Source organism: Thamnophis elegans, chromosome 2 (genome assembly GCF_009769535.1).
Source record: "Thamnophis elegans isolate rThaEle1 chromosome 2, rThaEle1.pri, whole genome shotgun sequence".
Taxonomy (NCBI): Eukaryota; Metazoa; Chordata; class Lepidosauria; order Squamata; family Colubridae; genus Thamnophis; species Thamnophis elegans.
The window spans coordinates 119863047-119988975 of record NC_045542.1 but is presented as its reverse complement, the minus strand read 5'-3'; the positions used below and the strand labels follow the sequence as shown (position 1 = coordinate 119988975).

Below are 125929 nucleotides of genomic sequence, written 5' to 3'. Positions count from 1 at the left end.
TGGCCCTACAGGCAAACTGGAAATCACTTCCGGGCTGCTTGTAGGGCCGTTTTTTGCCCTCCGGAGCCTTGGGAAGACTTCTGAAGCCTCTGGAGGGTCTCCGGGGGCAGGGGGAAGGCTGTTGTTGCCCTCCCCAGGCTCCTAGAAAGCCTCTGGAGCCTGAGGAGGGTGAAAAACCATCCATTGCATGCCAAAAGTGTGTGTGTGTGGGGGGTGTCAAGCGCACAACATTATGGGCGTGGGCACACCCATGCAAGACCCTACCCTGCGCTCCCACCGCTTTTGGCATGCAATGGGGAAAAGGTTAGCCATCACTGGCCTACAGAGTTGCCCCTGCATGGACCTATGGGAGTCTGACAAATGTTGGAAGAAATGTCCTTCTGGGTTCAGTTCCAAGTAGGGAAAAAGACATTGGATTCATGGAAGCTGCTTGGAAAGAAGGTTTTAATGGACAGGGCCACATGCTTTGAGATCCTGGGGAAAAGGGGGATCACATGCCTCAAAGTTGTTCAAAAAGAAAAAAGGGTCGAGATGCTGAGAGTCCCTGGGTTTTATGCCCTCTCTGGGCTTCACCTTAATGAGCTTCCTGTTCCTGTGTAAGAAATGTATTCTGATTGGTTGCCAGACTCCCAGGGGGCAGGAGGTGTCTTACTTTGTAGGCTGTCTGTGTCCCAGGCTTCCTGGAGGCTTTGATGGCTGATGTGATCTTCCCAGGTGCCATGTGGTGAGATGGGTAGAGGGTTAATCCTACCTTTGTTGAATCTTGGGTGAGGGCATTTCCTTATGAATCAGTGGTGGGTTCTGGATCCCGTTCCAACTGGTACGGGCCTGGCGGCATCCACATGGACACGTGCAGAGCACGTGCATGTGTCTTAGCACCTCTGCGAGCCTGCTCCAGCTGCTCAGCGGAGTGTCGTGCAGTGCATGTGCGTGGAAGTGCCAAAGACTTAAAAGACCAGTAAGGAGCTCGGGCGGGCGGTTGGGCCCTCCAGAGCACCGTACCGGAACAATATCGGGGCATACTGCCTGCAACCCACCACTGCTATGAATAGACATAGCTATCTCTTTATCTCTTAGGGACCTCTGCTGTGGGCTATTGCGGAAGGTGGAGGCTATTAAGAGTGAGCCTGCTTCCTGCCTAAAAAAACATGTTTCTTTACTTCTATAATTACTAGGGAAATTATAACACTCTGCCTTTTCAATATTTCCTAGGATATTTCATTTTTCTAGGAGATGGGTGGGTGCTAACCTGCTTCACAACAATCAGAATACAAGCTCAAATTCAAAAGCCCAGAGAGGGTATAAAACTCAGCATCTCTTCCCTGTTTTCTTCTTCACCCAACATCTTCAAGGCATGTGGTCCTGTCCACCATTAAAACCATCTTTCCAATCAGCCTCCATGTTTCCAGTGTCTTTCTCTCCACTTGGAGCTGAACCCAGAAGGACATTTCTTCCAACAGTAGCAAGAAGCAAGAAAATGACCATTTCATAAAATCAGGAAAATCGGCTGTGATTATGAGAGATTCTATTGGGTCCAAGAAAGGCTCAGAAAATGTGTTACAGTTACCATATTATTTTTGCCCTTGCATCTGATCCTCTAGACTCATTTTCATTCTACATCCTTAAAATGTGAGCAGCAGTATTGTAGGAAGTTATCACCCAGCCCTCTCCCAGAAAAATGAAATATCCTAGGAAATATTGAAAAGGCAGAATATTTCTCTGGATGTGAAAAGAAAGAAACATGTTTTAAAAGACAGAATAGCTGCCTGTAGCTTCCTGCCCATCCCCACTTTGTCAATGGGCCATTAAGAAGGCCAAGCTAGTCTATTTACATAATAAAGACTTCTCCACTTCAGCGACAGGAAAGCATGATAATATTGGCCCCAACTGACCACATGGCATCTGAGAACTCAACCAAACCTGGATTCAAAACACAACCCAGAGAGTTGCCCCTCCATGGACCCATGGGAGTCTGACAACCAATCAGAATACATTTCTTACACAGGAACAGGAAACAGAGAGGTGGGACTGAACAGGTTATAAAAAGCCTAGCAAGCCCCTTCCTCAGCCCTTCTCTTCTTCCCCACCAACATTGAAGCATGTGATCACCTTTTCTGTTCAGGGCTCAAGCCATGTGGTCCTGTCCAACAATAAACCATCTTTCCAAGCAGCCTCCATGTCTCCAGTGTCTTTTTCCCCACTTGGAGCTGAACCCAGAAGGGCATTTCTTTCATCAGTATGATGCAAGAAGGGCTTCTCATTGCAACTGTTTTGTTATGAAAACGTCTAGTAATGGTTTCAGAGAAAATTTTCCACCCTTAATACATGCATTACCCAAAACCGCCACAGGGTGTCGTTCCACATTGGGATTTATTTTCTTTCTAGGACCAAACAGATAAAACATTTTTAACCCTTGGTGTTTTTTTTTCCTCCTTGTGTGCATGCATGCCACAGAATTTATGGCCAGGATTCTTAGGTACCTTTTCAATTATGCATGTGCAAGTGAAAGTGAGAAGCTGTTTTACAGCCGATAATTTCCTCTACTTTAAGGTGACCAGATTTTCAGATTGGTAAAGAGGGACACCTTTGACCCGGGGGGGGGGGGTGTTGATTAAAAATTTTATACGGAGCAACAAAAATTTTAATACAATGCAAAAATAGTATTGTATTTTTTTTATTTCAACATAACTACAATTTACAAATATAAATTGTAACTGTTGCGAAACATCAAAATTTTGATCACATGAGGATGCTGCAATGGTCGCTAAGTGTGAAAATGGTCGCTAAGTGTGAAAAATGGTCATCAGTCACTTTTTCCAATGCCATTGTAACTTTGGTCACTATACCACCTTTCTGGCCACAGTTCTTAAGTGAATAACTGCAGCTGATAAGTTAGTAACATAAGTGAATCTGGTTTCTCCATTTGACTTTACCAAAAAGATTATATGACCCCAGACACTGAAACCATCATAAATACGAATCTGCTGCCAAACATCAAAATTTTGATCGCATGACCATGAGGATGCTGCAACGGTTGCTAAGTGTGAAAATGGTCACTAAGTGTGAAAAATGGTCATCAGTCACTTTTTGCAATGCCATTGTAACTTTGGTCACTAAGCCCATTATACCACCTTTCTTGCCACAGTTCTTAAGTGAATAACTGCAGCTGGTATTTTGTATTTTGGATAGAATCTTTTTTTAAATAGCCTAAGACAATTTAAAAAAAGAATCCACAAAGAATAAATGGAAGTAAAACATTTCAAACTATTCTTTCTATTCACAATATATTTCAAAGTATTGTGCATAGAATTTTTAAACATGGTTTCACTTCAATTTATTTTGGATAGAATCTTTTTTTAAATAGTCTAAGACAATTTAAAAAAAGAATCCACACAGAATTTTTAAAAATCCTATGCACAATAAATAAAATATTATTTTAAAATACATTAAAAAAATAAAAGAAAAAAAACCCAGCTCACTTACCAGCAGCTTGCACTCCAAGTGTACCCAGAATGATGTAGATGTTAATACAAAGAACTGAGCAAATTGAAATGGTGAAATTAGTCAGGGAAATATTTTTCAAAGAAACTTTGCAACCATTTTTTCTACACTAGCAGACCTCCAACCTCTGTGCCCCTCCCCTCTGGAAAATCCAGGAAGTAACACTCGTGACCTCTCTAGCCAAGTGTTTCCTGCAGCTCTATGGTACTTGGTCATTTTTTCTTATAAAATGAAGTAAAAGGGGCATGGGGGGGGTCCGTTTTGTTGCTTTAACATTTTAATATCTTCAATGAAAGTACTGAGACAGAGAGAGAGAGGTTAGACAGGGTGTCTTTTGTCTTGCCCCGGTTAGGATTTCTTAAGCAAATCCACTGGGCTTTCAACATGAAGCCAGAAAATCGGGACTTTTTAAAAACGGCCCAGGACACGGGACAAATTGCTATAAAGTGTGATTGTCCCGCTGAAATCGGGACGTCTGGTCACCTTACTCTACTTCCTGCTCTGTTGCTTTATAGAAGTCTCCCTAGTTTGCTCCCTCTTACTACTCTAAGCTCCCTCTGACCAGAATCTAACTCAGTGGTCCTAGTGGGTAACTTTAATTGCTCCCCTTTTCCCTTTGCAGCTTGTGTCTTCCTAAAATATAGTTCAAGGGTAATAAGGCCCTGCCAGATTAATCATGGGATTATAGGGAAGAAGGAAGAAATGTTAAAAATTGCTTCTTTCTTGTGCTGGAGTGATCTTATGTAATAGGATAGAATGAACTGGAAGGGACCTTGGAGGTCTTCTAGTCCAGCCCTCTGCTCAAGCAGGAGATCCTATACCATTTCAGATAAGTGACTGTCTAGTCTCTTCTTAAAAACCTCCAGTATGGAGCACCCACAATTTATGAAGGCAAGCTGTTTCCTTGGTTAATTCTCCTCACTGTTAGGAAGTTTCACCTTAATTTGCTTCTCTCTTTGATTAGCTCCAACCATTGTTTCTTGTTCTGGTTGGTTCTTCTGTTAACAAATGGAAGATGCACATTTGTCATTGTAAGCAAGGTTGGGTTTTAAGTTTCTGTTGTATGTTCAGTAAATATATAGGGTCGGGTAAATAAATTGGATGGTTTCTGATTCAACCATATATTGAACAGATCCATTGAAACTAATGGGACTTAAAAATGATGAGATCTCGGTAAGTGCATATGACAAAAGAATTCCCCCCTTTGAGCTAATGAAGTGAGATAAAAATATTAGAAGAGTTAAATAGTACTTGCACATTACATTCCATTCAAGTATGACTGTTTCTAAATTGTTCATCCTCAGCACTTTGAATTACCTCCAGTTTTCAGAGTTCTGACCTTCAAGGAATAGTGATTTAAAAGGAACTGGATTCCTTCCATCCTAACACATTACAAAGTGGAGGGGGGGGGGAGGAAGGAAGGAAGGAAGAGAAGGAAAGAAAGAAGGAAAGAAAAAGAAATGAAGGAAGGAAGAAAAGAAAAGAAAGAAAGATATCAACAACAAGCAGGAAACACTTTGATTATGCCCCAAATGCCCCCTTCCAAAACAAATCTGAACCCATTCCCCCTCTGCCCACTTTGGTGACCTCACTGCTTTGTCAATTGTGGTCCTTGGCTGTCCATTAAATAAAACTGCAGCCAAAGGCCACATGTGTGAGAAATTTGAAAATTGCACCACGGAACAGATCTGGAGAGTATTAAATTGCTGAAGTCTTATCTACCTTACAACAATTTCACCTTTTCTTGTTCTTTAGTTCCTTCTTTTCCAAATGGCATTTTCGGCTGAAAATGACCATTATTAAACTGAACAAGTGAACTTTGCAAAATTTATTTTTTTTTCAGCCATATTCCTTGGGAGTTAAAATAAGCAGGGAGCAAACTAAGCTGAAAAAGCTACCAACTGCACTCATCTAAACTTAGGTGTCCACTCTGGAGGTTACTTGGAGCTCTTTCATTCCTATGAGGTTCAAGCCAGGTCAAGCTAATTTGAGCTATAAGCTAATTTATTGAAAAGTGCATACCTATAAGGGCAAGGCTGCCACAGAATGCCACAGCACTTTTATTTACTGCTGTAGAAAGTTCCTTCCTTCGGACAGAGCAGTAGATATAGGCTGGTTAGAGCCATATACTAAGAGTGTAAATTTTCAAATGTTCTATGCATCTGTCTTGGTAGGCCTCGGAGTATCAGCCTCAATGCTTTGGAAGGCTACAGATTGGCCCACAAGATGGATTAGAACACAGCTGCTCTTGCTATTATTATTCTCACGGTTGCAAATGGCAAGACCAGTTCTGCTATAAGACCCAGCATCCCTAGAAGAAAAAGACAGAAGTCATCTACAACACACAGTGTAATGATTGCAACAGCTACTATGTAAGATAAGCAGGCAGAAAACTGGCAGAACATGTCCATGAGCACCAACTAGCAATCAGAAGACATGATGAAAACTCTTTAATTTCACAACCTATGGACAGACTTAAACATAGTTTCAGTTGGGAAACTGTGACCATCCTAGACCAAACCAATAATCCATGGACATAAATCCTCTTATAACAAAGTCAGATTCCTATTTGAATTGATAGGATGAGTTGATTGTCAAACAATGTGAAAATCAGAAACTCCCCAGACATTGTTTCAAGGACACATTCATTGACAAGTTATAATTATTGCAAGAACTAGAAAGGCCATTCCAAAGAAAATCCATAAAATGTTACGTTATACATGTATTTGTGTGTGCATGTTTAATATTTATATATTATACTTATGGAATGCAAGCCATATTTATAGTAGAAACAAGATTCACTTTTCATATTTCTTCTCTTGCTTGTGAAGTGTGACAGGCTGAGAGCCCCATGCTTCTAGGCAGAAGGAATGGTTCATAATTTTGCATTTGCTACTATAATGCACCAATCTGGTTTCAGAACATTTGCTTCCGACTATACTGCTTCTGGCCCTAAAGGGCATTAATTCAAGATTAAATGCCCAGGACCACCAGTAAAGCAGCAAGCAGAGCAGAGCATCTCAAGGTGAGAATTCAAATGCTTTTGGAAGGTGTCAATGCTGGGAAGAAAGGACTACGTATATAATCTTCCAATGTGCTGACCTGTGACTAATTCCTAAAAAGTAGAAATAAAAGCTACAGGCTGGCTGTGTTGATATAAATCTTGATTATTAAATTAACCCATCTTCCAAGCTCATTCAAAACTTAAAGCCTACAGTAACCAGATAACACTCCATGCTACATCACAACATGCTATGTTCACACATGCAAGTCACAAACACCATAACTAAGCCTAATATATTGTGCTAATGCGACCCCTAGATTTTCCCTCTGTTAAATGTGTTGTATGTAATTCTTATGTGTTAAGTATCAGGCAGAAGATAGAATAATACAAAGGATCTTTGAAGTCTTCTGTTCCAACCCTCTGCTCAAGCAGGAAACCCTATACAGTTTCAGACAAATGATTGTCCAATGTTTGCTTAAAAACATGCAGTGTTTAAACATCCATCCATTCATTCTGGAAGCAAGTTATTCCACTCATTGTTCTCACTGTCAGGAAATTTCTCCTTAGTTCTAGGTTGCTTCTCTCTTTGAGTAATTTCCACCCATTGCTGCTTGTCCTGCCTTCAGGTGCCTTGGAGAGTAGTTTGACTCCCTTTTCTTTGTGGCAACCCCTAATGTATTGGAACACTGCTATCATGTCTCCCTTAGTCCTTCTTTTTATTAAACTAGACATACCCATGTTGTATGTACTGTAGCCATGTAGAAAGAGGTGCTGCAAAGCTCCACTTCAAAATGGCCATTTAGGGAGAACAAGGAGAAAAATAGCTGAATATATGATTTTTTTCCCCCCAGGAACACTCCCAGTTACAATTATTCAGCCCCAGTTGTCCAAGTGTCTGCAGATAATAATACATTTGCATATTGATGCAGTATGCTGCTAATTTTTTTTTACAAATCAAGTAGCTATTAAGAGACCTAGAACCTGATCAGATCATGTTTTCTCAGATTATTTGGAAATTCCAATGACCCAAAATAAAAATTTCGGCTTTCTTTCTCTGGGAGTTCTAAGCTCTCTGCTTTGATTCCAATCAACACTCAACCTGGAAGGATCCAGCTCAATGATCGATCATTTTATCTCTCCAAGGTCACACCTTCACAGAATTCCATGAATCAGCATGTCAGCAAATCCTGGAGGCTGTTTTGCAGTTAAAAGGCCACTTGTGTCAATATTGCATCTCGTTGCTTTCCCAGAGCTTTCCCATCATACTGCTTGTACCACAGGTCAGTGCCCTGCATAGTGATAAGATTAATTGTTATTAGGGATGACCTCTTTAATATATGGGGTGATAACATAGAGGGCATCTTCTTTTTCTTCTTCCAAATCTAGAAGGGTCCTAAAATAACCCCATTCAGTTTGAGGGAATGGGTTGTTTTGTGTTGTTGTGTTTTTTTTGTCAGAAAGATGTTTTGAAAGAAATCTCTGTTCCCCTTTGTCAAGTTAGGGCTGATGAGACTTTGCATTGAGCGGATTGTTTTTCTTTTAAATAGTTGAATAATGTCTCTTCTAAGGCTCAGAATCAATCTTGAGCATGGCCAAAAAGAATTACAAACTATACTTTGTGTTGTTATCATCCCACCTTTTTTTTAAACAGAAAACATAAGGATTTTTTTCTGAATCAGAAAAAGGCTTATCTTATTCCAGCATCTTATTTTCTATAAAAGGTAAAGGTTCCCTTCGCATATACACTATATTGCCAAAAGTATTCGCTCACCCATCCAAATAATCAGAATCAGGTGTTCCAATCACTTTCATGGCCACAGGTGTATGAAATCAAGTATCTAGGCATGCAGACTGTTTTTACAAACATTTGTGAAAGAATGGGTCGCTCTCCGGAGCTCAGTGAATTCCAGCGTGGAACTGTGATAGGATATGTGCAACAAATCCAGTCGTGAAATTTCCTCGTTCCTAAATATTCCACAGTCAACTGTCAGCTGTATTATAAGAACATGGAAGTGTTTGGGAATGACAGCAACTCAGCCACGAAGTGGTAGGCCGCGCTTCTGGAAGAATGGTCAAAAAGTCCCATAAACACACTCCTAAACCTTGTGGACATTCTTCCCAGAAGAGTTGAAGAGTTATAGCTGCAAAGGGTGGACCCACATCGTATTGAATCCTATGGATTAGGAATGGGATGTCACTTACAATAAGTTCATATGCGAGTAGAGGCAGGTGAGCGAATACTTTTGGCAATATAGTGTATGTGCTAGTCGTTCCCGACTCTAGGGGGGCGGTGTTTAAACCCCTCAAATGTCATTCCAGTTAGATGAATACAGTCATCCTATGAGCTGTGGGTAGTACAGTGGTTAGAATGCAGTACTGCAGGCTACTTCTGCTGCTGGCTGCCTGCAGTTCAGCAGTTTGATTCTCACCAGGCACAAAGGTGACTCAGCCTTCCATTCTTCCGAGGTCGATGAAACCGCATGCTGGATTTCTGTATTGGATGGGGATGGGTTATGTTAAATTTCATTGAAATTGATGCAGAGATTTTTGAACAACAGTGCACTCCTTTACTTTATTTTTTTTAAATAAGAGTTAGAACCTCCTGAAAAAAATGTTCAGCAATAATAGCTTCTACAATGGAGAACAGTGAGGAGAATTAACAGGTGGAACAGAAGTTGCCTCCAGAAGTTGTGGGTGCTTCATCACTAAAGGTGTTAAGAAGAGATTGACAGTCAATTGTCTGAAATAGTATAGGCCTATAGGGTCTCCTGTTTGAGCAGCAGGCTAGACTAGAAGACCTCCAAGGTCCTTTCCAGCTCTATTCTGATTCTGATTCTGATTCTGAAACTAGAGCAGATTCAAATCTATCTGCTCTGCCTCTGAGAAATGAAAATGTGTTCCTTATTACTCTACCCTGACGTGGGACCCATAATTTGGCCAAGTCCAGTGCATTTATGAAATGGAGATGACACTGTTGTCAAAGCATTAAAAGTAAACAGTCACTTCTTTCTTTCTTTAGAAAAGAAGCAGCTCAGATGAAGTTTTGGGGAGCCCAATGATACAAGCTGCATGAATAGCAGGACATTAAGATGTAATAATTAGTCAACAGTCAGTTTCTCGATTTGGCTAAACCAGATGCAGCAAGAACGGCACATGGTCACAATGGTTAAACAAAATACAGAGGTAAAGGAAGATCTGTTTCACTGTCCTATGGATCTGTTGCCTAATATAGTAGCCCTATTTTTAAAGGGCAATAATCAACTATCTGAAACGTTCCTTGATCTCTAATGGCATTTGCTCAACAATCTGCTTGGCTTCCTGAGAACTAGGCAGAAACTCTGGGAGTAGAGCCAGAAGGTGTCCTTTCCCAGGTGTATTCAGTTAGGAGGATACAGCTTCATTAAGCTGCACTAATTTGCTCCACCCCTGGTTGTACTTTACAATCCATAGAGAGCACAAACATTTTAGCTGACACCTGATCAGGCTATTAATAGAAGGGCTGCTGCAGCTGTTCTTGTCTTGCAGCTGTGCTGATGGAAACAAGCTACCAGTGTAGCTGATTGCTTTGCTGAAGGGGAGGCAGATCCTTAAAGATTCCTTGTCTGAAAGAATGGTACTTCTAGTTTCACCTGTTTAATTTAGGATTCTTCAACAAGGTCCCAAAATGGGACTTCCTAGTAGAAGGATTGATCCCTGCTGTGTTTTGTTGCTCTGGGGAAGCTCTTTGACCTTAGGATATTGGATACCCAAATTCTGCCCCCTTACTGAGCTGGTATCTGAAAGAAATAGTGGCAGTAATCAATCTATCCCTTTGAATTGGAGTTAGATGCAGTGTCTGGTTGTCAGTATATTGCTAAATGCCATTTCTCATCAAATCTAGCCAGCATAGTAAAGAGGAAAAGCTGATAGGAGCTCCATGGAGGGCCATAGCATGAATTATATGATGGGGGAAGCTGATTTCACGTAACTTCAGGCAGATTGTATTGTGAATCTACATACCCATGGGCTGGTTTTTATATTTGTGCTTGTTATCCCTAGTTATCTTTCAATCTGCCCTCCATTACTGACACTTAGCAATAGCACTTAGCCTTATATACAGCTTCACAGTGCTTTACAGCCCTCTCTAAATGGTTTACAGAGTCAGCATGTTGCCCCCGACAATCTGGTGTGGAAAGTTATCACGCAGCTCTCTCCCAGAAAAATGAAATATCCTAGGAAATATTGAAAGGGCAGAATATTATATTTCCCTGGATGTGAAAAGGAAGAAACACGTTTTACAGAGAGAATAGCTCCCTGCAGCTTCCTGCCCCCACCCACTTTGTCAATGGGCCATTAAGATGGCCAAGCCAGTCCCTTTACATAATAAAGAGTTATCCCCTTCAGCTCCAGGGATAAGAGATTAAGGCATGATAATATTGGCCTTTTACCCAACTCACCACATGGCATCTGAAAACTCAACCAAACCTGGATTCAAAAGGCAGCCTAGAGAGTTGCCCCTGCATGGCCCATGGGAGTCTGACAACCAATCAAAATACACAGGAACAGGAAACAGATGTGGGGCTTAACATGTTATAAAAAGCCTAGCAAGCCTCTCCCTCAGCCCTTCCCTTCTCTTCTCCACCAACATTGAAGCATGTAATCACCTTTTTCTGTTCAGGACTCAAGCCACGTGTTCCTGTCCACCATGAAAACCATCTTTCCAAGCAGCTTCCATGTCTCCAGTGTCTTTTCCCCCACTTGGAGCCGAACCCAGAAGGACATTTCTTCCAACACTGAATCCTACCGACCTTAGAAGGATGGAAGGCCGAGTCAACCTTGAGTCTGGTGAGACCCAAACTGCCAAACTGCTGGCATCCAGTAGTCAGCAGAAATAGCCTGCAGTACTGCACTCTGACCACTGCGGCTCTTGAAACAAAGTTCCCACTTGGCTTTAGCTCTCCTGATTGTGTCTTTGATTGCAATATCAAAGAAATTATTGATGGCAACACTTGCATGGCTACTTATTTCTACAAATCAGCTTATAATTATATGAGTATGCTGGGTCCTTTCCCCCTCCCCCTTGGCCCAATTAGCTGTATTAGGAAGTAAGCCCTGAGGATTTAGGCCACTTGAAGACTCAGCTACTGAATACCAACCATTACATTTTCCTATAAGTAGTACAATCCTATACATATCCACTTAAAAGGTAAGTCCCACTCAGGTCCACCAGACTTGCTTACAGGAAAAAAAAATAACCTAACCAACTTTTTTCCAAGTACACCAGCGGTGGGATTCAAATAATTTAACAACCAGTTCTCTGCCCTAATGACCAACTGGGTAGGTGGGGGTTCAGTGGTCATGTGACTTTGTTGCCGTGGCCAACTCAACGTCACTCACGTCGATGGGCGCTTCGCCTTAGCTGTTACAATGTAATAAAGGTTAACCAGAGAGGCAGTTTCTGTAAGCAGGGCAATAAAGATTCGGCTAAACAACACCAGGATGTTTCCTTCCTGCCTTCCTTACAGGATTAGCCCTGTAAAGTGGAAAAAATCAAACTGGGATTTCTTCCAACAACCAGTTCTCCGAACTGCTTAGAAAGTTAACAACCGGTTCTCCCGAATAGGTGCGAACTGGCTGAATCCCACCACTGAAGTACACAATATTTCATTCTGAGAATTGGTAATATTTCTGGATATCTGTGGCCAGCAAGGCAATATGTAATTCATCATTTTGCATCTCTTAGGGTGGCCGTAGCTGTATGTTCAAAATCATTTTATGTCTGATCTAGTCTTCTGTTGTTGTGCAACTATTGTGTTTTTTCAAGCAATCTACTTGCAATCCCATTTTGGGCAAACAGCTGAGTTTCATGCTGTTGGAATGACGTCAAAGCTCGCAGTCTCCTGCCTGTATATCATTTCAACATCAGCAGTGGTAAGGTTTTCAGGTGAGATTGCAGCTACTGTCGCTGAATGACCAAAATCGCATGAGAGGAGTTCGATCTCCACACAGCATGGTTAATAGGTTACCAAAAGGAAACAAGGTGCGAGTGAGTGAGATTTACCAAAGCTTGCATTGCTACCTCCTTACCTCTCCTTTGGCAATAGAAGTCAGAAATTTTTGTAGTCAATAGAAAATTGCCAAGTGTCTTTAAGAAAAATAGTAACTAATGTACATTCCAGCTTTTTAAGAGTCTCATCTTTTATTCTTCTGAATAATACAGCTTTGCCCTGAAAAAATAACATATAGGTTTTGATAGTGCTCGAGATGGATGCTTAAAATGAATGACCCAGTAACTGTATAAAATGCTACATGACTCATAATAGTAAATTAAAATAGGTGAACATCAAAAAGCAAATTTAAATTAAGTGCCTAGAAACTTTAACAAATAGTATACAACATTTTTGGGATGGTAGAAAACCATTAGAAATACCATATGCTTTAAGGATGTTAATATTTGTAATTATGTTCTTTGCTTCAGTGATGAAGATAGAAGGAGAACAAGATGTAGGAAAAAGATATAGTTGTGTATTCTTGAGTTTAGAAGTCATAGTAACAGAGCTTAATCAAGTGTCTAAGTGACACTGCCAGGACCCCTCCTTAACATTATTATCACCAAATGAGGTGATAATGGAGACGAAGGTGTGCTTGGGGTGACAAAGTTTTAGGATATATTGGCTGCATAGAGATTCCATAAAAGGAATCTATGGAAAGGGGCTAGTTCAACCCTCAACCCTTTGCCCAAAGCAGGAACCCAATGCATCTCTCATATAGTTGCCCAGCCTTTGCCTGCATCTGTTTAGCACCTCCCTGGTAACTGATCTGTTTGCTTTGCTCAAGGTAAAGTTTGAATCCAACAGCTGTACAAAGTAGGTTTCATGTATGTTCTAACTGCCAGTTTTCATTATCAAAGAGAAAAAGGAAGGCTCCCATTCTAGGTGAAGAGAGGTGGCAGAATGTATCATCCTTTAGGCAAGCTGGAGCAAGAACAATAAAATTGTCTTGCAGCATAGCTTCCAGTGTTTTTGGTGGGGGTGGCAACCTTGCTCTTTAATTATGTGTTTATTATGGCTTGTAGCAGCCTAGCAAGTCTTTTGCAGCATTCACCTATGTTCTGGCACAAGTCTGGAAAATACTGACTCATAGGCATTATCCGTCTTGTCCAGGATCCAGGACAATTTCATACTGGGTGTATAATTTCCAGGAATGCAATACTACAATGCATTGCTATTGTTGAAGGGTAAGATTCTTCCAGCCCAGCCTCTTGGCTCTCTCAACCAATTACAATAAATATTAGCGTCTCCCCCCCCCCCTCAAAAAAAGATTACTCTATGTGCCTCCTTCTTTCAGCTGCTTGGTTTTCCTACAGAATTACCATTTTTGGACCAATTGCATAGAGTTTTTTGTGGCATATACAGAACATAGCCTCAATATTTTGTAGAGAAAGAAGGCAATTCTTGAGTTTTGGAAACCCCTATTAAGCAGCCTTGAAACAACCTGCATTGGCTACTTGTCTATTTCAGAATTTAGTGTGTAAAATCCTTATTTATCATACTCAAACAAATGAAGACCTTGGTTCCTTGAAGAATTGTTCTACCTGAACATGTTCTGTTCTTTGTCCAGTGCCTGCTGATACTAAACTCTGTCTTGTTTTTGAAGTACTAGTATGCTCAGAGCTAGACACCTTGACACTTCCATTTTAATTTCCCCACTATGTAATTAACAGAGCATATAGATCAAAATCATGTAAAAGTGACAGGAAGAGATGTGTCAAAAGTATGGGAAGGCTAGGCCATTACGTGCTTGGGAAATGAGGACAGAAAGCCAGTGAAGGGGGTTAGAACGGTAAGCGAGTAAATATGATAGCAGAGAGGTGGATGGATGTGAGTAAAATTAATAGCACCTAGCAATAGCAATTAGACTTATATATCACCCCATAGTGCTTTCCAGCACTCTCTGGGCAGTTTACAATGTAAACATTATTTGCACATTACCCCCAACAATCTGGGTCCTCATTTTACTGACCTCAAAAGGATTGAAAGTATAGTCAACCTGGAGCCCCATCAGGATCGAACACCAGACTGTGGGCAGAGTTAGCACACACTACTGCACTCTAACCACTGTGCCACCATGGCTCCTATTATATGTGGCTCCTATGCTAAAATCAGTGGAAACATGGAAAACAGAGGAAGAGAGTGCCCTTTGAAAGAGGGATTAGCTGAGCTGGAAGAGAACCACCTGATCTATTATATTTAGAGAAAAAAGGATATTAACCCCAAGCTTTCCCACCTTTTGGCTCTGCTAGCTGAGAAGGACATTTGTAAATCTACCAGTGACAAGAAAGTCAACCTGGGGAAGACTCATGATTGGTCCAACTGGATTGTTTTCTTCCTTTTGAATAAACTCTGCACCTTGGGGCCATGATGAATGGGAGCCCAATGGGTTTGTGATGGTGAGCAATGAATAAGTACAAGGAAATTGCAACAAAACATAAGAAATAACTATCTTTGTTTGTTACAATGCCTTAGGTTCAACCAAAAGAGGCACCAGAACACAGAGCAGCTGCTTTTTTAAACTTGTTGGTTAAAAATGAGAAGCAACAGAGTTCTCTCAGCTCCAATAACACACATATTTAGAAATAGGGTTACAAATTACCTTCCTACTTCCCTGGAAGTGATGCAAATGTTTTTGATAGTATTCTGTTCTTCGTGGTTTAAGTGGCCTTCTGTTCTTGTTTTGAAGTGTTATGGGCTTTGCATGTTTATTTGATTTGTTAATTTGGAAAACCACTGCAAAGAAGGAAAAACTCCATGACTATCTCGCCAGCCAACCAATCACTCCTGCAATGAGCCTGTTTTGATGCCAGACTGGAAATAGGAGTGTCATTTGGTTTTGGTTGAGATTGGGGTTGTTTCAAATGTTATTTCTATATGAGTAGTTATGAGTGAATTTCCATTGTGAACCATTACAGTGGCTAATTTACTTTCCATAAAAATTCCATCTTTCAAGTTCTCCACCCTCTCTCCCTCTCTCCCTTTTACTTAGACACAAAGTTGAAGAGATAGTATCAAGGGTCACATGAACCGAATTCAGCAGATTATCAGCCTTAGAATTGGGTAAGTACTAACTCAGCTAGCAATCAATAGGAGTGGTTTCAGGAGAAGTCAGTTGATGAGGATCCTGATTCCACCCAAACCTTTTTAGGAAGAATACTGAGAAGATGGCTATCCTATAGCTCCAGAAGCAGATTATCTGGACCACTTCCAGTCAGGACTTAGATCTGGTCATAGAACCAAGAAAAATATTGATCATTCTGGTCAGTTTGGCAGGCTTGAGATATGAGGGTTGGTGTAGGAGAATGGGAGTGAGAGGCACACACAGTTACAGTGGTTCTCCTTTTTCTGGAGCTGATTTCCATCAGTATTGATGGGGTAGGTATAGAGCCCTGCTTTTTAATGAGGAATGCCTCAAAGATCTACTCTTTCCCTTGTGATCGAGAATCAGTTGAGAGGAGTTTTGATACCACAGTGTTTTCCCAAGGAGGCAATAAATCTCATTAAAGAGACCTCACAGTCCCAGGCTGGATGGGAGAAGAGGGGAAAGATGTTTAGGGTAGCCACATTCCAGAATTTCCTCAGGATAGATCTAGTTAGATGATTATAGCCTTAGTTTGGCAAGATTTTGTCCATTAAGTCAGTGGTGGGTTTCCATTTTTTTTACTACCTGTTGGCTCGTGCGCATGCACAGAAGCTTCCAGGCAGGTGGGCGGAGCCTCCCACTGCCGCCACTACCGGTTCGACTAATCCAGGCCGAACCGGCAGAAACCCACCTCTGCATTAAGTGTAAGCAATAAAGGATTGGACTTAATTGGATTTCTCTGTATTGTTTTGGGTCTTCAGCTTGACACCCCACTCTTATTTAATATCTAAATGAAGCTGCTCAGTTAAGTCATTCATCAATATGTAGTATGGTATCATAAGTCTGCTATTTGTGGGACCACCTTTATCTAATTATTTCTGCCATCGTATAAGATCCGGGAGGGTAGGCATGATTAATGATCACCAATTAAACAGAATCCCAGAACTGGGAAAGAGAACAGATCTCTTTCACTGCTCCCATCTTCTGGAATACCCATCCCTCCTGAAAGATTGATTGGCTCTGTTCTTGTCCTCCTTCAGAAAAGCACTAAACCCCCACCTTTTCAGATACTTTTAGGAAATGACAATATATCTGTTATCTTTAACATAAAATTGTAGACTTCTACTCAGTACATTTTTACCATGAGCCAGTAATCTGTAATTACAAAACTGGTGAAAATTGAAAACATCACAGCCCTGTTGGCCAAATGCCCTTGAAAAATATTCTCAGCAATTAATGATGAACTCTTGGTTTGCTGTCACTGCTTCTACCTTGTATTGCAATATAGCAGTAGAGGATAAACATGTTCTTTGTGTCAATACTCCTGTAGCATTAAGAGGACTTGGAGTTCTTATCTGATAATGTTCAAGGACGGCAAATTAACAAAACAGCCCAGCGGCCTGTGTAGAAACGGGATCCAAACACTTTCATTAATAGCCCAAGCTTATGACTTTGAAGCACTGTGCATTCTTGCTAAATAAAAGGAAAATAATAGAAAAAGCATATATGCTTTTAGCTGAAAAAGACTTTGCTGGTAGCTTTTTCCTCATCCTAGCCCATATGAATAATGCTGAGGGTGGGGTACAGTGGTGGGATTCAGACAGTTTGCACCTATCCGGGAGAACCTGTTGCTAACTTTCTAAGTAGTTCAGAGAACCGATTGTTGGAAGAAATCTCCTTTTTCCCCCCCACTTTACAGGGCTAATCCTGTAAGGAAGGCAGGAAGGAAACATTCTAGTGTTGTTTCTAGGCTAATCTTGATTGCCCTGCTTACAGAAACTGCCTCTCCGGTTAACCCTTATTACATTGTAACAGCTAAGACGAAGCACCCATCGACCTGAGTAACCTTGAGTTGGCCACGCCTACCCAGTCACATGAACACCGAGCCCCTCCTACCCAGATTGTCATTAGGGCAGAGAACCGATTGTTAAATTATTTGAATCCCAACACTGGTGTGGTACTGTGTAGCATTAAAGAGGTAAGATCTTTGTATTGCTGATTTTCAATTTGAGCAGAAGTAGAGTTTGAACACTTTTGCAAGACTGGTTTTTCTTATTTAAAGCATCTCACATGAGCCAGTGTTGATCTCTATTCACCCTTGCCAACACATGGACCTGACTGTCATGGGATCATTACAAGAGTCATTGAAACTCATGTGAGTTCTGACTTCCCAATCCCTTTTTCCACCTAACCCCTTTGTTCCAAGACATTTCAACAAAATAACATTCGTAATGCACCCCCTGCCTCAAAGCAAGGCATTCATACCAACAATATTACGAAAAGAATCTTGACATTCAAAAGCAACCTGGGAATGCAATCGCCTCTCCTGCCCACCCTCCTCCCCAAAAGCGAAACCAGGAACATTAACTGAATTGCTCAATTGGGAATATTTCTAGAGAAGTTAGTTCCCTCCTCGTGCTTGTCATCTATTTGTTTATGCTACTTTAAAACGAAGTGGTGCTCTCAAACTGAAGCTGGACTGTATTCTTCCCTTAGAATGGATTTCAGTGCTTATGTTGCTAATGAACTACACCCACCGCCATTCCATCTGATCTATAGAACAGACTCTCCCCAAAGATAGCCCTACTGATTTTTTGGAGGCCCTACTGGTTTTATCCCAGGCTGGGTAGTTGGTTATGGGAGCTCTAGCATATTAGATAGTGTTTTTCATTTGTTGGATTTTGTGGAATGCTTTTGTTTTTATTCTGTTTGCTTTGCTACCCAGACTTTCATTGGATAGATGAATAACCTATAAATTCATTAAATAAATAAATGACCTTTAATTAGGACAATGAGATTTTGCCTGCTTTATTAGCAGAGAGGAATAATTATATTCACTTGCTATCCTTGAAACACCATTCAGGCTTGAGATGCTGGATTATTTACTTCTGTGCAGTAATTATTACTGTGTTTCCCTGAAAATAAGACCTAACCAGAAAATAAGCCCTAATGCTTTTTTTTGGGAGCAAAATTTATGATATGATAGTAATAATTTATAGCCAGTACATCTATCTTGCTTTGATGTTTTCTTTCTGATGCACTTACTATGGGAGCATGCAGCATATAATCAAACATGGATTTATATATTTGGCATTATCTGCTTTTTATGTTATTTTTAGAACATTTTAATATTTGAAGGCATGTTTTCATCTTCCCAGGGATTTCAATTATTGGATAACTTAGAAAATAAATAAATAAATAAATAAATAAATAAATAAATAAATAAATAAATAGAACAATGAATCAATGAATCAATTGCCTTTGAAGCTACTAGTCTTAAAAAAATAGAATAATAAAATCTTTTAGGAATACACTTCCTTAATCAGCAAACCAAAGTCAGAATCAAATTAATACTAAATTGGAGAGCATCAAAATATTACCATGATAGCCACATCAGGCACAACAACTTGTGACTTAAAGGTTTTACCCTTTTTATGACATGAGAGATTCACAAGCGAATCATTGGACTTAATTTCCTGTGTTGGGTTTTCAGTGTATGCAAGTTACTATATTTTATCTGGAAATATCAGGAAGTCTCAAAAGAAGGCCTTAGTATATTTTAAGCAGGGGCATCATAGGGTGAACCAACATGCTTCCCTTTACAGCAGGGCTGTCAAACTCCCAGGCTGGATGCGTCATGCATGGGCCATGCTCACGCCTGGTTTAGTGAAGGGCAAAAAAGTCCTGATACATCACATGATGCAGACGTGACGATATGAGTTTGACACATTCAGCCAGCTTGCAGCACTTCGGGAGAACCGGTTGTTAACTTTCTGAGCAGTTTGGTGAACTGATTGTTGGAAGAAATCATTAGGGCAGAGAACTGGTTGTTAAATTATTTAAATCCCACCATTGGTTTGACACCCCTGCTTTACAGAGATAGACTCTGCCACCTCTGTGAGGTTAATTGCCTAAACTCTTGCATATCAGTACCAGAGGTGGATTGCTCCTGGTTCGGATCGGATCAGGTGAACCGGTAGTGGTGGCGGTGGGAGGCTCCGTCCACCCACCCAGACACTTCTGCACATGCCCACACATGCTTCTGATTCAGGGGTGGGTTACAGCAGTCACTACTGCCAGTTCGCTCATGGCCGCTTCGCATGCTCTTGATGCACGCTGTACGCACATGCACAATGCAATAAAAAATTGATCTGCACATGCGCAGAAGCAAAAAACAAGATGGCGGCACCTATGGTGCTGAGGGAGAACTGGTTCAGGGGTGTGGCACTGCCGATTCCAATGACCCAGGCCGCCAAACCACTACCGGTTCAGCTGAACCGGTCCGAATCAGTAGGAGCCCACCTCTGTTCTGATTGGTGGTTTACCAGGAAGAAAGAGGAGTTCAAGACTTTGCTGTCTATCAAGGTAGCCCAGAGACACAGCTTTACCTTTGCTGAGAGGTAATTGCATTCTGGGAGACTGACCCCAGCTAGGCTTTAGAAAGCGGACATCTGAAGATTTAAAAAAAACAGCTGAAAAAACTTAAAATTATTCATGGCTAGCACTTTAATCATGATAGTAAAAGTTAAAACCCTGCCCAAGTTGAATGTGCTATTTGAAATGGCACTGATTGTAGGAGTGACAAAGAACAGCAAAGAGGTTCATATGGAGTAGGGGGAAAATGAGACCATATGATTTAAAATTTTGCAAGATTGAAAAGTAAGAGGTGGTACTTAAAGGACTGTAAAAAGATTTTTAAAAATATGATACAAATGCATTAATTTGGGGGACTTTAAAGATTAAAGTACAAGTGAAACCAATTGCTAGTGGACAGACAACTTGAAAAAAGTTGGGGAGCTTTGTTTTTATATATGACAACTGCACCTTATGTGCTCAAAAGTGGAAAGATTGGATGCTACCCACAACGGAGGAATGGTGTTGAAAATGATGGAACCAGCATAAATGGCTAAATTAACTGATTTCATTAGAAAAAAAACAATATGTACATTTATGGCTGATTGTGAATCCCTTGCAGACATTTTGCATGAAGCGAGAAAACATGCACTTATGATGCGTGGTGGCAATGATTAGAAAAAGGGTGCTTTTTTATAAGCATAAGAAAAGGATATAACTGTAATCATACTTTTATTTGCTGCAAAGAAAAAAGGAAGCTTATTTCTTTGAGCACTTTTTCTTTCTTTGTTCTGTTTATTCTGTATTAGTTTCTGTTGGTTTCTATATGTTCTTTAATGCAGAGAGAATGACGAGAGAAAGAGACAGACAGACAGACAGAGAAACAGACATAGAGTTTATAGTCAGCAGTTGGGGAAGAAAATGGAAAGGAAAGGGAGAATATATTGCTAACAATATTTCCACAATGTTTTTATGTATGTTTTCTTCATGCTCAGTAGTACAGTAGTTTCTTTTTGTGCTAGTCAGCTGTTATTATTCAATATAGACTTTGCTTTTCCTTTGCATTTCATTATTCTAATAATAGAAGTATATTTTTCTTTATTAAAAAAATAGGAAAATCTGGAATGGCACAGTTGTCTATAGTTGAAATTTATCCACATAATGCACATTACTTCAAAATTCACACCTATGTTTTCGTATTTATGAACATCTGCTGGCTGGGTTCATAAAAACATGATAAAATCTATAGTGAGTATATTAAAACTAAGTTGCTTTCCTTCCCTTTCCCCACAAATGTTACAAACAATCAACCTATATTTTATCTTATCACAATTAGGCAAGTTTAGGTAACATCCAAAGGCAATACCTTGGGGTCCACATCATCCCAACCCTGCAAATACCCAGTTATTGAAGACAGCCTGAGTGTTGTGTTTGTAGGTTACAATCCTAGGATTCAGGAAGAGACTGATAGAACAGTCTCCACATTTCTCAATCCAATTCTCAGACTCTTTTAAGTGTTGACAATTTGAACACTTGTCTAGTTTTAAGCTATGTGTAAGATGCATGCTGGCTTTGGAGATTAAAACATCCCCAACAGATGGCAGCCTAACCTCTGCTGAACACCTACAGAGAAGTTACCACCTCTCTGGGTTCCACTCTCAAAGGTTCAGTTGGAATTTCTTGTATCTAAATCCTTTACTCCACGTTGTGCACTCTGAAGACAAGAAAGTAAGTCTTGACCTCCCACGTGACAACTTTTCAGATATTTGAGAAGTGCTATCATTTGCTCCCTCAATCTTCTCAATTTCCACATGTCAACTTCTTCACGGAACTGTTCTTCAGAGCTATCCACCATTTTCTGAGCATCAGAAAACCATATGGATATAAAATTTGCTCTCCCTATTGCCAATCCCTTTCCTGCATGAGATTGATGAATTTCAAGGGTTTTGTTTTGCTTTCTTCCTACCAAATGTCACCATTGGCAGCAGTCCTATTACTCCGAATGACAAAGTTGGAAGGAACCTTGGAGGTCTTGTAGTCCAATCCCCCCTGCTCAAGCAGGAGATCCAGAGAAGTGGCTACCCAGTCTCTTCTTAAAAGCCTCCAGTGATAAAGCACCCTTCTTAATGTAGGATGGAGTTAGGGCTGAGGAGAATGTGGGCTTCAAAGGATAGATAGACTGACAAGTTTATTTTAGACATATGTCAAAGCCTCCTTGGGGGTTTTGCACAATTCACCAAAGCCTGTACTAACCTAAATAGGACCTAGGCTGGCTTACAAGTTAGGAATCACCAGACTGCCTCACCAAACAGAACAGCTGGGAAAGTGGGATAAAAAGGAAAATAATATTTTAAGACCAGAACAGCTGAACATATCTTAAATTTGCTTCAGGTCAGAGGTGGTATTCAACTAGTTCTCTTTGGTTTGGGCGAACCAGTAGCGGTGGCTGTGGGAGGCTCCGCCGACATACTCCGACATAATGTGCGAGCACTGCACATGTGCTCGTGCGCTCGCACTCACATCTGCGAACTGGTAGGGATGGAAGTGAATCCCACTGCTGCCTCAGGTATGTGCTGACCTTCAGATGAAGGCAACACCATGAGGCAAAGGCAATGAAATTTTTTTTTTTTTGGTATTGTTTCAGTGTTACATGAAGAAATAGTCTACTGGTCAATGTTCTGTGTTTCTGTTTCTTTGAATCTTTTTAAAATGTGGACCCTTGAACTGGATACAGTATTAGGAGGGGGGGCTGTTAACCAAAGAGAAGCAGAATAAAATGGAATAATTATTTCCATTCTGGAGGGGATTTAGGAAACACTGCTCTTAGTGAATTAGATGACAATTTCTATCAACTGTAATCTGCATGGCCAATGATAAAGATTATGGCAGTTGTAGTCCAAAGTCCTGCGAGTCCCTTGGACTGCAAGATAATCAAACTGGTCAGTCCTAGAGGAGATTAACCGTGACTGCTCTTTAGAAGGCCAGATCCTGAAGATAAAACTCAAATACTTTGGCCACCTAATGAGAAGGAAGGACTCACTGGAGAAGAGCCTAATGCTGGGAAAGATTAAAAAGGAGAAGGGGACGGCAGAGAATGAGGTGGCTGGATGGAGTCACCAAAGCAGTAGGCATGCGCTTAAATGGACTCCAGAGGATGATAAAGAGCAGGAAGGCCTGGAGGAACGTTGTCCATGGGGTCACAATTTTGCAATAACAACCACAGGCCGAAAGCTGCTGAAGCACTAGGTTGTGGCTAACTCTGTGATATCTCAGTCACATTGTTTATCATAGCATACTATGTATGGGTTGGTGGAGAGCAGGAGCAGTCAGAAATTTATGAAGAAATATGTCTTCTCAAACGTGAATAAAGTTAGTCCTCGACCTGTGACCACAATTGAGCCCAAAATTTCTGTTGTGAATCCTGAGGCACTCCACATAACAGAGATTGAGGATGGGACTCTCCTACTAATCATAACCAACTAGAATCTGTCCTGAAGAGCCTAGCCAACACAACATTGTACATCCCACCCCCAGTCCTCTAAAGTGATCTAGATGGGTACTATGGTTGATAGTATGAACAGCCACCAAGAGGTCAAGTAAGGCAAGGATGGATGCACAGTCCTCTCACATTTGTGGGAATCCAAAAAGCATGATGAAAGCCATTTCCATCTCACATCTGGGTCTGAATCCTGACCAAAAAGGAACCAAATAATCAATTTTGGCCAAGTCCCTCTGAAGCTATTGGATTACCACCTTTGCTACCATCTTCCACTAGAAAGAGGGAGGTGAGATTGTTCAGCGTGGAAGGATCTAATGAGGTCTTCTTGAGGAAGGGGCAAACCAAGGCCTCCTTAGGAGGTAAAAAGTGGACAACCCCACCACTCAAAAAATTGCCAGAATCTACTCACACAACAACACACCCACCCACACACTTTAACAGGCCAGGAGGAATCTAAAGAGTAGATAGCTGAGCCCATAGCTCTGAGGACTTTGCCCACTTTTTCAGGTTCAACAGGTTCAAACAATTCCCCAAAAACGGGGCAAGACACACCTGGTTCAACCCAAGCATCTCCTCTGGGCCTTTGACAAGTGCAGTGTCCATTTTGAAACAAATCTGAGTGACTTTTATCCAACAGAAGGTGTGCAAATTCCTCTGCACATCTCTGCAAGAGGTTCTCCGCACCCCCTTTAAGCAAGAGGGCATGTATCAACTGCTGTAGAGCAGCAATTTGAGGATGCAATGAGGTCGGAAGTAGGCCTTAACAGTGGCTCTAATCTGTGTTTGGTCAAATTTGCCCTTTGTTGAATGGCAGCAATGCTTAGATGCCTCTTCTTCTGTTTTATCTCACCCAGTGCTTCCATACTCCATAGGGAGTATCAGGCTTCACCAGAGGAGATAGATTGCATAAGCACAATTCTATCCAAAGCCTCAGCTTTATCCTCTTATTCCAAGTGGCAACCAAGGTTAGAATAGAATAGAATAGAATTCTTTATTGGCCAAGTGTGATTAGACACGGAATTTGTCTTTGGTGCATATGCTCTCAGTGTACATAAGGAGAATAAAATACATTCATCAAGAATAAAAAGATACAACACTTAGTGATAGTCAAGGTTGGATGCAGCAGGAAGGATGGCACAACAGCGACAACCCCAACTCCTAGGGCCCAACTTCATGAACAGGGTCTTCACAACCATTTCTGCTCTTCCAGGAAGGGCATCCTTGAAAAACCCCAGACAAGGACCCACCATTGTCAGAGCTGCCCACGTGGTTTCCATCAAGGGACGAAAATGGGATCCTGTCTAGAAGGCTGGGTGGAGATTTCCACCTTGCGAGAAGGCAGAAATCTTTTCGTTAGCGGCTGGAAAAGAAGCCACCGCTGGCTGAGCGGGCTGGCAAGAGAGCGCCAGCGTGCCAGAGGCTTCCATTGACGACAAAATCTCTGGCCCGCCCCTCGGCTTTTCCTTAGCCAATCGGACCGCCAGTTTGGGTCGAGCCTCCTTCAAGCCTTCCCCTGCTTTTACTGTGATAACCTCCCCGGCAGTCATGTGATGGGGATATAGTACTACGCGAGGAGAGCTAAAGGACACATCACCCTCTGGATTGCTTGGTCGCAGTCGGAACTCCCTTCGCCTGTTGGCGACTGCCAGGGACGACGTTTGCCATCCTGTCAATCTTCTTGGGGAAAACGTTGGCTGTTTTTTTTTTAATAGCTGCATTTTTTTCCTCATCCCCCTCTTCTCCCTTTAAATGCCAGGAGGAGTGGCTGCCGGTCGGGGTCTTTTTCCTCCTTTGCTTTGGGGGTAATTTAAAGTTTGGCGGGGTGTTTCTCCCCCCCACCCACTTTCCAGACTCGCCCGCATTCCGGGGGTCGAGAACCAGAGAAAGTTCAGGTAAGGAGGAAAAGGACACGATCGCGCCTCTTTCACGGCAATGGGAGGGCGCCCCTGGAGAGAGGACGGGGCCGGCGGGTGGCGCGGGGAGAAGAGGAAACCGCAAGGGGGAAGAAGCAGCAGCAGCAGAAGGCGGCGAGAAAGAAAGAGAAGCGGGGCGGCTGTAATGAAGGAATCCGACCCGCGTGCATGTGTGTGTGTGTGTGTGTTTATGTAAGCACACCGTGTGCAAGCCGCGTTACACGGGAAGGGAACGAGCTGCTCGCAGATCTCCCCGGTCATTGGAGAGGAGCGAGGCCGATGGGTTAGCCAGCCTCTGGGGTGTGTGTGTCGTGGTGGGGACGACACTCTGGTTTTCGGGATGCTAAAACAAGGGGACGGAAGAAGGACGGGCGAAAATCCGCCTGTGCTCCAGGACATGGAGGCCAAGACGGCGTTTCTCTGCGCGCGAAGTTGTTTGTCATAAAGGAGGGGAACGGGAAGCGTGGCGGCGGCGGCGGTGGTGGGAGAGATTACGGAGGAGCCCCCTTCTCCCCCCGCTCTGAAGGACACGATCCGCCGTCTAAGCGCGCCGAATGGCTCTCCGATCCACAGGAGCGTCCAAGTTCCGAAGAATCAGACGGCGTGGGGGGGGGGAGGCGATTTCCCACCATATGTTCAGGCAGAGCTTCTTTGGTAGAGAACACTCGTTTTCGTCATGCGGGAGGAAACTCTGGGAGTCGCTGTGCCGGAGCTCGGTGCGGTGACTGTCGCCTCCCCTTCGGCAGCAAATAAACAGGCAGGTACTTTTCCATGTCTTCTGTTAACCCGGAGGCGTGAGAAGGCCGGTTTTCAATGCCACCTGACAAGGTCCCAGATCTGTCACTTGTGCTGCTGTGTGCAAATGCTCCCTGGTCTTTTGGTTCCCCTTTGGACTTAAAAACATCTCATAAGAGGTTCTGCTTGTCAAAGTTGGGCTGCTGTCCTTTTTTTTTTAAACACCCCCTCCCATCTTCAATATCCCCTGGAGAGCTACAGAAAGTGCTGGCTGCAGGCAGCGTGCATGAGCACATCAGAGATAAATTAATGGGTGCTTTTGGTAGTGCTGAATATGGAAGCCATGGGGAAGGTGTTTGACTACATCTCCTGCCAAAACAGGGCTGCTGGGGGCTGAAAACGATGGGAAGTGGAGATATCTGTTGGGTGCCTTCTTTCAGGAAGATTGGCCCATGCCAACCCTAAAAAACGCAGAAATTGCTGGGTTAAGTCTTAAGAAGCAAGTGACTAGTTGTGACATTTTAGTGTTTAAATGGAAGGATGTGTAGCAATAATAGTAACAATGCAGAGTTAAATTGAAGGTCTCTCTGATAAGACCTGCTGTGTGATTTGAAAGTTTTCAATCTGCCATCAACACTGTTCACTTGCCCAAGAAAAAAAAAATCATTCTTTTGTGGCAGCTAATAATAGATTTCTAATTGTTAGAGTTACCTCTTTACCATAGAGCATACCCCAAATTCTGTTTGAGGACTGGGTATATCCAATAACCCAAAGTTATTCCCCAGAGTCTTTTTTTTTTTTTTTTAGTAATTTTTCTGGAGAAAGTGTAAGATTGTGTGTTTGCACGCATGCGCCCGTGCATGCATGCACGGACACACAGACACACAGACACGAAAGACAAAGCTGTATGTACTATACAATATCATCTGAAAACCACCCATTTATTTTGCCTGATGTCAGTGAGACAGCTTTCAAGAATGTAGGGGAAAACCCAACTCCTATTATTTTTCACAAATGTTGCCAAGGCAAAGATTCATTTTTGTCCCCCTCTCCGCTGATCTTCTCCAGTCTTGCCCTTCCACAGTTTGTAACTTTACTCTGGACATTGGCCAAAGAAAGGAATGAGATGTAATCTGCATATTCAGAGGGCAGCAGTTTTGGAGAAGGTCTCTTGCACCTGCACCTTCAGAGCACTCAAGGTGTTCTGTTCTGAATTGCAGGAAGATTTCCCCTTGTTCCTGGCAACATTTTTTTTTTGCTGTGGAAACTTTGTGACTTACGTCATTTTTACCTTTGGAGAGGCGATGATGTTTCCAATGGCTGCGGCACAAACATTTAGTATTTTTTCAAGCAGAAATTTGGCCTGTGTGTATACACACCGGACTCCTTTTGAAAGGCAATGGTGAGAAAGTAACCTAGAGCAGGAATAGGAGGAGGCAGCTGTGTGTTTTGTTCCGTTCTGTTCTGGCTGCTGTGATAATGCTGAAAAAGAGAGAGGGGGAGGGAGGGAGGGGAAGAGAGAGAGGGAGAGAAAGAGGGAGGGAGAGAGAAATGGCTGCTGGGTTACTTTCGGTCATTCTAAACTATAGAGTTCAAAGGAAGGGAGTGGGGAAGAGAGAATAGCACCAGGGAAACTGAGTTCAGTCCCTTTCTTTAATACCTGTTGTGTAAAGCTGAGTCCGTGTTTTAAAAAAAACATTCTCCTAAACTGCAGCATAATTTCCTACAGCTGTCCTCCATCTCCTCTCCCTTTTCTTCCCCACTGCAATGAATCTCAGAGCTTTCCTCCATTGCCAGCTGCATAGATGAGCATGTAGACAGATTCGGGACTGCATGTGTGTGTGACCAGCATGAATGACCAAACCTCAGGTCGTTTGGCCAGAGCTGCGGATTAAAGCTTATAAACTTTGGTACCGTAAGGCAAAATCTTCAGAAAAGAATAAAGGAACTGATATATTTTCAAGCCAATTGACTTCAGGCAAGGAAAGGGATCCCAGTACCTTACTCCCCTGCCGTGTGTCATTCCTAGCAGAAGTATAGATAAAGCTAGGAAATCCTGAAAATTATAAAGCAAGCTTGGCAACGGCTTTTAACTTGAATCCGTGTATCCTTATGGCTCTTTTGCTTTAAGAATCCTAACTCCTGCCTTACTGCCCATGTAGCCGAGTGTGACAGGTTATGTGCTGTAAATTACAAAGTGCAAAATAATGCAATAAGCTTAGGAAATGACCTATGGTGGGCAGTACAGGGACTGAGATAGTGCTTGGGGAGGGAGAAAAAAAAGGTCGGAACCCACCCTTCAATATTTAAACCTTCTAAGACCCCTACAGAACATCCTTGCAATGTTTTCAGTGGCCATGAGACATAAAAAAAACAATTCTTCTTGAAAAAATTAAGCAGAGATAGTATCATGTCCAGTTGTTACCATGTTATATAGAGATGAACCCTTAGATAGACATTGTACCGTGTTTCCCTAAAAATAAGACAGGGTCTTATTTTCTTTTGCCCCCCCAAATAAGCACTTGGCCTTATTTTCAGGGAGGTCTTATTATTTTTGAGGTGCAGGAGACGGGCGAGCGTGGTCACCTCATGGCTGCTGCTGTGTGGCAATATTTTCGGGGAGGGCTTCATGCGCTCAAAAGCCTGATTGGGCTTATTATCCGGGCAAATCTTATTTTCAGGGAAACAGGATAGAACCCACATTAGTTTGTGGTAGTGAAAATTGAGGTCTAGTAGCCTTCTTTTTTCCATTACAGCAATACATTTTATTAAAAGGCATTTCACTTCATCGGATGCATGGAGTAATGAATTAATATATGGAAATGATCGTCTGATGCTACTAAATGTTTTTGTGAAACAGTAGTCCCCAATCTTTTTGGCACCAGAGATAGGTTTTGTAGAAGATAATTTTTCCACAGACCCAGCTGTGGGGGGAGGGGGGAGGAGCCCGCAAAGTTCCCTCTGGTGCACACCCACTGCTCACCTCCAGCTGTGTGGCCTAGTTCCTAATAGGCTATGGACTCAGTGGTGGGATTCAGCCAGTTTGCACCACTTCGGGAGAACCGGTTCTTAACTTTCTGAGCAGTTTGGTTAACTGGTTGTTGGAAGAAATCATTAGGGCAGAGAACCAGTTGTTAAATTATTTGAATCTCACCACTGCATGGACTGGTATTGGCCCACGGCCCACGGCCCACGGGTTGGGGACCCCTGCTGTAAAACGTACGACCAGCCAAAATTAACAGTCCTAAACTGGAATGCCTTTCTTGCAACTATATATTTACACTTCCCTAAGAGGAGAGAGGCTTTTATTAGGAGATACTACACAGTATACATTTGATTCATTCATTAATTCATTCAGTCAGTCAGTCGAGTCATTCAGTCATTTTGGACCCAGCTGTATGATTCAGATTCAAATGTATCTTTTTAAAATGTTCATATGATACTCACCAAGTTGAACAGTGCCCAAGTTTGTTTCTAGAGTGTTTTGGATCACACAGGCTGTGAGTTGAAATCTCTGGTTAACCACATAGTTCAGTGAATGAATTTGAGCCTGTCACAATTTCTCCATCGCTCTGCCATACAGGGTTATTGATCACACAGGAGCACTCAAGATTTGTTGCCCTGCCTTGGAATACATCAGTATTAACATTGGGTTATTATATGCCTTGCTCAAAATACACATAGTATGTGCTCTAGTTTCATTTTTGTGGATTAGAAATGAGTTCCACTTCTGTGTTGTATTCTAGATTATCATCTGGAGGTTTTTGTTTTTGGCAGAGCTATCAAGCCTTACAATGTGAGGATAATCAAGAGCACAGTGCTTTTCATTGTAAAAAGGAAAATAAATGACGGAGTTTGTGCAAGTAGTCCTTGATTTATGACCACAATTGAACCCAACATTCATGTTGTTAAGTGAGACATTTGTTAAATGAATTTTGCCCCATTTTACAACCTTCCTTGCCACAATTGTTAAGTGAATCACTGCAGTTGTTAAATTAATAACACGGTTGTTAAGTGAATCTGGCTTTTCCATTGACTTTGCTTCTCAGAAGGTCGCAAAAAGTGATCACGTGACCTCAGGACACTGCAACCGTCATAAATATGAATCAATTGCCAAGCACCTGAATCTTGATCAGATGACCATGGGGATGTTGCAGCAGTTGTAAGTGTGAAAAACGGTCATAAGTCACTTTTTTCAGGGTGGTTGTAACTTTGAATGCCACTAAATGAACTGTTGTAAGTCGAGTAACCGGTATATTGAAAGAAGTCTGAGAAGTACATTGTGTTCATACACTCAGCTTCTATGGTGTGTGCACATCTATGGGTACACCTAGGGAGGGACTTCCAATAGAATCTAAAGCACCAAAGATTAATTTTGGAGGACAATTGCTCCCAATGTAATGCTTTACTCAGTATCTCTATATGATAATATAATAAGAAGTAATGTATATGCAATTGTGTATGTGTGTTGTATTGCTTCCTACTCCTTTTGACTGCTTTTAAGCATCAGGCATAGTTCATCTACCCCAAGAATGCAGAAATCATTGATTGCCCACTCCATTGGCTCTCCCCTCTGTCACCAGATAAATTTAGACTGTGCACTCCTGGCATATTAAAAAGGAATTCTTATAGGTCCAAAATTGCCTCTACAAAGAAATTCCTTGTAAGTATACCTCTATACACGAATAGGGTCCATTTTCAGGGTAGCCTAATGTGCAGATGGTTGGGCTTCTGAATGGCACATGTGTATCAGTGCCAGAAGGAACACTAATCAATGCTATTCTCGTTAACCTAGTTTCCTTTGTGGGACCGGCCCACAGAGCCCATAATCTCTAGTCAGCATCATTGGCTGTTTTCTTTAACAGCCACAGTCAACTCGCCACAAGACAATTTTGCCATGGCCAACTTGCTGCAGGACAATTTGCTGCGGTACAAAAGTTACATAATGTCAAAGAAATGATGGGATCATTTCATTAAAGTAAGGAGAACAAATTGAAATTGTGAATGACAAAAATTAAAATAATTAAATACAATTGTTGTCCCACGGTTAGTTGTCCCACAGCAAGTTGTCCCCAGTGAGTTGCCTTTTGGTGAGTTGGCCATGACAAGCTGGCCACGGGGAGTTGACAGTAGTGAGTTGGTTGTGACAAGTTGGCTGTGGTGAGTTGCCCCATTCTGGGCTAGAAAGCAGGAGATTGTGAGCTCTAGGCATGAAAGATAGGTGGCTAACTTAGATCCAGTCCCTCTCTCTCAACCCAATTCACTTCACAGGATTTTTGTTGTGGGGAAAATAGGAAGAAGAAGGAGTATTAGGTATGCCCGCTGCTTTATGTATTATTTATTAAGGTAATGAAGATGGGATTATAAATACATAAAATAAACCATTCTGGATGGAGAGAAAAATGAACCAGGATGGGAGATGGCTACCTTTCAGTTAAGAAGAGTGGAGCTCAAATTTCTCTAATCCAAGCAAGTCCAACACTGACTGCTGGAGCATACTAGCTTCTGGATTAATGTTTTCCCTATATAAAAACAGTGGCAATGGTATGTTATGTTCTGAGTTTCTTGGAATTTCTGAGCCACAGCATTCCGGTGAATTTGGACAAAGACCAAAGTAGAAAGTACATGCGCTTACACTCCACTCTGGATTATACCAAATGTAAACAAGTATCTACACATTATATCTGGGCAATTGGTTCTGTCAGAAAAGCAGAGATTTATGGGATTGTTTTGCATCAAAGAGAAAAGAGATGTTGGCAGCTCTAGAATGCAGTTGTCAGCATATCCACAGCTGCTTAAAAAACACCAAATAAGCTAATGCTTGCAGTGACATAGCATTCCCTTGTAATGCTCTCAGCTCCTCCTAGAATGACAAGCAGATCAGTTTTTGCATAGCTTTCTACATTCTTCTCTGAATGCCGAGCCTAAAATGCAGCAATACAATTCCTGTCCTTTTAATATTTAGTTGCTGACCTAAACTGACAACTGTTCTTTGGAACAGAGTAAAGTTTGTCTTCCTAAGCTTGTCTTAAAGTTGGTAAGAAAACAACATAGGATAACAGCCCAGCAGAAACTGTTGAGACTATTATGAGTAGGTAAATGAGTTTTTCCTTAGACATGGCTCCTTTCAGTGACAGCAAATAGGAATCTATTCTCTATTAAAGCAGAATCAGTTTCAGTTGGTGAGAGAGCAGATTTTAATAAATGAAAATATAGATTCTCCTCTATGCCTAGAATTGTCATATTACCTCTTATTAGGTTTGGAGAATTTCAAATCAAAGAAGAAATTTGCTCACTTTAGTAAAACTATATTAAACATAGTCATTGTATTCCTTTTTCTAGTAAATATCATGGAAAGTGCAACAAAGGAATAAGAAATATTAAGACAAACATTAAAACCATAGATAAGAAACAGAAAAGCAAACAGCTAAATCTATTTTACACCCTTATGTACTATCGCTTGTGTTTCATTCCATGGAAACCATTCTGGTTTCTGTACCTATGCAGCATTTTGAATATTGCCTTTTGTCTTTGGTCACTGTTTCTGAGAATATTATCAACTCCATACAACCACAGTTTTCTTGGTCTCTCTCTCTCTCTCCATTCACTTTTTCTTCATATTTTTCAATTAATCATTATTCATTTTCCTTATATAACAAACAATCTCAACATACTTCTTTACTATTGGCCACTGATTTCTGGTGTTCACCTACCCCTTCATTCTTGATCCCATGTCTTCTTGCTTTATTACATGCATTTCTTTAACATTCCATTTTTATTGTCTTCAGATTATTTTTAACATTCAGAATTCTCACTTCTCTCTTACAAACTAAGCAGGAGTCCCTTCTATACACAACTGCCTCCATTTTCCCCCAACAAGCATTTCCCCCAACAAGCAACAGATCACACATTGTTCACAGCTTTTCCTTCAGCATTTACATGCCGCAAAATTTGTCTACTTTTTTTTTATTTTTTTCGTAAACATACTACCAAGATATACAAAGTCATCTATTTACCTTTTCACAGTTTACATACAACTTGCATTTGCATTCCCGCAGTATCCAGAGTTGAACCTGCACTGAATGACTGCTTTGATGGGAAAGGGAAGTGGCTTAAACCCCTGCATCCTTTTACCCAAACTCTGCATCATAGAGTAATGTGTTTACCTTAAGTTCATGTTTCTAGAGCAAGATAGTCCTGGAGGCTCCCACTGATATGTTAAATGAAAGACAAAGAATAGCTGAGCTTTAATTAGAAAGCATGCTTTTCATTCAGAGAGTCGGCTAGTATTCCATCTGCCCTCTCATATATCTTACTAATATCACATTCTACCGAAACGCTGAACTTCGCTATCATTCTTGATTCTATTTTAAATGAGAGAAGGGAACTCCTTCTCCAGCTACGATTTATCCAGATGTCTTGGGCATGCCAACCAGTAAGAAGATGAAGCCAAAACCTCTGGAGGCACCCAGTTGAGGAAGCTTAAAATTTTACAAAGAAACTTTCCATCTTCTTTGCTTTCTCTACTCTTCTGCTGAGCTCTGCATAGTACCCTTCTTCAGTGTACATCTCTTCATTGGTTGCATGGCAGCTTGGATGTGCCATTGTTTCCTACAGTAGATCCAGTGATCACAATACAAAATACGGGTCTTAAAGTCACAACCCCTTTAACCTTGCTTTTAGCCCTTCTAATTCAATCCTTCTATTTAGAAATGGAGAGAATTATGCTGTAAGAGTCTCTAGCTCTGGGTCGAATAGTGATAGTAAAATATCAAGAAGAGATGCTCCTATTTGAAACTCAGGAGATTAAAGTTGGGAAAATAATACCCAGTTATACATTCCCTAAACATTTGGGGATTTTGGTCTGGCTTCCCCTATTTCAGTTTTGTCACTACAAATTCTGGTATAGCCCAGTCAATGGGTAGGCTGAAAAATATATATAAGGTTTCACTTCATATGCCCACAAAACCTAAGTAAGGAGTTATCCCAAGGATCAAAGTTATTCCCTTGGGTAGAGTTACACATCACTCCCAATGGTCAAAGGGAAAAATTCAAAAGATTAAAATCCCACCAGCAGCCCATCCTTCCTGCATTGGTAGTGTCAATGCAATTATCATTCTCATTGCTTAATAAGCAACTTGTCTTTTTTTTGAGAGTTTAGTATATTTTATTTTCATTTTCATACACTCACATGTATACACCATACAGTATTAAACAATAATTGCATCAATTCCTCTTGTCAACAATGCCCCAGAAAATAAAAGCCCAATATACCTCTTCCATTCTCCATACACCTCTTTCTTCCACCACCCTCCAACTTTCTATCTTCCCTCCATCATCCCCCTCTACCCTACTTCCCCTCACCCTCTACCACTCCTCTCTCCAGATCTGCTCCCCCCCTTCCTTTTCGCCTTCCCCCCACCCTCTCTCCCATCCCTCTCTACCCATCTTTCTTCTTCCCTACTCCTCCTCCCCTTGGTGTATTTCCACTATATGTTAATGTACTTGGCTTATCCTATTTTTAAGGAAAAATTAAAGAAAAACTATACATGTGAAGTCACATTGCATTGAGATCTAACACATCGTGTCTAGCCTAAGATATATCCCTCCCTCCCCCCACCCTTCCCCCCCCCCGACTTCCCAGAACCCGTACATGGTATAGATTTTTAACAAACACAGTCTAAAATCTAATGAGAAAAAAGAAATAAAGAAATTAATAACATTTCTACATTGATCTTAGCTTCTTCTTGCTAAGCTAACTTTAAACAATTTAAATCATTCCTGATCTTAAGCATAGGCTAACTGGAATTTCTTGGTCCCGTATTTATTTTGTATATAGTCAATCCTTTTTTTCCAGTCTCGTTTATATCTCTCATTTGAGTGATCTTTAAGGTATGCCGATATTTTAGCCATCTCGGCTAAATTTGTAACTTTCAATGTCCATTCTTGAGTTGTAGGCAGGTCTTCCTTCTTCCAGTATTGCGCCACCAACAGTCTTGCTGCCGTTATTAAATGCAGGATCAAGTTAGTCTCTACCACTGTAAAGTCAGTACTTATACCTTGCAAAAATAACTGAGGAGTAAACTTTATCCTTCTTTTGAAGATATTTTGTATAATCCACCATATTTTTATCCAGAATGCCTTAACCTTTTGGCAAGTCCACTATATATGGAAATAGGTAGCATCGAGAGAACCATATCTCCAGCATTTGGGTTGTAAATTCGGATACATAGAAGCCAGCTTTTTAGGATCTAAATGCCATCTATAGAACATCTTGTAAAATTTTTCTCTCAGGTTTTGAGGTTGTGTAAATTTCACATTTCTAACCCAAATTTTTTCCCATGTATCCAACATTATTGGTTCTTCAATATTTTGAGCCCACTTTACCATACAATCTTTAACTAACTCTGTTTCCGAATCTATCTGTATTACAAACCTGTTGTCTTTTCATGACATCATATCTGCTCCACGAAGAGGCTGAATGGCACTCCTAACCTTGGATGTGAGTGTGCTGCCTAATCCTACGTCCAATTGCAGTTTTGGAACTAGGCCAAACTGATGATGCTATATAATAGTTACTTATTTGTTTATAAATATTGTGTCCCCTGCAGAAAGAAAATTAATGTTAATATAAAAAGGAAGAAATCAAATATATTATCTGTATTATATTTTAGAGTGTATTTTCTGTTTAATTATTTTAATTTTATTTTTGGCTACACTGTGTAGCGTACCACCGGAATGATCAGAAAGAATTCACCCAATAAATAATAATTACATAATTTTTAAAAGCACAGTCTAAAAGCATCAGGATATTACAAATGGTTCCAGTCCAGAAAATTGCAGCTTCAAAAAAGCAGAAGTAAAAATGCTGAACTCCCTCTCCCTGCTGCCCAAGTAAAATAGTTCTAGCTTTTCTAAAAGAAAGAGCAAAGTAACTTTCTGGGCTCTTTGTGGGTGGGCTAGAATAGCTTCCTGGTATGATTTGAACTTGGGTCTCTCTGGATTCACTTAAGTCACTTTAACTAAAAGTGGAGAACACATTTCTTCCCAAGTTCTGATTTGGCTAAATATCATGTTTCTAGAATAGCCAGTGTGCCCAAAGTATTGGAAGAACTTTCATTTTGAACTCACCAGAAATGGTCAGAAGAACAACGGTGCAGAAAACCAAAACCAAATGGGAATTCCTTCCAGTTCTATCATTTGCAATCATTGTGGCTTTCCCCCTCATTTTATACAATTTTCCAGAGGGAGAAAGATATTCGTATGTCCAATTTGTGGGCTTGTTCACAGTGTATTGGTGGATTGGCTTTTTTTTTCTTGAGTTAATTCAAGTATCAGTTTTCGTAAACTGACGCAATACTTGCCTACTTAGTCATCTACTTGTCAAAGAATGAATTAGTCAATTAAATATAAATTCAACGGTAGATTTAAAAAAAAAACATTCAAATTGATTATTACCAGGTAAAGTATAATGGGAATGTCAATGTACCAGCATCAAAAAGCCTGAACAAATAGACAAATATTCTCCTTGTTCCAAACATGCAGATAGAACATTTGCCATAGTAGTGACTTAACTAAAGCTTAGGTTAATTAAGTTTAGTGAGCAAATGGATTAAATCTGCAATCCAATGTACATATACTGGGAATGGGTCCCAGTAGACTTCTGTCTGAGTGAGACACATCTAGGATTATGAGATCATGTTTGTGGAACCAAGGAGAACATTTTGAAGTATTCTCTGCCAATGTAACTGGCTTGCTTTGGCTCTAAACATTCAAATCAATTTTGTGAGGAATTAATTTTGCTGTTCAAACTTTTTCTGGGCTCCAACTTTTGCTTGAACTTCCTGCTACTCTATATATGTGAGCACTTCGTAAACACTGTCTGTTAAACAAAAGAGAAGCCTGGCATTTGTGTTTAAAATGTGCAACGGCAGGCTGATTAGTGCAGAATAAATTGTATCATTTATGTGAATATGATGTCTCTTTCTTTGGATAACATTGGGGCAAAGTGATCATAGCAGCAATAGCAGAAGACCATGTTAAAAATAATGCAAAAATTCAGGTTTGCTGTTTCTTTTAGGGTAGACATTTAGGTAAATGTAAAAGTTCCCCTTGCATTTATGTACTAGTCGTTCCTGACTCTAGGGGGCGGTGCTCATCTCTGTTTCAAAGTCGAAGAGCCAGCGCTGTCCGAAGATATCTCCATGGTCATGTGGCTGGCATGACTAAATGCCGAAGGTGCATGGAATGCTGTTACCTTCGCACCAAAGGTGGTCCCTATTTTTCTATCTGCATTTTTACCTGCTTTCAAACTGCTAGGTTGGCAGAAGCTGGGACAAGTAACGGGAGCTCACTCCATTATGCAGCGCTAGAGATTTGAACCGCCAAACTGCCGACCTTTCTAATTGACAAGCTCAGTGTCTTAGTCCCTGAGCCACTGCATCCCTATTTAGGGTAGACTACAGGCTTTTTATTACAATGCAACTTCTCTAACTCTTGTCTGTCTCCCTGCATGCCTTGCAAATGCAGGCTCAATAACGCCTCTAGAACCATAACAGCTTCCATAAAAACATGTATATTCTTCAGGGTGTTCATAAAATCCTTTGTTCAAAGTTGACTAGGACGAAAACATGAGCAAGGGTTGATTGGAGACATTTTCAGCTTATGCTTCCATCTGAACGTAAACAAACGCCTGTGTGAATTCTGCTTTAATGAGTAGAATGGATGTCTGTGAGTGATTTCCCCCCACCCCTCCCTTGAATGCTGGGCTTTGTAGAGATGCTGAAGTTGAATGAATTGATGGATGGCAGCACTCAGCGGACTGGATTGGTTGCAAGGCTTTGAAATCCAAAACCTGAATGAAGGACTAATTCTAAACCAAATTTAGAAATGGAATGTGGTTTTGATCATTGTAAGGCAGTGTTTGCAAATGATAAATATTCAGTAATGCAGGCGGTGAAGCAGCGCCATTTAACAGTGATCTTGTAGTCGGTCCAAATGTTGCAAAGGAGAGTAAAAAAATGAATGCATTTTTTTGTCCATAATTTACTTACTTATTTATTGGAGAGGGGAGCTGACCCAGCAAAAAAATGGATTACACCTCTAGAAATATGATAACTGAAGAATCCTGCTTGGTTTAAAACCTTATAAGGACCAGCACTGAAGATATTAATGCTAAAAGCTTGATTCATTAATCTAAGGAAGGAAAATTGTCGTGGTATATTTGCTGTTGAAGACCAGCCAATATTTTTAGCTTCTGCGATTTTGAACCTTGCTTTTACACGGTAATTAGCCTATATTTGTATATGTGAAAGAATAAAAATTTCAGTGGATAGAAAACTGCTTCCTAGGGATAAATGATCTATTTTATAAAAAAATTCAGGGTTGGGAGAAAAACTCAGTTTTCCTTAATTTTTTTCCCTCTCTGTGTATTCTTTTAACTTTATTTGCAGAATTAATGGCTAAAAATATAGAACTCTTTTTTATCTTTTGGTCCGCAATTGTTAGAAAAGAAAGCTGTTGTAAATCTACAGTCGTCAGTGTATAGTTATGAAATGGTTTGGGGAGATAATTCTTTTGTGAGCATGCGGTGCAATCTTAAAGAAAGCTTTCAAGCACTCAAGAAATTCTCTTGGGTGATACAAACTAGATCAAAACATGTAGCAACATGTGCTGCGTTCTGTAAGCATTCCAAATCAAGCTATAGGGTTTCAGCATCTTGAGATGAACAATTACTTCTGGTTTCTGACTGACAGTGTTTGTGCTTTCCACATGCAGGTTTCCACTCGTTTGGTACATGCTGGTAGGATACGCGTAAAGAGATCATCCAGGAATGGTGGATCACTTGCTTCCTGTGGATGCATCTTTCTCATCCACCAGGCCCTCAATTGGATACTTTGGGGACATGACAGCTATTGGGAGGTCATACCAAATGCTGCCTTCCCCAGTGTCTGAAGATGACAGTGATTCCTCAAGTTTTTGTTCTTGTTCGAGCCCAGATTCCCAGGTTCTAAGCTCCAGCTATGGGAGTTCATCAAGTGCTGAGAATCAGGACAGCATCCTGGACTACTTGTTGTCCCAGGCATCTCTGGGGAATGGCCATGCTTCTTGGTGGGATAAAAGGAGACTTCAACCCATTGTGAAGGAGGAGAATTTTAGAATTCCAGAGTTCACAGTGGAGATGGAAGATTCCGGACCATTCCAGCCTACCCTTGAGGAAATAGAGGAGTTTTTGGAAGAAAACATGGAGATGGATCTCAAAGAAGGACCTAAGAGTGAGACCAAAGACATGAGAGCTTGCAGCCAAATCACTGTAGCTTCCATACAGCAAAAAGACCAGATGGTACCAAGTGTTACTTTAAAAGACAGTAAAAATGAACAATCAAATGGTGCAATGGAAGGCAGCCATACATCTAACGGAGCAGTGTCCCTTGATGGAGGTATACCAGTCATGCTCCAGATCCAGCCAGTTCAAGTTAAGCAACCGTCAGATGTGAGCCCTAGTTCACAAGGATCAGTGCAAGAAAACATTAAAATTGCACAGCTCTTGGTCAACATCCAAGGGCAAACTTTTGCACTGGTGCCACAACTTGTCCAATCATCCAATTTGAACTCATCTTCCAAATTTGTCCGCATAGCTCCAGTTCCGATAGCTGCAAAACCTATTGGTCCAGGAGGTACAATCCAGGGTCAAACTGGAGTCATCATGGGTCAAAAGTTTCAAAAGAATCCTGCAGCAGAACTCATTAAAATGCACAAATGTACTTTTCCTGGATGTACCAAGATGTACACTAAAAGCAGCCATTTGAAAGCCCATCTAAGAAGGCACACAGGGGAAAAACCCTTTGCATGTACTTGGCCTGGCTGTGGATGGAGGTTAGTACTGTCAATTTGGTGGCTGAATCTGATTTATAAATTCTATTGTGCATCTACTGGACAAAGTAATTAGAGTATGTTCCCTTAAAATTTGGTAACTCTCCAAAAAACCCTGTATTTATAAAAAAGGACATTGGCCTTTATAAAATACACAGTGATATCCCATTTATAAAAGATAAGTCAGACTTGACAGAGCAACTTTGAATGCCATTGAATCAATCACTGTTTGCTTTTTTTGCAAACTATTTTAGTAAAGCTTAAATACCCAATAAGTTCAGCAGGAAAAGACACCCTTTGCATTCAGAAATTCCAAGGTTCATTCTTGTCTACTCCACTTAAGAGGTCTGATAGCAACTGCAGGGAGTGATTTGTATTGGAGAGACCATGTTCCTATCTACTGTATGCTGGTATCATCAATTCCAAAGATCAGACTAAGTAGGGATATGCAAAACACATCAATTTAGAAGTGATGTAAGTCAGCTTCCTATATTTTTCACCCATTACAATTCATAAACTGTTGATTGTGATTTCCCAAATCCCTTTTAGCACTCAGATCAAACAATATCTCTATTATGTAAATAGCTTAATTTCCTTCAGAAATAAACACAACACAAATGCAGCTATACATTCTCAGATAAGTAGAAACTTCCTAACAGCAAGGACAATTAACTGGTGGAACAGCTTGCCTTCTGAAGTTGTGGGTGCTTCATCACTGGAGATTTTTAAGAAGAGATTGGGCAGCAACCTGTCTTCTTCTATACCAGAAGACCCTGGTATAGGCCAGGGTCTTCTTCTTGAGCAGGGGGTTGGACTAGAAGACCTCCAACGTCCCTTCCAGTTCTACTCTGATTGAAATCTGGTCTCTGAAAATAGACTCTCTTAAAAATCTAAGATATAAATGACCATTATTTTCTACTATGTGTGATCTTCCAGTAGTTTCAGATAGTTTGTTTATTACTGTGTGTGTGAGTTTATAAACGTATGTTTGCATACAGAGAGATTGATTCAAATTAATATATATTTTTTCCACGATAAGGAAAGGTTAGTTAAAATAACTCCTAAATCTGTAGATAAACAGAATATAAACTTCCATGACCCCCAGTTGTTACTACCAATAGTTAAAAGATAGTAGGAGTTTGAGACCAAATATTCAGGATAGGTCACTGGTAAAAGTATGATACCAGGTAAACCCAAGACTTAATTTCTTGAATGGTGAAATGTGGAAAAAAAAATCAGAATTAATGATATGAATTCCTGCCTTGCATGATATAAAGGTTCTCTCTGATTCTTTTTTTTGGTGTGTGTGTGTGTGTGCATGTGTGTGTGTGTGTATGTGTGTACTAGTGTCTATTAATGACAGAGTTTAACATAAACATTTTTAATATTTATTTTCCATTATGTAAAACATACTGTGACTAAAATCTTCCTGGCAAACTGCTTAAAGGGAAAGAGAATAATAATAGAAATGACTTTGCAGCATTGCCAATGGAGCTGCATCCTGCCAGGTCTACTTCAGGGGTACGGATAACTTTAGCTAGGTTTGATTTACTAAGCTTGGGCTATTCTGGTATATCACTCTGGAACTTCCTAGGCAACCATTGCCTCTGGAGTAGCCACACAGAGACAGAGGCCTCTTGAATCTTAGGTGGCTGAGGGATCTGCTTAAGGTACAAGGCCAAAAGCCAGGAGATTGTGAGTTCAAGTCCCACTTTAGCAATGAAAGCCAGCTGAGTGACTTTGGGCCAATCAATCTCTCTCTCAGCCCAACCCACCTCACAGGGTTGTTATTTTGGGGGAAATAGGAAGAAGGAGTATTAAGTATGTTTTCTACCTTGAGTTATTTGTAAAAATAATAAAGGCAGGATACAAATTAGATAGATAGATAGATAGATAGATAGATAGATAGATAGATAGATAGATAGATAGATAGATAGATAAAACAAACAAACAAACAAACAAATGTAACTAAGTCCCCAGAAACAAGAATACATGAGGTTGCCTTGGCAAAGGTGCTGAGAATTATCTGTTGCGTGTTTCACTTTGTTTTCATTCCTTATGCCAAAAATATCTATTTGCCACGGGGCAGAACAATTTCCTTCTACCCCCAGCTTAGAGATTGGGGACTAATTTAAGGACTCCCTTAAAGAACATTTGGACATATGAATTTCCCCAGGATCTTTTTTTTTTGCTACCAATTCTTTGTACAAGACGATGTGCAAAATATTTAATAATGCTCTAGTAGGTGTGGTAGGCTGCTTCCACGACTCTCAGAACATGGTAGTTGAATATTTACTAATATGGCCCCTTTACAGATACTTTGGCTGTGCGTTAGAATGTTGGATTTGTGTAGAGTTGAGCAAACTGAGATCTCAAGGCTAAACGAAGCCCTGAAGCTATTCTGTCTGTCCCTAAAAAGAATTTGATCGCCAAAACTGCCAAAAATTGTGCCATAATGTCCCACCATTTTGAGATGGAAAAGGTGGAAATTTATATGTAATAAGCTTAATGGTTTAAACAACAGCTACTCCCTTCAACCCTTATTTTCCCTCACCTTAAAAATCTTACCCCAATATGATTCTCCTATCCTCCCCCCAATTTAAGTGCACCTCCCTTATCCCCGAGCTACTCTGTGCTCTGAAATTTGCTTGTGTATTTGAATTTATGGATACTTGTATTTGGGAACATATAGACTATAAGCTAACTAGAATTCAGAAATAGTGCCCCGAATCAATCAGCTCAGTAGTCCTTCTTCAAAAACAAAGGGAAGGGAACATTTAAAATGGCTTGTGGACTAGATATGTCAGAAAGTGTGCTGACCTAAAAAAGAAGGAGGAAAACAGTGGCAAATGAATCTGCATGCTATAGGACTTAGTAATATCATTGCTTCCTATCCCTTTGTGAACTACAGATTCCTTGTCTATGGAGATTCTCAGTCATCCCAGATCATGGTTGTCCCAATGTTGCTTTTTTCAAGAGGCAACTGAGCTTTCTAGTTTTTCTTTGAAGACATTTCACTTCTTATCCAACAAGCTTCTTCAGCTCTGGCTGGATGGTGGAAAAGGGAAGGATTTATATTCCTTGCAGATGGACTAGCGGTGTGCAAGGAATATAAATCCTTCCATTCCCACCATCCAGCCAGAGCTGAAGAAGCTTCTTGGATGAGAAGCAAAATGTCTTCAAAGAAAACCAGAAATCTCAGTTGCCTCTTCAAAAAACACCTTTGGGACAGATTCTATATTTCATTTTCTGTATCGCTCCCAGGTATTAACTGAGCACAGCGCTCTCCTCTTTCCTTCCTTTTAGCAAATACAGCTCAAATGCATGATTGGTATGATGGAAGCTCACTAGAAGGGTAGTGTCCTCCCTCCAAGATAGACCAGGAAGCCAAAGTCTTTTTATTATAAGATTATAGTAACATAATCTTTCAGAGCTGGCAGGCAGCATGTGAAACCATGTTCCCACCCCCACCAATCCTCAGAAAAACCTCTCTCGACAAAACTGGTCCCCGGTGCAGCAGTGTCCAAAGAATTGGGGGCCACTGGTCTACGTGATACATAGAGTAAAGCTGTCATTGTCAAGAAGCTAATTTTAGATGTTTCTCCGGGTTTTTCCTTCCGGCTGGACAAATGCACTCAAGAAAGTCATATGCCTCCAATCTAATCCCAAATGAATTTGGGTGTTATTCTGATCCCAAGCCATGTGCTTGCCACTGGAATTTGTTGCTATACAAAAGAAGGGAAGTTGCTGCATTTTTCCTTCAAATGTTCCTCCCTTTGGGGACAGATCTCCGCTTTCTCAACATTAATTGAATGTTCTTCTTCTTGAACATCAAAGTCAGATAGTCAAATTGACTGAGCCCGCTGAGCTTAGAATTACACAGCTTTCTTTTATCAGCAGGTTGTGTTTACTTCTTCAGAGTTTGAAGAGAGGGAGGGAGATCTCCTAAGACGGGAACAAATATATCTGAAGCCTCTGGTTTTTTTCCAGATTTTCTTAAACGCTTCTGGTATTTTTCTCCCTTTCTTTCTTCTTTACCTCAGGTTGAGGAGGCATTTCTTCTCTAAGTAAATGCATTTAAGATTATTGGGAAACTTGAAAAAATGTTGCAGAAGAAGAACTACTGGTTTCAGTATAGAAGCCAGAGGTGGTATTCCACCGGATCGGGCTTCTTTGCCTGAAACGGTAGCAGAAATCCCAGCTGGACCTGCCCACCCGCCCTGGCTTGATTTCGTCCTATTTAGGAATGCGTTTTGAGCAAAGCACATGCGCGGAAGGCCTGGCGCATGCGTGGACAGGGCATGTATGAGAGAAGTGCGCATGCCCGCGCACACACAAACATTTGCGAACCGGTAGGGAAGGGAAGGTGAAAACCACCCCTGATAGAAGCATTAGCCATTTCTAGTTGGGGATAGTAAGTGTAGGTTCCCAGGGCAATGATCTTGAGTTCAGAACAAAAGGGAAAGTCCAGAGCAGAGCTTTGTATAGAGGCTGGCTATTTACTCAAAGTGTGTATCTTGAAAAACAAACAGAACTGCTAAGAAGAATGAAAAGTTTTTCTCGTCTGAAAATCAAATGCATACACAAATATAGCCATCTTGTTGTTGTTTTTTAATTGTTTGGTTTCATTGGTAATTCCTGCCTCTTATTAATTATCAGTGGAGGTAGATCTACAGCAGTTTGTTTAGTGATCGTTTGAAGTTACAATAGCACAGAAAAAAGTAACTTATAACTGTTTTGTCACACGGCCGTTGCAGAATCGTCATGATCAAAATGCAGACACTTGGCAACGGATTCATATTTATGACGGTTGCAGTGTTCCGAGATCGTGTGATCACTTTTGGCAACCTTCTGAAGTCAATGAAGAAGCCAGATTCACTTAGTAACTGTGGAAAGAAAGTTCATAAAATGAGGCAAAATTCACTTAATAACTGTCTTTGCTTGGCTACAGGAATTTTGGACTCAGTTGTGGTTGTAAGTTAAGGACTACCTAATCATTGGTCCATTGAGTACAGAACCATCTATAGTAGCTTTGCACAACTTGGTTCTCTTTAATGTGGTTGGGAATGGTATAATCAAGCATTATAACTGAAACGTACCAGGTTATAATGCCCTAGTCTGCACTGATTGGCCATATTTCTCAGATTACAAATGACCCCTCCCCATACAGTCTCTGGAAAGTTAAATTTTAATTCCTCATGATCAGAGCTACAGCCCTTCTATAAGGATACTGCACCAGAGTTAAATTCTTATTCCCTGTCCCAAGGTTTCTTAAATGAAGTAACTCATTACATTTTCCAGAATCAGAAGTGCGTGCGTTCCAGCATCAAGTGAGCCCTTAACCAAACTGCAGCATAAATTCTAGAAAAAAAGTAATGAATGAAAGCTTGGTAGATGTTAGCATACCTCAGTATGACACTGAGTCTTCTCTAGCTTGGTACCCATTTTTTTCAGAGGTATGAGATGAAACAAAAACAGCAGAGGAGCAAATAGACGGAAGAGATAAGTTCAGTATTATCCAACCATAGCAACCTTAAGATATGTGGACTTCAACTCCCAGAATTCTGCTTCTGAAATGAATTTGGAGACATGTTTTTGTGCCTTACCCTCTTGGCTCCATAGAAAAAATAAATAAAGCCACTCTTGTTACCATTCTCTGGGTTTAATATCAGCCCCACTTTCTTTCTCACCCCCACTGAGCAACCCCAGGGTAACACAGAGCTGAACAGAAGAATGAAGGACAACTGAAACAGATAGGTGCGAGAGATTGATGATCCCATTTCCTGATGTGTTTTAGAGCTCAGAGTTCTCCTTCAACATCTCATTGGTACTAGAACAAGAAACACTCTGAAAAGTACAAAAGTACAAAAGGCCCTTTGTCTCTGCTTTTCTGAACAGCCTAGCTTTTCTTATTTAAATCTTGAGCCAGGCAAGGCAGCTTTGTTAGGGAATGGAAGGATTGATGTGTTTGAGTCTTTGTCCGTGTGTGTGTGTGTGTGTGTGTGTGTGTGTGTGTGTGTGTCCTTTTCTTAGTAGTGCCACTCCTGATCAGAATACTTGCTCACCAACCCAACCTGGATGCTTTATATTTATTTATTAAATGTATATGCTACTCTTTTCACTGTCTCGAGTGGCTCTGGATGGCCTATAATAGTATAAAAGCATAGATACAAAAGCATTAAAATTTAAGTTTGGCAGCAAATAAATACAAGATGAAAATCAAGAAAATGGGTGGTACATGGGGGAAGGGTGGTGGTGATGGGATTTTGTTTCTTATTGAATCACTTCTAGCATAGCGGGGGGGGGGGAGGAGATCACGGGCCAAGCCAACCGGCACAGCCACATTTTAAGGCCCTTCCAAAAGACCAGACGGGTGAGGATGGATCTTACCTCTGGTGGCAAGACATTCTCTCATGGGCAGGAGGCCATGACAGAGAAGGCTGTTCTCCTTGATCCGGCTAGGTGAAATTCCTTGGCCAATCCAGAAAAGGCCACTTTGGCTGATGCCAGTCAGGTGGGTTAATCCCATTGGAGGGAGACAGTGTTCAAGAAACATCAGGAAATCTGATATCAGTCTGTGAGGTGATCTAGTACTTTCTTCCACCTTTTTAGGGTCTTCTGTTATGCAAGCAGGGTCTCTTTTTTGCTTTCAGTGTTTTGCCTCTGCCAACAGCAGCAGCAACAGCAGCCCCGCTTCTGCAGATTGTGGAGATCTGTCTTATGAAGCGATATATATACACTCAGGTAGCACATCACCTCCTAACTGTATTCAGTATTGCAACCTCTCAACATGAAAATGTCCTACATTCAGGAGCCATTTCCCCAAGTGAAAGGATTAGGGGACTGGAAGAGACAACCCTGGACTGAATAGATAAAATTGCTCTGACAAAATATATAACAGCTTCCTCCATTCTAACAGTATATACCTGTGATGGAGAACCTATGGCAAGCATGCCCGAAGTGGCATGCAGACCCATGTCACTTGACATGCGTGGCATTGCCCGTTCCTCTTCTGGATTTCTGGTGCTCATATGCACGCAACAATCAGCTGGCCTTTGTGCATGTGGCAGTGCCGGAAACTGGAAGAGCTGGTCTTCTGTTTTGCTGCGTGAGCATGCATGCCAGCTAGAAACCCAAAAGAGTAGCTGGCTGATGTGCATCTGCACACTGAAAACCAAAAGTTCATTTTCAGGCACGCCATGCGCCCTGAGCAGCTCCTCTTCCAGGTTGCGGCCCCGATGAACGTGTCACTCAGTGCCAAAAAGGTTTGCCATCACTGGTATATACACTCCAGTCCAGTCAGGGTTCTAGTTTGGGAAAGCTTACAAGGTAATAAAATGTTGTATGTCATGGTTACACCTATTCTGGGCAAAGCAGTTTAAACTTTGCTAGCCCTGATTAATTTTTAATTGCATTGATAGCTTTTGTAATTATTGTACATTTATGGGGTTCTTAAACAGCATTTACATGAAACAATCTCCTTTCCAGAGAAACAATTTCCCATGTTTTCTTTCCCCATATAGTTTTTTTAAAAGGATCCAACTGATGTTATTGCTACAAAAAAAAGCACTAGGCAAATATAAAATGCAAGAGATAAATAAATGGGTAGAAGACTGGCGGAAGTACTGAAAGTGATAGAATTAATAATATGTGAATTCTGTTCAAAAATTCTGCTTGGAATTTGTTTCAGTTCACATACCTAAACTCAGTTCCATGAAACATATTTCACCTATGATGTTAGTTTTAATTTCAATTCCTTGATACTGGAGGAGCCAATTGTTTGCAAATATATAGATACAACAATTCTTGGATCTTCAAAGGTATCAGCAATTCCTTCAGAAGATTAGATCTATGTCTGTGAGAGGCCTATTCAATTTGATAGGAAAGTTGAAATAAAAATACTAAAAATTTGGAACTCTTTCCAAATTATTGTGGGAGAGATGTTTTTGCCAGATGCAGCATAGAATCTTGTTCTTCCACTACCATATTTGTTACTACTGCCCTATAAGATATAAGCTGGTTGATCAGAAAGGTTGGTAGTTCAGCAGTTTGAATCCCTAGCACTGCATAACAGAATGAGCGCCCGTTACTTGTCCCAGCTTCTGCCAACCTAGCAGTGCAATAGCATGTAAAATACAAGTAGAAGAATAGGAAACATCTTTGGTGGGAGGGTAACAGCATTCCATGCGCCTTTGGCGTTTAGTCATGCTGGCCACATAACCACAGAGATGTCTTCGGACAGCGCTGGCTCTTCGACTTTGAAACAGAGATGAGCACCACTCCCTTGAATCGGGAACGACTAGCACATATATGCGAGGGGAATCTTTACCTTTTTATAAGATTTCTGAAAGGAATGTTAATTGTGCTCTTTCAATTCTTAAATTCTGTTCTTGGAGAACTGGTGACTTCAGTGGATTTCTGGCAATTAACTCTGAGTAGCTCCGAGAATTAAGGCAACTTTCAATCTTATCTTCAATTAGCATATTTAATAGCGCTAAATCCTTTGCTTCGGAGCTTCTGCTGCTACTATTCAAAAGCTTGTGCTGCAAAGCTGTCATTTTATCCTCGACATATACATTTCCTATCAAGAAAAAGGAAAAAGAAGTGGTCAGGAAACATGGGAGGGTTAAAAATAGAAGATGATAATATCTGGAGTCCCTATAAGGTTCCATAAATGAAAGATAATGATTGTATATTAATACCCAATCAAACCTAAATGGGGAAAGATCAGTTTATAAAACACTTTGTCCATTTCTGTCTTCAGAGAGCATTATATAATAATCTGAAGGTTTTCACCCTTAACTAATGTTTAATGTTTGGGTGTGTACATGCTGCAAGTATATAAGGAGCTACAAATTTATTTCTGTAGTTATAGTAAACCGATCTTTTCAAGCAAACTGAATGCCAACATAGCAATGTTGTTACCTGATCAACTGAAGGCTTAACTATGATACAAAATGTATTTTTATCATATTTACTCATGTTCCTTTTCATGGGCCAGGTAGCACATACCCCAAACTTTCTCCCTCCCTTCTCCAAGAGGTTTTGCTCCTAACGTCAAACTACAAGCATTAAGAAATATTTTGTTCAAACATGCTTAATAAGAAGAGAAACTATAGACAAGAACTCTATATAGCAGGGGTAATTTTTTTTAATTCCCTAAAGAGTAGCGATAAAATACAAAAAGAAATAAACAATAATGTCACATAATTGTTGGCAGTGTTTCTATTTGGAAACTCCCGTTCTCTTCTAGGTTGCAAAGAGAAGTTCCATCTTTTTCTTGAAGAAAAAACTAACTTTATCATCTCAAAACAAAGTTGCACTACTTGAGACCTCAGGGTCCTTACATTTGGCCTCTCAATACTTTGGTCATGGCTCCCCAAACTCTTCCAAAATTTCCCACTTTTAGAGTGACAGAAGGGGGAAATTATTGGGATCAATAAAAATTTTGCCTAAGAAATGCCTCTAATTTCATTTACAGTGGAATCTCTGGTCACGACCATAATCCATTCCAGGACTTTGGTTGCAACCCGATTTGGTTGTGACCGGAAGCAAGACTGAATGTGCATGCACATACCAAAAAAAATAGTGTGGAAGGGGAAATCGCTGCCGCAGGAAAAATAACCGCGGCTGTGTTTTACCGCCACCCGAGTATTTGTTCATGGCCAGATGCAAAAAAATTGCAAAATTTTGATCGATTTGGTCGTGGTCAGAAGCATTTGTGACCCAAGGTTCTACTGTATTTCCTATAGGAACAGCTTCTTAAAGATTCTAGTCCAGGACTGTCAAAATTCTGGCCCGCAGTCTGGATGCGTCACGTGCTGGCCACGCCCACTCCTGGTTTAGCAAAGGGGGGAAAGTCCCAATACGTCACCTGACAACATCATAACAGTGCGAGTTTGACACCCTGTCTATGCCAGTCTTCATTACTGTTCTGGCTGACACCAACTATGAGATTCTACTATTCAAAGGGTGCCTAAGTCCAAGTGTGTTTCATGAATTCTTAGATTTTCCAACTGACTTTTCATTTTACCTCTGTATGCAAATGATACTTTGGAAATGTCTATGCAATTTCTGTGGGGAGAAACCCATTCTTGGAGCAGAGGAAATTTCTTTCTTTCCCTCAGATTTGTTGCAGGTGACAGCAGCAATTATTTTATCCTAGGAAATGGAAAATTCAAACCATCTTTTTTTGGAAGGAAGAGAAGGAAAAAAAGTTCTTAGAATTTTTCTTGGCAAAAATGTGCATTTCGAAAGAATTCCTAAGAATTTCTTTTCAGCTTGACAGTTGACAGCCCAGGTTCAAGACCCAAGCACCATGCAATGGGGTGAGCTCCCATTACTTGTCTCAGCTCCTGCCCACCTAGCAGTTTGAAAGCATGTAGATGCAAGTAGATTAATAGGTACCACTTCGGTGGGAAGGTAACAGTGTTCTGTGTGCCTTTGGTGTATAGTCATACCGGACACATGACCATGGAAAATGTCTTCGGACAATGCTGGCTCCCTTGGCCAAGAAATGGAAATGAGCACCATGCCTAAAGTCAGACATAACTGACAGGGAAACCTTAACCATATTTCCATAAAATAGATTGGCCTGTTACTGTTTGGGAAGGTGGGAGCAAATGGATACTAAAAAGTGGACAATTGCTGCTTTATAGTCTATAATGTATGAATAATATGGATTTTTTAAGATGTGAGTAGCATAATATTCATTTGAGATCTGCCTCTGCCCAGTTACTTTTCATAGCATTACTTATAATTGCCATTATCTCTGTGTGTTTTGGTATGTATGTGTATACATAGCATTTGTGTATATTGAAAGCCATGGCCAGTAAACAGGAGGGTGGAGATAATCCAAGATTCTGAAATAACTCACTTTGAAATGAAAATGTTTCAGATTTTGAACCATTGTTCATTGACTTTCTTTTCACGTATGGATCTCGGGGCAATTGTCTCCCTGAGTACCTTCCAAAAATGTCCTGATGAATAAAAATAATCTATTTGGCAGGATTATTGAAGTATTCTTCAGCAGAGTGGTGTGATCTAGAGATGAAGACACTCACCGCACACTCAGAAGGCTGAGAGTTCAATCTTAGGCAGCAAGAGATGGTTCTCTATCGGAGCGCAAAGAGTAAATATCTGCTGCGACCTCCACATAGGTGTCAGGCAGGGCATCCAACCAGTAAATGCTCAGCTCCATTCAGTAACCTTGACTCTACCCCGATTCAAGGTATTACAGGACCATAAAAAGAAAAATGAAGTATTCTTCAGGATTATTTCTTTGAAAGAATGATCATAACGTTAAATATTCTTGTTTCTGTTTTTATATGACCACTTAAAGGTGAAGGCATCACACTGATAATCTTTACTTATCTGCTCCCAGGTTCTCACGATCAGATGAACTTTCTCGACATCGACGTTCCCACTCGGGAGTGAAACCATATCAGTGCCCTGTGTGTGAGAAGAAGTTTGCACGGAGTGACCATCTGTCCAAGCATGTCAAAGTCCATCGATTTCCGCGAAGCAGCCGCTCAGTGCGCTCCGTCAATTGATGTGTCCGGTCCGGTCCTTCCCATCATGCCTCTAAGAACTGCCACAAGCAGCATTTGTTCCTTTCTTGTGATAATTTATTTCTCTCCATGTAACCGCTGCCATTAGGACATCACATGTGCCTTCCTCACCCCCATCATTCACCAACTTTGCTATTTTTTTTCTAATTCTTTATGTTGCTGCCGCTGCCACTTTTTTTTTTGAAAATTACAGCATTTCATTTTCAGTCAATTGAGCTCCAACATCATGATAATATATGGACAACTTGCTGCTAGTTAATTACAGTTCTGGCATTCCTGAGCGCTTTTGCTCATGTACAGGGCTATTCATCATGAGGTTGTTTTAAAAATGCATAATTCATATTATTAAGTTGGCCTATTTGTCCGCTTTGGAAAGAGCAATGTCCTTTTGAAATGGAAAAGAAATCCGCTTCATTTTCATGAGTTCGTTTTTGTTGATGCAATGACTTGGTGTTGGGCTCACTAGTTAGATCTCCATTGGTGCTCTCAAAGGAGACTGAACAGAAGAAACATGTCAGCAATATGTGTATTTGTGTGACTGAGTGTGTCTGTGTATAGAAAGAAGGGATTGCTAATAGGAGGATCTTTGATTAGACTAAGCAATAAACCAGTGTATGAAATGATCATTCTAGTCTGAATAAATCCTAGATTTTTCCAGATTGAGTGCATACCGTATCTGAGCCTATCAGTTGCTGCCATTTGCAGACTTACCAGCTCTCTCTTTTGAGAAGATGCTTCATTGGATCTGGCAGACTCCACTCTCCCTTGTTCTTAGTCCCATGCAAAGATTAGTATGTTTGAAAATGCCTGTTACAGTATATCTCATGTGGCTGGAGGAGATAAATAAATTAGGATAAGGCATCCGTGCCTTTTCACCCAATCACCTGTTTCCAAAATATAATAACCTTTAGTCATTCAGCCCAGAGATATGGCTTTGCATGGGTTGCCCCACAATTTAGGCACAAGCCTTCTTTAGGTTGTATAAAAACTATGGTAAATTTCAGAGAAGTATCCTGTTGCCCGGGATACTCCATTTTGCACTGTTTAGATTCATAACCTCTGGATTGGATACACAGAAGGGGCTAAAATTGGTTCTTCTCAACTTGGACAAGTGGATAAGTGGATTTGTCTTGCAGAATTCCCCAAACATCACAGTCAAGTTGGAGAAAACCAAGCTAAAGCAATTCTCTCACTGTACTAACTAGAATCTGATAACATTCTAAACAATTAAGCTTGCATAATTAAAGACTGATACCAAAGATGGATACAATTGTCAACCACAGCAGTTAAGAAGGCCAAATATTTATCTATTCAATGTATTTCCGTAAATCATTTATCTAGGAATTTTGTTTTGGTTCTTTAGTAGTAGAGCACATCAATCCTGCATTATATGTCATAGTGCCAAAATCTGGCCATGGACAATCTGTTCCTACCGTATAAGAAGCCAAGTTAGGCTGTGGATTTGATAGGTGTGTGTTTGCGTAAGAGCCAAGGTGGCGCAGTGGTTAAATGCAGCACTGCAGGCTACTGCTAGATCAGCAGTTCAGCGGTTCAAATCTCACCGGCTCAGGGTTGACTCAGCCTTCCATCCTTCCGAGGTGGGTAAAATGAGGACCCAGATTGTTGGGGGCAATATGCTGACTCTCTGTAAACCGCTTAGAGAGGGCTGAAAGCCCTATGAAGCGGTATATAAGTCTACTGCTATTGCTATTGCATGTGTGCGTGTGTATTTGGCTGACCAGTGCTGTGGAGGAAATGAATGAAGTTTTTCTATGAAGTTCAAACTGTCACACAGCTATGGTGCTACTTTCAGAAGTAAGGAATGTGATGGCCATTGCTCCAGACTCTACTCAACTTGATATATATACATACATACATACATACACACACACACATACACACACACACACAACCCCCACCATGGGAAGCCATATGCAAGAATGTCTCATAATCTGATATGAACTTGAAGGTGCTCTTAGCAAAAGATGGATAAGCTGAGGAGGTGGAGGATATTCAGGAGGCTTGAGGTAGTGATAGTGGAAAGTCATTTCCCCAGTCTTGAGTATTGTTAAATGGGTGTTTGGTGATTGGCCATCTCCTCTTTTGGCAGCCACTGTATGAACAGGCAAACCTTCCTGCACGATGACCATTTTCTAACTATGATATGGTTCAAAATCATAAGGGTGGAAGGGTGGCCATCTCTGTTTCTTTATTGAATACCGGAAAGGGTCATGTTCCTCTTTTGGAATGATGCTTGTCATTAGTCTTCAATAGTTCCTTCAATGGATAGTATATCCTGTCCCATTCCATCCCCCACCCCCCGTGATTGTGCTGTGGGAAAATGGGATAGCTGCATGAAATCCTGTGTCAATTTCTTGCTGTGCCATTGACTTTGGGTCTGCGGGCAGTCTTAATCAACTACCATTCCTGCAAAAACATCTATGTGACTTCTTCTGGAATGTTACCCTTAGTTTCTAACTGCCAATCCTTTTGCCTCCGCTTATATTGCATCTTCCCAGACTTAAGGGTGAAAAAAAAACTGCTGAGCCAATTTGCCCTTGTTTACAGTACTGAACATAATCAATATTCCTAGTAGCTGAGGAAGAAGGACTTCAGACTTAGTGAATGTTCTATGAAAGCACTTTGAGAGATTTCAGCTCAGTGCCCCTATGGGCCACTATTCAGAAAGCAATGCAATTGGAGCATTGGGTGTTCCAGCCAATTAGCATGGTAGCTGTCTTAAGGGCCTTTAATGTTTTTTTAAGGGAATATACACAACACATAGATAATCTGACGAAGCAGGAAAAAATATGTTAGGCAACATTTCCTTTTATATATATATATATTTTGTACTCTACTGATTTTAGGATGTTTCTAGAAAACGAGAATGTCGTAAGTAGGGTTGTTGGCTATTTTTTAAAAATAGGCTAGGATCACACACCATGCATAACAAATCAGTTAAGGATCTTGTGGCGGTATTTGTGCAACATTTTAATTTGGATTGCTTTTAATGCAGCTTTTTGTTCTGTTTTAGCTTTATATGATCGTTCAAAGCCCTAATGGGTAAATTCCAGGGGTGAAATTCAGCAGGTTCTGACAGATTCTGGAAAACCAGTGGTGGAAATTTTGAGTAGTTTGGAGAACCAGCAAATACCGCCTCTGGCTTGCCCCAGAGCGGGGTGGGAATGAAGACTTTGCAATATCCTTCTCCCAAGGAGTGGGGAGAGAATGGGGATTTTGTAGTATCCTTCCCCTGGAGTTGGGTGGGAATGGAGATTTTCAAATTTCCTTCCCCTGCCACACCCACCAAGCCATGGCCACAGAACTGATAGTAAAAAAAAATTGAATTTCACCACTGGTCAATTCAATCGCAAAACTAAATGTGCTGTACAGTCCTAGCTCTCATGTTGCCAATCTCACCAATCTCACTGAAAGCAATTGGACAGCTGTGATCAGTTCTCTTCTTTCAGAGGAGCTCAGTAGCAATGAATTTTAGCATCATGCCCTATCCTTTTAGGTCAACCAAACGGGAATTAAAACACTGCAATTCTGGGTTGAGTAGGTCAAAACAGAGACCACGTTGTCATTTAAGAGCAATAGTTCCAGTTCTTTATGCTAGGAATGCATTCCTTTGGTCCTCTGGAAATTTGTATACTATATATGTGAATGTCTCTCCTATTGACTGGTTTTTATCTCACATCCTATGAATGTATGTAAATAAAATTGTACATATTGCATATCTATATAAAATATCTTAAAAAAAAACACAAAGATGATGTAAATTAGAGTCAAAATAATATCTTTAAAGCCAGTGTACATAAGTTACAATTCTGTATATTTTTCTTTTGTTCTTCATAAAATATATTTACTTTGACAATAAAAAAGAAATTTTAAATTTTACAAATCATGTTATATTAATTTATGGTTTTCACTCATAAATTGGACATTCTTAAGCAATCAGTAGTTGGGTGGTAATAATTTTCTAAGTAATTTGCAATGCTCATATACTATGGTTGGCAGATCCAAGACTAAATTGAATTTATAATATACATGACTTTAATATAATGAGTTTTCCTTTTCCTTTCTAATTTCATTTATGCTTGCTTGAGACTTTAATGGGAAGCTACCCTAAATGTTACTTTCATGATCATATGGATTACTTAATCCTTCAAAGATTCAACGATTCAAAGTTCTTTTTCCCCACAAAATTTTTGCTCATTACCAAATGTTCTTATCTACCTTTTGGCATATTAAAGCTTTTGAAAAGCCTTATAATAAGCAATAATCTTTCAAGAGTCCAGGTAACATTGAAGAATCTTTGGAAAGTGCAATTAGTCAACTTTTTGGACTAACTGGATAGCTGTGAATTCATTTCTAATGTTGATATCACAGTGTTTAAGGTGTTCTTATGAAAAAAAGGTCATTTTAATCCCATACCAGACTGCAAAAGCCTTAATAAAATGCTTAGGCTGGAGGGTGCTTATAAATCAGTATTGGTTCTGAAAGAAAAGTTTTAAAGTTGCTGAACCACATGGAAGCCTGAGAGTCACCCCATTATTCATTGATCTTGTTTACATGACCTGCTTAATTGGGTCATGGAGAGTAGCATGTTAGACAAACAAACCCAGAGAAATAACTCTTCCCGAGTGAATTAGTTTCCCCATGCAGTCTTGAGTTCTGAATGGATTACCAGCAAGATAATATGTCTTTTTCCCATCTGTGATAGTCCTGAAAGCGGCCATGTGAAAAATAAGCTTCTCTAGGACTTATTCACTGTCACCATTTAAATTTTCACTTCACTGTAATCACATTGGAGTAAGTGAAAAAAGAACAGGAGAGATAAAGCTCTCCTTGTGTTGGTGCCAGACTTATCACTCCACCTATTGCATCTGTGTAATTTCGGTAATGATGTTCCAGATAATTATGCTCCAAAGGGGGGCAGAAAAATCTCTCCCTCTCAACCTTGCCAGTCCACACTGCCTAATTGATGGTACCTGTAGCATGTGCTTCCTGTCAGATCAGTTAAGATGGATAGAAATAATAGGACAGAAGCAACAGTAGCAGACAATGAATATGCTGCTTGTGTTGTTTTATTTGAATTTTGTTTATTGTTGTTGTTTAAACATGTAAGATGCCCAGAGCCACATAATTGGAACACATGTATATCTTAGCATGTCACAACTGACTGAGAATTGCTGATCCAAGAACATGTTTATGGAAGAAACAGCAGAACAACAATAATTGGATTTATGAGGAGACCATTTATCTGCATATATTTAAAAAGTATGTTAGATGAATGCTTCTTACAACTGGAGCTAATTAAGAACATCTGTCTTTGCAAAAAATTAAACCAAAATCATGGTCACCAACTTTGGAAGTTTCTACCTATAAAAACCTTTCCCAATATAGTGTTATCCACATATGGGGAGCTTGACAGATGAAAGTAGATCCTTTGATATCATTTGTTTTCATATTGGTGAGTTCTCACACAATCAGAAGAAAAAAACTGATACTAGATTTGCCAGTTAACAAAATGAGGGACAAATAGAAACCAGTCTTTCTGTCAAAAACAAATGGATGTGCATCCTATTGAGTAGCTTGAACAGCAGGTGGAAAGGACACAAAAATAACTTTGATTTCATTATAAATAGGATTCTCATTCCATTCACAGCAGTCATTGGAATTCTTTCAGAATAGTTTCTTAGCTTTTTCTACAATAAACTATTATCAAAAGTGCCTGGATTCTTATGTTTCTGATTAATTAATTTCAGTCCAGGCTATTGGGGAGAAGCCTGATAATACAAGTGAGTATTTGAAGTCATTTGGAGGTTCGTGGATTTTACTGTGACAATCCTAATATAACTCCCTGGTATTTTTTAACGTATGAAATAAACATTGCAATTTAACAAAAAGGATGCAACATGATATGACTAGGGGCTGTTTGAAATAATCAGGAGAATCAAATTCTGTATCTATTCCTGGCTGGACCGTATTATTTGTGGTTGATAAGCCAAGAGAGGGGACTACATATTTTAATTCTCCCTTTAGGAAAAAAAAGATACTAAAGTCATAGGAAAAAAACACAGCAACATCCCATTAGTATTGCATCTGCCATTGTAATTTTACATGTGCTGCGTGCCACCTCCTTTCTCCTTGAAAGGGGATTCAACAAAGATACAGTACCTTTCATCACAGCCTAGAGATGGCATCTTTCTGCTGATGTTATAAATTGCCCATAATTGACAGTGACCGGTACTTTCATTGGAAAGTAAGACCCATGGCTTGCCTTGAAATATCTTATTAAATAAGCGTCAACGAGATACGGAGGACATTTCCTTTGTGGGGAAAAAAAATCCTGCTACATTTTTAGTTCATTAAGCTGTAATCTAAACTTTTAGAAGCCTTGTAACCATGACACTATAATAGTGAATATATCACTGTATTGCCCTGGGGCTATTTAAATGAAAGATGGTGGAACTTTGTCCTTTTCAAAAGCAGCTTTTTTCTGGGATAGCTGTCCCCTTGGTCTCCTTCTCTCTTGAATTCCACGCACTATCAAAGAATGCTACAGCTGCAAAATGTTTTTCCTTCTCTAACATCCTGCTATATGTTTAATCCAAGCAAACAGGTGACTTGAGAACAAAGTGAACTGGAAGAGGGCAAAGTTAATGATTACTGTGACCCTTTGCTGAGTTATGTAAGCTGAACCCTTGATGTTTTTTAAGACAGTACACTCCAACATTGTCAGAAGTACACTTGTTTTACGTCAAGTGAGCCCAATATTTCATGGTATGATACCAATGACTGAAACTAATACTGCAGATGCTTGCTAAATGATCAGATTCAACAAGCCTTTTTTCTTTAAAATAGTGAATGTAAACAGAATGGCATTATCTAGATTTCAATAAATCCATTTGATTTCTGAGACAAGACTATTGCTGGCTTTTTCAACTGAAAGTTTCTACAGGATTGCATTTTCTAGATTCCCATATTCTTATTTTTTTCCAGGTGGCAGTGGTTATTATTGCGTCATGTTAAGCCCATTCTAGAAATTGGGGTCTGTCAGGGCTGATCTCAGCCTTTCAAAGGAGGCTAGAAAGAAACAGACCTTGCAGGGACTCAATAAGTTTTTTTTTAAGAGAAGAAGGAGAAGGAGAAGGAGAAGGAGAAGGAGGGGGAGGAGGAGGGGGAGGAGGAGGGGGAGGAGGAGGAGGAGCGGGGAGGGGGAGGGGAAGGGGAGGAGGAGGAGGAAGAAGAGGAAGAGGAGGAGGAGGAGGAGAAGACTGGACAGTCATTTGTCCAGAATGGTACAAGGTTTCCTGCTTGAATAGCGGGTGGACTAGAAGAACTCTGAGGTCCCTCCCAACTCTGTTGTTCTGTATCCCCATTGACATTGAGAACAATTAACCAGTGGAACAGAAGTTGCCTCCAGAACTTGTGGGTGCACCATCACTGGAGGTTTTCAAGAAGAGATTGGACAGGCATTTGTCTGGAATGGTAGAGGGTCTCCTGCTTGAGCAAGGGGTTGGACTAGAAGACCTCCGAGGTCCCTTCCAACTCTGTGATTCTGTTAAAATAGTCGTAAGCAATATTGCTGATACTTTGTGTTCTGCTGCTGAATTTTAGTAGCTCATTTTGTGGGACACAATAGCTTGCAAAAAAAAAGCAGTTTGGGAACTGGTTGGTTTCTTGGGTTTTAATTTGTCACCATTGCCTTGTAGGACAGAACATGTACAAGAAAGCCTTTCTTTTACATGAAAGACCACGGAACTCTCCAAGCCTTTACTTCTCAGATTCTTAATGACCTAGGGCTGAGGTCTTCAAACTTGGCAACTTTAAGACTCCAGCTAGCATGCAACTTAAGCATGCTGGCTGGAGAATTCTGGGAGTTGGAGTCCACAAGTCTTAAAGTTGCCAAGTTTGGGGTCCTCTGACCTAGGGAATCTCAGGCAAAATGGCTAAGGGCAATCTGACACCCAATAGCATCAGGAGCAGCTTAATTTTAGTAAGATTTCTGAGTAGACATACTATAGGGTTGAAGCACAAAAAGGAAAGGGAAACGTGTTTGAAAAAAAGCACATACTTTGTTATTTCTACTCTAACATTATTTCTTTAGGTGAAACATTAACAGAAATGCATTGATTAGCATAATACACAGTTTTGTCATCTCTGTGAAAGTTACCTTTTCTTTTACTGTTGTTAAGATGCCCTCTAAGCCAGAAAACATTTCAGAATAGCTCTTATGTGATGAGTTCTCAGTTCTCATGATCTCAAATTCATTCCACCTCTAGAAACAAAATGTTCCAGCAGCTGTAATTAGTTATTGATCCCAAGCTCAATCTTATGCAAATGTATTCAGGAATGTGCCTTATTCTCAGTTAGCATGACTTCTTACAGTATTTAGGATTGCAGCCTAATTAAATCAACATTTATCTAGTTTCTAGTTATGCTTTGGAGTGTTTGCATTGTTATATTATGATCTTGAATACTGCTTGGAGTCATTTAAGCTGGGGCGCTAAATAAATGGTGTTGAATCAACGAATCACACAGCTAAAATATGTTAAATTGCAGTTGTACATTAGGTGATATATATTTTGGATGTGTCTAGAATGACTGCTGAGATATACTTCACAAGATGAAGTAGATGACATGTCACAGACTGTTCCAAGCTCCCCATCCAACTGCAGCACTTAGGATAGGTTGCCATTATTGAGTTTGTCCTTCTCCCAGGTTTAAGAAGACTCTACAGTAAGATGTTTTTTCAAACTGTCCTGGTATCATCTTGTTTTTCACTGGCCAGGTGCTGATGGCAATGCCACTTCATTAAGGCCACTCTGTGCAGCATACTATTTGCTGCCACCAAGTGGCCATTTGGATTTTTGCAGCCCATATACAAAATGCAGAGTTTCCACTGGCTTTTCTGGTAGCCACCAAAATAAGTAGCCACCTTCCAGAGTTGGTACTATAAAAGTATTCAGGTCAGGCATGGCATTAAATAAAGGAATTCCCGACCATGTGAGTAATGGCCAGAAGCTAACATAATCTGCTGCTTCTTTTGGGGGAGGGCACTGGCACAGCAATTCTGTCTCCCCAGGTCATTATTCTAAGATCTTCATCAGTTTCAATAAACAGATTGCTATCGCTGCTTTTGAAGATCATTTTATGTAACGAGGCAGTGAACCCTTGGCTAAGGCACTGAATGCTAACTACAATATCAGGCAAACATGTTGAATTGATGCCAGGCATTTAATAAGCCATCCTGTAACAAAATGTAAGAGAGACATAAATACTCAGTGTATGTTGGCTGGTTTCAAGTTTTTTCAGTGTCGTATGAAAGGCAGTCAGGTAGTCGCCTTGTTTTGGATCCTGCTCTCTTTAATGAGGGCTATTTTTCCATGGACACTGTGTCCCAGGTCTCACGGCATGGAAAACAGAGAGATGGTTGGGTCCCCAATGGCAGCAAAGGAGGGCAAATGCTCTGCAAATATTATTGTGCCAAGGAGTGGCAAACACAGGTCTACCAATTCAGCCAGCAGAGAGTGTGTGTTGTGCACTGGAAAAAGAAAAAGACCCAGCAACTGGGATCCGTGCCAATTCCTACACTTGGTTCTCTGTCACTTACAAGTGGAGAAAAATACACAAATGGATCTGTATGTGCTGTGGACCAAAATAACCCCTCTACTCAAATGCTAGGCTCAATATAAATCATACAAATTGACTACAGTTTCACCTTGGGCTTGACTTGGCATAGCTTTGGACTGCTTTACAAGATGAGTTTAAAGACTTTTGGACTGCGGGGAGTAAAAGGGGAACAGGAAAAAAAGGCATGGGAGTTAAGAATAGGCCAAACATGCAAAGAAATGAGGATGTAAAAGAATTCTGCCGCAAATACCTCTGGGTTTGGAGTTGTTGTTTTTGCTATTTTTCATTCCCCAGAGGCATTTGTGAAGGAACATAACCCATCATAAACACAGCCTGTCTACCATTGGTCTTTTCCTCTCAAAAAAATTGGCTGAGGAATTGCATGGTAAATTACTAGGGAAGCACACCAGGTCAAGGGAAAAGGTTTTCTGTAACCTCTGCAGCCCTGTTCTTTGTAAATCCAATTTTATAAAAATAAAAAAGCCACCCAAACTACTTGTGTTCTGTTAATCACTTAACTCTAGGATAGCAATATTACCTCCCTATCTCCCTCAGCAGCAATCACCACCAAAAACTCTTGGAAATTGTTCTGCCAAGTTTAGCAATAGCAGACAGTTTTTAGGATATTGATGACCTTTCCCTGGTCACTTCAAGGTTTGAAAATAATTTCTGTGTGTGATGCTTGAAATAGTCAAATGAGCCACCTTTACATTCTCCCACTTACAATGTGTTGAATTTGCATGTGGTCCCATTCTGCAGAAAAATATGCAGATTCTGGTAGCAATTTGTACATAGTAGCAATGACTGAATTTAATAGCTACACTTTTTCCAGCAGGTTATTTTGTAACAAGAGAGAGGCGGGGGAGGGAGAGAGTGGGAGGGAGGGAGGGAGAGAGAGAGAGAGAGAAACTGGTCATTCTAAGCAGTACCACCAATTGAATTAAATTCAACTTAATCTTTTAACAAGAAAGCATTCAAAGGCTGCGGAAAACTATGAATTTTGTTAAATTATTACTATTGTAATTGTAAATATATTCATGCGTTCTGATAAATTATAATAAAACAAAACAAATAAAATGCTTAACCAATCCTACACGCCACTCACTTCTACAGTAGGAATATGATGCCACTCCCCTATCAAATCCTTCTTGAAAGCCCATCTTTTCCTGTAATATATGTACATTAATTTATACTGTTCATCTGCCCATCTTGTAACTGCAACTCTAGGCATTTGTTAAAACAATAGAAACAATATTAGGAAAAAAGTTACCAAAGAGAAACCCAACTAAGTAATTGACAGAGGCCTGTCAACAGACCATCACTGGTTTATCTATGTTCTCAACACAACCATGCAGTGGTGGGATTCAAATATTTTAACAACCGGTTCTCTATGACCAGTTGGGTAGACATGGCTTGGTGGTCATGTGACTGGGTAGGTGTGGCCAACTCAATGTCACTAATGTCAATGGGAGCTTCACATCAACTGTTACAATGTAATAAGGGTTAACCAGAGAGGCAGTTTCTGTAAGCAGGGCAATAAAGATTAGGCTAGAAACAACACCAGAATGTTTCCTTCCTGCCTTCCTTGCAGGATTAGGCCTGTAAAGTGGAAAAAAAACAAAAGGAGATTTCTTCCATCAACCGGTTCTCTGAACTGCTTAGAAAGTTAACAACAGGTTCTCCCGAAAAGGTGCGAACTGGCTGAATCCCACCACTGCAACCATGTCTAAGAAGACACAATTGCATTTGCTTAGACTGCCCTTTGTGTTTTTCTACACTCTTCCTTTAAACCCCCTTGTATCCCGGATCTGTTTTCTGTTAATGGGATTTTATAAAGGACCATTCTCTCTTCTTCTTCTCTTCTCCACAATCAGTTGTCTGTAGGATGCCTAGAAACCTACTAAATCTCACATTAATTCTCTGTGAAAATGACAAGTGTACATTAAGCCCTTAGAATATAAGGTAAGTTCAGGGTCTCTGAGGGAAGGTGTAGTCAACTGTATCATTTACCAGGCAGCAATTAAAAATACTGAATTCAGAATATCTCCTATTTGAGGTTGGATGCTGAGTATAACATAAAAGCAGGAAGAGCAGGAAAAAGGAAATACTATATGTCATTGAAGAGCAGGATTTGTGAAGGTAATGTTTGGTCATCTGAATCAGCTCCTTTCTCCCTTTTACCAATCATTTCCAGATTTCTGTCTTTGCAATAAATAATTGGAAATCCTCAAAAACACATTTTGAAAAGAGAAGAGTAATTCATTCACTACATCTGGCAATTAAGCAGTCATCCATTAATGTAGGCAACCAGTTCTAGATATGATAGGTTTCCCACAGTGATGGGATTCATTTTTTTTTTTACTACTGGTTATATGGGCGTGGCTTGGTGAGCGTGGCAGGGGAAGGATACTGCAAAATCCCCATTCACACCACACACCATCAACCTGCTTTCCAGCTCGATTCTCCTGTGCAGGGCAACAAAAGAAGACCCAGCCGATCAACTGGGACTAGGGAGGCAGGGCCAGCCAGAGGTGGTATTTGCCGGTTCTCTGTACTACTCAAAAGTTCTCCAGGACCTGTCAAAACTGGCTGAATACCACCTCTGGTTTCCCACTTCTAAAACTTGAAAAGCAGTCTTTATTCAGGTAGCACTGGATCACTTATGCATTTGACTCAGACCTCTCAGATGAAACAAGCTGTGCTAAAATTCACACTGCCCATTCAATGAGTCTGAAGTATTTTGTTTTTCAGCAGGTTTATTGCATCACTTACCCACTCAGGAGCACTATTTTCTTTTACATAACATAAGCCATGCTTGTGTTGAGCATTAATCTTGATTTTTATTGGGGATAACAGAGGAAGATGATGGAATATGCTTTACGTAAGAGTAGCAGTTGCTGGGATTGGTATCAGATTATCAAGATTATTACCTTCACCTCCTTATGTGGGAACCTCCTTTTGTTTATTTAGCATAAAATAACCATAGGAGTCAGGAATTAGTTCTGAGCTCAACTGGGAGCCATTTCTGGGAGCCACCCAGAGGTGGTATTCAGCCAGTTCTGACAGATTTTGGAGAACTGGTGGAGGAAATCTTGAGTAGTTCAGAGAACCGGCAAATAGGCTGGCCTCACCCCTGCTACTTCCCAGCTAATCTTCTTTTGTTGCCCTAAACAGGAGAATGGAGCTGGAAAGCAGGTTGGTGGGGTGTGGGAGGAAATGGGGCAGTGGTGAAATTCAAATTTTTTTACTACCGGTTCTGTGGGTGTGGCTTGGTAAGAGTAGCTTGGTGGGCATGGCAGGGGAAGGATACTGCAAATCTCCATTCCTACCCTACTCTGGGGCCAGTCAGAGGTGACATTTGCTTGTTCTCTGAACTACTCAAAATTTCCATTACCAGTTCTGCAAACTACTCAAAATTTCCGCTACCAGTTCTCCAGAACCTGACAGAACCTGCTGGATTTCACCCCTGGAATGGAGATTTTGCAGTAACCTTCCCCCAGAAGTGGGCAGGGAATGGGAATTTTACAGTATCCTTCCCCCACCATGCCCACAAAGCCATGCCCATAAAGCCATCCCACACCACAAAGCCATGCCCACTGAACCGGTAGTAAAAAAAAATTAATTCCACCACTGGATCAACCTCATCTAAGGTGTCAGGCAGCTGTTAAGAGAAATACATTATCTAACTAAATGTACAGAAAGCAACATCCCTGAGCTTTTACATCAACTTCTCTGACCCAATTGTTTTGACTATGAATCTTTTCTGGTTGCAGTGTTTTATGTTGCAACTGAGCCAGCTCACTTTCGCCATCCTAAATTGCTAAACCCATATGATATCCACGCTTTTTGAGAACTGCAATACCACTGGTAGGATGACCTTTGAACTGTTTTTAACTTTTGCCTTGCATAGCAGATCAGTGAATATGACTGTAAAGTTTAGAGATTGCAATCAACCAACACAGATTTGTTATAATGTAAATTGTGTGTAATTAACACCCACTTTCTTCAGAGAGATAAGTAATCTAATGACAGAATGCAAACGGCTATAAAACTGGCCAAAGTATTTATCTTGTAAGTGAGGTGAAAAGTACAATCAGAATGCTAAAAATATAAGGCTTAAAATGGGTATGGAGAAGACTGTAGGAAGGTCTAGAATTGCGTTCAATAAGAGTCATTTGAAAGATTAGTGATTCTCTCAAATGCTTGCTGCAGGAATGAGTTTGAGGTTCATGTTAAAATCCACATGGTGACTCATAATTCTATAATGTAGGTAAAGCTTGACAAAAGGTTAAGAGTTGTTGAGTAAACTGATTACCACAAAATATGGCGATAGATTTAAAATTAGATATTATTAACACCAGAGACATAGATATAATAGAAATAATAGAAAAACATACTTTCTTTTTTGTTGAAAGATTTGAGGTCAAGTTGATATCAGGGTTCAGAGGTTACAATTCTGATGTTCTCATTTCTAGCCATCAGAACAATATCATCTGATCGCATGGTATGTGGAAGCTTACATGACCCCAAAACAACCATTATAAATATGAACCAATTGCTAAGTATCCGAATTTTGATTGTGTGACCATGGAGATGCTGCAACAACCATAATTGTGAAAAAGTCATAAGTCACTTGTTTCAGTTCAGTTGTAACTTTGAACAGACACTAAAGAAATGGTTATAATCAAGGATTACTTGTAAAGTGATAGTATATTGAACATTTAGTTGCTTTGCATTATAGTCTAATAAATATTTCTTGACCATTGCATAAAATCTTCACTAGGCAAGTGAGGTAGCCTGGTACATCCATGCCTTTAAGGGATGTTTGCAGTCAAAAGCTGTACTATAATCAATAAAGTGGAACCAGACACCTTTCTGGGATTTCCTTGTCTTTTGGATGTGGCCAATGTGATCCTGGTTACATGGTGGCACAGGGGTTAGAATGCAATACTGCATGGCTAACAGATTGCTCACTCCAGCAGTTCGATTCTGAGCGGCTCAAGGTGGAATCAGACTTCCATCCTTATGAGATCGGTAAAATGGGGGCCCAGATTGTTGGGAGCAATATGCTGACACTGTAAACCGCCTAGAGTGGGCTGGGTTATCAGTCTAAGTGCTATTGCTATTTGCCTCTTTGGAATGCAATTTACATGTCTGGCAGTTCTTGTATCTATTGTTGAAGCTTGAATTGCAAAATCTTGGGCATTATTTTACTGGCATATGAGCTGAACATGTGTTCATTGGTTAGAACATTCTTTTGTATAACTCTTTTAGATTTTGGAATATAAAACTCCCTTGGTGACAGCTGTGTTTTCTATACCAGCTTACAAATAACTAATAGGACAATAAATGACACTATCATCTTGAAAGACTTGAAAGTGTTAGGATGATATTTTATCAACACCTGCAGCTTGGTTGGCAATTTTTTTTTTCTAGAACTCACTTTACTTTCCAAAGTGCTTGGTCCCAGTTCAATAATCAAATCTCTGAATGAATCACTGATTTGGGAATATTTTTCTCGTTCCATATAGTTGTGGTAACAGAGGTGGGTTCCTACCAGTTCGCACCTATTCGGTAGAACTGGTTCGTCAAATCTATCGAACCGGTTAGAAGAGGTTCCACCAGTGGACCCAGAAAGCAGGCCACACCTACAGAAGAGGTTCCAAATTTTTTTGAAACCCACCACTGGTCCTTGGATATGATTATTCTACACTATCATGCTCATATTTATAAAACTCAGTGCCTCTGTGAAAGGTAAGGATGACTACTGCGTTTGTGGTGCAATCAGAACATTGCGTGTGTTGAAGTTGTTTTAATGCAAACCAAACATGCCTTTTAAAAAACAAGTTGACATTATATTCTTATGCATGCCAGTGCTGTGTGTGAGGTAATTTAAGGTGGTTCTGACAAGTGTCGTCGGCATCTTCATATCCGGTCACATGGGCGTCAAGCCACTCCCATCTGGTCACATGGGTGGCAAGCCACTCCCACAAAGGAGGCCACACCCACAGAGTAGGTTTGAACAATTTTTGAAACCCACCACTGTGTGGTAACCTTCCTTTTTATCTTCTTTTCTTCAATATAACGTTCAGGTTTTCCAAAATCATCTTGTCAATTAAGAGTTCAACTTTTGTTTCCCCCTGTATTTAGGCAGTTTCTTTTCAATTCAGGTAGAAAGAGCTTGTTTTCAAACAGATGTTGCTAGACTGCTTCAGCTACATCATCAATTAGCAATCTGAAAGTTGTGGGTAAGCAGGTAATTGCCGGGTGCTGCCCCTTTTATTGGATCTTTTAGTATCAAGTAAGTTTTGCCAGACGTTAGCTGGTCTTCAATTTCAACAACATGCAGTCCTCGATTTATGATCACAATTGAGCCCAACATTTCTGTAAAGTGAGACATTTGTTAAGTGAGTTTTGCCTCACTTTACAACCTTTCTTGCTGTTAAGTGAATCACTGAGGTTGTTAAGTTAGTAACAAGATTATTAAGTGAATCTGGCTGCCCCACTGACCTTTTTTGTCAGAAGATCACAAAAAGCAATCACATGACTTTGGGTCACCTCAATGGCCATAAGGCTGAACTAGTTGCCAAACATTTGAATTTTGATCACATGATCATGGGGATGCTACAAAGGTTGTAAGTGTGAAAAATGGTCATAAGACATTTTTTTCAATGCCGTTGTAACTTTGAACAGTCACTAAATGAACTGTTGTAAGTCGAGGACTACCTGTAGCTGCAGTATGATGTTCAATGGCTTGCCAATGAGTGGGTGCAGACTAGTCAGATGTTTCAATCAAATCCCATACAATTTATCTTCATCTGATTCTAATTCTTGATCTTATTTGACCCTTTCACTACCATTTCTGCTACTTTGCAAGTTCTTCCATCTCAGCTTTTTGTCCCAAAGGTGCTTTTTTCAAGAGGCAACTGGACTTTCTGGTTTTTTGTTTTGAAGATGTTTCGCTTCTCATCCAAGAAGCTTCTTCAGCTCTGACAGGATAGTGGGGAATGGAAGGATTTATACTCCTTGCAGACAGCTGGTCCTTTGCATCTTTTTAGTGTCGTTGAAGCCCTGTGTCGGTGTCCTCAGGGTCACCTGGGTAGTGCTTCTGCTTCCTGCAGCCTGCAATTTTTTTTCCTGGAAATTACGATTTATGATGATTGTATTATCTGATGATGATCATGATATCTCACTTGTTGCTTGTATGTATGCTGAGAGCTTATGCACCGGAGACAACTTCCTTGTGTGTCCAATTCTATGGCTTCAAATATTCTTTTGCATCACAGATCAGCAACTGGAGGTCCTTTCAGTTTTAATCCAGTGACATCATTAGTACCAGTGCTTCTTATACTTAGCACTTGCTATATTATATACATGGATGGCTCATACTCTAATACCATGCCGCATTTGGTTTTCTTGGCCAAAGGTTATAGTGAGTTGCCATTACCTTGAAACCATATTTAGCCTAAGCCTCCCCCTCATGGGTGACCTACCTGCAATAAACACAAGGGATATAGAAGCCCTTTAAACAATATAAAGTAATGATCCGCTAAGGAACCTGTAGTCAGTAAAGTTGTGTGACTCCTTAGAAAGAGTGCAGAGAAGAGCGACAAAGATGATTAGTGTTGAGGACTCGGAAAGTCCTCGACTTACAACCTGGTGGCCAGCAACAAGCCAAGCAGCGCCCTGATTGGCTAGGGCACGGCTTTGCCTGTTGCTGGCCGCTAGGGGCGCGCTCATTGGCTATCCCTGCTTGACAGCTCCATTTAAATAGCTGTCAAGCAGGGAAGGTGCTGAATCGCCTGTAAATAGTTACCTTGAATAAACCGCTTGTTCTGACAGTCCTGGCTCCAATCCCATCCTCGTCGCCAGTTTTGAGGATTGACGGAAGGACGAGACTGGAGCCAGGACTGCCAGATCAAGCGGTTTATTCAAGGTAACTATTCACAGGCGATTCAGCACCTTCCCTGCTTGACAGCTATTTAAACGGAGCTGTCAAGCAGGGATAGCCAATGAGCGTGCCCCGCTTGAGGCCTTTCCCCAGGCAGGCCTCTCCTACTCTGATGTTACAGGACTTCCACCTGCCCATTCTTTTCCTCAACCCGAGTTTGTGTGTCCAGATTCACACTCACGGGCCTTTCCCCAGGGAGGCCCCACCTATCCAGATGCCACCTGCTGGCCAACGTCCCCAGTTCAACCTCAACCAATCCGGCCCCTTTCCCCAGTTACAACGCTTGTAGTTCACCAGTTGCCACCTCCAGGCACTGTGACTCCACCCAAGTCGCCGCGCCCCCACGGCCTGGCCTATCTGTTGAGTTGCGCCCGCCTTCTGGGCCATCCCAAGATGGCGTCGCTCGGAGCTCCACTCCCTTTGGGGAGGAGCTGCAACGAGCAGGACTCACCCCTCCAATGACTCCTGCAAGACTGAGGCATTCTGGGAGGGTCTGGCACCACCCCGCCTATCTCTCGGACTATGCAAGCTTCAACGCCAAGCATGTGCTCTCGCTTGGGGGGAAGGGGTGTTGAGGACTCAGAAAGTCCTCGACTTACGACCTGGTGGCCAGCAACAAGCCAAGCGGTGCTATGATTGGCTATGGCGCGGCTTTGCCTGTTTCTGGCCGCTAGGAGCGTGCTCATTGGCTATCCCAGCTTGTCAGCTCCGTTTAAATAGGTGTCAAGCAGGGAAGGTGCTGAATCCCCTGTAAATAGTTAGCTTGAATAAACTGCTTGTTCTGACAGTCCTGGCTCCAGTCTCATCCTTCCGTCGATCCTCAAAAATTAGGAGACTGGAGGCTAAAACATATGAACAACGGCTGCTGGAACTGGGTATGTCTAGTTTAATGAAAAGAAGGACTAGGGGAGACATGATAGCAGTGTTCCAATATCTCAGGGGTTGCCAAAAAGAAGAGGGAGTCAAACTATTCTCCAAAGCACTTGAGGGTAGAACAAGAAGCAATGGGTGGAAACGAATCAAGGAGAGAAGAAACTTAGAACTGAGGAGAAATTTCTTGACAGTTAGAACAATTAATCAGTGGAACGGCTTGCCTTCAGAAGTTGTGGATGCTCCAACGCTGGAAGTTTTTAAGAAGATGTTGGATAGCCATTTGTCTGAAGTTGTGTAGGGTTTCCTGCCTAAGCAGGGGGTTGGACTAGAAGACCTCAAAGGTCCCTTCCAACTCTGTTATTCTATTCTATTATTCTTTGAGAACTCTCCTTTGCATCCTAGGTAGCAGGATATTATGAAACATCTCTTTTCAAGTCAGTAAAACAGCTGCTTCTTTTTTCAGGCTTACAGAGTATGTAGCAACTTCAGGAGCTGTTTCTGCCTGGGACTTTTATTCACTGGAAGACAGGTCCTTTGTATATACTCCTGAGCTTTGTGAAAGAGCCTTTTCAAGAAATCTACCCAGCCCTATTTGGGATTTTAGGTTGTTCTTGAAAGTAAAATATAAGATATTAATCTCAACCTTTTTTAAGGCCATCAAAATTCATTGCCGTAACCATGAGCTTCACCAAGGAAATAAATTTAATAGGTTTATTATGAACTTAACTTTACTGGTGGATCTCTTGTATCCTAAGAGAGCAGGGAAACACTTATCTTCACCCAACTCAGTGTCACTGTTTAAATGGCACTTTCCTTTTTCAAAATAATGAATCCTATTTTTAGGCTTTAGAGCTGAAAAGACTAAGAATGAGAACTAGGCCAGTTTAGTATAATGATTAAGACACCAGTCTAGAATGGAAAGACCATGAGTTCTAATCCCTCTTTAGGCATGTCTCGGTCGCTGTCACTGTCTCTCAACCCCATCTACTTCACAGGGTTGTTCTTGTTGTGGAGAAAATAGGAGGAGGAAGGAGCATTAGATATGTTTGTTGTCTGGATTTCCTTATAAAAATAATAAAGACAGGAAGTTAAATAATTAAGTACATACATACATTCAGGGGACATGGTGGCTCAGTAGCCAAGATGCTGAGCTTGTCGATCAGAAAGGTCAGCAGTTTGGCAATTCGAATCCCTAGCGCCGTAATGGGAGTGAGCTCCCGTTACTTGTCCCAGCTTCTGCCATCCCAGCAGTTTGAAAGCACGTAAAAATGCAAATAGAAAAATAGGACTACCTTTGGTGGGAAGCTAACAGCGTTCCATGCACCTTTGACATTTAGTCATGCTTTCCACATGACCATGGACATGTCTTCGGACAGCTCTGGCTCTTCAGCACCGTTCCCTAGAGTGGGAACGACTAGCACGCTTATATGAGGGGAACCTTTACCTTTACTTTATACATGCAATAGCAATAGCTAGACTTATAGCAATAGCTAGACTTATATACTGCTTTATAGGGCTTTCAGCCCTCTCTAAGCGGTTTACAGAGTCAGCATATTGCCCCCAACAACAATCCGGGTCCTCATTTTACCCACCTCGGAAGGATGGAAGGCTGAGTCAACCTTGAGCCTGGTGGGATTTGAACAGCTGAACTGCTGAACTGCAGTCAGCTGAAGTAGCCTGCAGTGCTGCATTTAACCACTGCGCCACCTCGGCTCTTATACATATGCATGCATGCATGCATGCATGCATGCATACATACATACATACATACTAGGAGGTATTCCAGGGCTTATCTCCTTCAGGCAAATCTTATACAACAAAAGTCTATCTATAGTTATTCATTATGTTGATTCTTGATTATGGACCCATTGGCCATCTGGGTGCCCTGTTTTATGGATTTCCCAATGCATCCAATCAGAAAGAATCTTGAATAGGGTTTGATATAATATTGCAGATTTCTTCTTAATTCCTAACATAGTCTTGGTTATGATGGTACAAAAGGAATAAAAATATTCCTTTCAATGTGAAAAGCTTTGGCTTTATTTTTATTTTAATGCCAAGCCATAATCTATATTCTCCTAATGAAAAATAATGACTCACCATTTGATTGTTATAGGGAATGAGGCAGCCCCCCACTATATTTTTAAAAACAAGTTCTCTCTATAGACAGCCTCATTTTAGGGATTCAGTAAAATAGCTTTTAGTCTTCCCAGCTGGACACATATGTACCAATATGAGATTTTTCTGCCTTGGAACCCAAGCCCAGCTGTCACTCTGGCAATTTACAATAACATAAATATTTTTTTAAAAATTCAATAAGAGATATACATAATTCCTCATTTTCTTGGCTGATGGGATTATTTAGCTGAAATTCCTTAAATATAGCATGCTTCAATAGCTCAAGAGTAGGCAAGAAACAAAGCCTACCATTCAACTCTTCCTTTGCCTCAAAAAGCTGTTGGGATTATTAGGCTAAAAAAAAATCTAACCACAAACCTACAGATCTGTATAGAAGACTGTGGCTAAGGATGTGGCGGGGGGGGGGGGGGGAAGTCAGGTGAAGGATGGGAAGGAGTAGCTCTCGATAGTATTGCACTTTGTAAGGTATCCAGATCATACATATAACTGGCAGTAAATTACTGTGTATCAAATTGTTTATTTAATTCCTCATAATTGCCAATTAGTATGATGCCAGAATCATCAAGAATGTAGCCTCTTACTTCCCTTACTGTTGAACATCTGTGTTATCATTTGACAGTCAAACTGGCTTAAAACATACTCATACAGGATCCTGAATGCACAATCAGACCTTGTCACTGTCAAGCTTGGCTTGAGAATATCAGGATGGGATTACTGCTTTAAAAAGCTCTCAGAAAGCTTCAGTTCAGTCTGTGCCAGCTGGTCTAAAATTTAGTCAGTTAACAGGGATCCTTTTTGGGTCATGTGCATCTGATACTCTATATTTCACATTGGTTTGTTTCGGAATCCAGTTCAAAACGCTGGTCTATAAAGTGTTTAAGACCAATTTTATCTACATTTATTTGCCTATCCATTTTAGTCCTTGGTAGATGTCTAGATTTGGAGCCCATAAGCAAAGTGTGAAAGGTGGATAAATAGAACAGTCATCTGAATTTCGCTCCCTGACTTTAAATTATTGTAGGAGTCTACTCTGAATCTTTGGATGCTATGCAAAATGACATTTATTGAGTGGCTTTTTAGATTAACCAAGTCTTACTTTTACAGTTCTATTTGAAACTGTTTGAAGAGATTTTGCACACATTTCCAGTTGAAAAGTACAAAATCACAAGAAAGGAGAGATTTTTCAAGCTATCCATCAATATTTACTTCTTAGATAAGCAAGCAGATACTATATTGTATTATATCTAAATCTTGGTATCAATTTCTATATTTGTATCTACCTAGCTAGCATACTGTGCATTCCTACTTTCAACTATCACGCACATATTTTCCCCCTTTCCTCTAGTGCCTTTCCTTTTTCCTTTCTCTCTTTGGCAACAAATAAATGATCATCCTAGCTCATAGTAATTCTTAACTCTTAATTGTTTCTTCCATTTTCCCCCCCTGCTGCTATTTCTACCTATTCATTGGCACTACAGCTTTGTCCCTAACATCTCACTGGTTGTCCGCCTCTTCATTCTTGCTGTGTAACATAGCTTTCCCTACAGTAATACTCTTTTTGTGTAATCACAATTAACTACGATGGCTTAATAAACAGATCCATGGTTGAGAAAACTCACTGAAAATGTTATCTCACAATGATGGGACAATGAAAATAAAAGCCAATAAGCTGGATATGGGAATAGAAGTCCAATAGTCATAAGTATGAACTGATTGGTTCAAAAAATTTGCCCAAGAGTTTATATACTGTAGGGCCATGAAAAATGTCAGTTGGATGGCTTTTGCAATAGTTGCACAAGATCTTGCTCAATAATAATAACACTAATGATATCTTTGGTTCGTTTCACTTTATTTGCACAAATTCTTATGATATGTGTGTGTGAATGACTCCTTTCAGGAGTAAAATGATTGTTCTGCAAATGGAAGAGCAGTTGGGGTTTAATCGGTTTTGTGTGCGTGTGTGATTAGAAAAGAAACAGATAACAAAACAATGAATATATAAGATATGTATAAATCACACACATCTACACTGGATTATTGCTATCCTCACAAGGATTGGTAGATAAAAAAGAAACAGATAGAAATTGTCACCTTTTTTTAAAAGAACATATTGTTGCAGCCTGGTCTAAAATGATTAGGGGATATAAAAATCAACTTCCAGGATTGGGTATTTCATGAACAATTCTATGTTCAGTTCCTGGAAATGAACCTTATTAATTATCTTGGATTTAATTCTCAGTAGACATTTATGTATGTATATGTATGTATGTATGTATATATATGCTCATCTCCGTTTCAAAGCCGAAGAGCCAGCGCTGACTGAAGACGTCTCCGTGGTCATGTGGCTGGCATGACTAAACACTGAAAGTGCACGGAACGCTGTTACTTTCCCACCAAAGGTGGTCCCTATTTTTCTACTTGCATTTTTACATGCTTTAGAACTGCTAGGCTGGCAGCAGCTGGGACAAGTAATTGGAGCTCACTCTGTTACACAGCGCTAGGGATTCGAACCGCCGAACTGCTGACCTTTCTGATCGACAAGCTCAGCACCTTAGCCACTGAGACACCACATCCCTATGTAGCTTAGGCCAAACAAAAATGTTTTTTTTTAATATAAGACATATTATTCTCCTTCAGCAAGGAACTGTTCCTTAATCAGAGCAATTACATTTGAACTCTTGCTGTTCGGCTTCAGGGAAGGTTTCACTGTTCATTTATTTTACATACAGTTAAATCTATGAATCTCAGGTATATCTCACATGATCATTTGACAGGTAGTCCTTGATGTAGACCTTAACTGAGCCTAACATTTCTGTTGTTGAGACATTTGTTAAGTGAATTTTGTCCCATTTTATGACTTTTCTTGCCACTGTTGTTAAGTGAATCAATGCAGTTGTTAAGTTAGTGACCAAGCTGTTAACTGAAGCGGACTTCCCCATTGACTTTGCCTGTTGCAAATGTGATCACATGATCCCAGGACATTGCAAGGGTCAAAAAACATAAACCAGTTGCCAAATGTATGAATTTTGATCACGTGATCATGGAGATACTGCAATAATCGTAAGTGTGGAGAGTGGTCATGAGTCACTTTTTTTCAGCACCGTTGTAACTATGAATGGTCACTAAACAAACTGTAAGTTGAGGACCACCTGTACTTACTGAAGGTTCCTTGATCCAGCAAAAACTTCAAACCTTTAAGAGGCAACCTGCATATTTCCCCCTTTTCTTTTTCCATTTCTCACACCTTTCCTGCAAGATTCCAGAGGGCACCCAATGACTCATTTGGAAATAATATAACTATCAATTCTAAGAACAAGCACAATTGCTTTCTTTTTTTGAGAATATGTTTATATGGGCGTTTTGTTTTGTTTTGTTTAAAAGTCTTCCATTCCTGGCCATATCCAAGATTAAACATTGGAAAAAAGTATATTTTGAGAATGTATTTATAGTTCTTTGTGTCTAATAATTATAGCAATGTTAACAGCACAGGTCACATAACTGCCCTGTTCTTATTTTTGAAGCAATGTGGTTCTTTTGCCTTTAAAATGCATATCTAGGTTGTCTGACCATATTTATAATATTTTTTTCTTGGAGAAATGCAACAATCTTCTTCTTGCACAATCCACAGCCATTTCAAAATATATGATTCATTAAATAGAATCAATGTTGTTTCTTCTTTTGAAAGTTATTCCCTTTTTATTCTTTCTTTTATCATTTTGGCAACTGTCCTCATCCATCCAAAGCTAGACAAACATTAAAGATACTTTGAATTATGAATAGTAATTGTACAATCATTAGTGAGACAGATATGGCCAGTTTTCTGGATATTATCAATGTCAGCTTCTTGTTCCACTTAAGTTGCTATGGGTACAACAACATGTGGACTGTAAACCATTCAGGCAATATCCTTTTTAAAAAAATAAAAAAATCCTACTTATTACTCCATAATTTTTTCACGGAACCCATAAATCATTGGTTGCTTCTCAACTTTATGTATCTAGTATAGGAATCCTGAAGAGCATTGGAGACAAAATGCAGGACTGAAGGATATTCTGTCTGACTTCTCCTTACGTTAAATCAAGGGATGTGATTTGGAGTTCTGTAGTTGCAGCACCTTAACTGTGGCTCTTGAATAGTCCATGAAATTTTCATTTTTATTTTAACTGAATGAGGAAATTGTCAAATATATGAGGACTATTAATGTTAACTATACAGAACTGATTTGATTGCACTAAAATCATGCAATCAATTTGAGGTCCCCCCCTCTATAGTTCCATTGATTTCTTTGCCCTGCTCTATCTTTTCAAAGGTTCTCTGCAATGTGCTACTCCAAGGTTCATAGAAATTGAATATTCTTGCATTAAATATTCCCCTGAATGAAATAATCCTGTTTTGTCTGTCTGCATCACAGAAGGCTGTACCTAGTCAAGGTTTCTATTCCTCATTAATACAAATAAATCAAAACAGGGAATGCTTGACTCCCCACAAGCAGACACAATGAATGCCATTAAGTGACTAAACTCGACAAGCACACAAACTATCTCTACAAACAATCCGCCGTATATGCATATGCAGTCATCAAAATTAGATTCAAGTTGAAAAGGCTCTTCATGGAAGCCTGATCCTTAACAGTCCTATACGCTAGGCTCCTGTGTAGGAGTTTTGGGCAGTGAGCCCAAAGATTTACAAGAAAAGTGTAAGCAAATTTGACTATGATAGGAAACCCTGGCAGGAATCGACATAAGAGGACCCATGATTAGGGGTTTGCAAATCCTCAGAATTATAACTCTTTAGACTCTTATATGCAAGCTGAGTGGGATGCAGTGGCTCAGTGGCTAAGACCCTGAGTTTATCAATCAGAACGGTCAGCAGTTCGGTAGTCCGAATCCCTAATGCCGCATAACGGAGTGAGCTCCCATTACTCAGTGGTGGGTTTCAAAAATTGTTCGAACCTACTCTGTGGGTGTGGCCTCCTTTGTGGGAGTGGCTTGCTTCCCATGTGACCGGATGGGAGTGGCTTGCCGCCCATGTGACCAGATATGAAGATGCCAACGACACTTGTCAGAACCACCTTAAATTACCTCACACACAGCACTGGCATGCATAAGAATATGATGTAAACTTGTTTTTTAAAAGGCATCTTTGGTTTGCGTTAAAACAACTTCAACACACGCAATGTTCTGATTGCACCACAAACGCAGTAGTCATCTTTACCTTTCACAGAGGCACTGAGTTTTATAAATATGAGCATGATAGTGTAGAATAATCATATCCAAGGACCAGTGGTGGGTTTCAAAAATTTTTGGAACCTCTTCTGTGGGTGTGGCCTGCTTTCCGGGTCCACTGGTGGAACCTCTTCTAACCGGTTCAGTAGATTTGATGAACCGGTTCTACCGAATAGGTGCGAACTGGTAGGAACCCACCTCTGCCATTACTTGTCCCAGCTTTCTGCTAACCTAGCAGTTCGAAAGCATATTAAAATGCAAGTAGAAAAATAGGGACTACCTTTGGTGGGAAAGTAACAGCGCTCTCTGTGCATCTTCAGCGTTTAGTCATGCCAGCCACATGACCGCAGAGACATCTTCGGAGAGCACTGGCTCTTTGGCTTTGAAACAGAGATGAGCACCGCCCCCTAGAGTTGGGAACGACTAGCACATATGTGCGAGGGGGAACCTTTATCTTTACCTTATGCAGGCTGAATGTCTTCACAGGTTTGGTTTCTCCTATACATCAACAATGTTGATGTGAGTCTGGAATTGATAATGTTTGCCCATTGTAGTACAAGGGTGTCCTGATAATATCAGGTGCAAGTAGCTAGCCTCAAGAAGCTCAAAACTCAGAGCTCCCTGTATAGGGGATAACTCAGTACTACAACATCTCTGAAGCTCTGCCATATGACTTACACTCTGGCTTACACTCTCATTCCCACTAACTTACATGCCATCTTTCCATCCTCTCTAAAAATAAGTAAATAAATCAGCTGAACGAGACAGGGGATTCAAGTATCTCTCCTCTGGCCTTTAATGAATGCTGTATGTCACTATCTCAAATCCAGGATCTGTTCCTTATGTGGATATAAAAAGAAGGTGGGGGAGGGGCCCAATCTGGCAGGGCAGCGAGTGCAATGGCTGCAGTGCAAAGTTTCCACAGTAAACATGATTTCTGTTTGCTGAATGAGGCTTGTTTCAAAGGCGGAGGTGGGAGTAGTGCCTACGCCATGGACCCTGGCTGCTAAGTTAGAGGGTTTCAGTTTAGAAAGTGAATAAGGAAATGACTTCCTTCAAAGTTCAATGAAAGCCTTTAAATGGATCGCATTTACAAAAAAAAACATGGGTACAAATACTGTCTGTTTTCAAGCCTCTTTATATACAAACAGCTTTTTCTTCTTCTTCTTCTGCCATTCTGAAGCAGCCATTCCTGAGATTGGCCTCTAATCTTATGGGGAATTGACGCCTGAAGGAATTGCAGACCATCTGAGCAAATATTCCTATTGTTAGTTCCTCTAACCCCCATACCAGGGGTGGGTTTCAACCGGTTCACGGCGGTCCCCGCGAACTGGTTGGTCGGCGAACCCGGAAGTAAGTAACTTCCGGGAACGGCGAAGGGCCCACCCGCCCGCCCGCGTTCCTTACCCGGTTTTGACTAGTTCTGCGCTTCCACGCATGCGTAGGATGCATACAGCGCCTGTGCGATCCTCCAGGAGCAGCTGGAGCATCGCACAGACGCTAGTAAGCATGCGTGCGCTGCGCGCGTGCACAAGGACGCCGCCGGCCCCATTCCAACTGAACCGGTTGGAACGGGGCGAGAAACCCACCCCTGCCCCATACCTTTTACCTTAAGCTGTCTATTGTGGATCTTACACATTTCTTAAGAGGTCCCCAAGGAGGCGTTCATAAGCGCACCGGCGTGCCTACTGTTCCTGTCCTATTGTTCCCGCTTATATGTACACATTTTATGTGTTTATGGCTGTGTTTTGTTTATTCCTATTCATTTATTTGTGCCATTTTTTATGTGTTCATGTCTATGTCTATACTTATACTTGCTTCCTTGTACTTGTTGACAAATAAATAAAATAAAATAATAAATTAATTAATATTTCCATTTCCATTGGATGGCGGATGGAGACCCCAGTTGATGTAGATGAGAGAGTAGAAAACTTGTTCTTCAGAATCTCAGAGCCCTTTGGAAAAACATCCATTGAGTTTACACATGTGTGCATTACATGTGAATCACCTGCCTTCTCCATGAGGCAATATTCTGTTCTGTCCTGTCCCGTCCCGTCCCGTCCCATCCCATCCTTTTAAAATTTTATTTGTTTGTTTATTTCCCTTTATTATTTTGTTTATAAATAACTTTGTATGATCCAGGATACATTTATGCTGGTAGCAGACTTCTGGTTCCACTGGAGAGGGATCATCAACTATTTTTTTCTCCTGCTACACTTCTCTTGCACGTGAAGAATTGGCTGTATGAAGCTGCTTCTTGGCAGAGGGAAGGAAAATAAATAAAGATGGTTTCCTGAGTTGAACATTATGTAGAGTCCCCACTATTTGTTTCCAAGCCCAGATGCAGATGCTACTGTATTTAAGCAGTTCCCCAGGAAATGTTCTGTGTATTCTGACAAATTCCTTGGCATGGCTATCAACAAATACCCTAGATAAAATGCTTTCTCTTCCTGCAGCTGTAGATGGTGGCAGCTTCTTCTTCTTTTAAAAAAGTTGTACACTATGAAGTCATGTTCTTGTTTTGGCACGTAGATTGCATGTCTGAAGTGCCCTGAATAGGACATGGCATTATAAAGGGCTGAAAGCAAATCATTTCTGCTAAACAACATAATGTTTATGCTTTATCTGTGAAATATTTAGGATTTGTAGATGCTTAAGTACAGTTGTTCCATCAACACTGGAAATAAATAAGGGCATTTACCAGTTCCATCTAGTTTTATTTGTAAACATAGTTGTAAAAAAAGTTTATATTTTGTGTTTGCTTGAAATAAGACACTGAGCTCTTAAGAGTTCTCCATTCTTCTAGATTAGAAGAAGGGGAAGGAAGAGGAGGAGGAGGAGGAAGAGGAAAAACAGAGGTTTTCCGTGGTCCTCAGTTCTTCTGCCCAAAAGACAATTAATTAATTTATAGTTTATTGAAGCAGTTGGATGAATAATTCAAATATAGCAGCCTTTTCAACTGGATTTTGGGTTTTAGCCTGCTCTATCTCTATCCTTCCCTGTCCCCCCTAGGGTGCCATAAAAGCTTGCTGTTGCTCCAGCTATAGTTTTTCCTGCAACTAGAAGATTTCAAAGGCCTTTCACTTATTTTATTCTATTTTATTTGCAGAAACAAATCAGATTTAGCAACCACCTCTATTACTTAGGAAATAGTGCTGTGACTAAAAATGCCAGGCTTTTTCTTTATAAAGACAATATGACTTTAGAACTTTTGAGGATGCATATAAACAACAGACCAAACCTGGGCATTTTAGATTAACCAGATTGTTTATTTCTTTCTTTAACATACCTGTATATCCACTTCTTTCACTAAAAGCTTGCTTACTTCATCCACCCTCCTCCAATTTTATTCCTGCAACAGTAATTCTATGAAATAAATTGAGCTAAGAGATGGGATTAAGCCAGAATAACTTTGAGCTTTGCAGGAGTTGAAACTGAGTTTCTTTGAACCTAGTTCCACACCTTAACTATTACAATCTTTTTGAAAATAAAATTTGGGATGGAGGAAAAAAGAAAAGGGGGGATTGTGCTGATATATGAAGGGAATCCCACAAATGAATGTTGTGGACATGGAATGGTGGATTCTATGTTTTGCTTTATCTAACTTTGGATGTTATGAGAAAAGCAGAATGAAAACAGATAATGCTCAGAGGGTCCTTGAACCACGAGATAGGCAGCAAGTAAATTTGATAATAATAAAACATTCACTATCCTTGTTTCTGAATGAATGTATCTATGAATGAATGTAATGTCCAGTGCTTAGTAGGATCCAAGAAGTATATTTGGTGGAAAGAGCTTTCAGGAAGAAAATGTTGAATTTGCCTATGCCAGACTTAATTCATTTAATTTTTATACTGTCCCATCCCATTATGTGCTTTTGGGTGGTATACACAGTCAAATATATATCTCTATGCCCAAATATTTAAATAACCCCCCAAAAAATCCAAACTATTGAAATACAATTAAACAGTTAAAAATGGGATAGTGTATTCTAAATTTAAACACAATACAACCAGAGGTGGTATTCAGCAGGTTCTGACCAGTTCTGGAGAACTGGTAGCGGAAATTTTGAGTAGCTCAGAGAACCGGTAAATACAACCTCTGGCCCCACCCCCTCTAGCCATCTATTCTCTGTCTCCTGAGTCCAGCTGATTGGGAGGAAATGGGGATTATACAGTAATCTTTCCCTGGACTGGGGTGGGAATGGAGATTTTACAGTATCCTTCCACTGCCACACCCATCAAGCCACACCCACCAAGATATGCCATGCCCAACAAGCCACACCCACAACTAGTAGTAAAAAATTTCGAATCCCACCACTGGTGGGCAAGCTCACCCAGAGTTTGCTGCTACCGGTTCAAGCGAACCAGTCCAAACCGCCTGAATACCACCTCTGGCCACACCTGATAAAATGGATAGATGTAACAAGAAAGAGGTAGTCATTGAAAAAATCATGGATATAAATAGAATATATGGATATATATAGAAATTTTAAGATGGTGAATAAAGTGAAATGTTTACTGCTTGTTTTTTTTACATAAAAGATTAACGGAATTGTAACAAACATTGAACAGCATGGTGTGTCATTTATAGACAATTTAAGGATAATTTAATCCAAGTTATAGAAAAATAGAGAAGGAACATGAAATATATCTACAATTACTGAGATTTTAAGACAGAATTACAAATTGGGGGCATGTAAAGATGTATAATTATATAAAGATAATAATGAGAATAGCTAGGAATTGTAACCAGGTCTACATCTTGACCAAAATTAGGCTGGGGGAGGGTGTTTAAAAGTACAATGACTATATACTGTATGTATACTTTTTTGTTCTATTTTTTTTCAAGAAAGGATGTTAAAATGAAATATGTATATCGAAAATGAACTATAAATACCATCAACATAAAACGGAACTTGCTCAGAAGCTGAAATATACCAAGTAAATGAGAAGAGTGGGAAGAAAAGAAGAGAGGCAAGGGAAGAAGAAAGGAATAGGAGAGGGGGCAAGGAGGGAAGAGGAGAGAAATGAGGAGTGGAAAGGGGGGAGAGAAGGAGAGAGGAAGGGGAAGTAGAGTACGGAAGGATAACAGAGGGAACAAAGGAGGTAGGGAGAGGGAGGAGAGAGAGGGAGAAGAAAGTGATGGATAAGGATGAATATGGTGTATGGAGAGCAGAAGAGCTAAATAATTGTCTGAAAATGGAGAAATAAAAAAAAATACAAGAAAAAAATATCACCTCTGGCTGGCCCTGCCCCATCTATTCTCTGCCTCCTGAGTCCCAGCTGATTGGGAGGGAATGCAGATTTTACAGTATCCTTCCCCTGCCATGCCCACCAAGCCACACCCACACAAACAGTAGTAAAAATGTTTGAATCCCACCACTGAATGCGTTGCATATCTGACACCATTTATTACCCAAGCAGCTGCATTCTGCACCAGTTGAAGCTTCTGAATGTTCCTCAAGGGCAGCCCCATGCAGAGGATGTTGTGGTAGTCCAAATAAAAGACTACAAGAGCATGGATGATTATGAGCAAAGCCTCCCAGTCTAGGAATGTGTGCAACTGACGCACCACTTGAAAGTGTGCAAAACATCTGCTAACCATGACTGTCACCTGCTCTTTGAGCAAGAGCAGTGAGTCCATGATAGGGCTCTAATTTAACATGGGTCTATCCGTGGTTGTGCTGTCCCATCCAGAATAAAAAATGGAAGAGTCTTGTGTCCAAAGGTACAAATATCATACAGCTGGCACAGATCTAACACCGAAGTGCCAAACTAACAGCTACAACAGCCTTTTCTAAACCCAAATATGACTAAATATTATTTCTTGCATCTCTCAGAAATGTTCATTTATTTATTTATTCAATTTAAATGTCACTCATCTCTCTATATTACAAAAAAAAAACCATTTTGACTCTGTGGCTTTTGTATAATGCGATAGTCATTTTCTCAGAAGAGACATATTTGCACAAACAACTGACCATACAGCAGTACCTTAATAGTACCATCAGCATTACATTATATTTACCCAAAAGGAGAATGACCCCCAAATTAATATGAGTCTTTGCAAAACCATTAGGGGACAGGAGGGAGGGAGGGAGAGAAGGAGAGAGGAAGGGAGAGGGAAGCAAGCACAGGCAAAATCTGGAGAAATGCTCAACTTTCCTGTAAGAATGAACCCGGTTAGATATAATCCTGGGGATTCTGTTTGTATAGAACAGCATTCTCTGTCATTCTGAATTCTGTAGTCCTAACAGAACTTGGTGGTTGAAGCCCTGCAAAAGGATGAATCAGGGACAGCAATGGAACATGGATAATATACTAGATTTGCCTTGTCCTTCCAATTACAGAATGGCAACCACTACTACATTTTGAGAGTCTCCAAGGTGAAGGTCTTTGGCTCTTGAATAAACAAGCAAGTCTTGTCTGTTTTATTTTCCGCTAAGCTCCCAGGTGTTCCTATTGGTGACTCACTGGCATTACTCTCCTTAACTATACACTATTGCTGTAGCTATCCCTACAGCGTTCATTCGTGGATGATATCTGCAGGTAGTCAACAGACTCTAAAAAGGCAGTCTCTATAAATGGTAAGAAATATTATCGTTCTTCATACTGCTTTCATTCTCCGATCCCAAGATAGACCATTATGAAATCGTAAGCCTGTGGAATAGGACATAGTTCTCATAATTCTCATATTTCATTTTCTTGCATAAGAGCCAATTATAACTATTTTTTGCACCTTGCCATGCAGTATCTGTTTACTGCCAAAGACAAGATACCTGAGTCAAATAAGTCAGTGGTTAGTCATTCATACAAAAATTCCTATAGTCATGTTTTCCGCAGCTCTTTCCAGAGTGGTTGCATCAAGCAATTGATAACTAAATGAAGCTAGATATTTTTTTTAAAAAAATATTCCTAAGCAAATAGCAGATTGAAGTTAATGTTTAACCTCTGCCCATTTCAACTCTGATAGCTTTGGCATTGGCGTTGCTCATTTAATGCATGTGCCTTTATGTCACCATGGCAATCGGGGCCCTGAAAGACCTTGACGTTGAGTCAGAGAAAAATAATAAAGTTAATTTGTTTAGGCCTCTGTCGATAAGTGTCTCTGCTCAGAGTCAATTGTTCAGGCAAACAAGTGTCGGTGTGATCAGAAATGTTCTGCATGTTTTAAAGCAATTGTTGCACAACCTCACCTCCAAGGTTCTTTGGTGGACAGACGGCAGAGAGCGTACAAACAAATAATACATATGCTAAGGTTCATGTTTGATATAAAGGAAGGGATAGTAACTGGACAGTTTAGCATTTCTGTCATCTTAAGATAACTAAGTGCCTTGGTCTGTCACTGAGCCTATAATAAGGTGACCAGACGTCCCGCTTTTGGCGGGACACACCCGCTTTCCAATGCATTTTCCCGCGTCCCGCCCGCCTTTTTAAAAGGCACGCTTTTTTTGGCGCTCGCAGCTCCCGCCCATCAGCTGCTAGCTTGCTGGGCTGGCTCATCGTTCTGTTCTCTATCCTACCAGATGAGCCAGCCCAGCAAGCTAGCAGCTGATGGGTGGGAGCTGCGAGCGCCAAAAAAAGCGTGCTTTTAGCCTTTTACCTACTACCTACAAATTTAAGCCAGCCCAGCCTGCCGCTCACTGATTGGATTGGCCTGGACTCCAGCCAATCAGTGAGCTGGCTGGGATGGGAAATTTTCAGCACGCTTGCGCGAGTTTCCATTTCCTTTTGACAAAAGACGAAAGAGGTTGCAGCTGTGCTGACTGGTGAGTAATCTAATTCTAATCGAATTTTCCGCTCGCCGCGGCAGGAGGAGAGGGTGGGGGCAGCTGCAGCTGCCCGCGGCAGAGAAGTTCCACGCGGTTCAGGGGCTCCCGCCGCCCGGCAGAAGCCCCTGAACCGCGTGCGGGCGGCTGCCCCCTCCTCCTCCCTGTCCTCCTGCGGCCGCGAGGAGTAGTCCGTTCGTGCAGAAATTGCCCGCCCCGGCTGAGTGAATTGGGATCGCCTGCGGCCGTGAGGAGTCCTCGCGGCCGCAGGCGATCCCAATTGAATTCACTCAGCCGGGGCGGGCAATTTCTGCACGAACGGACTATTCCTCGTGGCCGCAGGCGATCCCAATTCACTCAGCCGGGGCGGGCAATTCGTGCAGAAATTGCCCGCCCTGGCTGAGTGAATTGGGATTGCCTGCGGCCGCGAGGAATACTCCGTTCGTATAGGAGTCCTCGCGGCCGCAGGCGATCCCAATTGAATTCACTCTGTGCCGGCGGCTCGGCTGCCCCCTCCTCCTCCCTCTCCTGCGGCCGCGAGGAGTAGTCCGTTCGTGCAGAAATTGCCCGCCCCGGCTGAGTGAATTGGGATCGCCTGCGGCTGCGAGGATTCCATTTGTGCAGGGGTCCTCGTGGCCGCAGGCGATCCCAATTGAATTCACTCAGCCGGGGCGGGCAATTTCTGCACGAACGGACTATTCCTCGTGGCCGCAGGCGATCCCAATTCACTCAGCCAGGGCGGGCAATTCGTGCAGAAATTGCCCGCCCTGGCTGAGTGAATTGGGATCGCCTGCGGCCGCGAGGAATACTCCGTTCGTGCAGGAGTCCTCGCGGCCGCAGGCGATCCCAATTGAATTCACTCTGTGCCGGCGGCTCGGCTGCCCCCTCCTCCTCCCTCTCCTGCGGCCGCGAGGAGTAGTCCGTTCGTGCAGAAATTGCCCGCCCCGGCTGAGTGAATTGGGATCGCCTGTGGCCGCGAGGAATCCATTTGTGCAGGGGTCCTCGCGGCCGCAGGCGAACCCAATTGAATTCACCCTGTGCGGGCAGCAGCCGCTGTGCCCACGAGGAGCTGCCTCTTCGTGAATGGGATCGCCGCCTCCGAGAGCATGGGCACAGCGGCTGCCACCCGCACAGAACATCCTCTCGCTTCCGGGGGTCCCGCTGCCCGGAAAGTTATGGAAAGCTATCTGCAGGCGGCGTCCGTTCGTGATTGGGATCGATCGCCGGGGCAGCCTCTCGCTTCCGGAACTTCCTCTCTCACTTCCGGGGGTCCCGCCGCCCGGCAGAAGCCCCTGAACCGCCGCGGAATCCGTTCGTGAATCAAAATGGATCCGCGCGGCAGGAGGAGAGGTTGGGGCGCTGCCAGCCGCCCGCAGACAATTTCCTCTCGCTTTCGGGGGTCCCGCCGCCTGGCAAAAGCCCCTGAATCGCGTGGAAGTTATCTGCTGGCGGCGTCCGTTCGTGATTGGGATCCATCGCCGCCTCCGAGAGGGTATACAGAACACTATTTACCTAAATGTGCATATATACAGTTTAGTATTTTAGCATTTATTTTTGAAAAAAATCAAACTCCTAAATCATGGTGTATAGTTTATTGCTCCTATCTTGGACATATTTTTTCTGATCAAACATTTGTGTTTACTGGGGTGGTGCATAAAGCTGAAAAGAGTTATTGTTTGTAATTTTTCTACATTATTTTGCTGTTAAAGAAGAGTTTTCTTCTTGGGGATAGATATTGATGGAGATTTCTTGTGCCATTAGGAATTGTTGCAAAGAAAAGATAAAGAATCTTATGGTGTGATATTGGTGAATTTTTAAAAAAAATAGTCTGTGTTGTCTTTCTGTCCCAAATAGTTAAATATAATTTCATTATGAACATCTGCAGGGTTTATGGGATTCCCATAATATGGGAGATTCATGCCTTTGTAGGTCATATTTGCCCATTTGTGGTTTTCTGTCTCATCTGTGAAATTCACAACCATTTTATTTGTTATGTTCTGAATTTTTCTCTTTTTAGAAAGTGATAAGAAATCTACCTGCAATTTAATCTTGACCAGGCATCCTGACTTTTAAGAAGTCACTGACATGCCAGTTTTAAAATTGTTTTTTTTTCTTGATAGTTAAGATCAAAAATTTAAACTTGCTGTCACAACTTTGAGCAGGGTGTGAGATTGTTGATGTCCATTTTACTGTCTTTCAATAACTGTATAATGTTCCAATCAAGCCTCAAATTAAGATGTTACCAACTAGTATGTGAACTACTGGAAAGATTGTGTGCCTATAGAGTTAAGAGTAAGAGTTTCATTTCATGCATCAGAAGGCTGTATAGTGTAGAGAGAAAAATATGTTCAAAACATTACAGTTGTATGTGTTAGCCGCCTGAATCTATATTACTGTCTTTGTTTTAAAAATTTTCTCTCAGGATCCCAAATGGTATTTGTTTGTATGGGTTATATTTATCAATATGTATTGCATTAAATATTGAAATCTAAGTATTCACTGCTACTGTGGATTCTCACAATTGTTTGATGGGATTTCAACATAGGCTGGCAAATTTGAATTTTGAGTACCCTTGATTGGGTCTGACCCTCTGGACTCCAAGGAGAGATTTTAAGAAACACTGATTTCTTTTGCCAGGTAATATGTAATAGGTTGCCACTGCAAGTGTATTTGAAAAAGATAGCTTACTCTATGGTGTTGTTTTTTTATTTTTATACTGGAATTCTTCATGAAAAAATCCAAAAGGATTTACAAAAGAATAATAAAATATCTCTTCAAGAAAACAATAAAACTAACAGTGTCAGTGAAGATAATATAGAAAAGCAAGGCATAATTCATTTTTAAAAAGCAGTCTAAGAGGGAGGTTGTCCTGAAGCACATGTTACTCTAGAATTGCCTTGGGTGAACAGGCTTGATTTCAGCTGTTCAAACAAACCAATGTGTAGAAAACAGCTACACATTTCCTAATTTATTATTAAATAATTTGTATTCTATCAGGGGCTTTCAGCAGTTTACAGCAACAAAAATGCCAAATAAAATTATATTATTATAAAATCATTGTAACAATTCCACAAAAACAATAAAAAGAAAATCCAGTGATAAAACCATATTAAATCCCAATGGCTCTAGATTCTAGAAGACAGAATAATTTGTACAGCCTTCCTGAATGGACAGCAGGTTAGGGCTCCCTGCTCTGGAGGAGGTTTCCAAAGGATGGGCACCAGCTGAGACCTTCCTCCTGAGAAAGCCCTACCTTTGTCATGAATGGGATTACTAGCAGGGCCTCCCCAGAAGATATTTAAAGCTCTGGTAAGATAGCTTTGAGGGGGGTGGTCTTTAAATATTTGGACTTTAAGCTGATTTTGGAAAATCTGTAAATTTTAAAGCACAAAACTGCTATTGGCTTGTTTCCAGATGAGTCATTTACTGTAAGGAGTATAGGCTCAATGTATTTTAAAATAATATTTTATTTATTGTGCATATGATTTTTTAAAATAGTGGTATTCTGTGTTGATTCTTTTTTTAAATTGTCTTAGACTATTTAAAAAAAGATTCTATCCAAAATAAATTGAAACAAGCCATTTTAAAAATTTCTATGCACAATACTTTGAAATGGACTCAGGAGTCATGATTGACACTGAGTGAATTTGCACTTTTAATAATCAGGAAGATACAATGGCATTGAAAAAAGTGACTGATGACCATTTTTCACACTTAGCGACCATTTTCACACTTAGCGACCATTGTGGCATCCTCATGGTTACGCGATCAAAATGTTGATGTTTGGCAACAGATTCGTATTTCTGATGGTCGCTAAGTGAGGAGTCTCGAGGAGGGGGAAAACATTTAGTGACCAAAGTTACAATGGCATTGAAAAAAGTGACTGATGACCATTTTTCACACTGAGCGACCGTTGCGACCATTTTTCACACTTAGCGACCGTTGCAGCATCCTCATGGTCACGTGATCAAAATTTTGTTTGGCAACAGATTCGTATTTATGCTGGTTTCAGTGTCCTGGGGTGACCTTTTGACAAAAAATTTTTTTTTTAATCAAGCCCCCCCCCCCCCCCCCCGGTCAAGGGTGTCCCTCTTTTCCAATCTGAAAATCTGGTCACCTTAGTCTATAAAGATAATTTACAACAGTTCTTCAGGACCTAGTGAAGCGTATCCTAATATTACATTGGCTTCTTTATTATACTAAAAGAGGGTGAGAAAGCCTCCAATGATCAAAGCCATGATGAGCAATGGATGACAATATCTAGGAGCTCATCTGGTGATGATCACAGCATATAGAATATTGAGATGGATGGGGGGAAGGGAAGGCAGGCAGAAAGCTGGGAAATTAAGAAGCCGGGAAGGCAAGAAGTCTGTCTGCTTGTGAAATAGAAAGGAGGACATCCTGATTTTGAAGTGCAGTTGGTTATTAATTCAGGGAAATAGAGGTGTGAGTTTAACTATGAATGAAAATGCTAAAATGTAGGCTAGAAAGTATGAATTAATGTCACCTAGGTTGTCATGGCTATTCATAGGTTGTTGATGACTGCCTGTTTTCACTCCAGTGAATGGTGATAATGGAAGCATCAACAGAAATGACAATCTTTATTCTAACTCTATTTGGCTGGGGAAGGACGTTTCCTCTAAATGCATTTGTACCTTAACTGGGTAGTTACCCTTTTAGACAACAAAAGTTTCTGAAGGTTGCTTATAATTCTGTTAAACAGAAACTTGTAATAAAATTGTTTCCTTTAATCAGGTGATGTTACTTTCACCAGCATATGGGATCAACTAAAAACAAACTATTAAAAAAGCTCTGCAATTTGAGTCTAATATTTGATCTGAACTTTAAAAATCCAATAGTCAAGATTTTTGATTTGGATCCATTTGGGTTCATTTTCACACAATTCCATAATAATGAGGGTGGGAGGCAATGGTGGGAATGTATTGCTGGCCATTCTATCCATCTAGAGCTTGCATTCCAATCTGATAATAGTAGTAATCAAATACAAATAAACTTGTATATACTGCCTGACTCCCAACAACTTTGGACAGTTCACAATAATCAAACAAACAAAACATTGCAGTAAAACTGACAAATGGAAAGAACAATAGGTCAGAAGATGGAAAGAAGTCTCAACCTCCCTCACCAAAGGCCTAGGTGAAGAAGCAGTTCTTCAAAGCCCTTCTAAAAAACAGCAGGGTGAGAGCCAGATCAAAGGGGTAACATGATTCAGAGGGCAAACACTGCTACAGAGAAAGTGTGAGAGACAGATGTCCTTCAAGTAATCAGGTCCTATGCAAGACTTTGTCTTTAGGCTGTTATTGTGATATAGGATCTTCTCTGATCATGATTCTGAAGTACAGAGAACGGACAAGATGAATGGCATATGGATGCATGTTTTGTGGTTGAGCTGGCATGGGCAGGAACCTCCAGGCCCATACTACTTGTAACAGCATCTATTTTCTCCCCCACCTTCTGAACAGGGAGCTGAAATTGCACGAGACAAGGACATAAAAGGCAGTTCTTACTAGGCTGGGTTGAATGTCATTTTGTGTAAGTGAAGAGGCTTATTTCTTTATACATGCCAATTTTACTCATAAATACATTCATTAATTAATAGTCTGTACAAACCTGAGATTCTTGACTGTGTAATAATCAGCAATTGCACTCATAAGGCTGGAAGGAATGCAGAAATAAGTTACAAAGCTGCTACCAAGAACAAAAATAGACAAGGGCTGTAAAAATAAAGTGAAATAAATGCCAAAGAACAAACTAAACTAGCTCTCTTATGCGATCTGTCCTCTTACCATTTAGCGACATTTGCCTAGGCAGTTACTCAATGTTTTAAGTGACCCAGTTCTCTTGGGAAGAAGAAAGGGCTTGACTGCCAAGTTCCTGAATCAAGCAGAACAATGATCTCTAGCCTAAGAACAGAATCCAAACTTTTTGGTGGTGAATTACATAGCTGGTGTTACAGAACAAGAGCCACCGTACAATTCTTCTTGTGTTTTTAGAGTTTGTGGCCTAAAAGCTAATTTTGCAGTTGTAAAAAGGCATTGGACACAATGCTCTATTTTTGATGTAGCAGAGTGACTCTCTGCTACTCACCCCTTTTGTTTTCCTAATTGTAGGATTTGGATTATTTAGAAGAAGCTCTCCTGATGTTTCAGCACTGCAACTTTGGCTCCTTGGCGATCAAGCACCCTAACCCTACATTCTTGGCTCTAGGATTAGAACAGAAATATCTATTTGCTGTTTCTCTCTGAAAATATTTTTGATATATATGTTGTCCCAGGGCAGGGCGGTCAAATTCCTGGCCCATGGGCTGGATGCATCACCCGCTGGCCATACCCACACCCAGTTTAATGAAGGGGGAAAATGTCCTGACACCGCCATGATGACGTGAGTTTGACACTCCTGCCCTAAGGTCTTTCAAACTCTCTTTATGGCATCTTATTTATTTTTTTATCTGTTATCACCAGCTATATTATAGGATAGATTGAAGATGATTCTGTAGAGCTGTTTATTTTAAAATAGTTGTCAGGCCTGGAAGCCATCTTTTGCATTGGGCCTTCAGGCCTGCCACATATTCTAATGTTGGAAAATGGGAGAGAGGATTGTATGGAGTATGGGCGATATATAGTCATAATAACATTCCTTTCTCAAAGAGTCAAGGACAACTTGCCCTGCACCTTGAAGGGATATGACTGGGAGGCATCTCCAGTTGGGATGATGCCTGATTGGGCCGTGTGATGGACATGTGGGTGCTGGGCAGGGAGTTGGACTTTAAATTGGGTGGGACAAACCTGGAATATTTCAGATTCAGGTTTTCCCAGATGGGCCAATATGACTTCTCTAATAAATTTCTCCAAATCTCAAGCCTCGGAGTCTTCTTTTGTTGGGGGTGTTACTTGGAACTCTGACAATGGTGCTATTTTAAAGTAAAGTATATACAATAAATAAAATAAAAAAAAATCTCCATCAGAACAAGTTCAAAATACATAGAGAGAGCTAAAAAAGCTTCTTGGATGAAACATCTTCAAAGAAAAAAACCACAAGGTCCAGTTGCCTCTTGGAAAAGCGTCTATGGGACAAATATTTTTTTTTAATTTTTTTTAGGTATTTATTATACATTTATAGGCCGCCCTTTTCCCTGAGGGGACTCAGGGCGGCTTACAATAAAAGGGGAAAGGGAGTGTAGGACAAATACAAAAAGAAGTGTGAACGAGAATAAATTAAACAGTAAAACATAACATTCACTCGACATTCGGGAGGGGCGAAAGTAAAAACTTATCCCCAGGCCTGACGGGCTAGCCAGATCTTGAGGGCTGTGCAGAAGGCCTGGACGGTGGTGAGGGTACGGATCTCCACGGGGAGATTATTCCATAGCGTCGGAGCCGCAACAGAGAAGGCTCTCCTCCGAGTAGTCGCCAGTCGGCACTGACTGGCGGATGGAATATGGAGGAGGCCAGCTCTATGCGATCTGATGGGACGCAGGGAGGTAATTGGCAGAAGGCGGTCTCTCAAATAGCCAGATCCACTACCATGGAGCGCTTTATGGGTGGTGAGTAGGACCTTGAAGTGCACCCGGAGATCGACAGGTAGCCAGCGCAGCTCATGGAGGATCGGTGTTATGTGGGCGAACCGTGGTGCGCCCACGATCACTCGCGCGGCCGCATTCTGGACTAGCTGAAGTCTCCGGGTGCTCTTCAAGGGCAGCCCCATGTAGAGCACGTTGCAGTATTCCAGCCTAGAGATCACAAGGGCTCGAGTGACTGTTGTGAGGGCCTCCCGATTCAGGTAGGGCCGCAACTGGCGCACCAGGCGAACCTGGGCAAATGCCCCCCTGGTCACAGCTGAAAGATGGTGGTCGAAACTCAGCTGTGGGTCCAGGAGGTCTCCCAAGTTGCGAGCCCTATCTGAGGGGTATAAATTTTGTCCCCCCAGCCTGAGTGATGGTACGTTGGTCAAATTTTTGGGAGGAAAACACAACAGCCACTCGGTCTTGTCTGGGTTGAGTATCAGCTTGTTTGCTCTCATCCAGTCTTTAACGGCCTCAAGACCCCGGTTCATCACGTCCACCGCTTCATTGAGTTGGCATGGGGCGGACAGATACAACTGTGTATCGTCCGCATATTGGTGGTATTTTATCCCGTGCCTCCGAATGATCTCACCCAGCGGTTTCATGTATATGTTAAATAGTAGGGGGGATAAGACCGAACCCTGTGGCACCCCATAAGTTAGGGGCCTCAGGGACGATCTCTGCCCCCCCACCAACACCGACTGCGACCTGTCCGAGAGGTAGGAGGAGAACCACTGCAAAACAGGTGCCAAAAAATCCAGTTGCAGTAACATCTATCTGCAGTCAAATACGTTTAACCACTGGAGTAACAATGGAGTAAACAACAAAGATTGTAAAAGATCTAAAAGGCCAAATAGTTTTTAACCTGACAACAGAGACAAAATCATTATTGTGTCAAATGAATTTCAGCATTCTGATTTTTTTCCTTCTCCCATTTGTGCATTCAAAAATTTGACTCCCCTCACAATCCCTTTGGGGTGATTCATCTCTAAGTAGTGTTCCTTGCTCCTGCCAACTTTCCCCCAGAGTTGGTTTATAAGCTGCTCTGAAAGCTTTTCGATATAAAGTGTCAGAAATTTGGATCCTTCTGGCTCCAGTAGAATTCCACCTTTTGGTAAAAGCACCTCTTATATCCAAATGTTGAACATTTGACAAAAGTCAGACTGTTAACCATTGACACTGTACATATTGAGAGTCCCCACTTTGTTTACAATCTTAAAATCTAACTTTATACTTTATCAAATCAGGAGAGCACAGATGGGCTTGGTAGCATATTTTGCTGATTGTGCTTAAAGTCCCCTCTTAGGTTCTTTCTATTGTATATGGAGATTTCTATAAAGACCAAATGTTGGGAGTAAGACATTTATGTGTGCTGGGTCCTCCTATGCTCACTGCAGATATCTGCACATAGAGTGACTTAATTGTGACTGGATTGTGGAGAACATTCTGAAATGATCCAGCAAGTGAGCATGTGAGCTAAGATACGTGCAAGGCTTCCTTCATTCCCTTTTCACTCCCCAAGACAATTAGAGTGCTTCAATTACTTTTTTTTTTGAGGGGGGTAGCAGGACCTTTTTGAGTTTAGGGAGATAGAAGTGCAAAATGGATATCTTAAGATTTGCAGATATTTAATGTACCCATTCTACTCCTTTGAACTCCACAAATCTGTCCCTATGATTCAGAATCTGAATGCAGTATTTAATTCTAGAACAACGGAGTTGGAAGGGACCTTGTGGGTCATCTAGTCCAACCCTCTGCTCAAGCAGAAGACCCAATACCATTTCTGTAAGATGGCTGTCCAGTCTCTTCTTCAAAGCTTCCAGCAATTAAGCTCCCACAACTTTGGACGTCAAGCTGTACCATAGGTTGATTGTTCTCAATGTGAGAAAGTTTCTCCTTATTTCTAGGTTGAATCTCTTCTTCATCAGTTTCCATGCATTATTCCTTATCTGGCCTTCAGGTGCTCTGGAAAATAGTTCAATCCCCTCCTCTCTGTGGCAGCCCCTCAAATATTGGAAGACTGCTATCATGTCTCCTCTGGTCCTTCTCTTCACTAGACTAGCCATGCCCAATTCCTGCAACTCTTCTTCATATGTTTTAGCCTCCAGCCTGCTAATCATCTGTGTTGCTCTTCTCTGCACTCTTTCTAGAGTCTCAAAGTTCCTCTTTCTAGAGTAACTTCAAAGCCAACCCCAAGACAGGTTTGTATACTTTGGTTACACAAAATTGCTTGCTCTGCCTGTTCTTGGCCACAAGGTATGGCTTTGAGTTTTGGCTTACTCCAATCAGTTTGTTCACTTCTCCTTTGGTCCTAATTTTATATATTTTCTCTCTTTCCCCTCAATCCACTTGCTTCTTTTCTGTTAGGAGAGCAAGACATCCAGAAAAATAAGTATTTCATAAATGTTTCAATTCTTCTCAACAGTCCAATAACAACAGCAATGCCTTATGTCATATTGTTTACTGACTTTCAGAAGACCAATGCTGAGCTCAATGACCTGTTCCATTTGCCCACAACTCTTAATTCTGAAACAGGATTTGGGTGGGGATCGAGTGTCTATGATCATAATGACAGAAGGAAGGCTAAACATCTCCAATGAAGGTCAAAAAGAAGATTTAGAAGACAGAACATAGAATCATAGGGCTGGAAGGAACCTCTGAGATCTTCTAATTTAACCCCCTGCTCAAGACAGGAGCCTTATACCATCCCAGGCAAATTGTTGTCAAGTGGTTTAGAACTTTTGGGATTTAAGATCCTGGCCAGGATAGCTCCAGTTAAAATAAGAAAATCTACTTTGCTAGGCATTCTAGCATTTTCAAAAAAAAGGGCATCTTTGTAATTTTTGCCTTGTATTTTTCCATCATTTTTCTTGTCCTTGAACAACATCCACATTAAACTGATCCCAACATCTGAACTCTTGCTCACTGCTTCTGATGAAATACTTAGCCCAGTTGACAAATTGTCTTTCAGTTAAAATTCCCTTGATGCATTGTCACTGCAGACTAAGCTATTTTGCTGGTTTGGATGTATAACAAAGGTTACGATCCTTGCCATGTTCTTAAATAATTGCACTAATAATAGGAAACAATAGGAACGGAAGTTACTTCAGGCATATATAGTGCCAAGGACATCATATATGATGAAGAAAAAGACACTCTATGCTTTCCTAGGCCTTGATTGATGAGCAAACCGCACTGGGGTTAGACTGCAAGGGATCCACTCTCATCCTCATACTCAAAATGCATAAACCACAACATTTAGAGTCAGAGGAATTCTAGGTATTGGAGTCCCAATTTATCTGGAGGGTGCCAGGTTTTTTTTAAAATTTATATACTGATTTTACCAAATGTGTTGGAAGGCTTCTGGAAGCAACAGGCCTAAACAGCATTTTATTATGACTACCTCTTAGTTCTTGATTAATACCTTAGTATTGTTGGCTGATTCATGAGATTCAATCATTTAATTGTTTCTGACTTTCTTTACCCAGTGCACAATTTTCTTAAAATTAGGATTATCTGTTGGTATCTTTCTTTGAGTTATGACACAGTTAAGTTCATGTGGGTGTCACCTTTGATGGTACTCATAATTTTGTCTTCGGCTGGTCTCTTTTTTAGCTGCCTTTAATCTTCCCAAGCATTAAGATCTTCTCCAGTTAGTGTTCCCTTTGCATTATGTGTCCAGAATGTTTCAGCTTTAACTTCATTATTATTTTACTTGCCTAGAATTGTGAATTGTTCTGTTTTAGCTCCATATGAATATAATTCCCACTTGGGGAGAAGACTGAAGCAAAGTACTGAAGAATTCTGCCCTCTCCCTATCACCTATCTTACTATCTTCTCACAGTAAGCCCACACTTTCTCCTTTCTTCCGTTTACTCCTGATATAGTCAAAAAAAGCCTTTTTTGTTGTTTTAACTCTGCTTGCAAACATACGTACGTACGCATCTATCTATCTATGTATCTATGTATCTATCTATCTATCTATCTATCTATCTATCTATCTATCTATCTATCTATCTCTCTCTCTCTCTCTCACTCACTCACTCACTCACTCACTCACTCACTCACTCACTCATCACAAATCTCCAGAACAGTAAAGCCTACAAACTTGAAATTTGGCACATACCATATTTTTTGGTGTATAAGATGACTTTTTAACCCCAAAAAATTATTTCAAAAATCAGGGGTTGTCTTATGCACCAGGTATACCAAAAAACCAAAACAAAAGAAAAAGCAACGTTGCAAAGCAAAAAGCCGCACTGCCACCAATGCAGACGCTGGCCTTTCAATCGATAACCTCGGCCCTCCACGCCTGGGCATGTGGATGGATGAGCGCTGGGGTGGCTTAATAAGGTTTGGCTGGAGGTCTGGAGGAGGAAGGCGCTGAGCTCAAACTATGAAAGCCCGGCAGCGCGGAGGCCTTCAGCTGGCTCACGGGCAGGTGCCTGTGTAGAGGGTCATCTTATATGTCCAGTCGCCTTATATGGCAGAATAAACGGTATGTTCTTCTTGGTTTCTAGGCGCTTGCTAAGAAAGGATTTTTTGAAATGACCATAAGATCATCAGTATTCCTTATACAGTACTATATTAACATGTGTTGATGCTAAGGAGTTAGATGTTCTACTCCCACACCTCCTCGGTAGACCGGGCATGGGTGTGGCTAGCGCGTGACTCATCCAGCCTACAGGCTTTACATGTCAATTTATCAAATCCAATTTGTTGGCAACAACTGTCACATAGTTTCATAGCAAAGCACAGGTATCGAGCTAGATCTTTATATGTTTAGCCTTTCTTTCTACAGATATTAGCTACTTGTTGATTCATACCCTTGTAATTTTGTATATAAGTCTCTTTTCATTCACATCTCAGCCATACATTCCCTATGCACCCAGAACAGAATCTTAAAGTGCCTCAATTTTTTTCCTCACCAGAGTGGTGTAGAATAATACTTCTGGTGTTCCTCTGCTCCCTTTGATCTAAGGACTTACGTCCATTTTACTTACTGCACTTCTCAATTTCTTGAAATTGCCTCTCCTGAAGTCTGGTCAACATGTAAGACTATCTTTTAATTTCTTTTTAAGTAGCATTTTGAAGTCCAAGAATACATGGTTACTTCCTCCCAAAGTTCCCATTGATTTTGATTCTTCAATCAGCTCTTCCCAATTTACAAAATGAAAGCTATAGTCTCTTTCAATTTCTGGAAAATGAAGCAGTCAGCAAGACCATGGAAGAATCTGTGGTAATTTTCAGTCTTGGCTAAGTTGGTTTTAGAATAGATGCCAAGATAACTGAAGTACCACATTGTTACTATATGTCTCCTTGAAATCTGTAATCTGTTCCAGAAAGGCATATAATCCAGCGCTCTCTGATGGTTTTGTGGTTTGTATCACCCATTCCCACAATAATATCTTTCTATTGCTTGTGTTCTTTCTTAAGTAGCTTGATTGGAGTCTTGTTCTTATCTTCCAAGTCTCAATACATGGGTCATTTCCTTCACATATAACATCACTTTTCTTCCTCTTCAAATATCGTAATCATTGCACACTTGCTTACAACATACCAAAATATAAAGCAGGAATTGCTTTTCTTGGGGTTCTTTTGGCTAAACAAAAGGTTTAAGTAATTCTGACATTATTAACTCTTAATAATTTTTTATTTATACCAGAGGTGGTACTCAGCAGCTTCTGACCAGTTCTGGAGAACAGGTAGCAAAAATTTTGAATAGTTCGGAGAACTGGTAAATACCACCTCTGACTGGCCCTGCCACCATCTATTCTATGCTCCCAAGGCCCAGCTGATCATGAGGAAATGGGGATTTTGCAGTAACCTTCCCCAGGAGTGGTGGGGGGGATGGAGATTTTATAGTATCCTTCCCCTGCCACTCCCACCAAGCCATGTCCACAGAACCGGTAGTAAATTTTTTTGAATCCCACCACTGATTTATACCATCATCAAAGTACCCCCAGATTCAAATATTCCATTTTCAAGTTTTAAATGAGTCACTAAAAAGCTATGTGCGTGAAATGGAATGGAGTTCCTGCCTGAGCAGGGGGTCGGACTAGAAGACCTCCAAGGTCCCTTCCAACTCCATTATTCTGAATTGATTTGGGCATCCTAGCAAGATGCATCATTTGAGGATGCTGAGATGGGTTGTTGAAAAGTCAAATGCAGCCAAATATGAATCAAAGATGGGTGCTGAGCAACCAAATGCAGTTGTAAGGTGCATCAACAGAAGTATCACTTATAGTATTTTTCAATTTTATTTTTTATTTATATCCTGCCTTTATTTTGTCCATGTCAATGTGACCTACATAACACTCCTTCCCACAATTCTTCTAATAATAATAACCTTGGAAGATGGATTAGCTGAGAGAGGACGATGGGCCTAAAGTTACACAGCTGGCTTCCATGCCTAAGAGAGGCCTAGAACTCCCAGTCTCCTGGTTTCTAGACCAGCATCTTAACTACTAGCTCTTAGTTTCCATACCAAAAAAATAACATTACATTCCAAACTGATTAGATCCCATTCAAGCCCCGACTTTAGTTCAAGCCATTACATTTTGAGAAAAAGTTGGAAAAACTAGAACAGGTGCTGGAAAAGGTGAAAATGACTTTGGGGGACTAATTTTTTTAAAAAAGATAATGAGCTATGTTTAGGTTTGAGAAATCTTCGAATACCGGAAAGGAGTTCCTTATGTGGAAGGTGGTAAAAGCCAGTTTCCTATTGCCTGTAATTTTTTCTTTTAAGTTTCAAGGAAGGCAAATTCCAATTGGTGGTTTGGAAAACTTTAAATAATTCAAGAATGGAACAATCCCTAGGAAGAGTGGTGGATATGTTCAAGCAGAAGAGAAAAGTTACCAGTTGGGGATGCTTCCATTTAGGTTTTCTGTTCTGAGCCAGCAGTTGGACTCCCTATGATCTAAATGTTTTCCCTTTGAACTCTATGATTTGATTATTCAACAGAATATGCAATGAGGAACAGAAGTAAAAGAACTTTGCAATATTCCAGTCACAAGGTGGTAGCAAAAAAAAAAAAAAGTTCTACAGATTTCCCCCCCCCTCCCCCCAAAAAAAGATCTGGTTGTGAAGCAAGATCCATGCATCTCAGAATAAATTAAACTCTCTTTTAATAGTAAAACCTAACCCCTCCTATTCATGATTGGTGAGCTAGTAATAATTACAAGATAGCTGTTATCACAGTTGTCTCTGTTTCATTTCTTACCCCTAGGCTTAGAAAGTATGGAGAGATTGGTGCCTCTGTCTGTATCCCTTAGAGATATTCTGGCAACGTGGTAGAAAAGTCTTTGGTTGAATTTGGAGAACATCTTGTTTGAGTTTCTTTCAAATTAAACACTGGTGCTGCTTCCTGACCTGGAACACATAGAACTTAACAAACACTTTTCTTTGCTTCTGCTACATTAACATGTCAATTAAATTAAGAATATAATTATGGTACTCAGTATCTGAACATCTGGAATGACCTAGTGAATAGGTCACATTTGTTATATCTATTGTTTAACTTCAAACATGTCATGTTTGATAGATTATGAAGATGGAAAGGCAAAGCTTTAGAGAGAAATATGTTACGGCTAGCTATTGCTGCAACAAGAATACCATCCCACAATGGAAGAGCTGAACATTATGTATAGTATAGTGGAGTGAAAAAAGATCCCTCTGTAGCTCCAGTTTTTACAATACATATTTGAGAATAATGAGAAGTATAAAGACAAATTCCTTGTGTGTCCGATCACACTTGTCCAATAAAGAATTCTTGTCTATTCTAAGTAAATTGCTGCACAGAGAAATAAAGCTGCGCCAAAGGAACAGGAGGAACTCCGCAAGGCAAAGCGAGGCATGACCTGTGGCCAAAATTAATGCATCTCCATGTCTAAGTTATTGTTCTTTGCTGATGTTTTGCAACTGCAATGGCTATTGAGAAAGCCATTTATTTTCCTCAAGACAGAGTACTACCATATGTTTGGAGAACTGCATTGCTAAATGAGCCTCAAAAGTCAGGGAGAATGTCAAATGAGAAAACACTTATGAAAACTAAGTGGCAAAATATTGCACATGGTCTTGTTGGCTTCTGGTTGCCCATGTTACAGTATTTAAACAAAGTCATTTTCCAGGCCATGGTATATATTAATTATTGCTATCTGTTGATTTTTTTAAAAACAGATTTTAGCATTTCTAGTGCAAGATAGCCTGAGTGAGTGAATTGTCAAATGGAACGCATTACCCTTTCTGATTTTGCTATTTGATATTTTAGATAAACTTTATTAGATTTTTTTTAATTGGAGGGATAAATCACAATAGCAATAGCAACAGCAATAGCAATAACACTTAGACTTATGTGCAATGCTGCAATGCTGCATTCTAACCACCATGCCTCCAAAAATCAACAAAAACTAATAATAAAGATAGAAGAGAGAAAAGAGTAAAAAACAAAAGAGAAAGCAAAGCCAAATATGCAGAAAGAAAAAGAAACACAAAGAAATGATTTACAACTTTCTTTTACAACTGATATCAGTATACCTTTGTATTATACTTACTCCAAGTTTACAACATAACTGCCATTTTTTCTATTACCTACTATTGTTTCTAAACAACTCCATAGATTATAATTCATTGTTTTCTGTTTCATGCAAAAAAAAATCAAAGGTGTTTCCAATCAGCATGTTTCTGCTCTTTGTAAAAACGTCTTATACTTTTCTTTCTAAAAAGATAAATAGATATGTATTTTTCCAGTGGAAAAGTAAACTGTAGCTTGTCTCCCTTGGTGATTTAACCCTGGAAATGTGACTCTGTTGCTCCAAAAGCTTCAGGCTTTGAGGAGATCAGTATAGTGGCTTTCATATTATTACAGGTGGTAACAAAGCCAGCCAGATATGTGGAGACTGGATTTGGCATTTTTTTATTTGTCTATTGAGTCCTTCCCAAGGACCTGGGGGAGGGAGATGTCGTTTATTGGTATTAAAGATATTGTCACAGGATATAAACTGTTCTTAGCAAAGCTGCCTTTTACAATGGACTGATATTGGTTTCATCAATGTAGATGGATATTCTGATCACAACTTCCTGACAATAAAATACAAAACAAAGGGGTATAAAAATCCGCCTTACAATTGAGCCATGAGGATTCTTATGAAATTCTAAATTTCACTTTTTAAATCCACAACATTCAAATCCTGCAAAAAGTATTGGGTTGTCTCTTTCAAAAGTTCAAGTGGAAAAACAAGTGCTCCCCCTCCCCCAGCTCTGTGATTCTGTGGCATTGCAAAACCACTGGCGGATTGCTGGAATCTGCCCTATAGACCTCAAAATGAAAGTACATTGAAGGTGAATAGATTTAACAAAGAATGCTGCTATATTATAAGTTATGGAAATCAAACAACAAGCATTTTGCTGGGAACATATCAGTGAATCAATCTGTTGATTTAATGTTCAGCTTGAAAGATATATGGTAAAGGTATCTGGCAAAGCCACCTCTCCAATATATCCCTGGGTTGGAGGGCTTCAAGAGGTCACATAGTTAGGGACTGTTCACAGTGAGCTCAAGGATATTTAGAAGCATATCCTGTTCTCAGCTGAGTACATGATGGTAGAGAATCTTCCTCCAATGGCTGATAAATTAAAGGAGTCAGATTCTAAAAATGCAAGGGAATATGACCAGGACAAAAAAATGAGGTGCCATTTATCATTTGTTGGCTACAACCATCAAGAATTGGAATACCCTAAATTAGAAAATAGATACATTACATGTATATATTGATACTTCAGTTACTGTTTGGGCTACTCAAATGTAATATTCCAAAGAGTAACCAAAGAGAAATCTCTCTTCCTCAAGATGCCAGGCAATAGAAGGTCTGCACTTTCTTCTAACATCCCTATTGTCAGGGTTCCAAATAGCATCCAAAAGTAAATCAGAGTCCAAGGCAAAGTATTGCTCAAAGTTCCAATTTTTTAAGAGAGCCATGTTGGCATATCTGGGAAAACCTGAATCTGTAAGCTTCCCAGTTTCCCCCACCTAGTTGAAAGTTCAGGATCTTTCCCCCACACCCACAAGTCCATCACAGGATCCAATCTTCCACTGCCATACTGGCAGCTTCCACCCATCCAATTCCAGTCAGGTACAGAGGTGCAAAAACAAAAGATGATCTTGGCTTTGTAGAAAGAATTTTATTATGGCTACATATCATCTCACTCCTACAATTCTCCCTCCCATTTTCCCACAATAGAAAATGCATAGTAGAATAACAGAAAGTGTGGCAGGCCAAAGATCCAAAAGAAAAGATGGCCACAGGCCTGACATCTATTCTGTTTCTATCAATCTTAGCTTTGATTCCAAACTTTGTACTACCTTCCCTTCATCCTTATAAGTAAACTTCCTGAGAGATGGTGTGGCCTGAGAGAAGGTTCAAGACTAAAGTTGTCCCAAATTAGTGTTCCCCTTGGTTGAGTGTGGATTTGGGCCTTCCTAGTCTCCATCCAATACTTTAATCACTACAGTCCATTAACTCTCTATTGTGTCTCTGACAGTGCCTTCAGGTACTAATGTAAATCCATTCAAGATGTTGATATAAATACAAGAGACTGGATTATTGTTCAATGAAATCCTGCAATCAGTTCTGAATGCCAAGGTGCCATCACACACACACACACACACACACACACACACAAACACGTATCATTCATTTTTTTGTTGTTGAAATAATCATGTTTGACTGTATCGTCAAAATTATTCCTGTAGAAGTCTAATACACTTATAAAACAACAGCAACAGCAAAATTTAAGCCAGATGTTTTTCTGGAAGGGATTTGGACATTTGAATTGAGTTAAAATTAATAGGAATTGGGCAATTAACTTCGTTAGCCTTGGAAACATCTGAGCAATGTACAGCAAATCCGCTCCTTAGCTCTACTGAATAGCGCACTGTCCTGGAACAGTTGACATGGTTCATTGAATTGGAACACGGACTGTTCATCGTTGTCTTGTTTGGACCCCAGAAGTGGTTAGAAAGTCTTTTCACTTTAACCAGGGCGCTCATGCAGTACATCTATGTTTATCTGTTTTCAGCGTTCCTGTCATTTCAGTATTAAAAAACAAGGTTTCTGGGTTCAGAGCCACCTTGCATCCAATCTTTTGCTCCAGGATAACAAATGTGAATGCATAACATCCATCAGATATAATTCTACTAGAGAAAAGTCTTGGGGGGAAAAGCTTATGCTTTAGCAAAAAATTGTTGGCTTCCAACAATGATAACAAAATGTATCATTCTGATGGACTACAGAAAACCAGAAAGGTGGTCTAGGATTATTTTTGTTCCATGCACTGTGTGCTAGATATAGCAGGTAAAAGAAAATGTAAATGTTTCCCCTGTCCAGTCATGTCCAACTCTAGGTGGTGGCACTCATTTCTGTTTCTGAGCCAAGAGAGCCAGCCATGTCCAAAGACATTTCTGTGGTCATATAGCAAGCATGGTTATATGCCGAGGAGTACGGAGCACTGTTATACCTGTGGTACCTATTTATCTACTTGCATTTGCATGCTTTCAAATTACTAGGTGGGCAGAAGCTGAGGCAAGTAACTGGAACTTACCCAATCATGCAGTGCTTAGATCTTGAGCCTGGACTGTCAGTTTTCCATCTGACAAATCTTTACCATCGCACCCCAAATATCATGTAGTTCTTATGATCAAAGATATTGTTCAAATATTCTGTAAAATTTCTTCCTTCTCTGTTTGTTAGCCAAGGGAGCCAGCATTGTCCAAAAGCACTTCCATTGTCACATGATCAGTAGTGTTAAGTGAGACAGACACAGATATGGTCCCTTTCTCTTGTCTACTATATGTTCAGCCTTATCTTTTTCGGAAATTTCAGTTGAATGCCTAGAACCCCATATTTTCCCCATTAAAATTTCACATTCAACCTTTCTCCCTTTCCCCCACCCCCGCCACCCAAAATTTAGGCTGTAGCTTGATTACCAAGCACAGATCTATACATATTTGTAAACCTGTATCTGACATTCCATTGAGATAAAGAATGATAAAAAACCCTCTTTCAAACATGCTCTGCATAACAAAACTTTTATTATTACCACAACGGTATGATCATATCATGCATGATCCATGCATTCCATAACTGAGCTCAGGAAATATACTTCTTGCAACGATATCATTTCCTCTCCCTAAGGTTAGACATTCTACCTGATTTTATCTTGCCATTGTTTTTATTGATATGCTAACTAAACAGATTTTTGTTGTCAATCATTTTACAAGATTATTTTTTACCTTTAAGATCCTATCACCTCACAACTGTATTTTGCAACAGTAATGTACATAAACAGTTCAAAGGTAAGATCTATGCAATCATTGGATTTACACACAGCATACCTTTTTCCACAAATAATTGTTTTTGGATTTCTATAAAGTCTTTGTAAAATCATCTACAACTTTACTGTATTTCATATGTGTGCGTGCATGCATGCTTGTGTGTATGATATGCAGATATTCCTCTCTCTGTGTGTGTGTGTGTGTGTGTGTGTGTGTATGTATGTATGTATATATATATTTGTTATATTTATTATATATATACATATACATATACATATACATATACATATACATATACATATACATATACATATACATATACATATACATATACATATACATATACATATACATATACATATACATATACATATACATATACATATACATATACATATACATATACATATACATATACATATACATATACATATACATATACATATACATATACATATACATATACATATACATATACATATATATATATATATATATATATATATATATATATATATATATATATTATTTTACAACCCCTGGTATGCCCAAATATGGGAGGAAGATCACTACTTCCATTCTCTGTCCTTCGGCTCATCACAAGAGACCATCCAGGCAGAAACCCAATATTTTTTACTGTTGCCTTTTTGTTACATTTGTTGTATTTGTGCTGATAAATAAATAAAGGGAGACTAGTATAGATCTATTTCAAGCCATTTAGCTCTCATCAGCTAGCCATACCCTTACTGGGATTTGAACCTGGGCTATATTACATATTAGGCAGACATCTTAGCCATTAGGCCACAGGCTCTTATCCGTTATCAGCCAAGCCAGGGTGAAAGGTATCTATTAGATTTTACAACCCCCAGTATGCCCAAATATGGGAGGAAGATCACTACTTCCATTCTCTGTCCTTCGGCTCGTCACAAGAGACCATCCAGGCAGAAACCCAATATTTTTTACTGTTGCCTTTTTGTTACATTTGTTGTATTTGTGCTGATAAATAAATAAATAAATAGTCTCCCTTTATTTATTTATTTATCAGCACAAATACAACAAGTGTTGCAGAGATTTGATGGATGGTCTTTAGCTCTATTAACTCATCTTCAACATTCTGCCCATTGTCCAGATTTCTTGGATAAAAAAACATGTATACAAATGCTTCATTAGTTTTTTTGTAACTCTAGTTACAGTGCTCTAGTTAATTTAGCAATACCTTATGCATGTGTGCATCCTAATATAAAAATATTAAGAGTTTGGAAAGACAGGCCCATACAAACAGACAGGTAGTACAAATCCTTAAGAGAGCTGCAGGAATGAATGTAGCTTCCAGGGGCAATTATAATTTAAAATGCCACTGTGTAATATACTGTATATTCTTTTCATTATTTCCATATGTTTTTAAAAACCAGGTAAGGCCCTTGTAAGAATGTAGTCTTTCAACTTTCTGCTGCAGTGTTTGATAACTTCCATTATATAGAAGGGATTCCGTAAATCCCTTATAATATTTTAAACAAACACAGCTTGCTAGAAAGATTCCCCTCCCCCCCCCGCTTTGTTGTCTCCGTTTATTTTTGTTTCAACTGTCTAATGTATGTTTGGCAAATAGAAGTCTCTAGATCAGTTCTGCATCTAGGTATTTCCTGAAATTCCCCCATCAGGTAAAAATCTGAGGATTAGTTTTGGAAATCCTGCTAAAAAGACAGGATTAGCCATTTTGGATTTAGTACTCTCTCCATAGCTGCTCTGCTTAAAAAAATCTTCTTCTTCAGGCAGAACCAGATCCAGATTTCTTGCCCTTCCTATAGGCATGAGAAGGTCAGTCTTTGGGGTTACTGTCCTTAGATATGTTCCAGTCTGGGACCTCCTTCTCCTGGATGGGCAAAATCCTGAGGATGACTTGAGCTATCTCTGTCACCCCCTTCGCCAATAACTTTTGTGGGCCTTCAGTATTTTAATCCAAGACTCATCACACCAGACTATGTTTCTGAATGCTTCATCCCCCTTTTTATTCAGCCAACAAACCTACACCAGCCTTTGGTTTCAATTCTATGCAACATTCCTTGAGTTTCCCTCAGTTAGCCTCTTTCTTCCTGGCATAGAATGGAGCAGCAATAAAACAATCAGCAGCTGCTTCGGTTAGATACATTTGCCCAGGCATTTTTAAGTGAATTCTTTCCTTCCTAGAAAAGTAAAGCTTCCTGACCAATGACGTTATCTGTGTATCTGAATAGGAATATTGTTACCGCAATACTCTACCACATCTACAACTTAAGAGAAAAATGCACTAGTTGTTATTCTTGCTGTCTTTTGGGCTGGTGGTCACTCTTTCATTCCTGGCAGGACATGGACTCTCCTCTCTTCAGTCCTCTCCACAAAGACCACCCGAAGCCTCTGGAGGTCGAACCAGTAGTAACTTGGCGGACAGGGTCACTGGCATTGACCCAGGCCTGCCACGCCCCCAAACCAGTTCTCCTGGTTTGGGAGCCGAGGTGGCGCAGTGGTTAAATGCAGCACTGCAGGCTACTTCAGCTGACTGCAGTTCTCCAGTTCGGCTGTTCAAATCTCACCAGCTCAGGGTTGACTCAGCCTTCCATCCTTCCGAGGTGGGTAAAATGAGGACCTGGATTGTTGTTGGGGGCAATATGCTGACTCTGTAAACCACTTAGAGAGGGCTGAAAGCCCTATGTGAAGCGGTATATAAGTCTAACTGCTATTGCTATTGCTATGGGGCCACCATCAATTTTTTCCCCATATTTTAAGATTTTGTGCACACGAAGCAAGCAAGCACGCCCGAAATTTTGATGCACCGAATTGGCAGTAATGCCGGCAGCAACCTACCCCTGAGTAAGGCTGAAGTTGCAAGGTTGATTGGCTGAAGAATGATTGTGGTACCAGAGATTTTTGTTTCTGTTTTTAGCCTTATATTTTAATGAAGCTTGGTTTTGTATAATTGTCCATTGTCCAGAGTTGTGTTTGTAAGAGGTGAAGCTGTACAGGTCTTTTAAGCTGGTCAAAAAGGTGAAGTAATCATTCCTCAACAGTTTTACTCACAATAGGTTCATTTTGTTAATTTAAGCAGTCGAAGCTAACCAAAGAGTTTATTCTGCTGCCATTTCATGTGCCATATTTTTTAATCCTAGCTTTTATGAATTATATGTATCATAATTAGTTTTTAACATTTTGATTGTACAGTTTGCAATTTTAAGTAATAATTTCCTTTATGAAGTTTTATACCTTGAGAAGCAGGTTATAATTACAGACATGGTTATGTTGCCATGCACCCAAAGATTGGTGAATCTGGTCAAAGGAGCTCAAGATTTTGTGTAAATGGATGAGGATTGAATTAAACTCTATTACTTGATATAAAAGAAACATGTTTTCTAGCTTCAGAATACTTTTGATTACAAGAATTAGATTTTTCCTGCGGATGGATTGTAAAACACTTCCACAAGCTTCTGATGTATCCTATCCTGACTTACAAGTGTTTGCACTGGATAAGTGAAAATGATACCCTTTCAAATAAAGGACCATGTTTATGTGTGTATCTTAACAGTATTACAGATATGAGCAAAAAGACACGTGGTTTATTTTAAGTGCCTTTAACAGTAAGCTCTGTCTTCTATTTTAAAACTGCTTTTCCCAACTCCTCCTCTTTTTTTCTCCCTTTCTCTCCCCCTTTCTCTTTCCAAAGCATTTAGCAATGCTATGTACGAAATGATGGTATATACAAATACAAAGCAGTGTGACATTTGAGTTCAAGCCAGCATCTTTCTATGGACATCTTGTTCTCTCTGTGTTTATGTCCTTGTGGGATCAGGTTTCTTGTTTACAATCTATCCTGAATAGGAACTGGAATTCTTGAAGAGCAGCAAAACAAGGACATGTGTTTAAAGGCTTATTTCTAGGAAAAGAGGAAGAGGTTCCTGAAAGGGAAATCAGGGCTTCATCTTCCTCTTCATCTTGTTCTAAAAAGGGGAAGGAGTGGGTTGGTCATTAAAAAACATGCAATTTTAAAGTTCCTTAAAGCAGAAAAACAACTAGTGAAATGCCATTTGTAAACTTTGAGAAGTCCTTCTTCTACCACAACAGAGCATTGTTTTGCCACAAATTCAAGGGATTAAATAAGTCAAAAAAGCAATACTTATATTATAAGTATACCAAAGCCAAAATGGTCAAAAGAGTTAATAATGCTATCATAACCAAAGGAAAAAACCACAAGATTCAACTGATCCCTGCGCAGAAATTCCAGACATAGTTTACAAAATAAAGACAATTCCTTCTGGACCAAATATCAATGCATCAAATTCTGTGTTAGAATCTGAAATCAGGTCATTTATTATGACCACACCCTAAAGTGAGAATCCCAAAATTTAGTTGTCCCAGCAGAAAACAACCTAAAGGAATTCTGCTCAGAACCCTTTAACAATACATTGAACTAGCATGCTCCCTTCCGTCCTTTATCATAAGTATTTTGTTTCTCCAATTGTTTCTTCCCACCTTGTATGTTTTGACAGAGTGGGTGTGTTCCAGGTCCCTTCAATTAAGTGTTGCCATCTTCTATGGTTCCTGTCATGGCCCCTGCCTTCTGGAGGAGGATCACTCAAAGAGATATGGATGACTCCCTTACTCCTGGGTAGGGGTGGGATTCAAATTTTTTTTACTACCAGTTCTGTGGGCATGGCTTGGTGGGCATGGCATGGGAAGGATACTGTAAAATCCCCATTCTCTCCCCACTCCAGGGGAAGGATACTGTAAAATCCCATTCCCTCCTCACTCCAGGGGAAGGATACTGTAATATCTCCATGCCCTCCCCAGTCCATGGGAAGGATACTGTAAAATCCCCATTTCCTCCCTACTCCAGGGGAAGGATACTGTAAAATCCCCATTCCCTCCCCACTCCAGGGGAAGGATACTGTAATATCTCCATGCCCTCCCCAGTCCATGGGAAGGATACTGTAAAATCCCCATTCCCTCCCCACTCCAGGGGAAGGATACTGTAAAATCCCCATTCCCTCCCCACTCCAGGGGAAGGATACTGTAAAATCCCCATTCCCTCCCCACTCCAGGGGAAGGATACTGTAATATCTCCATGTCCTCCCCAGTCCATGGGAAGGATACTGTAAAATCCTCATTTCCTCCTGATCAGCTGGCACTCGGGAGGCAGAGAATAAATGGGGCAGGGCCAGTCAGAGGTGATATTTACCAGTTCTCTGAACTACTCAAAATTTTTGTTACTGGTTCTCCAGAACTGGTCAGAACCTGCTGAATACCACCTTTGCTCCTGGGCTTTTAGAAGGCCATGAGACCTGGCTCTTTTCCCAGGCTGGGGTTAATGTGATTGTTATGTATTCATGGGGCCCATCTTATTTTTATACTGTTTATTGTTCTAGCTGTCTTAGCTTGGGCTGCCTATTAATGTGGCTTTTAATTGCTTTTTTTTATTGTTCTTTTCTGGATTCTGTAATCTGCCCAGGCTATTATGGAATAGCTGGCCATGTCAAACCTAATGAATTGAATTAAGTTATTTTTTTCTGTATGTGTGAATGTATATGAAAAAAATACGCAATCTTCTAGGAAATCTATGTTAACATATTTAAAAAGGAGAATAGTTTCATGAATTATGAAATAAAGCTTCACATGAGGCACTGTGAACAGAAATTATACTGAATAATTTTTACTCTTCTTTTTAATCCAGATTTAAAAGTGGAAACTAAATACCACCTTACCATAATGAAGAGGACTTTTAGAGATTTGTATTCCACTACTGAAAGACAAGGGACACAGGTGGCTCAGTGGATAAGATGCTGAGCTTGTCGATCAGAAAGGTTGGCAGTTTGGTGGTTTGAATCCCTAGTGCAGTATAATGGAGTGAGCTCCCGCTACTTGTCTCAGTTTCTGCTAACCTAGCAGTTCAAAAGCATGTAAAAATGCAAGTAGAAAAATATGAACTACCTTTGGCATTTAGTCATGCTGGCCACATGACCACAGAGATGTCTTCGGACAGTGCTGGCTCTTCAGCTTTGACACGGAGATGAGCTCTGTCCCCTAGAGTCAGGAACGACTAATACATATGTGCGAGGGGAACCTTTACTTTTTATTGAAAGACATTTGGTTTCTTTCAGTTGATAGTTCTCTGGACATTCCACAAATCCAAAAAAAACCCAAGTTTTGCACAGCATAAAATATCATCCCTCTCTTAGGATCAATACCTGCCTGGCTAGTTTGGCCTTTAATTGAATGCCAAAAACACACCTCTTGGGAAAGAAATCTCTGCTTTGAGATTAGTATCTTCTTTTTCAGAAAAGAGTTAACATATTCTTGATGCTAGCCTGACTACCAGAAAGCTAAGAGTTAAATGGTTAATAGTTGAAGAAACGTCTTGCCCATATCCTCTGCCCTAATCAACTGAATCTGATTGACTAATGTTGCATTGGATTCCATTTTGGATACTTTCATTTAAATAAGCATATTGAAGTTATATCCATCCCATTTATATTCAGAATGTTCAACGAATTTGACAGTGTATCTCCTTCCTAAGACCAAGTTGCAATAGACTTCTAATAATTAGATTATGTAGGGATCTCTAAGAATATATTTAAGAGACAGGAGGAGAAAGAGCTGTAGACTAGGCAACTATCAGATAAGAAGCAGATGAGCAGAAGAAATGGGGATGGGATAAATCTCTCAGAAGGGATCCTCTCTAGTTTATTGGTTATAAAGACAAGGCGGGGGGCGGGGGAGAGATTTACTTTCAGACTTGCAAGATTAATGCCAGCCCTTTAAGGAAGTTTAGACCAAACCATGAATACTAACACTACCTTTGTTGTAAGGTTACAGTAAAAGAATTGTACAAGTCTGAAAGTTAATCTCAGTTAATGGATACAGCTGACTTCTAGAGAGCTTGAGGGCCTGGGATCTGGTGGACAGTTTGACTGAGATCCCACTCGCTGCCTGAAATGGGCATGTTGATGAGGCCTTAGATCCTGGTTCAGCCCAGATCAGGTGAACCAGTAGTGATGGTGGTGGGAGACTCCACCTACCTGCTTAGACGCTTCTGCGCTGCACAGAAGTGTCACACGTGCGCACGAGCACACGTGCATGCACAGGTGAACCAGTAGTAAAAAAAATGGAAACCCACCACTGCCTTAGATGATATTACTCCTATGCAACTTCTTCCTGTGTTATGATCCTGGGTACACTTTGGTTTATGACACGAAGTTTCATCCACCAAGATCTGAATGCCTCCACCTTGCTAATGTTTGAAACGGCCCTACAAACCTGGCTCTTTATCCAGGCCTTTGGTGGGAATGACTAAAGCCTCCTTTTAACTTATTTTCTGTTGTTTCTACTTGCACTTAAAAAAGTAATAAACCGTCAAAATAACTACCCCAGCGCATGTCTTCCATACTCCTTTACTGTATCTTTTAGAATGGTGAACCTGGATGTTTCAAAATACTTACAACCATTTATAACATCATAATGAATGTAACAAGGTTTTGTTCCAGCAAGAGACACACTAGATATGACCTACAGGTATGATTTAAATAATGTTAAAGCAACTTAGATCACACAGGGTTCTTGAAAGCTATGCTCACACAGTCAGGAACAGAGCTAAGAAGGTCAGCGATAAAGTACTTCAGCCACGCTCAGTTATTGTAAGCATAGATTATATATAAACAGAGATGACCATCTGGCTTACGGCAGATCACTTTGTCAGTACTTTAAGGGTCATTGATGGAATTGCAGGACAAAAACAAGTATCAGCAAAAAATATGCAGTGAGCACACTGGAGTTTTATTGTTGTAAAGTGGGAACTTTTAGTACTGAATGCTTCAGTGCACCCTTTGACAGTAAGTGATTTCTTGATTATGGAGAAAGTCCAGATTCCTGAAATGTCCTAAGGGAAAGTATTTACTCTCTTTGTAACTATTAGAGACGTTTTGTACCAATCTGTTTTCTAATATATGATTAATTCTACATCAATATAAGGAAGTTATGTTATAAACTCTATAACATTAAAAAAAAACACGTTAAAGGTCAGATGTGCTATACTGGAGAGGGCATATAAATCAATTAGCATTTAGGACAGAAAATCTGCAATATTTTTTTTTTGTGTGTGTGTGTTTTAACTTAGAACTATGGATTTTTATTTTGCAACATTCCTTTATATAATAAAAAGAATGCTGAGAACTGCTTCCTTGAGGAAAAGATCTAAAATTGCAGGCTCATGTCATCTTGCACATGTTCTGAAGATTCATATCAATTATATGATGTACACATGGGCCCACAGCTGGATACTAACCCAGAATCATATGAAAATGCTCAGAAAACAATGGGACAAATCTATACCTCAATTCTTGATGGAAGATATTTTAATGTTTAAACTCCACATTGGGAAAATTGTACTCAGAGGTGTTAATCGTGCTCTAACAGTCCAATATATCTGGGGCACCAGAGTTATTTGAAACTGTGCTGAACAGGGGAACAGACAGAAATACCAAGTTATAGTCAATTGTTGTTATAAATGAAAATAGTTCAGGATAGCATAAATGCACAAAATCCTCTGCTCACAATAGAATCCCTTATGTCACTAGATTCAAATTTTTGGCCTTGGACAACCTAGAACTTCGTCACCTGCGGTCTTACCAAAGCACAGTACACAAAATTGTCTGCTACAACTTCCTACCTGTCAATGACTACTTCAGCTTCAACCTCAATAATACACGGGCAAACAATAGATACAAACTCAAAGTAAACCACTCCAAAATCGATTGCCGAAAATACTTCATCAACAGAGTAGTCAACGCCTGGAATGCTCTACTCGACTCCATTGTCACATCCTCAAATCCCCACAACTTCAATAAACTGTCTACCCTGGACCTCACCCCATTCCTTAAGAGGTCCATAAAGGGGGCGAGCTTAAGTGCACCAGCGTGCCTACTGTCCCTGTCCTACTGTCCCCATTTATTTGTACTCATTTCCTTTGTTGATGTGCATGTTTATACTTATACCTGTTATCTTGCACGTTTGACAAAGTAAATAAATAAATAAATAAATAAATAAATAAATAAATAAATAAATAAATAAATAAATAAAACAAAGCTATCAGAGCTTTGCAAAATGTTGAAAAACCTGCTTTGAAGAGTTCCGTTTTGACAATTAATCAACCTGGATCTACCTGGACAGTTTCCATCTTGAATGGACTCTAGACTCACCCTATGGCTTCTCACTGCCCAGTCACAGTAAGTCAGATTCCTTATTATTCCAAGACAAAATTCAGTCCAAATGTCTATTACCTGTTTTCATTTATAACAGCAATGAACTCTAATTTAATATTTTGGAACCTCACACAAGTCCTTTGTTTCCTCCAGTTTTTGGACCAGAGCTCTGGCTGATCTGTTATGGAAGCAACTTTTCACAGACACCCCCCCCCCCCAACTCAAATAAATCAGGGCATTTAGTTTTAGTTAGAAAATTACCATTCTGCAAGAAGTTTCACTGGCAAAAGGACCTTTTGATTTTGGTTTTGGAAATTTTGCAATCATCCTTCAATAAACATTAAAACAACAGCGGGTACCTTACCAAAGCAACTGAAAAACACATATCTGCTGTGTCATATACTCCATTGATCTCCCAAGCTGGATTTTTGCCTAGATTTTGTAATGGAAAAGAGGGGTGAAAATAAGGCTGCAGCACAGTAATTCTCTAGGTCGAAGAAAATTCTTGGCCATCCATCCGGATGGTTGATTCATGGCAACTGAACTTCTTTTCTCAATGGTTCAAAATGTTTTGCTGCTTATACAAGTAGTTTCTTTCAATCTGAGCAAGTTGGTTAGGGGCATCCCATATATGTCCTCCACGGAGGTTTATCATCTCTTCTCATCTGCTCTGAATAGGCTCATTAGGTAAGTTAGCAGAGAAGAATGGAAATACCTGGTCATTCCTTCCAAGGCCAGCTTGTTGGAAAAACTAAAACAGATATGTGGAAAACACCACATACCTGTATTCACCAAACCCATCAACACACTAAGACAGAGACTTATCCACTGTAAAGATCGGACACCAAAATATTAGAAGAATAATGTAGTGTATGCAGTCCAGTTGCAGTGAGAAGCATTCAAAGCTTTACATTGGAGAAACCAAGCAGCCTTTTCACAAGAGAATGGCCCAGTACAGGAGAACAACACTACAAGACCAGACTCTGCAGTATATCTTCATTTAAAAGGAAAAACACTCTCTTTTGAGGATAATAATGTTCACATTTTGGATAGGGGAGATTGATGGTTTGAGAGAGGGTTTAAGGGATCCATTTATTTATGCCAAAGTGGAAAATCCTTCCTTTAATAGAGGTGGAGCTTTAGGCACAACCTGTACCATGTTTTTATGCTGCTCTTTCATCATTCCCCAGAAAATGATAAACACTTCACAGATTCACCAGGGAGGCCACACTTAATGACCCACCTACAGTAAACGATTCACAGAGACACCCCTTGTCACGGTTCCAAGTAATAGATCCATTGCAAGCAAAACTCCAAGGCAGGTAGATTTCTCAAAGAATAGCTTTATTGGAAATATCAAATTGGCACATATCTGGTTTAAACCAACTCTGAAGTTGGTTTTCACCTAATTAAAAGTAAATGTTTTTCCTCCATTCCCAAACAATCAGTCACATGGCCCAATCCATGCAGCATCTACTGGTCTGGTGACATCACTCCTCCTTCCTCTGGCCAGGTGTGAGAAAGTCCATGGCTCCCAAGAGAAAGTATTTTATTTTGACTACACATCCCCAGCTATCTCTAATCCTCCCTCCCTATCCCTCTCTCCAGTGGGGCCACACTGAAGCTCCAAGATGTCTTCGGTCAGGTCAGCTTCTGAGTTGACACCCCCATTTACACTGCCCTATATCTCAGAGAAAGAGGGATGCAGTGGCTCAGTGGCTAAGATGCTGAGCTTGTCGATCAGAAAGGTCAGCAGTTCAGTGGTTCAAATTCCTAGTGCTGTGTAATGGAGTGAGCTCCCATTATTTATCCCAGCTTCTGCCAACCAAGCAGTTTGAAAGCAAGTAGAAAAATAGGGACCACTTTGGTGGGAAGGTAACAGCATTTCGTGCGCCTTTGGAATTTAGTCATGCTGGCCACATGACCATGGAGATGTCTTTGGGCAGCGCTGGCTCTTCAGCTTTGAAATGGAGATGAGCACTGCTCCCTAGAGTTGGGAATGACTAGCATATATGTGCGAGGGGAACCTTTACCTTATATCTCAGAGAAAAGGGGCAATATAATTGCAAAAAATAAACTCAGTAGACTGCCTCAAATTGATAATCAGAAGACTTCAAAATATTATTTGCTATGGCTCTTTCACATTTTCAGATGTCTCATGAGTTTATTTTGTCCCTCTTATTCATAATATTTAACTGTTACCATGGGAATATCATTCTCCAAGACAAAATCAAACTAATATATCTTTTAAAACCCCAGAATTTTTGATACATGGGGCCATGTGCAGAAGATATTAATATGATGTTTCATAGGCCAGGTTCATTTCTAAATGGTTTGGTTATAATTAGTATATTTTCTTTCACTGTGCGTTAAAGACAAGACTATAATAGCTACCTTTTAATTTTTACTCCAAATTTCAAAGTCACAATTAACCACAAAAATCTTTTTTGTAAGTAACGATGATGTGGCATTATCATCACAATAAAGAATCAATCTGTTTGACAGATTGTGTTCATTTCTCTATTTCTCTTAAAATACTTTCTGTTTTATCTATTACGTTTGTACCACAGCTGCTTCTGGGAAGATAAAAATGACTTTTATAATCTGAGACAGAAATCAAGGCCAAGTGCTTTTAACTTCAAAAATTGTTTTGCCCAATGCCAGGTCTTGTTAGGGAACAGTTTTGCAAAAAAAATCTGTATCATTATACCATGCAGGAACGTGCAGTGAGGGGAGGCAGGGCCTCACCACTGTCATCATGAAAAAGAAAAACAAATTTAAAAAGAAAAAGGCTGAGGTAGTTGCTGCCAGAGTCACAGTGGATGACTCTGCTTAGTGCTTAACTGCAGGAGGAGGTGAGAGAACCACGTGCCTCATTTAGTCCTATCTTTATGATCACTTGAGCAGAATTAAGCAAGGGTTAAAAGGTGAAAAATTCCTTATGCAAAGGAGGCACGTGGTTCTCTCGCCTCCTCCTGCAGAGGGCACTTTTTTTAGAGGCTTTTTTAAAACAGTTAAGCAGAGTCATCCATTGGAGGCTCTGGCAGCAGCAGCTTTTGCCTTTTTCTTTTTACATTTTTTACATTTTCATCATGGCAGACAAGAGGAGAGTTGAAATCCTCTGTGACACAGCTGGAAAAGGTATGTGGGTCCTGGGTCAGAGGGAAGGGAGAGGAATTCAGAATTATTGTAATGTGTAAGTAATTGTAATTTCTAATTTGTATTATTATAAGTAATTTGTGTGTCTGTGTGTGTTACCCACCTCTGCTGGCACGTGGGCTGGCACTTTATTTTTTACTTTTTAAAGCAATGCAGCCGTGCCTTGCCATAGAACGGGACACGCCGGCTTCCAGCCATATAGCGGTATGGCTGGAAGGCGCACTGGCACTTTAGCATGGCAGTGCGCCTGTCTGCCCCCAAAGCCCTGACATGTCCTGCTTTATAGCCGGAAGGTGCCCTGGCACTTTAAAGTGCATGCCACCACACTGGCCATATAGTGGATCCCGCTGTATGGCCGGGGCGGCGGCATGCACTTTAAAGTGCCAGCGCGCCTTCCAGCCATAAAGCAGGATGTGTCGGGGCTTTGGGAGCGGACAGTCGCGCCGACACTTTAAAGTGCATGCCGCCGCGCCGGCCATACAGTGGGACATGTCAGGGCTTCGGGGGTGGCTGGTGCTGGCAGGCATAGGGCGGCTTTTGCCCGCTTGCCTCACCGGCCGTGAACCTCACTGCGCGTCACTGATACCATGGTGACAAAGAAGTATGGAAAATTCCAAATGATTGCCCCAGTCTGGCAGACATATTAAAAATTATCTTACTTTAATAGATAATGTTTGCTTCTTGGCTTGTTGCTTAGTTTTTATTTACAAATATTTTATGCTACCCAGCTCAGTAAGACTCTTGGTTGCTTATGAAAAGATTTTAAACAATCCAGACAACAATATAACTAAATCTCCTCCTCCCACCCCTTTTTCCTCTTTGTTCCCAGATTCAGTTATCAAGAAATATTTCACACATTTTTTTCAATGTATCTGAGGGCAAATTCAGACCTTTCTGGAGAAAGAAGCAAAGTAAAATTGAATAATTTTAATTTGAGACAGTTTGGTTCCGTGGTTTAACATACAAAGCTAGAAAATGGGAGGCTGTGTGTTCTACTCTGTGTCTTAGGCATGAAACTAGCTGAGTGACTTGCATCAGTCACTCTATTTTAGCCCATGAGCAATGATGAACCACTTCCGAAAATCTTGCCAAGAAAACAGAATGGACTTTTCGGAGTACTTGCCAAGGGTCAAGACTGACTCCAAGGCACAAAAACATAAAGTCAAGAACATTGATATAAAAGAATCAGAATATCTATTTAAAGAATTCTTTTTTTATTTTTGTCTGTACCCAGAATAACTAGAAATACAGCTGCTATTGTTAGAGAAACAATAACTGTAATTCTCACAATTCATTCCCACATATGTCTAATCTGAAGACCTAATGAATTTAGGGGGAGCTATTAGTCCCATCCTTTCCTCTGTCTATTTTGATCATTCCAGGACTTAATCAAATATTTCTACTACACCAGTTTGTGAGAACAGAAGTGGCAAGCAGATCCATCTTCTTTTGTGGTTCAGTCCATTCTGACAGAGCCATGATAAAAAGTTAGAAGGGAAAGAAATGCACAGTGGCATAAGAAAAAGAGTCAGTGGATTAATCAGAACAGGGCTGCTAATTAAACATTGAAAAATAAAACAATGATCAAACTCCATCCTGAAACAAACAAAATGTTTAAAAGTTATGATATTTATGTAGCTACTTACCAAGCACATCTAAATAACATTAAAATAACCAAAACACATTTATAATCCCCATGGCATGTCCCAGCTTTTGAGCACCCTTAATATTTGGAAATGGAAAATTGAAAAATTTGACACGTTCTAATTTATAGCCACCTGTATAGGCATGTCTAAGGGAGGTGGTAAAAATCTACAATATAGTGGCAGTGGCATTACAATACATACCCATAGAAAATGGGTGAGTCTTTGATTGTAATGGAAAACCTATCATCTTGCAGATTTTGGCCCCCTCCAGTAAATGCCCTTGTGTGATGGAATCTCCAGCTAGACTGGAGGAAGGAGTTAAAGGTGGGGGGCAGGTGTGAGGTTGCCTCCAGGTATACTGGAAGAAGCAGCACAGGCCTGACCTCTCCCAGAACCAGTAGTGCGATTCAATTTTTTTTACTACCAGTTCTGTGGGTGTGGCTTGGTGGGCGTGACATGGCTTGGTGGGCATGACATGGCTTGGTGGGTGTGGCAGGGGAAGGATACTGTAAAATCTCAATTCCCTCTCCACTCCAGAGGAAGGTTACTGCAAAATCCCCATTCCCTCCCGATCAGCTGGGATTCAGGAGGCAGAGAATAGATGGGGGTGGGGCCAGTCAGAGGTGGTATTTACTGGTTTTCCAAACTATTCAAAATTTCCACTACTGGTTCTCCAGAACTGGTCAGAACCTGCTGAATATCACCTCTGCCCAGAACCCCTAAAGCAATCAGTCTGGTGAGATTCTTGTAACATAGGTGATTAGCAATAAAGCTTCTGTTTGAGTCTCTTTGCGAATGGTCATGTTTGCTTTCGCCCGACACGTTGTATGTTAAACCACACCATTACTAGTCCAAAGCAACGTAGAAAGGCAATAATTTGAAAGGTTAGTGTTAATTGTATGCTTTAGAATGTGAATACATTTTAAAGACACATGGAGATAGTCTAGCTAGAATTTTTTTTTATAGTGAAAGATGGTCCAGAAATGAATAAAAGAATCAAGCAATCCCTTGACAATTGTTTAAGTGGTCAAGATTCTCCCTTCCTGGCTATTCCAGGGAGAAAATCCACTCACTTTTCCACAGAGACCATGAATACCTCATTTTAGCAGACTCCACGATTTCCTAGTGGTGGCTGGTTACAGAAAATTATTGATCGCACAGTTTTTATGCCTTCTCTTACATTAAAAATAAAATGAAATGAAACCAAAAAAAACCCCTATTTCTGTACCAGAAAAGGCATTTCAAAGACCCATATAGCTCATTTTGTGTTTTTAGAGCCACAGTGTCTCGCTGGGGAGAAAATGTGGTAAGGCGGCAACCTCAAAACAGTAGAACAGGGTTGTGCTTTGTATTCTAGCTGATACTAGAGCACCTTGGCCTCCATGCTGGAAGTCCTTACAGCAACAAATCTTGGTTTAGTCTGCAGCCTGGTGAGAGAGGGTATCTGTTATTTGCAGGCCCCTTGACTCCACAGGCAAAGGTGGAAAAAGTGGAGTGGCTAGGAGTGAAAAGCCAAAGGGACTCCAATAAAGCTGCTTTTCCTCACATGGAGTAGGATCTCTGCCATTTCTCCGGAGCTGGCCAGGCAGAATTCTTGAAGGCAGTTTAAATGAAATCACATACAGCATGGGCTGCCTCATTGTTGGAAGCTGAACCATTTCTTTGACGGTTGTCTGCAGCTGTGAAAAAGTCTTACTTATCACAACTCTGTAAACCATGTAACTGGAGTACCCTAGCTATGGCTGATTTTATTTATTCTGAATTATTGCTCCTTTATGGAAGTTTGCACAGTATTTTGCTGTTAATTTTATTAGTACTAAAAGTGACATTCCAAATCTGAGAAATATTCCATAGACAATGTGAGTGATGGTTGGATTTTTTAATTACCATCTTTGTCTCAATTTCTCCAACCTGTACTCTGCTATAACTAGTCAGTTAATGTTTACAGAGAATGTAAATAGGGAACCAAATCTGATTCAATTGCTCCCTTATACCGTGATGGGGCTTCAGGGATAGAAATGCCACTTCATATATCTCTCCTGAAACTTCACTCACTAGAGTACTTTTCCTTATGTGGGAAGACCCAAGAGCCATCGCTCCCTGGATGCCTGTCTTTGCACACAGAAAAGCAGTCCTCCCTCCCTACGGGCAGAAAAAGCCCTAATTCAGATGATACGGTAAATAAATCATGGACAGAGCCAACCAGGTCTGTTAGCTTTATCCACTGAAAAAAGAAATTAGCAGGCACTATCAGAGAACAATTACAATTGCAAAATCACGGTCACTGTGCCAAAAGGTAACTACAGTTCAAGGCATTTCTTACTGAACTAGCAGCTTCAGCTATATTTCCACATTTCCTCCATAACCCCCAAACAAAGTAACCTCAGGTGATATTCAAAAACATGACCTAGCAAAAAGACAAAAAAAGGGTTGATGTAGAGTTGGTTTGCCTTGAAATTCCTTCTGTCTCGGCAACAAGGGGCTTCCTGCTAGCCAGTGTCAAAGGAAACAGTTGCTTCTTCATTAATGAAGATGTACAGTAGTTCATCTCATCAGAAGGCAACCAATAATGTTCAATTGAAAAGTGTAGCTATGGGTTCAAATCCTTTCTCTGGAATGGGATGACTCAATGCTGCTAGCTTGGTACGGCCAGTAGGGGGTGGCCTTCTTGCTACTACAAAGTCCCCTCTGCCAATGTGGTGCAGCCATCTTGTTGCTGGACATCTCAATACTGGAAATTCACTATGGAGCAATTCGCTGCTGGTGCCGGATGGAGAACCGGGCAGATGGGCAAGTGAGCAGGCTGTCAGAGGGTAGCGGTGGTTGGTTGGCTCCAGCTCAGTGGTACAATTCAGCCGGTTCTGGATTGAACCGGTAGCAGTGGCAGCAAGAAGTTCTGCCCACCCTCCCAGACATTTTTGATGCTCTGCACATTCACAGAAGGTCCTGCGGATGTGCGGAGATGGCACGCACGCTCACATTTGCCAACCAATGGCGAAGGTAAATGTCAGGCCTGCAATTATATTCCTGTTAGGATCCCCGGCCTGCCACACTCTCTCTTATTTCATTATGCTGTTTCATTAGTGTAGTTGTTGGGAGTGGGGAATAGAAAGGAGTAGGATTGTGGAGTGTGTTGTTGTCATTCTTTTCTAGAAGACCAAGGTCGTCTTTTGTCTCCGCACCTTTTCACCTGACCGGAAGCAGCTGGATGGAGATTCTAGCGTGGAAGAATATGATTGGACCATGTAATGGATTTGTGGGTGTGGGGACAAGATCATGAACTTTTAACTGGGTGGAATCCCAGGAAGCTCTTTAGAATTGGGATTCCACAGATGTGCTAAGATGTCTGATTTATTAAATTGGAACTTTAAGGATCATTTTGCCTTGGACTCTGATTTAATTCTACATGATACTCGGAACGCTGACATTAAGTTGATTTCACCCTTGCTCCAGCCTGAATGCCCAGCCAGCACTTAAACTGCGGCAGTGTGGTGGTCTATGTGCAGGGCTTCCCATTTTATGGAGTGGTTTGTGGCTTTAAAAAAAATGTTGCAGAGGGGAGGATGGATGAACAGCAAACTAGATGGCCTCATTTACAGTAATTAGGGCATGTCAGATTTTTCAACTTTCAATTTCCAAATGTTAGGGCTTCTCAAAAGTTGTGACATGCCTTGGGGATTGTAAAAAGATATTTTGGTTACTTTAATATAATTTAGATGTGCTTGGTAAGTAACAAGAGAAATATCGTAACTTTTTAACATTTTGATTGTTTCATTTCATGAGTGACCATTGGAAGACATGAAAGACCAGGTCAAGGATAGATTGTCATACAGAAAATTTCTGTGGTTGCTAAAATTTAACAGTTTGGCTCATACTCAATTAAATCATTATCACCATAATGATTACCTAATAATGAAAGACCTCTTCATGGATTACGATATTACTTTAAACATTAAAAGTGCAAAGATCACCACCCTGCGGGTAAGGATACTGAAATAATGCTCTAATGAACAAAAATTATCATCATTCAGTTGTGGAAGGGAAGGATAAGAAAACCCATATTCTCTTTATATTATTTGTTGATTTATAATGAAAGGTTTTGATTCAAAATGAGTGGGAAATAGATAATTTGTTTTCCCCATTTCATTTTCTCTTCCTATTGAAATTTCATCTAGACCACATTTATTTTACAAACTAAAGTTCTTTGATCAACTGTTCAAAAATAATCTTAAAACACTTTCTTTCTTTGAGATGTTATTATGCACATTGTCACAGTTCCAAATGAATGATTTCTCTGAAATGACATATTTCCCACACAGATCCCAGTTCTCTGATCTCTTTTTAAACAGAAATAGGCTTAGGCAGAAACTACTCATTTTTTATTAGTCTTACAATGCAGCTACATTTGTATATCTAGGTAAATAAAACTAAAATCAGAAATAGATGCTAAAATGCTGAAAATTCCATGTATTATTTTTGTTATATTTTGAACAGAGGAGGACTCTTGTCTCCTATACTGCTTTAATAATAATTGCACCTGATCTGGACATTTGTCTATAACATAGCTTCTTATAAACATGAAATAGCATACAGAGACTGAAAAACTTTACATTATTCTACAGCAGATATTATTGAATAACATAAACCAAGATCTCCAGCTCCAATTGTCCAAAGTAACCAATCCTGATTGACAATGCTGAATTCAGGTAAGAGACCCCAAGGCAGCAATGGGCAACTTATTCCTTGTCTCTCTCTATACCAGTGATTTGCTTTTCTTAATGACACTGAATGGTTGTGCGGACATCTTATAACCCCTAAAAATATTTAACCTGAGCTAGAACTTCAGACAGATAAGAAGCTGATGTGGTTTGGGCTTTTAATACAAACTTAGATATTTGGTTTGTGTGTGTGTGTGTGTGTGTGTGTGTTTGTGTGTGTGTGTGTATTGAGCTGTATAACTAGATGTGGGGTGGGGGAATCTACAAAGTTCACATCATTTTTCAGCAAAATACTTGATTCTTTCTAAATCTAAAGTTGGTTGGCAAGCTACCCAAGGTTTCAAAGGAAGGAGCACATTGCTAAATTTCTGTATGTCTCCTTCTATTATTGCATTCTTAACAGATCTATCACTGACTGTACAATTACTTAAGATGACACTAAGGGGAGCATTTGCATTTCTTCCCCTTTAGACATTAAGCAGAATGGACAAGATGGGGATTCCTCAAGAATGTTAAAAGACAGTTGAGCAAGTTCTTGGCAAAAAGAACTTAGACAAGCTATAATTCCAGCTTGGGGGAAGAGCCTGTGAAGGTCAGAATAATCTATCCTTGATTTCAATTGAGAAAGTTGTCAGGGAAAGGGCTAATCCCGGTGTTGCCAAGTCCCAGCTCTGGAGCAAGGGTGAAGGGCCAAGTCCCAGCTCTGGAGCAATGAGTGAAGTAAAGTAAGCAGATGAAAGACTTGGTTGATCTCCCAAGATGCCTAGATGGGAAATATTAGCAAGAATTATGCAGAATTCTGTACTTCTACCTTCTCATTTGCCTATACCAGTGATGGCTAACCTTTTTGTTGTTGCGTGCCGAAAGCATGCATGCGCCCGCGTGACAGTGCACCCACAATACAATGCATGCACAACTCCCCCTCACCCCTCTTGCATGCGTGTGTGACTCCCCACATGCCCCCTTCCCCCTGCACATGTGCCCTGCCGCCCACCCATTTTTAGCTTCCAGGTTGGTGCAGGAGGCTTTCCAGACCCAAAACAGGGTGCAGGGGCGCTGCGTGTGGCCCCAAAATGTAATGCAAGTCCCCCCCACATGTGCCCCATCCCCATGCATGCATGTGTGAGTCACCTACAAGGGCCCCATCCCCTGTGCATCCACAGCAGATACAGGCCTATATGTAGTTTAGGACATGTAAGAGATAAACCTGTTGGCATTAAATGAAGATACGCATGAGGTAAGGAACAATTATAACTTTAGACCCTTGTTTGCTTCTATATATTCTATATACTGTATTTTTTGGAGTATAAGATGCACCTTTTTCCCTCAAAAAAGTGGCTGAAAATTTGGGTGCGTCTTATACACTGAATGCAGCATTTTTTGCCTCCCCAAACCCCACCCCCTTCACCAAAATGGCCACGCATAGCCTTTAGGAAGCTTTCAGAGAACTCCTGGGAGCTGGGGAGGGTAGAAATGAGCAAAGAATGGGCCATTTTTGGGAGGTTTGCAAAGTGCAAAAACATTTTTTTTTAATTTGCCTCTTCAAAACCTTGATGCATCTTATACTCCGGTGCATCTTATACTCCAAAAAATATGGTATTCTATATAGATATTAAGGCTTGGTCACATGGCAAATTTTAACTCAATTGCCCTTGAGCTCTTCACATTTGTTAAGGCATTTAAGGACCTGACTGCATTTGCTACTCATCTCCTGTTTAATTGGAATAGTGACAGATTACATTGCTAAATTTAACAATGCCAGTGTGTAACTAAATCAACATTTTCACAAAAACCAAATTTGTGCAATAGTTAAATACATGAATCATTGCTGACTTTCATAAATGGAATGGAATGTCCACACATTGCCAATATGACAATATTCCAATTCAAAATGGAATGGTCAGTTTATTTCCAAGGCAATTAGAACAGTGCAGCCTTGCAATTGTCCTTTAATATTACTAGGCCTCTATGAAGTTTGAGGCCAAGTTTTCAGACATGGAACCAGTTAAAGACCATTTTTTTTTAAAAAAAAATGTGCTGCTGGTTTTTTTTGCTGAGGAAAATAGGACATGAATTATGCCAAACAATGTATCAAGCCCCCCCTCTCTT

The 125929-nt window shown here is 40.4% G+C and overlaps 1 protein-coding gene across 2 annotated transcripts; it reads left to right on the top strand.

Annotated features, from left to right (window-relative positions):
* Positions 1–25024: 25024 nt before the first annotated feature.
* KLF15 (Kruppel like factor 15) lies at positions 25025–52810 on the top strand. 2 transcript variants are annotated; one of them, XM_032208513.1, is made up of 3 exons: positions 25025–25363; positions 38897–39994; positions 51375–52810. In XM_032208513.1, exons 2-3 carry the CDS (start codon positions 38952–38954, stop codon positions 51541–51543), a joined length of 1212 nt encoding a protein of 403 aa, XP_032064404.1. In that variant the 5' UTR covers positions 25025–25363; positions 38897–38951; the 3' UTR covers positions 51544–52810. The 2 variants fall into 2 exon arrangements, with proteins under 2 accessions (XP_032064404.1, XP_032064405.1); XM_032208514.1 differs by lacking the exon at positions 25025–25363 and adding an exon at positions 25411–26141.
* The last annotated feature ends 73119 nt before the right edge of the window (positions 52811–125929 follow it).

Coding starts and splice junctions, on each gene's coding strand:
- KLF15 (XM_032208513.1), top strand. CDS start 38,952: ATGGTGGATCACTTGCTTCCTGTGGATGCATCTTTCTCATCCACCAGG. Junction 39,995..51,374: donor TGGCCTGGCTGTGGATGGAG/GTTAGTACTGTC, acceptor ATCTGCTCCCAG/GTTCTCACGATCAGATGAAC.